General features: G+C 39.1%; 3 protein-coding genes across 7 annotated transcripts; 2 read left to right on the top strand and 1 right to left on the bottom strand.

Moving 5' to 3' along the window:
- The first annotated feature begins 52,705 nt into the window (after positions 1-52,705).
- Positions 52,706-98,000, top strand: LOC108053091 (neuroligin-3). Of its 5 annotated transcripts, XM_017135669.2 has the most exons (13): positions 52,706-53,091; positions 56,978-57,049; positions 57,106-57,891; positions 62,293-62,490; positions 64,533-64,685; positions 64,752-64,940; positions 65,019-65,190; positions 71,569-71,700; positions 74,512-74,679; positions 88,914-89,103; positions 93,990-94,141; positions 94,801-94,916; positions 95,028-98,000. In XM_017135669.2, the coding sequence occupies exons 3-13, from the start codon at positions 57,306-57,308 to the stop codon at positions 97,016-97,018; spliced, it is 4,047 nt and encodes a 1,348-aa protein (XP_016991158.2). In that variant the 5' UTR covers positions 52,706-53,091; positions 56,978-57,049; positions 57,106-57,305; the 3' UTR covers positions 97,019-98,000. The 5 variants fall into 5 exon arrangements, with proteins under 5 accessions (XP_016991158.2, XP_016991157.2, XP_016991160.1 ...); XM_017135668.2 differs by having other exon boundaries at positions 56,978-57,891; XM_017135670.2 differs by lacking the exon at positions 52,706-53,091 and adding an exon at positions 53,519-53,534 and having other exon boundaries at positions 56,978-57,891.
- A 12,569-nt stretch (positions 98,001-110,569) lies between these two features.
- LOC108053087 (solute carrier family 25 member 40) lies at positions 110,570-113,164 on the top strand. Its single transcript, XM_017135663.1, has 2 exons — positions 110,570-111,375; positions 112,377-113,164. The coding sequence occupies exons 1-2, from the start codon at positions 110,699-110,701 to the stop codon at positions 113,047-113,049; spliced, it is 1,350 nt and encodes a 449-aa protein (XP_016991152.1). The 5' UTR covers positions 110,570-110,698; the 3' UTR covers positions 113,050-113,164.
- An 18,081-nt stretch (positions 113,165-131,245) lies between these two features.
- Positions 131,246-133,620, bottom strand: LOC108053086 (beta-ureidopropionase). Its single transcript, XM_017135662.1, has 4 exons — positions 133,439-133,620; positions 132,341-132,603; positions 131,630-132,249; positions 131,246-131,499 (listed from the first exon to the last, which is right to left on the bottom strand). Exons 1-4 carry the CDS (start codon positions 133,540-133,542, stop codon positions 131,326-131,328), a joined length of 1,161 nt encoding a protein of 386 aa, XP_016991151.1. The 5' UTR covers positions 133,543-133,620; the 3' UTR covers positions 131,246-131,325.
- Positions 133,621-135,623: the final 2,003 nt, after the last annotated feature.

The following is a 135,623-nucleotide window of genomic DNA, read 5'->3' on the forward strand; positions in this document are numbered from 1 at the left end:
AAAATCCAAACTTCCTAACTTAACAAACACCAAAGCTATGGCATTTCCGATTAATCAGTTATATGGCGGCTATAGAATATAGTCGTCCGGTCCTTATGAAATTTGGTAGGTCGGATTGATTGGCCAAATATAAAACCCATTAAAAAATCCCAACTTTCGAACTCTACAAACACCAAAGTTATGGCATTTCCGATCAATCAGTTATATGGCAGTTAAAGGATATAGTCAGCCGATCCTTATGAAATTTGGTAGGTCGGATTGATTGGCCAAATATAAAACCCATAGAAAATCCCAGCTTCCTAACTTTACAAATACCAAAGTTATGGCATTTCCGATTAATCAGTTATATGGCAGCTATAGGATATAGTCGGCCAATCCCGGCCGTTTCGTCTTATATACTACGTACAAAGGAAAGAAGGGTGTGTGCAAAGTTTCAGTTCGATATCTTTAAAACTGAGAGACTAGTTTGCGTAGAAACAGACAGACGGACAGACAGACGGACAGACAGACGGATAGACAGACGGACAGACGGACGGACGGACAGACGGACAGACGGACAGACGGACATGCTTATATCAACTCAGGAGGTGATCCTGATCAAGAATATATATACTTTATGGGGTCGGAGATGTCTCCTTCACTGCGTTGCACACTTTTGACCAAAATTATAATACCCTCTGCAAGGGTATAAAAACTGTGGTCCGATGTCAAGAAGGCAGTTGCTGGATCCAAGCCAACCACCGTAAGATCACTTTGGAAAGGAGTGGAGGTGTCTTGGACCCATATTCCCACTAAACGGTGCCAGGACTTGGTTGAATCCATGCCAAGACGTTGTGAGGCTGTTTTTGCCAATAATAGATGCACAACCAAATATTAAATGAAGAATCTACACTTTATTTGGATGTATAAATATAGAAAACTCAAGAATTTTTTACTTACTAGTCGTTGTTATAGTTATACCCGTTACTCGTAGAGTAAAAGGGTATATTGTATTCGTGCAAAAGTATGTAACAGCTAGAAGGAAGCGTTTCCGACCCTATAAAGTATATATATTCTTGATCAGGGTCACTAGCCGAGTCGATATAGCCATGTCCGTCTGTCCGTCTGTCCGTCTGTCTGTCCGTCTGTCTGTCTGTCTGTATTTGAAAGTATTTGCTTGCTAATCTTTATTTTCCTAAATAAAATATTCCTCGTTTCTAGCCCCTAATATTTACTTACTGGATTACAGACGGATTAAAGAAAAGATGCACATATATACATAAGAAATCAATAATTTAGGGAAATATTGAGTTTTATAAATAAATGATTGAATTCCCTTGCCTGATCGAATACGTGTGTGCATTTCTGTGTGGGCATTTGCATATGTATATTTCATTCTTTTGGGTCTATTTGTTTTTGAACATGTTCAATACGCATATACAAGAAATTACTATTTGGTATTGGGTTTGCGAAAATATAGTTATACCAACTTTAATAATTTTTTGAAATGGTATTTCAAAGAAAAAAAAGACAATCATAAAGCAGAGTCAGGGGGTGGAAAAGAGATGGAGATATATATATATATATGCAAGCGTATGCTGGATAAGACGGCTACTTTTTAATCGGGTATTCAAAATAGTAAAAAGTTAAAAATTGAAGACGTCTTTTTAAACATTTATTATGCTTTTAACTATTTTTAAGCGAAAACACGGTATCGATTGGTTTAACGGTTTAGCGTACAGGACCCACAGGGGTGGGTCATCAATAACTATAAACTAAAGTCTACAGATACATATTAAAACCGTATTAAAGCTCATTTTATATTTTTAAGGAAGCGCAGAGAAATGCATGGCAGCGGGAGAGGGAGGGAGACGGAATAATTTGTTGACAATTTGTATGAAAATGCAGAGAGAGATAGCAATATGCTATGGAGACACTTAAATTCGATAATAGATCGACTATTTGCTTAGTTTCTTTGTTTAGAAGATAGCTAGATCAAATGAATCGTTAAATCTTATGGAACAACTTTACCGAAGGAATTTTTGATACTCAGTTTAGAAGTGCCATTTTTCGACGTTTGAAGATGTTTTTGGCTAGATTGTAATTTTAGAACGGGTGTTAAAAATAGTAAAAAGCCTTAAATCTAAGCGGTCAAATTTTTTAAACATTTATAATGTCTTAAACTACTTTTGGGCGAAAACACGGATTTGATTGGTTAAACGGTTTAGCGTCCAGAATTTTTGAAAGGAAAATTGAGCTTTTTTCCAATTGGATGCGATTGGGGCCACTTGGGGAGCCCCAATAAATCTTAGCAAATCAGTTTAAAGATATTAGAATGTAATAAAAATGCATATTAATATTGTTAACCAGTGGTTTTGGCTCTGCGTGCGTTCCCAGTTTTCTTACTGATAGCTTTATATATAGAGATGATGTTACTCGTATTTACTTTAAATAGTCATTAAATCAAAGTTTAATATATTTCAATTAAAATTCAATTTAATATTTCCATAAATCATTAAATAAAAGTTTAATATATTTGAATACAAATTAAATTTAATATTTTCATTTTAAAGTTAATAAAACACAGCCATGGATAAAAAAAAGCGAAACATATTTAATTAAATATCCTTTAAATATATTCAATTTAAATAAACTTCGCTTTGTTTTTGTTTAACAATCATAGTATAGTAAAATATTAATATATTTTACTATTGAAATATTTTTAAATTAAATCAAGCAGTTTTATATGGTCTGTACTAAAAGTTATGTTTTTAGCTTTAATTTAAATATGTAGAAAGAAATTATGAATTATATATGCAGATATTCGTTTTTAAGGTATATAAAAAAGTTTTACATCGAGCTTCATTGCCATATATACATAAATGCAATTTAAATAAACATCCTGTTCAATCATAGAAGTTCTTTTGACACACAATTAGTTTCTTAAGCCAAGTACTCAGATCGACAAACGAGTATGCTAGTGTTAAAACTTTAATCTTTCCCGTGTGACCAACATTTCGAGAGTTCATCAGATTTAAGCGTGCTACGGTCGTACTGTCAATCAGCTGGGTTTGTTGACTAGCAGTTAAAATTCAAATATTGTATTTGCGGGAAAAAGCCTTTAGAGATATTATCAAATACCTTGGCAAGAAAAGTCTGCCGCTGTACAAAGAAATTAAAAAAATATACAATTTGAATTTAACAGTTTTTTTTTAAATTTACTGATAATTATTTGCTAATTATACCCGTTACTCGTAGAGTAAAAGGGTATACTGTATTCGTGCAAAAGTATGTAACAGGTAGAAGGAAGCGTTTCCGACCCTATAAAGTATATATATTCTTGTTTAGGATCACTAGCCGAGTCGATATTTATTTTAAGTTGTTTAGCTGAGTAACGGGTATCTAATAGTCGAGGCACTCGACTATAGCGTTCTCTCTTGTTTAAAGTTTATAGCTGCACTTTTATTGTGTATTTTCGTACATTCTTGACCTAAAAAACATTTTGCTCGGACAAGAGGCACTCCAGATAGTATTAATGTTATTTTGTCCTCACATGTAAACTCCTGCAATCGACTTTTGGGAGTTTTTTGAGTTTTTCCCTCCATTTCTTATAATGTTCAGTGGGAAGCGCACGCCAAAAGATTCAATTTTTTAATCTTTTCGCTAGGGTTCACCCAAAGTTCATTTCCGCAGACTGGCAACGCTATGCAATTTTATTTTATATTATTTTCGTCGATCTGAGGACCGAGGTGAAAAAAAACGTTGACGAAAAGTGAACGCCAGCTGTTTGCCTCTCGCTCTCTCTCATGACTGGCGGACAGTTTTTGTCGATTTGAGTACTAGGCTTTAGTCCAGAAATGATTTCTGGCCGAAAATCGTCTTTTCGAACATATACGCACACATACGCACTTGCTTATTCGTGCAATTCTATTTTTAGATTCGCCACCAAAAAACGAGCTGCATATTGCAAAACCAATGTATGGCCGTTATGCATCTTAGAGATTATATTGGTCCTTGCCCAGACAGTTCCCCAAAAGACTTAACCTTTTCCCAAAACGTTTTTTTAAAAGACTTTACTCGTACAGCTCCTTGAAAGACTTGAACTTTCCCGCGACTGTTTCCCTAAAAGACTTTTCCATACAGCTCCTTGAAAGATTATTTCCCCAGACTGTTTCCCTGTTCCCCAGACAATTCCCCGTTCCCCAGGTAGTTCCCAGTTCCCGGACAGTTCCCCGTTCCCCAGACAGATCCCTGCGTGGAAATACGAATTTTTCCGCCCAGACATTTCCCCAAACTAAAAGCACCAACCATACAACATATAGACTGGTCATTTCATACAACTAAAATGGACACAAAATTTTCTTAGCGACTGGCCCCAGCGCTCTAAGCGGCAGGCCCCGGACACTTCGTGTGCCTTCGGGTTTTTTCCGCTCTCATTCTTATTCTCATTTTGACGCTCGCGCGCTTATTGCACGAGTTCGGTCGTTTAGTCGCAGAGACCATAGAGTAAGAAACTATATATAGGTTTCATTTGCTCTACCCGGGCCTCTGCCAAAGCTCTGCTTAGAGCTATGTTCGAAGCTAACTTCTGTTTCTCACCATCCCTAACATGTGCGAAGCACAAGCAATAGTATGGGGAGTTTTCGCACCAATCCTTAGGAAGAAGAGCGACCAGTGCAGCAATAAGAATTCACCATGGGACTCGATTCCAGTTCGATCGAACAAATGAAAAACTCTCTTTTTTTCCGTTTTTCCCCTACGTGGCATTACTGGCAAAGTCACTCGAGAGCGCGGGCAGAGCAAATTAAACCTTTATATAGATTCTTACTCTATGCCCTGCGCTTGAATTGGGCTTTGTATGTATGCGTGTTCATGCATTCTCATACAGGGGTGCATGTGTGCGATCATTTCATTTCGATGCAGCAAGAATATTGCCCACGCTGAGAAAATCCGTTGGAGTTCCTCCGGCCTGCAGATGGCGCCGCGTCGTCCAACCTATGACCCCTCCTTCCTATCTTTGGATGAGATACTGTGTGCCCTCGCTAAGTCATAGAGTAAGAAACTATATAGAGGTTTCATTTGCTCTGCCCGCGCTCTCGAGTGACTTTGCCAGTCATGCCACGTAGGGGAAAAACGGAAAAAAGAGAGTTTTTCATTTGTTCGATCGAACTGGAATCGAGTCCCATGGTGAATTCTTATTGCTGCACTGGTCGCTCTTCTTCCTAAGGATTGGTGCGAAAACTCCCCATACTATTGCTTGTGCTTCGCACATGTTAGGGATGGTGAGAAACAGAAGTTAGAAGAAGTTAGCTTCGAACATAGCTCTCAGCAGAGCTTTGGCAGAGGCCCGGGTAGAGCAAATGAAACCTCTATATAGTTTCTTACCCTATGGCTAAGTTCAGCTTCGCTTCCCGGGTTTGGCCACCAATGCTTTTCGGCTTTAACTGGGTAATGTGGGCGGTTTTTTCCTTGCCAGTATTTACATGCCGCAAATAGCATATCACCGGCGAATTAAAATGTATTATTTTAAACGGTCCATCGTATTTTGGTGCCATTTTCGCCGCGAATCCGTCTGCTGCCTTTGTCTCAGACTGTGTCCCCGATGTTTGGCGTCTACGGAGATTGTAGTGTCGTGCCTGATCCTGCGCTGCCTTTTCCATGTTCCGCCTCACCAGCTCGAAGATTTCCTTCAGCTTCTGTGCGTTTTCGACCGGAGTTTGAGTTAGCCTTACGGTGCCGATTGTCTCTTTGTGTGACAAAAGCTGGAGAATATCCCGTGGATTCAGCCACGCTTGTATTCACGGCCAACTGCAATTCCGGCCACTTTTCGTCCCAAGTCCTCTCGTCTGCCCCGGTGAACTGGGCGATCATCGTTTTCACCGTCCTGTTGGCTCTCTCCGTCGGGTTTTCTTGGGGCGTGTATGGGGCCGTTAACTGGTGTCGGACGCCTAACTCATCCAGGAATTTTTTAAATGTCCTGCTGGTGAATTGAACGCCATTGTCCGTGATCAGCAAATTGGGTACGCCGTATCTTGCGAGGATCCGCTCACGGATCGCCTTTTTCAGCGTTTCCTGCCCATGTGACCAGCTGTTGGTAAGTCGTGGTTCTCCGACATTACCCGTCGCCTGGACCCCGTTGGCACGTACAGCTTCCATGATGTGAGTCATGTTGTCTGGATTTTTTTGGGATTTTGGGCAAGATATGCTCCGCATATCCCTTATCCAGTTACACTCGCCTGTTTCCTTATGCTGTTCTTGTGCTTTTACACGTCTACATGTTTCTGGCAGTGGCTGTCGCGACAGTGCGTCTGCTACTATATTCAGCTGGCCCTTTCTGTACGCGATCTCAAAGTCATATTGTTGCAGTTCAAGCGCCCATCCTGCGATTCTTTCGGTTGGGCTCTCGATGCTATTCAACCACTTCAGTGCCATGTGATCCGTTATCACTCTGAAGTGATAGCCCTCCAAGTACGGCCTTAACTTCCGTATGGCCCACACAATTGCCAGGCATTCCTTCTCAGTCGCTGAGAAATTTCTCTCTGATCCATTCAGGGACCGGCTGGAATACGAGATCACCCTCTCGCCTTGGTCGGAATTCTGTGTGAGAATAGCACCGAGCCCGTAACATCGGGGCACGCTAAGATTACCAGACACTCTTAGAGGCATAAAAGACACATCGACAGAATCAACCAATGGCTGCAGCTAGATCAGAAGCATGTGGGAAAAAATAAATGCCCACCCACAAAAATATCCAAACTACGTAATGGAAGGCGAGTCACTCTATAGGCACATTCCTCACAGAGCGGGCAACGAAGATGTCGTGGCTTAGAAACTGTGCGTTCCAGAAGGTCTAAGACAAGACGTACTACAAGAAAACCATGAATCCACATCCGCTGGGCATTTTGGGAGTAGAAGAACAGTAGCACGTCTAGCAGATCAGTACTACTGGCCAGGAAAGCACAGAGACGCCAGGACCCATGTACGCAAGTGTGAAGTGTGCCTGAAATACAAGCCCAATCAGCTTCATGCTGCCGGAAAAATGCTCACTCAGGGACCACAGGAACCAAGGGCTACAATATGTGTGGATTTCGTCGGGCCATTGCCGAGATCGAAGCACGGAAATCAGATGATACTTGTGTTAATCGATCGGTTTTCCAAATGGACGGAAATTTTGCCACTCCGAACAGCAACAGCGGAGACCCTACAAAAGGTGTTTAGAGAACGCATAATATAAAGGTTCGGGACTCAGAAGACAGTGATAACAGACAACGGAGTACAGTTCACCAGTTGATCTTTTAAAAGATTTCCTAGCGAAACGGGAATAAAGCAGCAATTCACGGCAACCTACACACCACAGGAAAACCCAACAGAACGGGCTAATCGTACGGTAAAGACGATGATAGCTCAATTCGCAGGAAAGGACCAGAGAACTTGGGACGAGAACTGGCCAGAGATTATGCTAGCAGTGAACCCAAGCATATCCGAGTCAACTCGGAACCCTCCGCGTTTCTCACACAAGGCCGGGAACCCGCATGATACGACAGGGAAACGTTAGGCTCGGGGAGAAACACAGAGACTCCAGACGAGATGGCAACGAAGTACGGAGGAACATGGAAAAGGCATCCCAGACACTAAAATCTGAGGATTAGGCAGTGAACACCAGTGGTGGGCGGCATAGTGTGGGCCAAAGAACACCACCTACCCAAAGCAGCCGAGGGGTTCGCTGCGAAACTAGCCCCGATGGTCCTTACCAGGTTGTGGATTTCGTCTCTCCGGTGATTTGCAAAATTCGCCACACACACACGAAGAAAGAGCGGACGGTTCACATTGGCGACCTTAAGCAGCAACAAGCAGAAACGGCAGACGAGCAGACGGCGGACACATCGGAGGACTAGGGCAACGATTTCACATTGATCCGGACTACGAGGCAACAGGATTAGGCGTCAGGCTGAACCGAGAGTCATCCATACGCCATGCAGAAAGGACAATAACAAAGATAAGGCACAAGGACATGAATGAAAAAGGATGCCTCTATATAGTTTCTTACTCTATGGCTAAGTTCAGCTTCGCTTCCCGGGTTAGGCCACCAATGCTTTTCCGTTTTAACTGGCTAATGTGGGCGGTTTTTTCCTTGTCAGTATTTGCAATGCATGCCGCAAATAGCATATCACCGGCGAATTAAAATATATTATTTTAAACGGTCCATCGTATTTTGGTGCCAATTTCGCCGCGAATCCGTCTGCTGCCTTTGTCCCAGACTGTGTCCCCGATGTTTGGTTTCCATGGGCGTCTACGGAGATTGTAGTGTCGTGCCTGATCCTGCGCTGCCTTTTCCGCCTCACCAGCTCGAAGATTTCCTTCAGCTTCTGTGCGTTTTCGACCGGAGTTTGAGTTAGCCTTACGGTGCCGATTGTCTCTTTGTGTGACAAAAGCTGGAGAATATCCCGTGGATTCAGCCACGCTTGTATTCACGGCCAACTGCAATTCCGGCCACTTTTCGTCCCAAGTCCTCTCGTCTGCCCCGGTGAACTGGGCGATCATCGTTTTTACCGTCCTGTTGGCTCTCTCCGTCGGGTTTTCTTGGGGCGTGTATGGGGCCGTTAACTGGTGTCGGACGCCTAACTCATCCAGGAATTTTTTAAATGTCCTGCTGGTGAATTGAACGCCATTGTCCGTGATCAGCAAATTGGGTACGCCGTATCTTGCGAGGATCCGCTCACGGATCGCCTTTTTCAGCGTTTCCTGCCCATGTGACCAGCTGTTGGTAAGTCGTGGTTCTCCGACATTACCCGTCGCCTGGACCCCGTTGGCACGTACAGCTTCCATGATGTGAGTCATGTTGTCTGGATTTTTTTGGGATTTTGGGCAAGATATGCTCCGCATATCCCTTATCCAGTTACACTCGCCTGTTTCCTTATGCTGTTCTTGTGCTTTTACACGTCTACATGTTTCTGGCAGTGGCTGTCGCGACAGTGCGTCTGCTACTATATTCAGCTGGCCCTTTCTGTACGCGATCTCAAAGTCATATTGTTGCAGTTCAAGCGCCCATCCTGCGATTCTTTCGGTTGGGCTCTCGATGCTATTCAACCACTTCAGTGCCATGTGATCCGTTATCACTCTGAAGTGATAGCCCTCCAAGTACGGCCTTAACTTCCGTATGGCCCACACAATTGCCAGGCATTCCTTCTCAGTCGCTGAGAAATTTCTCTCTGATCCATTCAGGGACCGGCTGGAATACGAGATCACCCTCTCGCCTTGGTCGGAATTCTGTGTGAGAATAGCACCGAGCCCGTAAAATCGGGGCACGCTAAGATTACCAGACACTCTTAGAGGCATAAAAGACACATCGACAGAATCAACCAATGGCTGCAGCTAGATCAGAAGCATGTGGGAAAAAATAAATGCCCACCCACAAAAATATCCAAACTACGTAATGGAAGGCGAGTCACTCTATAGGCACATTCCTCACAGAGCGGGCAACGAAGATGTCGTGGCTTAGAAACTGTGCGTTCCAGAAGGTCTAAGACAAGACGTACTACAAGAAAACCATGAATCCACATCCGCTGGGCATTTTGGGAGTAGAAGAACAGTAGCACGTCTAGCAGATCAGTACTACTGGCCAGGAAAGCACAGAGACGCCAGGACCCATGTACGCAAGTGTGAAGTGTGCCTGAAATACAAGCCCAATCAGCTTCATGCTGCCGGAAAAATGCTCACTCAGGGACCACAGGAACCAAGGGCTACAATATGTGTGGATTTCGTCGGGCCATTGCCGAGATCGAAGCACGGAAATCAGATGATACTTGTGTTAATCGATCGGTTTTCCAAATGGACGGAAATTTTGCCACTCCGAACAGCAACAGCGGAGACCCTACAAAAGGTGTTTAGAGAACGCATAATATAAAGGTTCGGGACTCAGAAGACAGTGATAACAGACAACGGAGTACAGTTCACCAGTTGATCTTTTAAAAGATTTCCTAGCGAAACGGGAATAAAGCAGCAATTCACGGCAACCTACACACCACAGGAAAACCCAACAGAACGGGCTAATCGTACGGTAAAGACGATGATAGCTCAATTCGCAGGAAAGGACCAGAGAACTTGGGACGAGAACTGGCCAGAGATTATGCTAGCAGTGAACCCAAGCATATCCGAGTCAACTCGGAACCCTCCGCGTTTCTCACACAAGGCCGGGAACCCGCATGATACGACAGGGAAACGTTAGGCTCGGGGAGAAACACAGAGACTCCAGACGAGATGGCAACGAAGTACGGAGGAACATGGAAAAGGCATCCCAGACACTAAAATCTGAGGATTAGGCAGTGAACACCAGTGGTGGGCGGCATAGTGTGGGCCAAAGAACACCACCTACCCAAAGCAGCCGAGGGGTTCGCTGCGAAACTAGCCCCGATGGTCCTTACCAGGTTGTGGATTTCGTCTCTCCGGTGATTTGCAAAATTCGCCACACACACACGAAGAAAGAGCGGACGGTTCACATTGGCGACCTTAAGCAGCAACAAGCAGAAACGGCAGACGAGCAGACGGCGGACACATCGGAGGACTAGGGCAACGATTTCACATTGATCCGGACTACGAGGCAACAGGATTAGGCGTCAGGCTGAACCGAGAGTCATCCATACGCCATGCAGAAAGGACAATAACAAAGATAAGGCACAAGGACATGAATGAAAAAGGATGCCTCTATATAGTTTCTTACTCTATGGCTAAGTTCAGCTTCGCTTCCCGGGTTAGGCCACCAATGCTTTTCCGTTTTAACTGGCTAATGTGGGCGGTTTTTTCCTTGTCAGTATTTGCAATGCATGCCGCAAATAGCATATCACCGGCGAATTAAAATATATTATTTTAAACGGTCCATCGTATTTTGGTGCCAATTTCGCCGCGAATCCGTCTGCTGCCTTTGTCCCAGACTGTGTCCCCGATGTTTGGTTTCCATGGGCGTCTACGGAGATTGTAGTGTCGTGCCTGATCCTGCGCTGCCTTTTCCGCCTCACCAGCTCGAAGATTTCCTTCAGCTTCTGTGCGTTTTCGACCGGAGTTTGAGTTAGCCTTACGGTGCCGATTGTCTCTTTGTGTGACAAAAGCTGGAGAATATCCCGTGGATTCAGCCACGCTTGTATTCACGGCCAACTGCAATTCCGGCCACTTTTCGTCCCAAGTCCTCTCGTCTGCCCCGGTGAACTGGGCGATCATCGTTTTCACCGTCCTGTTGGCTCTCTCCGTCGGGTTTTCTTGGGGCGTGTATGGGGCCGTTAACTGGTGTCGGACGCCTAACTCATCCAGGAATTTTTTAAATGTCCTGCTGGTGAATTGAACGCCATTGTCCGTGATCAGCAAATTGGGTACGCCGTATCTTGCGAGGATCCGCTCACGGATCGCCTTTTTCAGCGTTTCCTGCCCATGTGACCAGCTGTTGGTAAGTCGTGGTTCTCCGACATTACCCGTCGCCTGGACCCCGTTGGCACGTACAGCTTCCATGATGTGAGTCATGTTGTCTGGATTTTTTTTGGGATTTTGGGCAAGATATGCTCCGCATATCCCTTATCCAGTTACACTCGCCTGTTTCCTTATGCTGTTCTTGTGCTTTTACACGTCTACATGTTTCTGGCAGTGGCTGTCGCGACAGTGCGTCTGCTACTATATTCAGCTGGCCCTTTCTGTACGCGATCTCAAAGTCATATTGTTGCAGTTCAAGCGCCCATCCTGCGATTCTTTCGGTTGGGCTCTCGATGCTATTCAACCACTTCAGTGCCATGTGATCCGTTATCACTCTGAAGTGATAGCCCTCCAAGTACGGCCTTAACTTCCGTATGGCCCACACAATTGCCAGGCATTCCTTCTCAGTCGCTGAGAAATTTCTCTCTGATCCATTCAGGGACCGGCTGGAATACGAGATCACCCTCTCGCCTTGGTCGGAATTCTGTGTGAGAATAGCACCGAGCCCGTAACATCGGGGCACGCTAAGATTACCAGACACTCTTAGAGGCATAAAAGACACATCGACAGAATCAACCAATGGCTGCAGCTAGATCAGAAGCATGTGGGAAAAAATAAATGCCCACCCACAAAAATATCCAAACTACGTAATGGAAGGCGAGTCACTCTATAGGGACATTCCTCACAGAGCGGGCAACGAAGATGTCGTGGCTTAGAAACTGTGCGTTCCAGAAGGTCTAAGACAAGACGTACTACAAGAAAACCATGAATCCACATCCGCTGGGCATTTTGGGAGTAGAAGAACAGTAGCACGTCTAGCAGATCAGTACTACTGGCCAGGAAAGCACAGAGACGCCAGGACCCATGTACGCAAGTGTGAAGTGTGCCTGAAATACAAGCCCAATCAGCTTCATGCTGCCGGAAAAATGCTCACTCAGGGACCACAGGAACCAAGGGCTACAATATGTGTGGATTTCGTCGGGCCATTGCCGAGATCGAAGCACGGAAATCAGATGATACTTGTGTTAATCGATCGGTTTTCCAAATGGACGGAAATTTTGCCACTCCGAACAGCAACAGCGGAGACCCTACAAAAGGTGTTTAGAGAACGCATAATATAAAGGTTCGGGACTCAGAAGACAGTGATAACAGACAACGGAGTACAGTTCACCAGTTGATCTTTTAAAAGATTTCCTAGCGAAACGGGAATAAAGCAGCAATTCACGGCAACCTACACACCACAGGAAAACCCAACAGAACGGGCTAATCGTACGGTAAAGACGATGATAGCTCAATTCGCAGGAAAGGACCAGAGAACTTGGGACGAGAACTGGCCAGAGATTATGCTAGCAGTGAACCCAAGCATATCCGAGTCAACTCGGAACCCTCCGCGTTTCTCACACAAGGCCGGGAACCCGCATGATACGACAGGGAAACGTTAGGCTCGGGGAGAAACACAGAGACTCCAGACGAGATGGCAACGAAGTACGGAGGAACATGGAAAAGGCATCCCAGACACTAAAATCTGAGGATTAGGCAGTGAACACCAGTGGTGGGCGGCATAGTGTGGGCCAAAGAACACCACCTACCCAAAGCAGCCGAGGGGTTCGCTGCGAAACTAGCCCCGATGGTCCTTACCAGGTTGTGGATTTCGTCTCTCCGGTGATTTGCAAAATTCGCCACACACACACGAAGAAAGAGCGGACGGTTCACATTGGCGACCTTAAGCAGCAACAAGCAGAAACGGCAGACGAGCAGGCGGCGGACACATCGGAGGACTAGGGCAACGATTTCACATTGATCCGGACTACGAGGCAACAGGATTAGGCGTCAGGCTGAACCGAGAGTCATCCATACGCCATGCAGAAAGGACAATAACAAAGATAAGGCACAAGGACATGAATGAAAAAGGATGCCTCTATATAGTTTCTTACTCTATGGCTAAGTTCAGCTTCGCTTCCCGGGTTAGGCCACCAATGCTTTTCCGTTTTAACTGGCTAATGTGGGCGGTTTTTTCCTTGTCAGTATTTGCAATGCATGCCGCAAATAGCATATCACCGGCGAATTAAAATATATTATTTTAAACGGTCCATCGTATTTTGGTGCCAATTTCGCCGCGAATCCGTCTGCTGCCTTTGTCCCAGACTGTGTCCCCGATGTTTGGTTTCCATGGGCGTCTACGGAGATTGTAGTGTCGTGCCTGATCCTGCGCTGCCTTTTCCGCCTCACCAGCTCGAAGATTTCCTTCAGCTTCTGTGCGTTTTCGACCGGAGTTTGAGTTAGCCTTACGGTGCCGATTGTCTCTTTGTGTGACAAAAGCTGGAGAATATCCCGTGGATTCAGCCACGCTTGTATTCACGGCCAACTGCAATTCCGGCCACTTTTCGTCCCAAGTCCTCTCGTCTGCCCCGGTGAACTGGGCGATCATCGTTTTCACCGTCCTGTTGGCTCTCTCCGTCGGGTTTTCTTGGGGCGTGTATGGGGCCGTTAACTGGTGTCGGACGCCTAACTCATCCAGGAATTTTTTAAATGTCCTGCTGGTGAATTGAACGCCATTGTCCGTGATCAGCAAATTGGGTACGCCGTATCTTGCGAGGATCCGCTCACGGATCGCCTTTTTCAGCGTTTCCTGCCCATGTGACCAGCTGTTGGTAAGTCGTGGTTCTCCGACATTACCCGTCGCCTGGACCCCGTTGGCACGTACAGCTTCCATGATGTGAGTCATGTTGTCTGGATTTTTTTTGGGATTTTGGGCAAGATATGCTCCGCATATCCCTTACACTCGCCTGTTTCCTTATGCTGTTCTTGTGCTTTTACACGTCTACATGTTTCTGGCAGTGGCTGTCGCGACAGTGCGTCTGCTACTATATTCAGCTGGCCCTTTCTGTACGCGATCTCAAAGTCATATTGTTGCAGTTCAAGCGCCCATCCTGCGATTCTTTCGGTTGGGCTCTCGATGCTATTCAACCACTTCAGTGCCATGTGATCCGTTATCACTCTGAAGTGATAGCCCTCCAAGTACGGCCTTAACTTCCGTATGGCCCACACAATTGCCAGGCATTCCTTCTCAGTCGCTGAGAAATTTCTCTCTGATCCATTCAGGGACCGGCTGGAATACGAGATCACCCTCTCGCCTTGCTCGGAATTCTGTGTGAGAATAGCACCGAGCCCGTAAAATCGGGGCACGCTAAGATTGGGTCTGCGATTAACCTGGCCTTGACAGCTTCAAAAGCCTGTTGATGGTCATCTGTCCACTCCCATTTTGTGCTCTTTCGGAGCAGGCTGTTCAACGGATGCACCAACGTTGCAAAATCTGGCACAAAACGCCTGTACCACGACGCCACTCCCAAGTATTGCCGCAACTCCTTAACGTTGGCCGGGCCTCAAGGACGGTATTTCCGGACGGAGATACCCATGGCCCTCGCGAGCCATGCCCTGCACTCCTTCACGGTGCAAGGGGTCTTTTGGAGGCAGCATGCCATGACGTGGTCCTGGCCAGAGGGACCGTCCGGAGCACCGACCGAGGCCAAAGAAGAGGTGGCTACCCAACGGCCACACCCACGGGACACCTCCGACCCCCCGACCACGGGAAACATCACGAACGCGCGCAAAAACACACAAAATAATATTGTATATTTGCAAGCAAGATCTGGAAAGAAGAAAAAAATGCATCAATTTCGGCCCACAACAACGAAACGGCGGGGTACTCACTCTGAGAACTTCATAAATGAAATGCGGTGGCAGTTCCGGCCGTCTTTCTACATCTCCGATTGCCACGGCCAAGGGCAAAGATAGGTCGGAAGGGGGAAGAGAGAGAGTATAAGTGAGAACGGTGAAAGCGGAGAAAGAAATATCTTGGGGGAAATATCTTGGGCGGGAACTGTTTTGAACGAGAAGAAGCGACGTCGAGAGAACTCAGGGACAACAGCCGGAGAAGGGGTGCAAATCGTCACCTACAAAATCAGTTTAACAGATCATTTGTTATTATATAATTTAGTCCATGAATCATTAAAAAAGTTTTATTCACACAAGTTCTTACCCATGAAACAAGCAACAGTGCTTAAATAATTGTATTTCCTTTATAGCGAATGTGTTAACAACCTGTTGTTATGGCATTGTTATTATCTATCCGACATTGGAGCAGCTCAAAGCCTAAGTGATAAGCCAACGGCTTCCACCTATCAACCTTGTAGTTTATCCCAGTGGGTAAGCAACATATCCGAAATTACTAATAAATTTATACTTGCGGCAAGGGATACGCATCTTTCTTAGTCACTGCACTTAATTTTGTGTTGGGTAGGCACAACCTCACCGCTGACACAAGCGTTACAATTTGTACACCCAATAGAGGAAATATCAGGTTGTCAAAGATCTCCCTTCCGCTTTTTTTGGTTTTTGAATTTGGCGGCTTTGTGCAAAGCGCTACATATCGGTATCGGGCAATGCTATATATCGATTGAAAGGTCTTGACAAAACCTACAAATCCGCTAGAGAAACATTCCGTGAGATTAATGGTGTTACGGTGATGGTACTCTATCACTTCGAACCGCGGAGGAAAAGTTTCGACGATTCAGAGCCGGTGAAAACAAAACGGCACCATAGATAAGCCAGCCGGCGGAAGACCTGTGACGACGAATACTGATAAAATCATAAAAAACATCGAGCTTGACCGGTATATGACACCTCTTGACATCGCCGAGGAGAAAGGAGTTAGTCACCAAACCGTTTTAAACCATCTGCAGAAGGCTGGATACAAAAACAAGAGAGAACTCTATAGTCGAGTGCCTCGACTATTAGATACCCGTTACTCAGCTAAAAAAGTTCAAATTATCAATTTGAATTTGGCGATCTCTTAGAGCTGGCACCTTTACAGCACGAGCATCAGCACCAGCGCTGCTTTAGCGCAGGCAGCTTTTGTCCTGCACCAGCATACACACATACGCCATTGTTTGACTCAGCCCTCCAATTTGGCTAACTTGATTTGATTTGCATAGATCTTGGGATATAGTTCGGTATTGATAAATGAAAACTATCGCAATTTTCTTTAATAGAAATCTTTATCGAGAATTAACGTTGACTCTGTTGAGCACCTTGGCCAGCTGTTCCAAAGTCATCCGCTAGACAAATACATATCAATTAAAATTTTCATAATAGCATCAAAACTGTGGCCACAGCTTGTGGCTTGTGGGCGTCAGATGGGGCGTGGCACCTGCGCTGCGTAGGAACTCCTAAAATCTACATGAAAAATGCCAATCTTCTAGCTTTTATAGTTTCCGAGATCTCAGCGTTCATACGGACAGACAGACGGACATGGCTAGATCGACTCTGCTAGTGATCCTGAACAAGAATATATATACTTTATAGGGTCGGAAACACTTCCTTCTACCTGTTACATACTTTTGCACGAATACAATATACTCTTTTACTGTACGAGTAACGGGTATAAAAAGCTGGATGTTTGGGTGCCACATGATTTGACGCAAAAAAACATTTTGGACAGAATCAACGCCTGCGATATGCTGCTAAAACGGAATGAACTCGACCCATTTTTGAAGCGGATGGTGACTGGCGTCGAAAAATGGATCACATACGACAATATCAAGCGAAAGTTTTGCTCTGTGTTTGGTGGGATTGGAAGGGTATCATACACTATAAGCTGCTCCCATATGGCCCGACGCTTAATTCTACCATCTACTGCGAACAACTGGAACGCTTGAAGCTGGCGATCGACCAGAATTGGCCAACAGGAAGGATGTAGTGTTTCACCAGGACAACGCCAGGCCACACAGTTCTTTGATGACTCGTCAGAAGCTACGGGATTTCGGATGGGAGATTTTATCACATCCACCATATAGCCCGGACATAGCGCCAAGTGACTACCGCCTGTTCCTGTCCATGGCGAATGCCCTTACTGGTGTAAAGTTGGGCTCAAAACTGTATCAATTTTTATAAATCATTGAATAAAGAGAAAAAAAACGGAAGGCAGTTATTTGACGCCTAATATATCAAGTAGTGATTTGAATGGCGCAGCGTTTCGGAACGATTGCTGGCAACAGACTTGAACTAAATTATCTTTCCTTTAAAAATTTATTTAAAATACGAATATAAGATAGATATTATATATATATTATATATATTTTATGATTATCTCCTGCATCGGTGTCAAGTATTAAGGTGTACTTAACAATGGTAATTAAAGCCCGGCACTCGGTGTCGGTGAGTAGAGGTGGGAATGTAATGCATAAGTAATAAGTAATGTAATGAGCATTGCTCTCAAGTAAAATATGTTATTTATACTTCTAAGAATGGACACAAGTAAACGGGGATAGGGTGATGAGGCGAGAGATTCGGAGCTCAACAAAATCTTCCTAAAACAAGAAAGGAAAGCTAACTTCGGGTGGAGCCGAAGTTGATATACCCTCAACAAAATCTTCCTAAAACAAGAAAGGAAAGCTAACTTCGGGTGGAGCCGAAGTTGATATACCCTTGCAGAATATTATGTACATTATATTCTCCAAAATTATTCATATGATGCATTCTTAATACTCATAGAAAATCCCAACTTCCTAACTTAACAAACACCAAAGTTATGGCATTACCGATAAATCAGTTATATGGCAGCTGTAGGATATAGTCGGCCGATCCTTATGAAATCTGGTACGTCGGATTGATTAACGAAATATAAAACCCATAGAAAATCCCAGCTTCCTAACTTTACAAACATCAAAGTTATGGCATTTCCGATCAATCAGTTATATGGCAGCTATAGGATATAGTCGGCCGATCCCGGCCGTTCCGACATATATACTGCGTGCAAAGGAAATAAGGGTGTGTGCAAGGTTTCAGTTCGATATCTTTAAAACTGAGAGACTAGTTTGCGTAGAAACAGACAGACGGAAAGACAGACGGACATGGCTATATCAACTCAGGAGGTGATCCTGATCAAGAATATATATACTTTATAGGGTCGGCGATGTCTCCTTCACTGGTATGTCGGATTGATTGGCCAAAAATAAAATCCATAGAAAATCCAAACTTCCTAACTTAACAAACACCAAAGCTATGGCATTTCCGATTAATCAGTTATATGGCGGCTATAGAATATAGTCGTCCGGTCTTTATGAAATTTGGTAGGTCGGATTGATTGGCCAAATATAAAACCCATAAAAATCCCAACTTTCGAACTCTACAAACACCAAAGTTATGGCATTTCCGATCAATCAGTTATATGGCAGCTAAAGGATATAGTCAGCCGATCCTTATGAAATTTGGTAGGTCGGATTGATTGGCCAAATATAAAATCCCAGCTTCCTAACTTTACAAATACCAAAGTTATGGCATTTCCGATTAATCAGTTATATGGCAGCTATAGGATATAGTCGGCCAATCCCGGCCGTTTCGACTTATATACAGAAGGAAAGAAGGGTGTGTGCAAAGTTTCAGTTCGATATCTTTAAAACTGAGAGACTAGTTTGCGTAGAAACAGACAGACGGACGGACAGACGGACATGCTTATATCAACTCAGGAGGTGATCCTGATCAAGAATATATATACTTTATGGGGTCGGAGATGTCTCCTTCACTGCGTTGCACACTTTTGATTAAAATTATAATACCCTCTCTATGCATACCTTGATTATACATAAATCTTTCCAAATCTTATTTTTTTATGCATACCTTGATCAGGGTAAAAGCGCTTGGCGATCGGACGTCTATATCCTATAGCTCCCAAAGGAACAATAGGGAGAAATCGGTTAAAATGTAATGATTTTTAGGATATTTCGCACAGTATATAAGCAATTGACATGAATCTTTCCAAATCGTATTTTTCTATGCATACCTTGATTAGGGTAAAAGCACGTGACGATCGGACGTCTATATCCTACAGCTCCCATAGGAACAACAGGGTAAAATCGGTCCAAATTTGATGATTTTCTGAATTTTTCGCGTAGTGTGTAAGCTACTGACATACATTTTTCCAAGTCTTATTTATTTACGCTTGATTAGGGTAAAAGCGCTTGCCGATCGGACGTCTATTTCTTATAGCTTCCGTAGGAAAAATAGTAAAAGGCTGCAAAAGTATCCCTTTTTATACCCTTGCAGAGGGTATTATAATTTTGGTTAAAAGTGTGCAACGCAGTGAAGGAGACATCTCCGACCCCATAAAGTATAAATATTCTTGATCAGGATCACCTCCTGAGTTGATATAGCCATGTTCGTCTGTCCGTCTGTCTGTCCGTCTGTCTGTTTCTACGCAAACTAGTCTCTCAGTTTTAAAGATATCGAATTGATACTTTGCACACACACTTCTTTCCTTTGCACGCAGTATATAAGTCGGAACGGCCGGGATCGGCCGACTATATCCTATAGCTGTCATACAACTGATTGATCGGAAATGCCATAACTTTGGTGTTTGTAAAGTTAGGAAGTTGAGATTTTCTATAGATTTTATTTTTGGCCAATCAATCCGACTTACCAAATTTCATAAGGATCGGCCGGCTATATCCTATACCTGTCATATAACTGAACGATTAAAAATGCCATAACTTTGGTGTTTTTAAAGTTAGGAAGTTGGGATTTTTAATGAGTATTAAGAATGCATCATATGAAGAATTTTGAAGAATATAATTTACAGAGTATTCTGCAAGGGTATACCAACTTCTGCTCCGCCCGAAGTTAGCTTTCCTTTCTTGTTTTCTATTTTTTTTATGACATTTTTGCAGTATAAAAGCAATTGACATTAAACGATGCAAATCTAGTTTATTTATGTATACCTTATTCCTTTCGCTACTTTTTCAGTTTTAGCAATTTCGGCAAAGTCTGCAAGGGTATTAAAACTTCGGCTTGCCGAAGTTAGCTTCCGTCCTCGTTTTTAAGTTATCATGGATGGCCAAGATGTACCTACAGATTTTAAAGGAAAACCTGCTCCAAACTGCTGAAAAACTGGGCATACGCGATCGATAGTCATAACGCCAGCATAGTCTCCAGATTTAAATGTGATGGAAAATTTTTGGGAAATATTGGACATCGCTATATAGAAGAGGAAGATTTCGAACAAAAACGACCTGAAAAGTGTTCTTATGGAAGAATGTCCAAAAATTCCAGTGAACGCCACTAAAAAGTTAATTTCTTCCTTGGAGAATTGTCTCAAAGCTGTCCTGAACCAGAAAGAAGGACATACAAAATTTTAGCTATTAAATTACAAATAATAGGTTAAGTAGAATTAACTGCACGAAATAAGCTGCGGCATTAATGTTTGTTTTTATGATTAAGAAATTCGCTTTTGTTTAATAAACATGTAAGTATTCCCTATTAAAATACTGCATTTAAATTTGTATGTTATCTTTCTTAGTTTAGCAGGAATAACGACTTGAACTTTTTTTATGTAAATGCACGAAATAAGCTGCGAGCCACTGCGACTTAAATTCCATAGAGCACCTTTGGGGGATAATAAAGAAGAGGATTGGTGGGTTTAAGTGCAAAAATAGGGATGCTTTGTGGAACTCCATTAAACCATCAATTTGTGCCAATGTGGTGGATTCAATGGAACGCCGGTGAACCGAAGGCATTAAAAATTTCGGTGGCACAACTTTATATTAAAGTTACCATCTAAACTAATAGGCTTTGAAGCTACAAAACTGTTTTCCATAGAATTAACTCAGTCGTTTCTATTATTTTTTCCAGGCCTAATAATTTAAAAAATTATTTTTTAGTTCATTACCTTTCTTGAAAATAATTGTTCGGGCGGAGCCGAAGTTGATATACCCTTGCAGAATACTCCGTAAATTATATTCTTCAAAATTATTCATATGATGCATTCTTAATACTCATAAAAAATCCCAACTTCCTAATTTTAAAAATACCAAAGTCATGGCATTTCCGATCGTTCAGTTATATGACAGGTATAGGATATAGTCGGCCGATCCTTATGAAATTTGGTAATTCGGATTGATTGACCAAAAATAAAACCCATAGAAAATCTTAACTTCCTAACTTTACAAACACCAAAGTTATGGCATTTCCGATCGTTCAGTTATATGACAGCTATATAATATAGCCGTCCGATCCTTATGAAATTTGGTAAGTCGGATTGATTGACCAAAAATAAAACCTATAGAAAATCCCAACTTTCTAACTTTACAAACACCAAAGTTATGGCATTTCCGATCAATCAGTTATAGGATATAGTCGGCCGATCCCGGCCGTTCCGACATATATACTGCGTGCAAAGGAAAGAAGGCTGTGTGCAAAGTTTCAACTCGAGAGATTTAAAACTGAGAGACTAGTTTGCGTAGAAACAGACAGACGGACAGACGGAGATGTCTCCTTCACTGCGTTGCACACTTTTGACCAAAATTATAATACCCTCTGCAAGGGTATAAAAATGGAGTTTCTATGATTTTTTCCATGACTGTATATGATGTAGATGTCCGAATTTATTTTAATTTAAACCGTAATTCCATAATATTTAAATATTACCTAATCCCAAAGACCAAAAAAAAAAGTTAAAAACAACAAAGTTATATATTTTTTTAAATTTTTTTTTCCGATAGGAATATGGGGTTTATGATATAGTCACCCGATCCGGTTCGGTTTAAGCATATAGCTTTAAAACTGTGGGACTAGTTTGCGTAGAAACGGACGGATAGACGGACAAGAATATATGTATATACTTTTTAGGGTCGGAAATGTCTCCTTCACTGCGTTGCAAACTTTCGACTGAAATTATAATACCCTATGCAAGGGTATAAAAATCAGCAATGTTAAATATATAATATTATGTAAAAGGTATTGGGAACGGGGGATCTGTGTCGAAAAGGATTTACTGAGAACGCATGAATTTATTTTATGGCATTTAAGTAAAGTAAATCCATTGTTGTTACTTAACCAAAAAAAGAGTGTGCATACTTTTAAAAGTGAGTGGACGCCGCAAATTGCAGCGCAGAGGTACGAGAAAAAATTACTTTGGGAATTACGTAGTTTTTCGCTTTTTGATTCAGACACAAACACACAATTTTAAATAGGGAACAAAAAATATTTCACTGTGCAGGTCCACGAAATAGGACCATGTGTTCCTATTTGTTATAATGGACACCAACACATACACAACACACTAAAATAAGGATTTTTAGGAAGGAAAATCAAGCACCAGAAAAACTATGTATACTGCACTCCCAAGTTGAAGCGCTTTGAGGTGTTGTACACTCATAGCAAAATTAACCCTAAATTTTAGAAATTCGCCCTAAAACTTTATTTTTTCTAAATCCAAGAAAAGATTTCTATTTTCAATGATTTTTTTCTCAAAACAAGAAAACTTTTCTTAAATCAAGAAAGTGTTTCTCAAATGTAGAAATTGTCGCCATAAACTAAACTCACCCTAAATCCAAGAAAGAATTTCTATATTTTAGTAAAAATGGTACTTATTTTTATAAATTTTTTTCTTCAAATTAGAAATTCTGCCCTAAAAAATTATTTACCCTAAAAAATAGAAAAATTTTCTCAAATTAACCTTAAAAATTCGATAACCCTAAAAAATAGAAACGCTTTCTTAAATATAGAAATATTTTCTTAAATATAGAAATATTTTCTTAAATATAGAAATATTTTCTAAAAAAATAGAAATTAATCCCAAAATATAAAAATATTTTCTATAACATAGGAAACATTTTCTAAAATGACCATAAAATTGTTCTAACCCTGTCTGAGTAGCCTAGGGGTTAGAACGTCTGACCAGAAATCTAAGCACCGCAAGTTCAATTTCAGCTGCCGACATCTTTCTTTTTTCTTTTTATACCCTTGCAGAGGGTATTATAATTTCAGTCAAAAGTTTTCAACGCAGTGAAGGAGACATTTCCGACCCTATAAAGTCGATCAAGCCATGTCCGTCTGTCCGTCCGTCTGTCCGTCCGTCTGTCCGTCCGTCTGTCCGTCCGTCTGTCCGTCTGTCCGTCCGTCTGTCCGTCCGTCTGTCCGTCCGTCTGTCCGTCCGTCCATTTCTACGCAAACTAGTCTCTCAGTTTTAAAGCTATCTGCTTGAAACTTTCCCAAAAGTTGTCTTTCTATTGCAGGTAGTATATAAGTCGGAACGAGCCGGATCGGGCTACTATATCATATAGCTGCCATATAACTGAACGATCGGAAATGCCATAATTTTGGTGTTTTTCAAGATAGAAAGTTGGGATTATCTATGGGTTTAATTTTTGGCCAATCAATCCGACCTGCCAAATTTCATAAGGATCGGCCGACTATATCTTATAGCTGCCATATAACTGAACGATTGGAAATGACATAACTTTGGTGTTTTTAAAGTTAGGAAGTTGGGATTTTTTATGAGTATTAAGAATGCATCATATAAATAATTTTGGAGAATATAATTTACAGAATATTCTGCAAGGGTATATCAACTTCGGCTCCGCCCGAAGTTAGCTTTCCTTTCTTGTTTTACTTGTGTTATAATCACAGATGAAAAGTAATGCTTAGAACGACTAAAGGTTTTACCCTTTATGGAAAAGTAATTAAAATATTTTTTGTCAATAATAATAAATATCATCTTAGAAAATTTATTTTAAATATTTCGACTTTCACAGTTGCGACTTAACGAGTTCTAAATACTTTTTATACCCTTGCAGAGGGTATTATAATTTTGGTCAAAAGTGTGCAACGCAGTGAAGGAGACATCTCCGACCCTATAAAGTATATATATTCTTGATCAGGATCACCTCCTGAGTTGATATAGCCATGTCCGTCTGTCCGTCTGTCCGTCTGTCCGTCTGTCCGTCTGTCCGTCTGTCTGTCCGTCTGTCTGTTTCTACGCGAACTAGTCTCTCAGTTTTAAAGATATCGAATTCAAACTTTGCACACATCCTTCTTTCCTTTGCACGCAGTATATAAGTCGGAACGGCCGGGATCGGCCGACTATATCCTATAGCTGCCATATAACTGATTAATCGGAAATGCCATTACTTTGGTGTTTGTAAAGTTAGGAAGCTGGGATTTACTATGGGTTTTATATTTGGCCAATTAATCCGACCTACCAAATTTTATAAGGATCGGCCGACTATATCCTATAGCTCCCATATAACTGATTGATCGGAAAAGCCATAACTCTGCTGTTTGTTAAGTTAGGAAGTTGGGACTTTCTATGGGTTTTATATTTGGCCAATCAATCCGACGTACCAAATTTCATAAGGATCGGCCGACTATATCCTATAGCTGCTATATAACTGATTGATCGGAAATGCCATAACTTTGGTGTTTGTAAAGTTAGGAAGTTGGGATTTTCTATGGGTTTTATATTTGGCCAATTAATCCGACCTACCAAATTTTATAAGGATCGGCCGACTATATCTTATAGCTGCCATATAACTGATTGATCGGAAATGCCATAACTTTGGTGTTTGTAAAGTAGGAAGTTGGGATTTTCTATGGGTTTTATATTTGGCCAATTAATCCGACCTACCAAATTTTATAAGGATCGGCCGACTATATCTTATAGCTGCCATATAACTGAACGATTGGAAATGCCATAACTTTGGTGTTTTTAAAGTTAGGAAGGTGGGATTTTTTATGAGTATTAAGAATGCATCATATGAATAATTTTGGAGAATATAATTTGCAGAATATTCTGCAAGGGTATTTCAACTTCGGCTCCGCCCGAAGTTAGCTTTCCTTTCTTGTTTAACCTAATATTCTTCGCAAACGCCCCATCATATTGTCTTTGGTTTGCGATGCGCTCTTTGCGCGCGACCGCGGCTCCATTCCATGTCTTTGAACTCACGCGCGGGAGACCTGGGTTCGAATCCCACCGACGGACGAATAAAATTAAATGTTTTTTCGGATAAGATACTTATCGGATTTTACTTGTAAGAACTGAAATAAATCATAATTGTACTAATTTCTCTCTCTCTTCCCCACAGAATTACAGTTGAAATCGATATTGGCAATTCATTAGTGCAATACTTATACAAAATTGGTGACTTTTCTGAATGAATAGCGAAGTGCTTAAATCATATATGTATGTACATATAATCCTGAATGAAAAATTACATCATGATGAATGTAGGCACATTTTTTCTAATTTTTAGAAAAAATACCCTACAATTAGGAAATATTTTTCTATTTTTTAGAAAAGTTTTTCTTGTTTTTAGGGCTCTTTGCCTTAGATTTTGGAAAGGAACCCCCTTATTTTAGAAAAATTTACCCTAAAATCGCATCGCAGCTTTTGAAGTCAAAAATAAGGCGAATTTCTTGTTATACCCTTGCAGAGGGTATTATAATTTTGGTCAAATGTGTGCAACGCAGTGAAGGAGACATCTCCGACCATATAAAGTATATATATTCTTGATCAGGATCACCTCCTGAGTTGATATAAGCATGTCCGTCTGTCCGTCTGTCTGTCCGTCTGTCTGTTTCTACGCGAACTAGTCTCTCAGTTTTAAAGATATCGAATTGAAATCGAAACCAATCAATCCGACCTTCCAAACTTCATAAGGATCGGCCGACTATATCTTATAGCTGCCATATAACTGAACGATTGGAAATGCCAAAACTTTGGTGTTTTTAAAGTTAGGAAGTTGGGATTTTTTATGAGTATTAAGAATGCATCATATGAATAATTTTGGAGATATAATTTACAGAGTATTCTGCAAGGGTATATCAACTTCGGCTCCGCCCGAAGTTAGCTTTCCTTTCTTGTTTTTAGGGTTAATTTTGATATGAGTGTAGTTGTTGGGCTATGACTTAACAACTATTAATATTGATTAACATTAATCTGTAATGATTAAATAAATTAATACCCATTTTTGATTTCCCTTACAATGTATTAAAATGTATCAAAATTTATTGCCACAAAAAAAAAAAATTATAAAATTAACATCCTTACACACTTTTTTAAAAAAACATTTTTTAAAATTACATCTTTACAAAAAAAAACCAAAGGGAGTTTTTGCTTTTTTTAATACTTAAAGTTATAATTGCTTTTGGGAGATGTAAAGATGTAAAGATTCCAGCTGGCCATTTATATTGCGAATGAGACTTTTGCGGCATACGTAAAGATAGCACTCGTACGACCAAACAATTATTTTGTGAGGGAAATACACGTAGCCTGAATCTTAATCTTAATAGCTAAGATTTTGGAATGCGTCCTTTATTCTCCAGAGTCCGCAAAGATTTCTATATAGAGTCCGACCTGAATATGACAGTAAAAGTTTAATTGAAAGGGTATTTCATTTATTGAGGACATGATCCATTTTCCCCATGGTCTTAAGCTTAAGCTGAAAAAGCGTTTTTATTCCAAAACCAAAGTATCTTATTAGTTTTCACAACCATTTGCTTTGCAGTTTAAAATTAAAAGCCCTTACAAAGCTTTCGGAAAGCCTTTTCGCTTTATAGAAAGTTTTCCGTAAAAGTTGGGTAAACTGAATCCTCGACCTTTCAGTAGTTCTTTTTATTTCCGATAGTAGCGTTTATATTATTTATATTATATATTATATAATATTTTTATTATACCCTTGCAGAGGGTATTATAATTTTGGTCAGAAGTTTGTAACGCAGTGAAGGAGACGTTTCCGACCCCATAAAGTATATATATTCTTGATCAGGATCAATAGAGGATTCGATATAGCCATGTCCGTCTGTCCGTCCGTCCGTCTGTTTCAATACCGTTTGCGAGCTCAGTTTAAAAGCTAGCGATCTTTCACAGTCGTCCTAAAATATGTGTACGCAGATCGAGTTTGAAAACCGCCCCGATCGGTTGTCTATATCATATAGCTCCCATAGGAACAATCGGATATAACTTGCAAGAATGGAAGATATTTCGCGCAGTGTAAAAGCTATTAACATAAATCTTTCCAAATCTTATTATACCCGTTACTCGTAGAGTAAAAGGGTATATTGTATTCGTGCAAAAGTATGTAACAGGTAGAAGGAAGCGTTTCCGACCCTATAAAGTATATATATTCTTGATCAGGATCACTAGCCGAGTCGATCTAGCCATGTCCGTCTGTCCGTCTGTCTGCCCGTCTGTCTGTCCGTCTGTCTGTCCGTATGAACGCTGAGATCTCGGAAACTATAAAAGCTAGAAGATTGGCATTTGGCATGTAGATTTTAGGAGTTCCTACACAGCGCAAGTTTGTTTCAAAATGGTGCCACGCCCCCTCTGACGCCCACAAGCCACAAGCTGTGGCCACAGTTTTGATGCTATGATGATAATTTTAATTGATATGTATTTGTTTCGTCAATACCTATCGATTGGCCGAATAAAAGTTTGCCACGCCCACTCTAACGCCCAAAAACCCATTAAACGCTTAAGCCTGGCTAGCGCCTACATTTCCGCCTTTCATGGCGCCATCTAACAGATGACTTTGAAACAGCTGGCCAAGGTGCTCAACAGAGTAAACGTTAATTTTCGATAAGGATTTCTATTAAAAGAAATTGCGATGGTTTTCATTTGTTAATACCGAACTAGATCCCAAGAACTATGCAAATCAAATCAAGTTAGCCAAATTGGAGGTCTGAGTCAAACAATGGCGTATGTGTGTATGTATGTAAGCATATACATATGTATGTATTTACATTGTACACACACTCATAGCAAAATTAACCCTAAATTTTAGAAATTCGCCCTAAAACTTTATTTTTTCTAAATCCAAGAAAAGATTTCTATTTTCAAGAAATTTTTTTCTCAAAACAAGAAAACTTTTCTTAAATCAAGAAAGTGTTTCTCAAATGTAGAAATTGTCGCCATAAACTAAACTCACCCTAAATCCAAGAAAGAATTTCTATATTTTAGTAAAAATGGTACTTATTTTTATAAATTTTTTTCTTCAAATTAGAAATTTTGCCCTAAAAAATTATTTACCCTAAAAAATAGAAAATTTTTCTCAAATTAACCTTAAAAATACGATAACCCTAAAAAATAGAAACGCTTTCTTAAATATAGAAATATTTTCTTAAATATAGAAATATTTTCTTGAATATAGAAATATTTTCTTAAATATAGAAATATTTTCTAAAAAATAGAAATTAATCCCAAAATATAGAAATATTTTCTATAACATAGGAAACATTTTCTAAAATGACCATAAAATTGTTCTAACCCTGTCTGAGTAGCCTAGGGGCTAGAACGTCTGACCAGAAATCTAAGCACCGCAAGTTCAATTTCAGCTGCCGACATCTTCCTTTTTTTTTTTTTACTTGTGTTATAAACACAGATGAGAAGTAATGCTTAGAACGACTAAAGGTTTTACCCTTTATGGAAAAGTAATTAAAATATTTTTTGTCATATGAAATATCATCTTAGAAAATTTATTTTAAATATTTCGACTTTCACAGTTGCGACTTAACGAGTTCTAAAAACTTTTTTAACCTAATATTCTTCGCAATCGCCCCATCATATAGTCTTTGGTTTGCCATGCGCTTTTCGCGCGCGACCGTGGCTCCATTCAATGTCTTTGAACTCACGCGCGGGAGACCTGGGTTCGAATCCCACCGACGGACCAATAAAATTAAAAGTTTTTTCGGATAAGATACATATCGGATTTTACTTGTAAGAACTGAAATAAGTCATAATTGTACTAATTTCTCTCTCTCTTTCCCACAGAATTACAGTTGAAATCGATATTGGCAATTCATTAGAGCAATACTAATACAAACTTTTCTGAATGAAAAGCAAAGTGCTTAAATCATATATGTACATATATATATACATATACATAGGTCCATAAATCCTGAATGAAAAATTACATCATGAGGCACATTTTTTCTAGTTTTTAGAAAAAATATCCTACTTTTAAGAAATATTTTTCTATTTTTTAGAAAAGTTTTTCTTGTTTTTAGGGCTCTTTGCCTTAAATTTTAGAAAGGAACGCCCTTAATTTTAGAAAAATTCACCCTACAATTTATGGTGCGATGCCTTTGAAGTCAAAAATAAGGCGAATTTCTTGTTTTTAGGGTTAATTTTGGTATGAGTGCAGTTGCAATTGTTTAGCTGAGTAACGGGTATCTAATAGTCGAGGCACTCGACTATAGCGTTCTTTCTTGTTTTTTTATGGATACCTTGATCAGGGTAAAAGCGCTTGGCGATCGGACGTCTATATCCTATAGCTCCTATAGGAACAATAGGGTGAAATCGGTTAAAATTTAATGATTTTTAGGATATTTCGCACAGTATATAAGCAATTGACATGAATCTTTCCAAATCGTATTTTTTTATGCATACCTTGATTAGGGTAAAAGCGCGTGACGATCGGACGTCTCCCATACGAACAATATACCTTATTATTCCTTTCGCTACTTTTTTATTTTTAGCAATTTCGGCAAAGTCTGCAAGGGTATTAAGACTTCGGCTTGCCGAAGTTAGCTTCCGTCCTCGTTATATATATTTTTGTTAATGTGTGCTTCACTGGGGAAATACTTTTGTTTATAATTACTTATTTCTAGCTTATGTTATGTGCATTTTGTCAACTGTAACTGTTTAAAATTATAAGTAGTTTAGCTAAAATTCATATTAATAAAGTAGCATATTTTTGTGCTTATTGCAGCGTCTGCAAAATATGTTACTGAACTGCAGTTAAAAGCACGACATAATTCAGTTTAATTTCATATTTCCTTATACCCAAAAGGTGCTGATTTGGCCTGTAAAAATCGGGGTCATTGGCTAGAAGTGGGAATAATGTGGTGCAGGCGAATGTGTCCCAGGGCTGGCCATAGTTAGGGTTTTCCGTGGGATTGCGGCTTCGAATGGAAGCTGTGAGTGCAACTGGCTGCTGACCTTATAAATCATAATTTCTAAGGAATAAATCCTTCACGGACAATTTAACCGCCGCAGCCGTTTCTGGGCCAAAACTGCAACAGTCGTGGAAACTTTGTGACTCGGATTCAGTTTCCGTTTATTTTTTCTTCTATGTGGCTGGGAATTTTGTGTCTGGCAGCCAAAGGCCACACAATAAAATGATCAACGGAAGTGCATTTGTACTGTAAAGTGTACTTTTTGTTTGAATAAGGCAAGCTCCGTGATGAATTTAATGGAGAAACTAAATTTAATATTGGGGGCCAGGTCAAGTCCATGTGTAGGTGATTGATGGCTCACCCTGTCAGCTGCACAATGCCCATCTCGCTGGCTAATAACTCATTCCTCATACCTTCATTTTGGAAATCCTCTACCAATTTGGAATCGGACTTGTGTACGAAAGTGCCACAAGTATGCTGATAATGCATTTGCTTTTTGGGTAAGTATTTTGCAGTATGGGAGCCACTTACCGAGCCACAAAAACCGAAGCGAAATGCATTTTGCAGCAGAAGGAAAGTGCACAGAGAAAATCAAAACCAAATAGCGTTATAATTTTATCACTTTGGAACCAAATGGTTGAGTAGGTTTGCTGAATTCAGAAAACACAAAAATAGTATGGCCATTGGGGTAGAATGACTTCGGAGTTTATATAATTTTTACTAAGATGTACTGTTGCCTCATAAATTTTCATATTGGTGGCGTAGACTTGATTTCATTCCTTGACCTTTAAGTCAAAACAGTCGTGAGCTTGGACATTTATGTTAACCAATTTCCAACTTTAATTTGGAAATTCGCCGAAAATAGCATGTAACTTGAAACTGTGGACTGGTTGCCCACATTAATTGTATGATATTTATAATGAACCAAAGCTCATATTTTAATAAATAAAATAAGGAACATAAAAAAATCAATTTGAAAAATAAAATGTTTTATTTTATAAGAAAAGATTAAAAAATATTGCAATTTTTTTAGTAAATGAAAATTTTTTTAAATGTACTATATTATTAACCCTATTGAAACGATATCAAAAAGAAATTAAATTATAGAATTTTTAACTGGTTTAAGGTTTGTATGAGAGTGCTTGGTTTTCAAATAAATTCTTTGAACACCATCCCCTTTTTTACATACTTTGGAGTTGATTATCTCATGTTATCTCACAGTCGGCCACCCTATTGGCCATATTTATAAATATATTTATATATAAAATTATGGATAATTTAATTATATAATTGTCAATACAAATTATGCGGATTCGGCCTCAATTTGTATTGCATAGCAAGGCAAACGTCATAAATTAATTTACCAAATATAATTTAGAAAATCGAAGTAGTTTTATTTTTCTGTGTAATCTTATTATTGCTCGTGGGAGTGTGTTTGTATCCAGCATATGCGTTGGGTGTCCTGTCCAGTTGCAATCCCATTATCATGGGGGTGTCCATGTGTCTGTTTGCGGTTCGAAACGAATCTGCATTGATAGCAGACGTTTAGCAACTTGCATTTCACTGCTCTCCCAAAAATGTAATTTATACACATTTCTCAGACACTGATCATTTTCGGCAGAAGAGGAGGTCCGGAATGATTTCAGTTGGAATATTTTGGTAATTTTGAACTTGACATTCCGACAATTGGACTCAGGTTTGGTTTGCAGTCGCTAACAATATGCATGCCTGCATAAGACAGATGCTCACTGAAATGAGAAGAATATAAAACTTATTTTAAATAATCAGCATTCATTAAAAAAGAAAATAATAATTTTTTTGATTTAATGTGTATTAAATTATATTAATAATAGCGTAATATTTATTTAAGAACTTTGACAGCTAAATTGTACCATACAGTCGAAGTTTCTACTTTAATTTTGTGTGTAGCATTTTGGCAATACGAATATGCAGTGTCTAAGCATAAACGCAGGTTCTCTAAGGCATTATTCGAAGGGGTCGCCCAAGATAAAAGGGGGTGCCCTAAACAAACACACCGAGCACGTTGACATGTGCAAGCAGTGCGAGCAATTCTTATACAGCCCCATGTTGGTCCCCTCCGAAGACCTATGTGTATCCCCCGGTAGTCCCCTTCCTTCGTGGAGCTAATTAAAGCGCGCACGCGTGTGTGATGTGCCACGCCAGATGTTAGCTAGTAGATGTCTCACCCAACCAGCGTCAAAACGCAAGGAACAAGCCCCAAGGGGAATGTAAAAGTAAAGCTGTAGCTGCACCATTCACACTGAAAAAAACGTGCTTTCTTCAAGCGAACTTACGTATGCATGTGTTTTGGGTTAATAATTTTAATTTTATCATTAAACAAGAAAGGAAAGCTAACTTCGGGCGGAGCCGAAGTTGATATACCCTTGCAGAATACTCTGTAAATTATATTCTCCAAAATTATTCATATAATGCATTCTTAATACTCATAAAAAATCCCAACTTCCTAACTTTACAAACACGAAAGTTATGGCATTTCCGATCAATCAGTTATATGGCAGCTATAGGATATAGTCGGCCGATCCTTATGAAATTTGGTAGGTCGGATTGATTGGCCAAATATAAAACCCATAGAAAATCCCAACTTCCTAACTTTACAAACACGAAAGTTATGGCATTTCCGATCAATCAGTTATATGGCAGCTATAGGATATAGTCGGCCGATCCTTATGAAATTTGGTAGGTCGGATTGATTGGCCAAATATAAAACCCATAGAAAATCTCAACTTTCTAACTTTACAAACACGAAAGTTATGGCATTTCCGATCAATCAGTTATATGGCAGCTATAGGATATAGTCGGCCGATCCTTATGAAATTTGGTGAGTCGAATTGATTGGCCAAATATAAAACCCATAGAAAATCTCAACTTCCTAACTTTACAAACACGAAAGTTATGGCATTTCCGATCAATCAGTTATATGGCAGCTATAGGATATAGTCGGCCGATCCCGGCCGTTCCGACTTATATACTGCGTGCAAAGGAAAGAAGGGTGTGTGCAAAGTTTCAATTCGATAGCTTTAAAACTGAGAGACTAGTTTGCGTAGAAACAGACAGACGGACAGACGGACAGACGGACAGACAGACGGACAGACGGACAGACGGACATGGCTATATCAACTCAGGAGGTGATCCTGATCAAGAATATATATACTTTATAGGGTCGGAGACGTCTCCTTCACTGCGTTGCACACTTTTGACCAAAATTATAATACCCTCTGCAAGGGTATAAAAAACGAGTCGTGGGTATGACTCCATTTGTTTATATCTATAAAAGTGAATTCTTGGAACCTTTACCATTTTATATGTTTACGGAAATACTTATCTAATTTTTCTTATACCCTCGCAGAGAATATATGAATTTCATTTAAAAGTTTGCATCGCAGTAAAGGAGACATTTACTTACCTAAAAAGTATATATTCTTGGTAAAAATCAACAGTCTTAGGAACAATCGGAAAATGTGTCAATAAATTGATATACCCTCATTATTGACAAAAAATGTATAGAACCATACGGAAGGTATGCCTAATATATGAGAGGTATTTTGATTTTGATAAAACTTAAGGTCGTTGTCCAAAAATCGGATAAGCATATTATATAAGACAAACACTGCAAAAAGTAAAAAAAATGTAACCCTGTCGCAGTTATACGTCTAATCAGCTCCGATAACAAACTTGACGATTTTTAACGTCTCTTGCATTTTAACTGGGCTCTCAAAAAAGACGGTGAGACTGACATCGCTATATCAACATGCCCAGTGATGATGATCAAGAATATATGTATTTTCTGGGTCTGAGATGTCTCCTTTACTGCTTACAAACTTCTGACAAAATCTATAATACCGTCAGCAAGAGTGTAATAAACGTAAAATATTTTATATGTTAGTTTGAAATATGCTTTAGCTGCTTAGAAGGTAAAAATATATTTTATAAATTTAAATAAAGTACCTTTTTAGTGCGATATCAAATTGTTTTATTTTTCTCTGTGCACGCAGCCCCTCTGCGCCTTATTCTAATCTCAACCGCAACATATTTTAAATTTAGCATAACATCGAGCTCTGAAGAGGAGGCTGGCTGGCAACTTTATGCTAAGGTCGACTCATCAACAACATCTTGGCTGCGGGGTGTTTGAACTGCGAGCTGGCGTTGTTTTGTTTTGATTTGATTTTTGTCGCCGCCACCACCGACACCATCAAAAAGGTAAACAAACATTTTTTCGTCCTTTCCTCGGGCGACGTCAAGTACCAAAAACTTGAAGGGAGGTGGACGAACTTAGTTGATAAAGAATTAAAATGTTCCGATGAAATCAGTAAATGTAAACTATTTCTGTCACAATGTTCTTTTTGAATTTTAACTCTATTGTTCTTTGCATAAGAAGTCCATTATAATTTTCGTTAAGCATTGGACTATTAGGACTATTACCATTTTGCTATTAATTTGAGTTTTATGTGCCCTAGAAAATAGAAAGGATGATGCTCGGGTGATAAAACGGGAAAACCATAGTCCGAAGCCAATGGAAAACAACAAGAGAGATAGTCGTCACAAAAGTATTTAAATTCCGTTGAAAATATGCTGAGTATATCTGATAAATCAGTTTAGTTCGACTCAGCTCGTAGACAAGATGCATAAAATTGATTTTACATTTAGCTGCGGGCACAGCGCAATAGTTTCGGAAGATTTTTAATAAATGAACGCAGGAATGGCAGTCGTTCGAAATGATGAAATGCATTTGCATGCCATGCCAAATAATATGCTCAGCCGCGCGGTTTTCGTTGTGCACTGTGGATATAAACCGGCGATTGAAAATCAAAAATGCATTGGCATGAAATGAACTAGCTTCCCCTTACTCATATTTTTGTGCGATTCAATATGGAATTTATATGAAATATGCAGTTTTAAGAAATATTACAAAGCATAAAATGCGCGAACAACTATCAGTACATAAATACCAAAAAAACAGATAAACATATTCGGAAATTTGCATATAAAATTTTAGGAAATGTATTGGAAATACACTAACCCAGGTGGAAAAGTAAGTACACCATTAAAGAAGACACTCTTTTTTTTTACAAGTCTTCACAATATTTTAAAAGCCTTTATCCCAAAAAATTGCACATTGATGGACTATTCAATGCGTATATATGACATTTATGTAAATTTATAAGCCATTTGGTGTCATCGTTGAATGGACAAAGGGCATCATCAAAACCGGCTAATCCATGTTGTAAACAATTTCGCTGTTGCCCTCTCTATTATTGCTAACCAAAAATATAAGCGAAACAAAGAGCTTTCCAGCATTTTAGTTCGACGCTGGGCCGAATAGAACGAAATACATTTTTCACCAATAACGTTGAACAAAAAATAGCAAATAAAATGGGGGCAATACATAGAAACAACATGCGGTGGAACCAGCTTTTGCGTATATTCTCGCAAAGTCATGGCAAGAAACAAATATCTATATATGAATTTTTTGTGTAAAAATGTTATATGATTTCGGGACTCCCTTTTTTAAGATTTTTTATTTGAATTGTACTCGGCCAATTGTTTTGTTTGTTCCGTTCGGTTTGCTCCTCGTTTTCTTTACTGCGAACGGGTAAATAAATTGCACTGAAAAGTGCAGAAAAATAGTTAAGTGATTGATTTAGTGCTGCCTGGAGGCACCCTTCCACTTTTTGAACATTTCCCCCTGTTTGACAGCTCTGGGGCTTGGAAAGTTGCAAACGGAATTGATTTCAATTCGGGTGTTTCAGCCAACAAATTGAGTGCGGGGGAGCTCTATACGAAACGGAGGATCCGAAATTTCCATGAATGAATTAAGCCCGAAATTTATTAACAATGAAATGCGATAGGTGGACGAGAGAATTGAGGAGAAATGATGGAGGTATACTGGTCACGGAAATTTGGCCTGCTGCTTTGACCCAAATACCGTAGAAATGTTCGGGGAAATAGATTCAAGGAAGGGGGATGATATGATTGCAAATTTGCATTTTTCGGTACAATCAGCAAATTTTGAAAAGTCGGATAAATAGATTGAGTGCATACAATGCAGTTGGTAGTTTGAATGAATATTTTATGCGAATGTGGCTTTATGCCACATTTTCGTTTTCCCTAACCAAAAAAAAAAATCTAAAAACTCTTTAAAACCAAAAACATAGGCGAAATCTTATTAAAATCAAATAATCCAAGATGAACATCCGGATGTATTTTTATACACTAGCAGATGAATTTATAATTTTAGTAAAAAGTTTTCAACGCAGCGTTTTGGATACAGTTTTGCAAAAAGTCTTCTTTCTGGGCAGGTAGTACAGTACAACCCCGTTTATCCGAGGTAATATGGAGAACGGGTGTCGCGGATAATCGAAAATTCGAATAGCACGGAAGACATAAAGGATTAAAAAAAATCAATTATTTTCTACGTATTTTAAAAAGGTGAAATCAAGTTTAGTCGAAGAGGTATATAAAATGGGAAATGTATTGACATAGTCTAATATTTGGTATACAAAATAAAGGGCAGGTCACTGATGAGTTACCATTCAGTAACCAGGATAACGCAGAGGGCCGGGTAATCGAAGGCCGGATAACCGGGGTTCTACTGTATATAAGTCGGAACGAGCCGATCAGCCCACTACACCATTAAGCTTTTCTTTTTTGATCTACCTAAAGTTAAACCTTCTCCTTAGTTGGTTTACTGTTTCAAAATATTATTGTTAAAAAAAATAATAATATTAAATACACTAATTGGTTAGTTTTATATAACAAACTATATGAAGAAGAACGCCAATCCATATACCATGTAGCCCTGTTAAACAGACAAATATATTAGGGAAAATCATATCTAGTTTTCTGGTTTTGTATGTTCATGGCTTAAGAATTCTCCAGGCCACTGAGCCGAACTGATTTCACATTCCAGAAGGGCGGAGTCTTTAAGGAAATGACAGAGGCACCTCCCGAGTTGGGGCCTCGATTTCGCACAAACTTGCAGCTTGGCTTAAATACTTCATGACTTCCCTGGGCGCACGATGCGCCTGCCACTTGAGCCGCAAAGCGGCCATTAGCCGACTGATGCGGACAGATGCGGCAGATGCGGCGGGACGACTGCCACTCCCACTCCCCCAAGTTCCCCACGCCCAGGACGGTTCAAAATGACGGCTACATCACGCTCTCAGGAACGTTAGCGTGGTACAGGGAAAAGGCTGTGCTGGGAACTGGCAAGTAAAGGCATGCAAACTATCTCGCCACTCAGCCGAGCCACTTGAGTTATTTTCCCGCTCGAGATGGTAATGGTAATGGTAATAGACTTGAGTAGCGAGCCAAGATGAAGATGGTAAACTGAATTCATAGACAAAAGCGCTGGCAATTCATCTGGAGACGCGCAAAAGTAGGCAACAGCTCCAGACTTATGCGTTTTAATTAGCAGCAGGCCTACCATTTTACAAGATTTTGCCGTAAACTTTTATTTGCCATTTCCGGCAGTCGAAATTGCACACGTTCAGCATCTTAAATTGTCAGATGACGCCGTTTTTAATCACACCGAAAATTGCGATAAATCGTTTTCTAATTGCCTCCTTTTGGCAGTTGCTCACTCCGCCCGGAGTTCTCTAATGAGTTCGCACATTTGCACGATGTGGGTGCCTAACTGCCAAGCTGTTTGCTATATCTTTTATGCATATCTACCAGACACCACGTACGCACATGTGTCAATATGGAGATAGAAAAAGCCACTGTGCGAGGATGGGATTTTTTTATGGGCCATAAGTTAACCTACTTTTGGAGTTACTAAGATAGGTGCGAACTTAATTTTTAGCAGTGACTGCCGTTTTTCAATGAGATATAGTAATTTCTCTTCTATTTATTTAATGTGTTTCCGCATTACATAAACATTTCAAAAATATTTATTTATATTGCCAATAAATTAAAGCAGTGAACAATCTTTTTTTAAAAGTTCGTTGCTAGAAAATTACATTCAAAAGGTATTTTTGGTATTGATAAATGTATTTGGTATAAATTTGTTTTTAATAATATAAGCCGCGAATTATTTAGCCCTAGGTGGAAAACAAAGTCACTTTTAGCACGAAAATAAAAGAATCCAATTGCCGAAAATTTTCCCTGTGTTTACATAACTTAACGCTAAGCATTGACAAAGATTTAAAAGTTATTCAGAAAAAATAAGGCACTAATTTGTAATCGCTTCATATGATAAGTTTTTTGCCTTAGTAGTTTTTTAGATTAAATATTTATCGTCTATTAGAACACTATTTCTCCACGCGTACAACAGATTTCTATACATAGGCACGGGTCTTGTACGAAATGTGAGCTAATGACTTTATTCTAATTATTAAGTTCGCTTTTATTGATCTAAGTTCGTGCAATTTCTTCAAGCTGCTTAATAGAGTGGGTTCTTCAAATAGTATGGTACTATATATGTTTTTTAAGGTGCTACCAAGCTATATGGTTTATCGGTCCCCCTATAGAGTATCAACACTTCAGTTTTGCAGGATGACCACCTTCCTTCGCATAGCACCCACCCATCTATTTTGAGCCTTGTCCGCACTGTGTGTGCCGTGTTTGCATATTTGTGCTGCAGGCTGTGTGCTAATTATGCCGAAATATGGGGATTTCAAAGATTGGGGATGCTTGGCTTTTGCAGCTTAGACAAGCCGTCTACACTCATAGCAAAATTAACCCTAAATTTTAGAAATTCGCCCTAAAACTTTATTTTTTCTAAATCCAAGAAAAGATTTCTATTTTCAAGAAATTTTTTTCTCAAAACAAGAAAATTTTTCTTAAATCAAGAAAGTGTTTCTCAAATGTAGAAATTGTCGCCATAAACTGAACACACCCTAAATCCAAGAAAGAATTTCTATATTTTAGTAAAAATGGTACTTATTTTTATAAATTTTTTTCTTCAAATTAGAAATTCTGCCCTAAAAAATTATTTACCCTAAAAAATAGAAAAATTTTCTCAAATTAACCTTAAAAATTCGATAACCCTAAAAAATAGAAACGCTTTCTTACATATAGAAATATTTTCTTAAATATAGAAATATTTTCTTAAATATAGAAATATTTTCTAAAAAATAGAAATTAATCCCAAAATATAGAAATATTTTCTATAACATAGGAAACATTTTCTAAAATGACCATAAAATTGTTCTAACCCTGTCTGAGTAGCCTAGGGGTTAGAACGTCTGACCAGAAATCTAAGCACCGCAAGTTCAATTTCAGCTGCCGACATCTTTCTTTTTTTCTTTTTTTACTTGTGTTATAATAACAGATGAAGAGTAATGCTTAGAACGACTAAAGGTTTTACCCTTTATGGAAAAGTAATTAAAATATTTTTTGTCATATGAAATATCATCTTAGAAAATGTATTTTAAATATTTCGACTTTCACAGTTGCGACTTAACGAGCTCTAAAAACTTTTTTAACCTAATATTCTTTGCAAACGCCCCATCATAAAGTCTTTGGTTTGCCATGCGCTCTTCGCGCGCGACCGTGGCTCCATTCAATGTCTTTGAACTCACGCGCGGGAGACCTGGGTTCGAATCCCACCGACGGACGAATAAAATTAAAAGTTTTTTCGGATAAGATACTTATCGGATTTTATGTGTAAGAACTGAAATAAATCATAATTGTACTAATTTCTCTCTCTCTTCCCCATAGAATTACAGTTGAAATCGATATTGGCAATTCATTCATTAGTGCAATACTAATACAAAATTGGTGACTTTTCTGAATGAAAAGCGAAGTGCTTAAAAATCATATATGTACATATGATCCTGAATGAAAAATTACATCATGATGAATGTAGGCACATTTTTTCTAATTTTTAGAAAAAATACCCTACATTTAAGAAATATTTTTCTATTTTTTAGAAAAGTTTTTCTTGTTTTTAGGGCTCTTTGCCTTAGATTTTAGAAAGGAACGCCCTTAATTTTAGAAAATTTTACCCTAAAATTTAAGGTGCGATGCCTTTGAAGTCAAAAATAAGGCGAATTTCTTGTTTTTAGGGTTAATTTTGGTATGAGTGTATTAGGTGCTTGGCAAAGTGTCCCTTGCACGACCGGTCGCCCATTGTTGCTGCTGCCAATATGGCTGGGATGTAAATGCTTGAATGGGCCATTATCTTCCAATTAGTTATTGTTAATTTGTCGTTGGCTCTTGCAGGCGGATCCTGCGGTGGTGTTGCACCTCAGCAGTTGTGCCTCAACTGCTGCTGTGCGTGATTATGATGCGAATTTGGGAGATGTTATATGTATTAATTGCGGATGCCATGTGTTGGTAGTTTGGTTTCTGGCTTGGTCATTGAATAGTATCATAATTGCTTTCCTTATGAATTTCGATGAGTTTCGGTTGGAAGAGGGTGGGATTAATTGATTTCCAGTTTCAATCCTATGGGCTATTTGAACGTAAATAATTGCCAAAAAAAAGTTGAGGCGTCCCTACGCCTAGAAAATTATCTTTCAATATTACAGAATTGTCAGTCAACTTTTGAGCTTAACAAAATTAAACAAAACAAGAGAGAACGCTATAGTCGAGTGCCCCGACTATCAGATACCCGTTACTCAGGTAAAGGGAGTGCGAGGGAGATGGAGATAGAAACTTTGATCACGCATAACTTTTTAACGAATGATCCGATTTGAAAAATTTCTTCTACATTTCGATAGGTATTGATAAACACAATAAAACTGCATTTTTACTTTTCCGAAATATTTAAATTTTTAAAATCGTATATAGGCGATTGTGGGCGTTAAAGGGGGCGTGGCACCTTTTTGAAACAAACTTGCGCTGCGTAGGAACTCCTAGAATCTGCATGCAAAATGCCAATCTTCTAGCTTTTATAGTTTCCGAGATCCCAGCGTTCATACGGACAGACAGACAGACAGACAGACGGACAGACAGACGGACAGACGGACATGGCTATATCGACTCGGCTAGTGACCCTGATCAAGAATATATATACTTTATAGGGTCGGAAACGCTTCCTTCTAGCTGTTACATACTTTTGCACGAATACAATATACCCTTTTACTCTACGAGTAACGGGTATAATTAAAGTCCCCATTATTTTAATTTTAAAAATAAACAAGAAAGGAAAGCTAACTTCGGGCGGAGCCGAAGTTGATATACCCTTGCAGAATACTCTGTAAATTATATTCTCCAAAATTATTCATATAATGCATTCTTAATACTCATAAAAAATCCCAACTTCCTAACTTTACAAACACGAAAGTTATGGCATTTCCGATCAATCAGTTATATGGCAGCTATAGGATATAGTCGGCCGATCCTTATGAAATTTGGTAGGTCGGATTGATTGGCCAAATATAAAACCCATAGAAAATCTCAACTTCCTAACTTTACAAACACGAAAGTTATGGCATTTCCGATCAATCAGTTATATGGCAGCTATAGGATATAGTCGGCCGATCCTTATGAAATTTGGTGAGTCGAATTGATTGGCCAAATATAAAACCCATAGAAAATCTCAACTTCCTAACTTTACAAACACGAAAGTTATGGCATTTCCGATCAATCAGTTATATGGCAGCTATAGGATATAGTCGGCCGATCCCGGCCGTTCCGACTTATATACTGCGTGCAAAGGAAAGAAGGGTGTGTGCAAAGTTTCAATTCGATAGCTTTAAAACTGAGAGACTAGTTTGCGTAGAAACAGACAGACGGACAGACGGACAGACAGACGGACAGACGGACAGACGGACATGGCTATATCAACTCAGGAGGTGATCCTGATCAAGAATATATATACTTTATAGGGTCGGAGACGTCTCAAGGGTATAAAAATAAATACCTATACCATAGTTATAATTACACTTTTCTAAGCTTTTCAAATGGTCATTACTTGCATGTCTAAATTTAAGATTAGATTAATCAGGATGCCAAGAAAAAGGCAACTATATACCAAACGGATTCCCTTTGAGTAATAGTAAAGGAATTTCAATGTTGGCCCTCCGGCAGGAGCATACCGTCATCTCCTCCACTCTTCACGGCTTTTCCGCCTAAATTGCTGCACTTGCGGACTTGTTTTGTCAACCCTCGCGGGCCACAGACTTCGGCCGCGGTGCTACATGAAACTCGTGTTTATTTTGGTACGCGCGTGGCAAGTGCAGCGCGTAAATGTGGCATGCCCCTCATCGGCAGGCACATATATGTACATGTGTCCCCCACGGGCACAGGGCAAAGCCGGAGCCATTAGACGCCAGGAAAGTGGAGTCAGCGCCGGGGGCCAAAGGGCTGTGCACTTGTTGTCATCATCATCATCTTCACAATCTCATCCTCATCCACATACACATCATGTGGCGAAACAGCAACATCAGGAGCATCGGTACACAGCGAACTAATCGGGAACAATACAATTCTGTTATTTTCCAACTCAATATAGGACTTTTCTGCAAAAATGAATAGTTCTTATTATCATGAGTCCCCGATCACTTATTCTTAATTTTTCTTAAATGTTAAGGCTCACAGTTTATAGACTTACCTTTGTGCTGAAAGTACAACACCAGAGATTACAAATTTTTTTAATAACCGTTTTTTTTAATTTTTGATATTTTTATTGAATAATCTAACCAAGTATGCCTGTCCGTCCGACTGTCCGTTTAATCGCAAACTAGTCTCTCAGTTTTAAAGCTATCTGCTTGAAATTTTCCCATAAGATGTCTTTCTATTGCAGGTAGTATAATATGTCGGAAAAAGCCGGATCGGGTGACTATATCATATAGCTCCCATAGGAACAATCTACGGAATTACGGTTTTAATTAAATTTAATAACAGTTTTTTTTAATTTTTGATATTTTTATTGACCACTGTCAAAAGTTGTTAAAGTAAAACTATAAGCGGTTTCGGGTTCGAAAAAGGTTCGTTCGATGAAAGACTGTGCCCAAATGTCATACATTTAGAAAAATGTCCAAGTTAATTATTTACTATATCAGATTTACCCTTTTAGTTTTGTCAAAATCGGACAACAATATCATATAGCTGCCATAGAAACGATGGCAAAATTCAGCGCAAAATCGACATATGTAGGACTAGAAATCGAGATGTAGTCGTTTTGTAATAGCTGCAAGGGTATATAAGCTTCGGCTTGCCGAAGCTTGCTTCTTTTCTTGTTTTGATTGTAACCAATGTTTTTTTTTTCTCCGTGCATCAGGGGAATCTGCATAAATAACAGTGAGTTCAACAAAGTTGCTCTGTTTGACTGATGATGATGACGTTGATTATGTCCTCGAGGCAACAAATGCTGTCTCCTCCACCACGAAAAACAAATCCCATCTAAAAGACCCTCTCTATAGCTGGGAGCACTTCTGATTGAAAAACAATTCAGTGCAAGTTTTAAATGTACTGCTTCCAGTATGATTGATGTGTGTAGCCTTAGTCTAAATGCAAAAAATAATGTGTAGATGTTTTGTGATTTATTTTACCTCTTCACCCTGGACAAAATCCCCAAAACTATTTGATATTGTTTTGCCCTGTTCCTCGCTGGACAAAAAAGCTTTATGTTTTTCCAAACAGATGAAGAGAAAAGTGTGCAAATATGTTAGAAAACATCCGAGTCTGGTACCTACTTGTCTGCCCAGTTGTTCGTCGGCTTCACTTCTGCCTGTTGAAAAATTGCGTTTTAATTAAAAACGCTCAAGTGCACTTAAGTGTGCGCTTTCTCAGCCACGTCAACAATCAGACGGGCAGCCGCTTCCAACTCACACCCACAGCTCCACCAGCACAATAACGAGCAACAGCAGAAACAATATGAGAAACAACAATGGCAGCGGGTCCAGGAAAAAGCACAACAACAATTAAGCCGACAATAGTCCCGGAGTGTAAAAAAGGCACAAAAGACACCAAACAGTGCAGAAATAAAAGCAATATACAAATATATATATATGCATATACAAAGTCGAATTTAAAACTCACTTTCGGAAGGTTGTATGTGAATATAGTAATACTTAAAAATATAATATTATAATATAATGGTAACTCTATTATAAATGCTTATTTATGTCAATAAAATATTAAGTTAAAGAAAAATTACAATTTTTCAAAGTATGCAGATCTATTTCTTCCATGCTTATTATTGTTTTACGCAAAAAACTTTTAACCACCGATTTAATATCAAAGGTAAAAAAATGTACTTTCTGATTAGTAAATTATTAAAAGAAAAGTTATCGGATAATTTTATTTCTCACAAAAAAAAACGGTTTTTAAGATATAAACTAAAGTTAATAAAATCCTGACTGAAAAATGTTTAAATTTTTAAATATAAATATTTAAGTGATATAAATTCCGAGGACCTAAAAGAGAATACTTCGTTATCGTTATACAATTCAATCATGTTATTAAAATCCTTTTTTTGATGTGGGGGATCTCTGAAGAATTCGAGCTTTTTATCAACTGCGATTTCTCGTTACAACCAGAAAAAAGATTTTCCGAAGATTTTAGGAATTGGCCTAACAGTTATACTGCCTACAAATACAGTTTAATCCAATTTATTGCCTTTAATTTGAATAATTAAGTAATTGTTTGATGTGAAAATATAGATATTGACTGAATGAATATATTCTGCCCGAAATCTTGTCGTTACCATGTCAGTTCACCATAAGTCGGACTACTTGTATTATATCACCGAAGCTCTTACATTATTAATCGGAACAATTAATTTAAAAAAGTTTAAGCGTTCGTTGTTTTTGATTTATACATCCCCATCCTTGCCTCCAGGAGCTCCAAGCTTACTTTGCTGGTTCACACGGACATAGAAAAAAGAGAGAAAAAATAAATATAAAATATGTGAATAATTACAAAGCTTACAAATATATATATGTACATTTGATAGGTTCACTTTTTGGGTACCATTTTTATACCCTTGCAGAGGGTATTATAATTTTGGTCAAAAGTGTGCAACGCAGTGAAGGAGACATCTCCGACCCTATAAAGTATATATATTCTTGATCAGGATCACCTCCTGAGTTGATATAGCCATGTCCGTCTGTCCGTCTGTCCGTCTGTCCGTCTGTCTGTTTCTACGCGAACTAGTCTCTCAGTTTTAAAGATATCGAATTCAAACTTTACACACACCCTTCTTTCCTTTGCACGCAGTATATAAGTCGGAACGGCCGGGATCGGCCGGCTATATCCTATAGCTGCCATATAACTGATTGATCGGAAATGCCATAACTTTGGTGTTTGTCAAGTTAGGAAGTTGGGATTTTCTATGGGTTTTATATTTGGCCAATCAATCCGACATACCAAATTTCATAAGGATCGGCCGACTATATCCTATAGCTGCCATATAACTGATTGATCGGAAATGCCATAACATTGGTGTTTGTAAAGTTAGGAAGTTGGGATTTTCTATGGGTGTTATATTTGGCCAGCCAATCCGACCTACCAAATTTCATAAGGATCGGCCGACTATATCCTATAGCTGCCATATAACTGAACGATTGGAAATGCCATAACTTTGGTGTTTTTAAAGTTAGGAAGTTGGGATTTTTTATGAGTATTAAGAATGCATCATATGAATAATTTTGGAGAATATAATTTATAGAGTATTCTGCAAGGGTATATCAACTTCGGCTCCGCCCGAAGTTAGCTTTCCTTTCTTGTTTTAAACATATACGGATAAAATCTATAATATTGAAATTTTTGCATTTTAAGATTTACGGAATTAATTTTATAAAAATAGGACATATATCTCTCATTTATATAAAATATATTAAATATTATAGTCGTTTTGTGGATTAGTTAATTTTTGTAATAGTTGTAAGGGTATATAAGCTTTGCTTTCCAAAGTTTGCTGCACTCAACATTTATTTTCCTTTACTATAGTTTTACCTAAGATTCAGTTTTTACTTTTTATTATCCACTTTATCTTAATCTTCCTTATTTTTTCCAACTTTTTATGTTTTTAGCTCATATTTTTGCGAAATTTAACTGCGCTTTTAATATTAATGCTCCTTTGTTATCTTATGCAATATTGTTTCGCAATCAATGTACCTATCCACCAATTACCATAGTTAATAGACCACAAATACACATAAGAGTACATCGAGTTGTATCGCAAATAAGCAGAGAAATTTATACCATTTTGCGCCGATTTACACAGGGAACATGAGATGGAGACACCATTCCGTGTTTACACTCTGCTCCTCATTCCCGTTCAGAAAGTGGGGAAACCTTCGGTTGAATTGTTACTTTGCCTGAGTTCCCGAGCTCCCCCTTTTAAGAAGATGAAACCTGGAAGGGAGATGCGCTTCCTTTGAGGCTGCTTCATGGGAGTAACTGCAATTGCAAGTGGGTCTGATAAGCTGCTTGGTGTGCCTGCAGGAAACAGGATATGACATATTTATAATGCGAAACAGATGCGCAACATTTCGGCCCGAGCAGCGTTATTTCCCTTTTCGATATCACGAATTAATTTCATGTCATTTTTATAATGTGTCTTGCTGCAACTGCTTTTGTCGTAATTATGAAATAATCGCAGTCCTTACGGAATAAAAAATCATCTCCGAAGCTTTTAAATTTTCCACCGTAAAGGTGCCAGCGAAAGCGATGGTTAACTAATTAGAATTGCAAAATGTTTAATAATAACAAGCACGCGATAGGAAAAGGCGGTAACAATAACAGAATTGATAATTGAATGCAAATGACAGCGACATCTAAATGAATTCATTTTTCAAAACGCAAAGTAGTTTTCTAGTGGCCATCGAAAAAGTAAATTAATCTCTCCTTTAAAAAAAACAAAAGAAGAGGTTTGAAAAAGAGCACTCAAAAATAGAGAGCTTAGTTTAGTGAGGAAAATCCTACGCTGTAATTAAAATTACTTGTATCTGAAAGAATTCGACATTTCTGAAAATAATGCAATATTGAAGGTAAACAAAACTAAAGACATCCCTAATAACTTTAAGACCGGCGTCTAACCCAGTTTAGTCCAAGCTTGTCGCTAAGCGAATTGCGAAACTATTAATATGTTTGATGAAAAGAATAGTTTAATCCGCTTTCAGTTGGAAGCTATGTTAAATCTCGGATGCCATTTACATGGACAGAACGACCACTGACCACCACTTTACTGGAAACTGACCTAAAATGAGATGGGTAACGGAGGGACCTGGGACTTGAGCTAAATGACACACACGTAAGCGGCCACGCGTTAACTAAAAGTGGCACAACTTTTCCACTCTCTCCTGGTTTGTTTTTCAGTTTGAAGTCCCATGGTTTTTATAAATGCATAAAATGGGCGGGCGAGGAACGTGAGCTGCTGCTGCCGAAAAAAGGAAAACTGAAGGAAAACTTGTTTCATTTGCGCAGTGGAAAAACTTTCGTGCCGCCGCCGCATCGGCATTAACAACACTTAAAATGCCTGCGGCGTTTTTCCTTTAATACAAGTGGACAGTCCAGAGTGCGGTCCTCGAGCGCTTCTTTTTTCCCCAACTTTCCGGGCTGACCACTGGAAGAGGAGACTCTATTCGGGACCCCATTTTTTCGAGGGCCTCTCTTTTTGATTTAGTCAACGTTTAGTTTCCTTTTTGTGCGGATTTTGTTTACTTAATGCTTATTTACACCTCTTTTTGGTCCTGCTGGAGGGCGACAATTGTAAATGAGTGTCATTTAGTTGCACTCGAGTGAAAGACAGATTCGAAACGAAAGAGTCTCCAGGGAGATTTAAATGCCAGCAAATGAAATTCTCTGTCTGATTCATTTGCATAGGCACGGGGGATTTTCAATGCACAGGCCACAACAAAGAGCCAAATCTGTTAACGCTTTAGATAGGTTTAGTTAAATTTCAGTAAGCCGAGCTGAGCTCAAAAATCAATAGCCTATTTTACGCCAAATTTACTGCCCAAAGCCCATGAGTGCGCTCTGGTTGCCGTCGGCTGTGTTTTCTGCTCAATTGGGTTTGGACCACTTCAGTTTTAGTTGTGGGACTCTTTTTGCAGCAGAGCCATTTCCCCTGATTAGCGAGAAGTTCAGGCCAAGTTTACGGAGCGCATTTCCAGCCGAAATGAAGCGACTTAGAAGAAATTCTGAATAATTCAAATTGCTTTTTTTGCTGGAGGGCGCACCAAAAAAAAAAAATTGTGAAGATTATAAATTAATATGTTTGTTTAAATTACCGTTAATATTTTACAGACAAAACCAACTTCAACGATTTTTGTTATGTGCAACGATTCTTTATAAAAAATGGTTTATATATTAGTCCATTACTAATGGAATTGGAAAAAGTTTTCTGTGTAGCATTACGGACTTTTGTATTCCATTTTCTACAATTTTTTTTTTGGCAAGTCAACAAGCCACGGAAAAGAGCACTTCTAGTGGGCATTTCTTGAGAAATTTTTTGTCTAATTTATTTGCACTTCACTTTGAGCTGCAGCAGCCTCAAGTTAAATATTTAAGCACTTAAGGTCCATAGAAGGGTTCTCTGACTCAGTTCCTTCTTTTATTTCTCGTAAAGACTTCTAAGACCACATAACTGTATTCATAATTCTCCGACTTAGGGCATATAATTAGCACCAAATAAGTTGGCCTGGCCCGTTGCACTTTGAATTAAATCATCCGCTTTGGCTTTCACTTTATGGCCCACTGAAGATGGTGGCTTTTCAGCTATCTACAGGAACTTTTCTTGGCTCTGACCAGAAACGAAAAAAGCTGCTTTCGCTTTTCTTTTGTGTTTCTGCAACTTGACCATTGCCGACTTAATTAGAGTTGGCTCTCATTTGGCGCCTCTTCCTCTTCCCCGACAGTTTTCCCCCTTTCTTGCCACACGGCCTTCGGTTAACTCGGTGTAATGTGGCCGCCATATGGCCAGAACCCAATTGCAGTGGCAGCGGCAAAACACAATTACGCTCGCACTTGCTTTTTTGTGTCATTTTGCTTTTCTAATTTCAGTTCCATTCTTTCAGTTATCCTCTTGCCTGCGCCATGAGCAACTTTCGTTTTTAACTTGATTGCGATGGTTTAATTTTTTCTTATCTAGGGCTAAAATGGGCGTGCCCGTGGCAGAATTATGCACCACGAAATGCAATTATGTAAATGTCCTTGCTGAAGGAATCGAAGTTAATTAGATCGCAAATTGCAAGTCATTCGGCCCCCAGATCCCTGACCCTGTCTTAATGTTGAAAACGGGAGTGGGCAGGGAATTGAGCAGTTATTTACAAAAATGTCATCCATTTATGGACTAAAATGATCTAATCATGGCAATTATGAAAAACTTGATAAGCTTCAGTTAAAGAGGTTTCAAAGCCAGTGAGGAAATATATGTTTTGTTTTGTGGAGGAGTGTTCAGGCTACCATTATATACTTTGATCTCAGAAATAATTCAGACATAATAAAGTTATCCTTTCATATTCTGAAATAAATAATATAAATTATTTGTTTAAACATTCATGTTCGAATGGTAAACATAAAAATGTAAACAAAATATAAATGTCAACCAAAGCTAAGATTAAAATATTTTCAGCAGATTAAAAAATTTTCTTTCGTGTTTCAGTAAGGCAACTGACAGGTGTTTAATAAAAGTTTATCTGTTAAATTTAGCATTCATTTTCATTTCTTTAGTTCTAGTCAATTTTAAAGCAAGCTAATGGAATTCGTTTAGCACCTCGAGTGCCATAAATAACACAAATAAGATATTCGATATATAAAAGAAGATAAACGGAATTATTTAAATGAATTCATTCCGAAATATGAAAAATAAGGAAAAGGAAAACATGTCAAAAGTCTTTCAGATGAATAATGTTTTTTAATGATCAATTGTCAGCCGGCAAACTGAACTCGTTCATATATAAACTAAACCAAATTGAATACAAATTTGCATTCCCATTTGGAGATGAACAATCCGATAGTTGCATCGTAAACTTTTTTCTAACTACTAGATTTTTATTTGATGATCTTTCGTTTTTACGTTTTTTTCTTATATGTAATCGTGTAAATGCTCTTTGACGTCGAATTTTGGTTTATTTTTAAAACACCCTGTTGGCGTCCCCAATGGCGCATTCTTCGGGTGTGTGTGTTTCAAGTACTGGGTCTCAAGCATAGGGCTTCGATTTTAATTAACTTGCAATTAAACAAAATTTATTGGCGCACTTTGATGGTCGTAAATTAGCTACTCGAGTTACTTCGAAAATGTCAGCCGGGTAAATCAATTTCGCCGAACAGTCGATTTTTGTGTGTGCCAAAAAAAGGGAAGCCAAACGTGGAACTCCGGGGCGTTGACTGCCATTTATCCCCTTTTTTGCTGCACACATTGAAATGGGTGTGAAAGGTGCGAAAATGGGTCCTAAAACTCTTACTTTGCACGACACCTGACATTCTGGAAATTGGCGATGGAGGTGTATATGTTTTTTTACCCACAGGAAATATTTTTATGTTGATATGTGTTTCCACACTGAACTGATACTATCAAATGGATAATAAAAAGGAATTGCAAATATTGAATCCAATTAATATAAAAATGTTAATTTCAGAAAAATGAGACGCAATAATCAGAAGAAACTAATAGATAAACTTGGCGATAGTTGGTCGTCATTTTCCAATATTAATATTATTATAATTATTATATGAACGATATATAATAGTTATCTGTAAATATCCAGATGGTTTAAAGGGTATAAAAAATGTGGTAGATTTTGTTTCTGTATTGGTCGTTTTTTGCTTGTAAACTGCACTAGAGGAAGATTAAACAAGAAAGGAAAGCTAACTTCGGGCGGAGCCGAAGTTGATATACCCTTGCAGAATACTCTGTAAATTATATTCTCCAAAATTATTCATATGATGCATTCTTAATACTCATAAAAAATCCCAACTTCCTAACATTAAAAACACCAAAGTTATGGCATTTCCAATCGTTCAGTTATATAGCAGCTATAGGATATAGTCGGCCGATTATTATGAATTTTGGTAGGTCGGATTGATTGGCCAAAAATAAAACCCATAGAAAATCCCAACTTCCTAACTTAACAATCACCAAAGTTATGGCATTTCCGATCAATCAGTTATATGGCGGCTATAGGATATAGTCGGCTGATCCTTATGAAATTTGGTAGGTCGGATTGATTGGGCAAATATAAAACCCATAGAAAATCCCAACTTCCTAACTTAACAAACACCAAAGTTATGGCATTTCCGATCAATCAGTTATATGGCAGCTATAGGATATAGTCGGCCGATCCTTATGAAATTTGGTAGGTCAGATTTATTGGCCAAATATAAAACCCATAGAAAATTCCAACTTCCTAACTTTACAAACACCAAAGTTATGGCATTTCCGATCAATCAGGTATATGGCAGCTATAGGATATAGTCGTCCGATCCCGGCCGTTCCGACTTATATACTGCGTGCAAAGGAAAGAAGGGTGTGTGCAAAGTTTCAATTCGATATCTTTAAAACTGAGAGACTAGTTCGCGTAGAAACAGACAGACGGACAGACAGACGGACAGACAGACGGACAGACGGACATGGCTATATCAACTCAGGAGGTGATCCTGATCAAGAATATATATACTTTATAGGGTCGGAGATGTCTCCTTCACTGCGTTGCACACTTTTGACCAAAATTATAATACCCTCTGCAAGGGTATAAAAAAACCTTTTCAGTCTGGCACTGGCAATCACCCTGAAACTTCTCCTTTCTCCCAGTGGCCTCTCCAAATTGGAGATGAAGTAAAGACACGTTGAAGAAGTCAAACAAGTCACTTAGCTACTGCGTGCAGCGATGCAAACACCCTCGGCAATAGAGGGTAGACCTAGTCGAATTTTAGCTTTGTTTCTTTTTTGGGAAGTTCACTTGTTCTTATTTCTCTTTGCTTGCTTCTTGGCTCTGAGCCAAGCTGATTTAACCCTTTAACGTGGCTCCGCTCGGTGCACTTAGACTTAGGTGTAGATTTGCGGCAGGAAGTCTTCGATAAGATAAATCTCCACCTTGGCATCAAAAGATGTTTATTTACGTATTAATGAAGCGGAAGTTGCGGAAATTTCACCCAAATGACATATCGCAAAACCACAGGATGCTTAAGGGATATACAAACGCAATTATATAAATTCTCAATTTTCGCACAAAACTTTTTATGTGCTTATTTATAAACTTGATTATCAACATCATTTCCAGTCAAAAAACCTATAAATAAAACTAAACACCCACAAAATAGCAATCAATTTCTATAACCTTTAAAATTTATTTTTGTAATATACAATTATAAACTTAGTTTTTGTTATAGGAAATAAATTGAATCTGCCAACCGCCCCTAGCCCATTTAATTTCGAATGTAATAAGCTCTTAAATTATTGCATATAACAGAACTCTTCTAATTAGCTTAAGCAAATGTCTTGCAATTTCGTAAACAACACAGAAAATACACTGTTTTGTGTGGGAATTTCTGGTACAAAAATAAAATTCTCTCAACTAAGAGAAGATCTTACAAAAGAGAAAAAATCCCGGGACTCCCCAGCAATTCTTCCGCCGGATGAGACCCCGAGCAGTTCCAGATTGAACGTAGATCGCGTCGGTTGTAGATCGCTCCCGTGCTCGTGTCGGTTGTTAAGGGGAAAAACTCATGCCAAGCCAAACGCAGTGAAATAAATCTTGTGCGTGATCCAAAAATAACGCCCAGAAAATATCTGCAAAGGGGGACAAAAACAGAGCGCGTGCCAAGTGCTCAAGTAGAAATGTTTACGCGCAGAAGGCACCAAAGTTAATCAGTTCAAAAAAGAAAAGTCGCTGTAGAATGATTTATTTTAAGTGTGGTGCAATCGTTACCAAATGAAAATAATCGAAAAGTCTTCGATTTATTTGTGCAAATCCACACAAAGTGACAAACGAAAATAGAGCCTCTGCCAAAATTGTTTTAGGCATCTATCGGCCAGATCAAAGATACAACAAATTGGTAAATGCATAAATTATCGTCAATGCAATAGTCAAATATCCCGAAAAATTGATTATTAGTAAATGGTCTTCACTGTTCAACCTTTAATAAAAATACCACTGCGAATTATGTTAATTAATAAACTAAAGAAGAAATCTCGAAGAAAAATATGCAAAATAATTAATACGCAAAAATTTCGCTCATTTATTCTTTCGTAGTTTGTGTAAATCAAGTGCAGGAATTAACTTCTCACTACATTTTTTCCAACACTTGTGAAAAAAAAAGGAAATATTCACAAATTCAGTGATGTGTGACGCTCGTAAACATTTCAACATATGTATAAGCAACAAATAATAAAGGCAAACAAATATAATACGAAAATTGTGCGCAGATTATCCGAAGCGAACTTATTTCGGGTGCTCCAATTCCAAATTAGTTCTTTAAATAAAAAGCTTATATGAAAAGTATACTAGATCCAATTTTAAAGCCAAATCCTTTTTCATTGCGCAAAACAATTGTGTAAACAAATTTAAATAATTTGCTTGTGTTTCGAGTAACCGAATTATTTAAAAATAAACATTTCACTTAATTTGCGCGATAGTGCACCACGCCCACCGCCCATTTGCTTGTTTTTTTGCGAGGGAGACCAAAAATAAACCTCATAATTCGAAATAATTCGGCACGATCCTTTGCATTTAGCTTGGGGTTTGTTGAACTTTTTGTCGCGGTTTTGCATTTGGCTATTTCCAAATTGTGTTTTCTGCAAGTCAGCTAAAATTAGTTGCAACTAATTTGTTGTTGTGTGCTCGTACTTTATAGTTCCCATTTCGTTTGGCATGTCAGAAGTGACAGCTTTCGATGCGTCGACGTTTCTGTGCTAATTATGCAAATTTTGCGTTGTGTCCGTGCGATGTACAATGTTGTTTTTCCGGGGGCCACGGGGTTTTAACCCATGGCACCCCTACCCCTGCTACGTGGCCTTCTGTCATCATTTGCATCACAAAAGCGTTGGGTGGAAATCTCGCCGGAATTGTTACATCGCTGGTGAAATATAATTTATGGCACTGTCACATCTGTTCGGAAACTATGTCGAAAGTGCTTCTATATTGATTATGCGGTCTGCGGATAAGGATCCTTTTTCGCTCCCATTTAAACGGTGTTCGAGCAGGCAGCACGCTTCAATTGACCCACAAATTGTGCGTTTTAGAAGTGGAAATGCCAAATGCTCGACTGAGTGACTTCATCAGAGCAAGAAAAGCATTCCCCGAATTGTTTTGACCAGCCCAAGTGGACCGGCAGAAAATAAGTGAGTTCGCGACAGAGTAATCCAAATCAAATCGAATCACTTTACGTAAATTCCAATTGCACTTTTCCCTCTTCTCCAACTCTCCTTGATTTTCTTATTTTGCCATCTTATTTCCGTTCGGTGCGTTTTGCTTTTCGCCAGCTGGCAGCTGCCAACTGGCAAGTTTGTCTTGTGATTTCTCTCTTATTTTCGCGAATTCTTCTATTTATTTGTTTTTGCCTTTGGTGACGACATTTCGTGGAGTGCGCGGACAATGCAGCAAAATTCCGTGAATATTTTTGCCCATTCGTTTTTATTTTTAAGCACTTGGTGTTTATTTTTAGCGCTGTGCATTTTGTTTAAATTTGCATTGCCACTGTGTTTCTATCTCTCTTTTAGTATTTATTTTTTATTAGTTCCATTGTTAGTGGCAAGTAGTTGTAGCTCCTGCAGTTTCAGCTTTCGTTTTTTTCGAAATTTGCATTTAATGGCCACCGACAGCTGTCTTAATTTACTTTCACTTAGTGGATACGTTAAACCGACAGATTGCCAAGAAAACATCACAGAAATAGCATTGATTTTCTATTTCGTTTCCCTCTAAAAATAACAGAAATGCTATAACAAGATAGCTAAAAAGCAACATCCGTTTATGTTGACTCAATTAGCTTTAGAGCGAGTTGTTAGAGGAATTTATGAGATTTACTACTGCGAGGGTGCTTTTCACGGCTGTCTAAGTGCTCGGATAAACTCCATTCCCACTTTAGCACCATTTTTCTCATCCATTCCTTGCTTTTAGCAAAAGTCAATTTTATGTTCCCAGCAAATGTACCTTGACATTTATGTGTGTTTGTAATGCAAACATCCGGAGAAACACACACAGGGGCAGTAAAAAGACTGACCATAAATGCAATAAATAATAAAAACGGGTGTAGAAATTGTTTTGTTATTTTCTGTGCTGTTTACTATTTGTTGATGCCCTAATAATTGATGAATGGCACTTTGTTGAAATGACGAAACAATAAAATCATGCAACTCAATTTTTTAAATGCCAAATTATAAGGACATACGTAGGTATAAATAAAATCCGAACGATTTAAAATTCTTGTTTATTAAACTAAATATTTAAATTCAAGCGAAAATCGTAAAGTATATTTTTTTCAGGGTGCGAAAATTTGTTTGTGGTTTTAATAATTATTTTAACTTAAAAATTTAACATATTTCTTAATGATTTCTTCGCAAACATGTAAAATAAATAAGCCGTTCTTAAATTAAGAATAAATTTAAGTAGTTGGAAGGGAGTTCACTTTTCGGCTTGCGTTTTTTACCTTTAAAATTTGTGTTATTTTTTTCTTGTTAGATTTGTTGTTATTGTGCAAAATGCTTTTAGTGTGTCAGTGCGTTGTAATTATTTTGATATATACTTACTTACACGCAGAATCCCACAATATAGTGTACATATGTACATATATGTATGTCACACATTTTAGTTTCTCACACACATGTGCCTCCCATGTGCCACCCCCTCCCCACGTCACTGTGCTTTTCTTAGCTTGCTCGTAAAAAAACATTTAAATTCCTTTTCATTTTTAGATTTTGCGTTTTTTCACTTTTATAGCGAAATTAGCTCACTTCGTTGGCGTGTCGACATAAATCTAGATGGAAAAGAAACAGAGGAACCTAATTCAATTTTCATTGGCACTTTTGCTTTTATGATTAATCGTCATGGGAAATCTTTTGGCTTTTCCATTCCATTTATTTCTGAATGCTCCTTGTTTACGTTACGCAAATGTGAAACTACACGGCACCAAGTTCTGAAAAGCCTTCGGAACTCATATTGCATATGTCAGGACTTGAATGACGAACGTTTGTTCAACGCCCCTTATTTGTATACAAATCTTCCATTTAATGGCGACTTCTTATCATTTTGAGCACAAACAGCATAGGAATAAGGTGTCGGAAATTCCTTTCATTTCATTTCCATTCACTTCACTTAGATCGAATCGATTTGACAAAGTCCAAAGTCCAAAAGCATTCATAACTAATGGGCCACTATAAATAAATGACTTCCACCATTCCATCGAAAAGTCCTAAAATAATATTTGAAATTCTGAAAATGAACAGCACATTGATTGTCTGCCACACATGAGAGGGCATGTCAATTGGAAAATGCAGTGGCACTGAAAACTGAACGATGACTCAATCAGAACGGGCCATTAATTTTAGATATGAATTGTCTTAAAGGGGGTCGGCATTTGTTTTCCTAAATTTGTTCATATTCCATGCAGTTTTACCGATTTGAGTTGCAAAGACACCAATTTGTTGTTTTAATTCATAATTTTTCTCGATATAACATAAATACACATTTTTGTTACCCTTTCGGTTCTTTAATATTTGTGTAAAACAATTTTTTTGGTTTTTGGAAGCCTTAGATAAATCACCTTAAAGTGACCCTAATTGAACTCCAAAATGTTCAGGGAATATGTATATCGTATAATTAGTAAACTTGTGAAACAAATATTAAAGAATAATAAGCTTGTTAGGCGCTTTCAATTTACTAAGTGTTTTTCACGGACATTTTCTTTGTGTTTTTCTTTTCGCATACAATGTTTCGGCATACAAAAGCGAGTGAAACTTTTGTAGGAAATCAAATTAAATACAGAAAAACTGGACGAAGGAGAATGCTAAACACTGCAAGTAAAGAATCTGTTGGAACTATTTAAGGCGCTCAAAGTTAATCCATGTAAATACAGAGTCCAGAAAATGTGAGCGGTTCGGCTGGTCAAAACAAGAAAGGAAAACAGCGGGATCCGAAAAAGAAACAATTAACCAAACTGAAAAGACAAACACGGGCGGAATGTGAAAAGTTTGGCAAAAGCGGAGTGTAAGACTATAATTAGAATTGAAAACAGCCGAGAACAACAGGAAAGTCCCGGAGGCGTAAACCAAAGCCATGAAGTTCCGTTTGGCAGCATTTTGGCTATTTCTGCTGACAGTTGGCGGCAATCACAAGCAATTAAGCCACGTTCGCACGTGGGGCGTGGCGGCCGAAAGGCAGCTGCACAAAGGAAATGAACTGGAAAACGCAATGAAATTGCGTGAAACCTCAAAGCAAACGCGGCTTATCGGGGACATCACGACGACCATTCAGCCGGATCCGGGCAGATCAATTGGCCATCAGGCTCTGCGACGTACCAAGGCCCCGCCGCCCGATTTGGAGCTGCACTTCAGGCAGAGCGTGGCCCAGCTGTTCGCCAGTGATGGAACCAGTGGCCATGGAGCTGGCACTGACATCCCCTCGGCCGCAATTTCGGCCACCGACGCGGGCCGCGGTGAGGCGACAACCACTCATCACCCGGGGCGGCGACATGTGGTGCCCGATAAGCTCCAGTACACCAAGGAGATCCTGGTGAAGCAGGGGCGCCTCATGGGCATCACGCGTCGCTTCCAGGTGACCAGCAAACTGCGCCAGGTGGACCAGTTCCTGGGGCTGCCCTACGCGGAGGCTCCCACGGGCAATCGACGCTTCATGCCGCCGGGTGAGTGTCCAAAATTATTACAATTAGGTTGGGTTCTTAAATTTCATGCCGAACTTGGGTAGATCGGAGGAACCCCAAGAAGCCCGGTTAACTATTTCAGGTAAATTCATGGCTTGGGGAATGGTCGGTTTTTTATTTGTCTATAAGAACAGCGCTGAATTTTGCTTTGGACTAGTTTTTAAATATTTTAAAATTATCTAAGCCAGTTATGCTTTCTCAAAGACCATAACCTAAACTAAGTCCTTATAATTTATTTTATAGGTAAGTTCATGGCCATCGTAGATAAAATATAAAATTTGGACATGAAGTTTGTCGAATAGAATTTTAAATTCCTGGCTTTTATATTGTAAAAAGTATTTCATTATGTATAAAAACAAAATTAAGGGCAATTTGAAATCAAAATCATCAAATCAGACAAAATCATTCTCAGAATCAACAAAAAATAATGTAGACATTATTATTATGGCATTTTAGCCAGTTTGCTTGTATTTAATTTCAATGAACACGCAAAGATGTAAAACATATTACTTAAACTGATACACATGTTTAGTTAAGAAGTACATCAAATGAATGTCAATACAATTTATATAATTTAACAAGACATAGCAAAAAGTTGGTAGGTCCTAGCTATTTAGCTTTTCGTGTACCTTTCCCGCCATAGGCGGCCAGCACTATTTGTGACCGCAAATATGATGGCAAATTGCCACTTTGCAGCACAAACAGGGCAACCCGAAAACCTCGAAGCCCCAAAAACCCCAAAATTCGAATGGAGGAATGGAGGAGGGGGCCTGTGGAAGGAGCGAACACTCCTTGAATAGCCGACACATGCCGCCGCCCTTCTCCTGCTGGCCATGTTAGTACATCCTGCTGGTCCTGGGACGCTGTTGGGCACTTAGAATTTAGCCTGCAATTTAAGCAATTATCGTTGAAGCTGCCCCGGCATTAGGCTCTCAGAACTTGACATCTGCCCCTCCAACGCCGATCTAGTAGGATGTTGGGGCCTAGGCACGTCCCTGCGAGTGTGTGTTTCCTGTCTCGAATGGCTATTATTATTGCAGCTTGTTTTTACAGGGATTGCAATGTAAGTCCTCCTAGTTTGCCCATTCATTTGGCCATATGCTGGCCGATTATGTTTCGGATTTGTACACGATTAGTAGCTTGTTTAATTAAGAGTGAGAAATGGTGGTGTTATATGTATTTAAAGTTTGTTTATCAAAACATGATTTACGTCGGTGCTGCCAACTGGTCTGCGAGACTTGTGGCCGCCAAGCTGCCAACACTCCCGCAAAGTTTGGGCCTTTGTTTTGTTTTTGGAGGCATAAACAGGCCATAGCTTCAACTGTTGGCACCACAACTTCCTAGTTGCCACTTTGTTGTCCACTTTTATTGGGCCTGCACTGAAATAAATTTACCGGAAGCAAGTTTTGGGCTTAAATTGTAATTTAATTTTAGATCAGCACTTAAATAATTTGAAAGATAGTCTTCAAGTCGGCTAATCGTAAGTCGGATATATCCCACTACAACTTACATGTAATCGTACCTTCCCTCGGTCTATTATGTTTTTTAATTGATTAAGGTTTTTTATAGCTATGAAAATTGATAGTTTAAGAATTTAATAAGTATTAATATTGTTTTTTATTAATATTATAAAATCTCCGTCCAAATTTAAAAGTAATCAATAGTCAAATAATGAAAATATAAAACAGTATGTACCTGGAATCGTTGTAATACGTGTAGGAGTAGCACCGTTTTAAGTGTAGGTCCAGCGAGGCGGCGGTGCAATGCCGCGTGGTTTTGAATCACATTACGTAAAGACAATAAATTAACACGCCCCAGAGGCTGTCGAGAGTGTTGGCCGCGATTTGCCTGTCAGATGGGCTTGGTTGTAGTTTTCAGTTGCAGTTTCCAGTTTGCACTTGGCCGTTTGTCGCGCTGAGTTTATTGAGCACTTGAGTGCCGTGCACTCAATTCAAACGGACGGCGGCGACACAGCAGCAACATATCGCTGCACCGCAGCAACATCAACATCAACAGCAGCAACAACTGGAGACGGGCGGCGACGCCATATTTGTCAGGGGAAGTTGTTGTGAGTTTGCCATTGCAAACATGCTGTCGCTGATACGACTTGCCTTCAAATTCGCCGCGCAAATATAAGCCAATGCAAATATGCTCACGTTGCGAATGCGTAATTTGGAGAGCCTGTCAAAGCGGAGGACATTCAAACCCGTATGCAAACAGAGTCGTGTACGTTTGTGTGATAGATTTTGTTTGTGCGCAGCGACCCAACAAATACACATCGTTTTCGATTCTGCTCTGCGTTTCCTATTTCCGCTGCAGATTCGTGAACCTCTTCCTTTCGCCTGTTGCGAAATTTATTAATAACAAAATGCAAATAACGCTCTCATCGGCATATTGGATACGAGTCCCCATGTTTGGAGTTTGCTCTTTTCTTCGCATTTTTATGGTTTCAATAACAAGACGAAATGAAATTTGTCCGCCGCGAATGTGTCAAAGTGTAAATGTTGAATATTTTTTTGGGCGCCGAGCCAGTGCGAAATTGAAATTGACATTAATTTTAATGAATAAACTTGTGGAAAATTTAAATTTCGTGCACTGATAATAACAGTGACATTTTCAGTCGCTTTGAAACAGTATATATTTTTAACCGATACAAAATATTAACGATTTTATATTAATTATTGATAAATTAATTGTCTATTTATTGTGGAAGGTCCTTTTTCATTCGGATATTTAAAATATTAGAATTACTCTTTTTATTGATTTCTTGCCGTGTAATATATTGCACCTAAATCAATTATAGCCATGTGTTAGTATCGTTTTTGAATTGGTTGAGCGCTCTCAAAGCGTGTTCAAGTTGCAATAATATTTTCAATCAAGTCTGTGTGATTGAAGCCACTTAATTTGCCTAAGCCCCGGGCATTTGCATATCGATCGCTTCTAAATAACCGCAAAACAATCTGAAGCCGAAACAATGTGGTGTCAAAATTTGTAAGCGATTTGCAAGCGAGATGGATTGGCGTGTGTGCTCTTAACCGCATGAATTTGGATCTGGAGCAGTGACCAGAATCCGAACTAACTTGACCAAATCGTGGTTGGCCATTCACCGATGTTTCTCCGCAGCTGCGAGCACGGTTTGACGTTAACTGCAACAGCAAAGCGTAACCGCAGTCAACTTGGCCACGAATCGGATCCGGACAGGACCAAATACCGAGCTCCGAGTGTCCTCTGGTCTCCAATGGCACTTGTGTGCAGGAAGCCCGAGCTCGGGGTGTGTGCTTGCTTGTTTATGGCGTTTTCAAGTGCGGAATTGACTTTTTGGCCACAGCGCTTCGAAAGCAATCGAATGGCTACGAAACAGTGAGAGGAGAGAGCGAAATGTGTTTGGCCACCATGGGCTAGGATTTAATTTGGTATGCCCTATTGTCTGCAAGGGTGTATTGTACTTTTTAAGATTTTCGTAAAATGCGGAAGGAATTTAATTGAAAAAAAGAGAAATTCGTAGAAAAAGTTTCTTTACTTGACTTATATCAATAGCTATGTAGAGTCATTAATTTGATGTTTTCATACCCTTGCAGAGGGTATTATAATTTCAGTCAAAAGTTTGCAACGCATTAAAGGGGACGTTTCCAACCCTATAAAGTATATATATTCTTGATCAGGCCATGTCCGTCTGTTCTTTTCTACGTAAAACTTGGATAAAACTTGGCAAAAAGGTTTCTTTATGTTGCAGGTAGTATATAACTCGGAACGGGCAGGATCGGCCTATTATATCATATAGCTCTAATTGGAACCATCTGGAAGAAGGGAAATAAAATATAGCTTTTTAGTTTCTTAACATACTGTTATGTTATATAACAGTCGGACTAGAAACTATCAAAAAATGCATCGTAATTTTCACCTGGCTTCAGTGATTTTAAGCAACGAAATCGAAATTCAATATGTTTTTTTAATGTTTCCTCATATCCTATTTGGGTTGCAAAAGGTTTCGTTATTTTAATTTTTTTTTTATTTTCCATTTCTTTTTCATTTTTTTTTTAAATAACGAAAGAAGATATAGCTGTTTTTTCACAAGAACACTACTAGTCATTAAATTATAAAATGATATTTGTAACTCACCATGTTAGCACTAGTTTGTCGATTAAATACTTAAGTGAGGACCTAGACAAATAAAATCAGATTTTATTTCGCACTCAGCAAATGAATAACCGTTTTAACAACCATATTAACCGTATTAAGGAAAGTGTCTGATATGTCTGCAGATGTTTACTTGAAAATCATTAAATGAAGTATGCAAAACCTACTACAATCATAGGCTGCCCAAGAAGGTATTTCCTATGATGTTTCTACCCATTTTTAAGTGATTTTTCAATTGTGTTTTAGGTGCCCCTTTGCCGTGGCAGGGCCTGAAGATTGCGCGCCATCTTCCGCCGGTATGTCCACAAAAGTTGCCCGATCTCTCTCCCCACGGTAGCGAGAATATGTCTCGCGGTCGCCATAAGCACCTGAGTCGCCTGATGCCCTACCTGCGGACCGAGAGCGAGGACTGTCTGTATCTCAATCTGTATGTGCCACACGATGGTGAGTCTGCGGGGAAGTTTAAGGTAGTAGACCGGTGTGACGGCCGAAATTTTGAAGTTTTCCGTGACCTTTTTATATAAGTAAATAATATACGATCGTTTTGTAACTTTTCCATATTTATTTTAATACTTACAAAAACATTTTAAATTTAATTTTAAAGTGGAGTCCTCTAAAAAATGATACCTGTTACTTTTGAAATTAAAAAATCAAAAAGATTATTATTGTGTACCCCTTATTTCAATAAACTAACACTGAAACAAGAAAGGAAGCAAACTTCTTTGGGAGTTGGTAATATTTAAATACTATGGAATTACGTTTTTAATTAAATTATAATTTGACATCTATATCATATAGCTCCCATAGGAAAATAAAAAAATTTTAAAAATGAAATTGAAAAAAAATGTATTTGGCTGTTTTTCTATTTATCAAAATATTCCTTTGAGATAAAGTAATTGTTTAATGTAAATTGAAATGTAGTCGTTTTGTAATAACTAGTACTAACTTCGGCATGCCGAAGTGTGCTTCCTTTATTGTAATTTTGATTTTTATTTGATATAATGTAACTTTTAATACAGTTTAAGGGCCCCTTTAGAGAATAATTTTACTGTGTTCCCGTTGACATTATAAGAAGAATCAGGCTATGCCTCAAAATTCTTAGCTTTTGTGTTGTTGTGATAGACGACCTTAAAATAAGAATAAAAACATACAATAGTTTTCTACATATAATACATAGTTTTCTATTTTCTACTACAAAACTACTTTTATTTAAAACTTACCAATACAAGTTACTTAAGATTACGTTAAGGTTAAGATAAATCTTTCAATGATTTGACCATTTGACCTTAAGTTTGAGCATAAACTCTTTCAATAACAGGCTTTTTTTTGGGAAGGTTTTAATCCAAATTTCCCTTTGTTTCTAAATAAAAAAATATCAGCAGAGCCATTATTATTAAATAGAAAATTAAAAATAAAATGCGATAAAAATGCATGTGCTATATATGAACATAAATAATAATATTAAGTCGATCTAGTTCTAAGAAACATCATTTTTATACCTTTGCAGAGGGTATTATAATTTTGGTCAAAAGTGTGCAACGCAGTGAAGGAGACATCTCCGACCCTATAAAGTATATATATTCTTGATCAGGATCACCTCCTGAGTTGATATAGCCATGTCCGTCTGTCCGTCTGTCCGTCTGTCTGTCCGTCTGTCCGTCTGTCCGTCTGTCTGTTTCTACGCAAACTAGTCTCTCAGTTTTAAAGCTATCGGATTGAAACTTTGCACACACCCTTCTTTCCTTTGCACGCAGTATATAAGTCGGAACGGCCGGGATCGGCCGACTATATCCTATAGCTGCCATATAACTGATTGATCGGAAATGCCATAACTTTCGTGTTTGTAAAGTTAGGAAGTTGGGATTTTCTATGGGTTTTATATTTAGCCAATCAATCCGACCTACCAAATTTCATAAGGATCGGCCGACTATATCCTATAGCTGCCATATAACTGATTGATCGGAAATGCCATAACTTTGGTGTTTGTAAAGTTAGAAAGTTGGGATTTTCTATGGGTTTTATATTTGGCCAATCAATCCGACCTACCAAATTTCATAAGGATCGGCCGACTATATCCTATAGCTGCCATATAACTGATTGATCGGAAATGCCATAACTTTGGTGTTTGTAAAGTTAGAAAGTTGGGATTTTCTATGGGTTTTATATATGGCCAATCAATCCGACCTACCAAATTTCATAAGGATCGGCCGACTATATCCTATAGCTGCCATATAACTGATTGATCGGAAATGCCATAACTTTGGTGTTTGTAAAGTTAGAAAGTTCGGATTTTTTATGAGTATTAAGAATGCATCATATGAATAATTTTGGAGAATATAATTTATAGAGTATTCTGCAAGGGTATATCAACTTCGGCTCCGCCCGAAGTTAGCTTTCCTTTCTTGTTTAAATCTTTTTTGTTTTAATATAGCAACATACAATTATAAGTATGCAGTAATGAATCCTCTTTATCATTACAACTTTAGAGCCCCAGAGTACCCCTATGCAATACGCAGTCCTGGTTTATCTGCATGGCGAGTCCTTCGAGTGGAACAGTGGCAACCCCTACGATGGCTCCGTGTTGTCCAGTTATGGGGATGTGATTGTGGTCACCGTCAACTACCGATTGGGAGCGTTGGGTGAGTCCGGGACCCTAAGAGAATTGCCTGCAAGAGTAACCTGGTATTTTTGTGTTCCGTTCGAAGGTTTCCTGAGGCCCAGCATCGATGCGCATAATATAGCGAACTACGCCCTGCTCGATCAGATTGCGGCGTTGCACTGGATCAAGGAGAACATTGGCGCATTCGGCGGCGACAACTCACGTGTCACTCTAATGGGACACAGTACAGGGGCGGCGTGCGTCAATTACCTAATGGTTTCCCCGGTGGCCTCAGGTGAGTCTGGCGGATTACGACTGGCATAATTCGATGAGACCGTATTGTGGACTTTCGTTGTGTGCTCTCCCACCGCAGGCCTCTTCCACCGGGCCATCCTTATGTCCGGATCGGCGATGTCCGACTGGGCCGCCAGCAATCAGTCGCTGCAATTGACCATGCAAATCGCCCATGCCCTCGACTGTCCGCTCAATGAGCACGTGGAGGCGGAGGACGATGATGTCCTGCTCGACTGTTTGCGCCATCGTCGGTGAGTAGTGCTCGACCAATTGAATTATTTAGGAGTACCAACAACCGCATGAGCGATATGCGGAGCATTATAAGCACCCGTGATGCCGGCTAATCCCTTCCAGTGCGTTCACACTGAGAAACACAGCTTACATTTAACTAGAGCGGGTACTTTATTGGTTTATAATTTCGCACAGAAACAACAAACTATATTATGTACGGTCACACACGATTTTAGACAGTAGTGTTCTCAGCACTATTAATCTTTCTAAATTAAAATATAGGTAGTATTTGCTTATATTCAACATTAAGTAGGCTTTAAAGCCTTTTCCGAAAAGTATATTTAGTATACAACGTTATTTGTCGACCGTTCCTTTACCCTTTTAGCGAAGGAAGTTTTGATACAGTTCGTATTATTTTTTATTTGATTTAGCCTTCTGCCTTATTGCCCAAGCACTATTTTTCGCTCAGTACCCTTTGTGGCGAATGTGAATGCGTCATTTCATTTGCGCCGGCATCTTCATTTGGATAGTGTTTTGTGTCCCCTCATTCAATTCGTCAGCCCAATAGAATTTGGCGGCTTTGTGACCTGCCTAATGATTCGGTAAATTTACGAGCTTGCAGCGCCATGATGTCAATGAGGCGTAAAGGCCTTTAGGCTCAATATCTCGCTATAAGTCCGCCCCCAGTACCTTGACTAATCACGCATAATGTCCATGACGATGGCTTGGAATTTGCATGGCCGTTACTCGAAACCTCTTGTGTCCAGTTTGGTCAAATCGCTCACTAAGTAGGTGATGGATGGCAGGCCCTTTATTTAATTGCTTTTTAATTAAAATGTTAAGAACGTTTAGCTTCAGAATACATTTATAAAACACGCGGCAACCCGTCTGAAATTTAATTAAGACTTAATGTTAAGTTTTTTTTTTGGATTGTGTCAATCTGGTTTGAGTAGATTTATGTTTGATTGATGAGAGCATGTGTACATTCATATCATATCTTTTAGCCAGACAAGGCTAAATTGATTCAGCTACTTACCCTGATCAAATATGTATTTAAATATTTTATATGGTCGAACAAGCTTTCTTGATCTGATTCATATTGTTTAGTTTATAAAATTTAGCCCTTATATTCTACTTGTAGAAGGTCAGATTTTAGCCCATATTCCAGGTCTCAGAAACATAAAATAATTTTAAAATTGAAGCATTTTCAAGCCCAGAGTTCACTCTGAGTAAATTTTGCTGAACATTTAAAGGATAAAATTACCCTAAAACCTGTTCAACCATACAAATGTTAACCTTTTTTATTATTAATTTGTACCAAATTTATTGTATGATTTTAATATACATTTTTATATGGGTTTAAAATCGGATCTGGACAGAAAGTAAGTGTGCGCAAACTAATGAAATTTACATTTCATATTCATTGCACGCATTTCAGCGGCTTATCCCATCAGAACGCGAGTATCCCATTCCATTAAAGCATCGGCACAAAAAACTCCTGAAAGCTGGACTTAAATGCATTTTTTTTATTTAGCAGCATTAAATGCATGTGTGGGCATCCTTTGCTTGTGTGAAGGACCATTTGCATGCAAAGAGAAGTAGACAGCAGAAGGAGATGAGAAAAACAATTTGCATACAAAACGAAAAAAAGGCATGTAACTAAATATGTAAAACTAAATCAACAACGGCACAATAATAGTAATTATGTTAATTATGCCAGCACACACTACCCACAAGCTGTCAGCCCTTCCACTAACAAACACTATGATGCAACAGTCGTCTTTATCTGCATGTGTGTGAGTCTTTGAAAACTTTCTACTTGCTTTCTTGTCCTTAATACAAATTGGCACAGTAACTTGAAAACCCAAGCCAAAACTTTGGATGACGTAAATGGTTGATTTCAGTAGTTGGGGTATAGAATATGTTATAGGCTCTACTAAGAAATAAAAACGTATGAGGGAGAGAAATGTAAGCCCTCCAATTTAATAGATAGATATATTCAGACTTTATTTATATAAAGCCACGAACAAATGTTAATTAAAAAGTAGTATTATTTTTATCGGAACATTAAAAGAAATTGGTCTATGAACCATCAAACAAATGACTTAAATAAAAAATTATTTGCGATTTGACGATTTCTTTATTTTGAATTATCCCTTTATTAAAAAAAATGTTCGTACATAAAAATTATTATTTCGAACCTAAGTTAGTAGAAGTACCCTAACTGAAAAGTTAATTTCAGAATGTTTTAATGAATGAGCTAAGCTTCAGTTTGAGCCTGAGAATTGCAGCCTCGTGTGGCAGCTTACTTAAATAACTGGGGGAACGAACGAGGGAATGAGTGAGTGAGTGGTGGTTGAGTAGCATGTGTGCCAGCCAGTGCGAGTGTTAAATGAATGCAATGAATTATGCATGAATTACTGAGCAAATGTGCTCATCGCTTTTACTGCAAAGGCACACAACTCACACACACCCACTGAAACACAAACAGGTAACAACTACTTGTGCAAACTAAGAGAGAGTCACAGTCGCATTTGTTTAACCCACTCTCACACATTGGCATAAGCCTTTGTCTCTGGGTCTTAGGCTTCCTACATATTTAATTGAACTTTTCCCCCCAAATCCTGCCCATTGATTTGAACGTGTGCTTTTCCAACTTGTTAATTTATTCAAATTATTTACCTATTCCCCAGCCTAATGTGTTTGCCTGACAAACAGTGCTTGTGATCTCTATTTACTTCTGGGCAAGCTTACCTAAACTATTGTCTCAAATGTATATTTAAAGACCTTAGTTTCTGACTGCCCACTTGGCCTTAAAATGAGCATTACGTTCCTTTAAATTTCTGTCTGTGCAAATATTTCGTTAAGCTGATTATTGCTTGTAATTTTTGAATCAATTATTGGGACATCCAAAACGAAAACTATGTGAATTAAAGCACGGTGTTTAATGCGCTTATTGCTGGAAAAATCGTAGCCTTTTAGCGGCTTGTTTTAAAATACAAGAATTAGGTAAAATATTTGAGCTACATATTTATAGCGCAATTTATTGTATTCAGTTATATTTTTAACAAATTTATGTTTTATTTGTCGTACATTTAATCGTCTTAAAAATGCAACAAGAAGATTTAAACAAATAACAATATCAAGTATACGCCATGCTGCCCCACAAATAATCCCCAGCTTTGACGCCGTGTGTTTGCTTTGTGCCACTCGAGCGCTTCTAATTGACAAAATAAAAGGCAAAACATATTACAAATTCATTAAATAGAAAGCAGCAGATGCAGACAGCTTAAGCAGGGCCAGAAACACAAATACGAACCAGAACTAAAACTGAAACTATAGCCGTGTTAGGGACAAGGCTAAACTGGGGCATAATAAATGTTCGGTTTGCCTGCACAGCAATCGCTGCGAGCGTGTGTGTGCCGTTCAAGCAGCTTCATGCAACCTTAAGGACATTATCAATCTTCGTTCCTGCCACCAGCACACTGACAAATCGTGCATCCAGCTACCCAGTATCTGTATCTGTGCCACCACAAACAATATATAGAGAAAATCGCACATATTGTGTGTCTAACGAGTTAATCGCAGTTGCAGCTCAACTTGCGACAGTTTTGCAGCAGGCGAGCTAATAAGAAGCAACAACGGGCAGAAATAAAGTCTTCTCCATATGAAAATCATAAATCACACTGCCTCATGGCGAAAAACTTTCAGAAGGGGTCATTCCCGATACCCAGAATCGGTGGCGCACAACTTACTTTCTTGGGGTTGCCCGAATTGTTTTAGCTTCCACAAATTGTCAAAGTCAGAGGAAAACTGAAGCTCACGTAGCTTTGGCCGTGCGGTGCAGACTTGAGCAATAAACTTGGCCATGTGCCGATAGCCAATGGTCGGGATGACCGCAAAAGCCAGGAACATGGTCTGCAAACTTTCCTTGCACTACAAAAAATAATATCAAAATTCTAATTTGGGCTTAAAACATTTACAAATAAATTTTTTTAGTTCCTCAAAAGTTTTACAAAAGCTTTTCGATTTCTCAAAGATATATTTTAAGTAAAGATTTACACATCATATATAAATTCTTAAAATTTAAATATTAAAATCAACGAAATTTTTAGTTAAAAATGTACTTAACACCATTAAAATCCTTTTTAATATCTGGATTGGTGTTAATCCTTTATTTTTTATTTTATTTCTTTATGGCGCAGACAAAATATTTAAAAAACTTTTATTTTTTTTTGTAGTTTAAACATCATTCAAAATGAATTCAATTTTTAAATATTTCTGTCAAAAAAAATCATTAGCTTCACAAAGTGAATTTAATTTTGATTAAAATTCAGTTGGACGAGATTTCTGACTCTCCCCGGAATATACCTTTCAACCTTGTATTTATTTTTAAGACTTGTGAAATATAAAACCTTCATAAAACAATTTTTTTCAAGTGTCACAAAGCTGAATTTCTTTAAAGAGCAACGAAGCTTCATTTCTCGAAAGTGTTTGATGGCATTGCATCGATTGCTGCAGTCAGCTCTTAGCTTAAATGGATTACAATAATGTCCCTCTTCAATGGGATCTTAAGGTGTTGAGTGAATTAACACACACATCCACTGACAGATGGCAATTTTCGGTATTTTTTCGGCTTAGCATGTGAATGGATGCCAGGAATCCTTGACATCGCTTCGAATTGAATTTTTTCCCCAGAGCTGCCTTTACTCGAGTGCAAACTAAGCAAAGGAGACTGCATGATTAAGAGAGTTTCGGTTTTAATTCAGCCACATTCCCAGAATCATTGGTGAAAGGTGAACCAAATATTATGACTATGCAAACTAGGGACATTTGCTTGAAGGTTACGCCGAGCTGAGCATGCAGACTGTTCATGTGAATTTCTACTAGGAGCACTTCCACCTCAGCTGCTTCGTTCCTGGTCTGCATTTTCGAGATAACAATTGTCCAACTCTGGCAGCCAAAATATTCCAGATTTTCGTTTCTCCCCTCGATTCTTGTTGTTATATTTTTTGTCGGTCCTTTTCTTAATTTGTGGAAATTTCTGTGCCATCGACATCGACACTTCAGTTGGAGCTCTGGCATGTGGATTTTTATGCAAACTATGCCAGAAATTGCACCCAACTGAACCATTTCGCCACTGCAATTTTGTATCAATACGGGGTGCGGTGGGTCTGCCCAAACGAAGGCCAAAAGAGCCAGTCAAGCGGGTAAAAAGAGCAAAAAGCGTAAATATTGCAACGAACGGAAATGCTTTGCAGTAGGAGCAACTTCAGACCAGAGATCGCAGGAGCATTCTATGTGTGTGCTGATTGTATTTCATATCCACGTGGCATTTTTATGTCGGAAAAAGGGCTGGGTTCCTCGTTGGTATTGGCAACACACAAATAAATACGAGTGTAAATCCGAAAGAGTATGTGCGTGGGAATTGGTTTGCATTGCGGCTCTATTATGGCTTTGAATGGATAAAAATACTTTTTGAAAAAATGTCATAACTACAGGAAGTAACACAAGTGCCAATGATAAGCGCACAGTCGTTGATGGAAGGCATTCGGTTACTCGTGAGTTAAATTTGAATATGTGAGTATGGAATATAAAATAACAGAGAGAAAATAAGCCTCAGCGGATTTTTCGTAACTTTCTTATTGCACACATCGCTTAAGAAGACATCTGCTTTTGGGACACGAAGTTTAATAAAAGTGGAAGCATCTTTTAAGTTGCCCTCCTTTTATACCTCGAAATAAGACTAAATTAGTTAAGTGCACATAATTGTGACAGTTTGTGCTTTTTTTAACTGCAGATTTTCAAAATAAGGTCAATACAAATATTTAATAATAAAGAAAGAACCTTTTGCCTGGGAGTTGATCTTCAGAAATGGTGTGTGCTTACTTAACTAAATACCAACTAAAAATGTACATCTTGTACAAATAAAGTTAACGGAAGGAATGAAAACCATTGAAAGTTGGATTTACACAAATAATAGTATGTTTAACAAATAAGGTAATTTATTTTTAAGGATATTCAGAACCAGGATAGGTTAGGCCTGTGCATATTTATTTCATCCTTAGTATCGCTACTAAAAAGTGACCTGCCACTCGAAGTACTCTTATATTCTGCGTAGTAATTTCGCAATGCCCTAAAGACCATATGCGTATCTTGTAGGCCATCTTGTTGGCTTTATGTGAGCCACGTGTGTGTGGTACGTGACAGCGAATGTCCAACAGCAAATCACACATAAAATTTATTAGAAATTTCAAATCAAAGTGAAAAGTGACCGCTGTCAGACAGCTGAGTCGCTCGACCACTCCTCAAGCATATATACATCTACTCCTACACTTAAACACAACTCGTTTGTAAAACCTTTTAACGCGTTTTGTGCCGTTCTTGTTTCTTTACAGCTACCAGGATATCTTGCACATACCAACAGCGCTCACACAATTTTCAACATCATTGGGTCCAATTGTCGATGGACATGTAATACCAAATCAACCGTACAAGGTCATGGGGCATTATACGGAGCACTTCAGCCGGTTTGTTAAGCAATTCCCTCCCGATTCCCTACATTGCGATTGCTTTTTCCCAAACCTAACCTTAGCCAATGCCAATTCCTCTGCGTTTGATATTTACTGGTGTACCGTGCTTTGGGGAGCTGTCAAATATTCCTTTTTTTCGTATTTGCCCCGCACAGACAGCTCACCGACTATTTATTGTGCGTTACTTGATTAGACGTCTGGTATTTCTTTCTCCGATGCGTTCGTTTGCCCTCAGGTGAAGTCAAATCGCCTGTGAAAATCGAGATCTGAGGTAAACCATTTAACACGGCGATTTTGCTTTGGGGTTGGCACAGTTATCATCGAACAAAATACGGCTCGAATGTCACTTGTTGGAGTTAATGGCAGCCCAGAAAAACAAGGATGAAATCATCACCCTTTGGAGCCCTCCTTTGGTCCCTTCCGGATAGTTGGGTTCTCCTGCGGTCAAGCTGAAGGTGAATCATTAGAAGCCACTAGTATTATTGAGCCTTGGTAAAGAAAAGTGTTATTACCTGGAATTTTAATCATAAAGTATATATCTAATACTAATTTTGTTATCGCTTGAAACACCTTCGACTACATAATGTTTTTGCTCACAGTACATATTATACTGCCTTTAGGGTGGAGTCTTATAAAAATGATTGAGTACGCTATATATCTATACATATATATTTGATAAAAAACATTTTCGATGTGAGGCTTGAATTTTTTCCCCAGTGCCAGAAGCAAATTAAGTAAGCCTAATACAAATAATGGCCAGGTCGGATCAAAGAGCTTTGCTGAGGGACTAGGCACCGATGCCCCCTTATAAATTACACCCATCCATCAATCAATTGGGCAACAAGTAATAACTCAACTCCTCACAGGACTCCGCACTCATTCCAAAATCCTCGCGCAGGACTCCTTCGCACTCCCATTTCCCCGAAGGATATTGGGGCACGTGCTGTTTAGCCATTCAGTCAACCTAACACGGTATAATCTAATAAAATGCGTGATTAATTTGATTTTAATTGTTATCCTTTTGCAAGTCAAACGTGTTTGACACGCAGTGCCGGGAAAAATAGAATAATAGCTGCCAGGAAGAGCCATTAATTACGGAGGCAGACAGAGTTCCGGCGAAGAGGGGCAGGTCACGGTCGAGCTGGGAAACTGAGGTGCAAGCACGTTTCACACGGCAGGCGCTGTCGATGTTGTTCGGGGCGGTTTCCCTCGACTTGGGCTTTTAATCACCTTAATCAGCGATGACCAAGGATTAGGGCCTTCCCAAATGAGTGAGGTTCTCGCAGAGTGCAGGAAAAGTGGTGCTCGAGCACGGTCAAGAGTCCAGTTTCCATTCCATTGGCATCCCCATTCAATTTAGCAAGTTTTGCAGCAGCTTTGCATTTACTTTTATCGGACAAACTTTCCGGCCAACTTGAGTGGAACTTTTAATGCCATGTCCACGGCGCAACAGGAAGACAATGCCCAGGGCGACCCAAGGGACACCAGGGGGCGTGGTCGGTATCCCGGGCAGGAGTAGTACCCTTTTCATAGACGTGCACCAGGCACACCATTTATCAGGCGGCGTAACAAGTGACGCCTCAGGAACGAGAGCTCGTTTTATTTTAGTGCTTTTAACTGCGTTTTATGGGAATTCATTGCGCTGTTGTTCCCTCAATGCAAAAGGTTCACTCAGAAAATAACGGTTGACTAGCGATTTAAATGCGAATTATATGAGGGAAAGTTTTAGGTCAATAATAACCATTCAAATTTAAGTGTCAACTGGCTGTTATCCACCGATTTTAAAAGATTAAGGACCATGTTAAGTAAATACATGCTCGAATTTTTGTTTTTCAAATATTAAGTAAAAAATGTAAAAGTATTGGATTTTATCGTATCTTTTTTTAATGCAGTCCACTTAAGTAATAGCACTTGTTTATGGCTCTTATTTGTCTCAAAGTTGTATACAAAAATTACTCATTCGACAAGTGAGAGAAGTCTAATAAAATCATATCTTGTCAAACAATGCTTTTAAATGACAGTAAACTTTCTTTCAATTTGAAATCCATTAAAATTAATAGAAAAGTTTAAAAACTATATCAATTTTCCGATAGTTTTTTGGTATAAAATGACTTCTTCACCGCGTTGCAAACTTCTCTTCAGGAGGATACAAATAAGGGACTATTAATTTTAATGCATTTCAAATTGAAGTAAACCTTATATTTTTTTATTTTTAGACCCATATCCGTTTTATGTAACATGTGCTTTCTTTCTTGCTAAGATAGTTCTTTGTGGAGTTTAACAGTATATTAGATTTGCTGAAATCAACTGCCTGCTGAGCTTAGATCGTTTGATCACTCTTAGAAAAAAGAGCAACAAAATTTTCAATTTAGTGTAAAGCCCATAAAAAGAAGTTTTTTAAAATTTTTTCCACCGATCTCAAGAAAAGGAGAAGGAGAAAACATTTCAAATAACGTTATAAATGACTAATCACCTACCAAGTAGGAAACAAGACAGATTATGAAGATTATATGGATCACAAAAGATATATTTATTGTTCAGTATAAATTATGTCCTACCAAGAGGGAATGATCCGGGAATGAAAAAGCGAAGCTTTTTGGAGTATCCCAAAGTGGCAAACCACACCACATCTCTCTCTTTTGCTTAATATGCTTGCTAGCTTTACCTGAACGGCACCTGTTTTTTTGCAGTGCACGGAACTAGCCCGCGTCCACCGGAGGTAAACACAAACTATGCATGTCGACTGCTCTAACCCGCTGCCACCGCATCCGGTCCTCTCACTCACTCCGCCCACTCTGTCTCTTTCAGTTATGATTTATTATTCGGCATCACGGAGTCAGAATCCTATCACACACTGGCCGCATTAGCACTCGAGGAAGGATTACGTGAAAATGAACGCGATAATTTACTGCGCTTCTATATGCAGAGCCGCTTTGATGTACGCCCCGATTTGGCATTGGCTGCCACGCTAAAGAAGTAAGTGAAATTTATGCTCCATTTTATGACGGCGGGCAATGCAAATCCGCGCCAGCCCAAAGCCCGATATCCGCCCAGTTGGGCGTATAACTTACTTCGCGTTTCGCATTTAGCATAGTTGCCGCAGTCATGGCGATCCGATTGACTGGTTTGCATGGATGTAAGTACACGGCCATATCGTTCATCTCAATTAGAATTGTTTATGTGGGGCAATTTGTTTGCTAAGTGCCGCGGATTAGCGACGCCCGCCCAAAATGTCGAAATGTCGGTTAGGCAATTTACTCCGGCATTGACGTCACGACGAATCCAGTGGATCCGGCTTTAAGGTTTAATTTGAATTGAAATTTATTCGGGTGCGGAAATTTGTTTGGGCCTCTGGCTGATTTTATTGCGGGAAGGCTCCTTGGAACTGCCGCCATAAATTATTATAAACGACTAGCCCAACTGATCCGGAGAGCTGCCGCAGGAGAGCACTATTATGTCATGAAAGGGCTACTTTTTACTTGGAGCCGTTGACGTTCCCGCGGGTCGACATTACTCCGTTCATTTGGGGAAAACAATGCCACCGACTATCTCATTTTCGCAGAAGGCGTCCCGTCCTGGTCCTTTCAGTTCTCCGGGAAAGTTTGAGTGCAATAAATAAATTGCACAGTGCACAGCAGTGACCTCCTGGCACCCGGAAAAGTTCCCACCCACCCACGCCCATTCAATGTCAACGTTTCTCGGTCCCAAACGGGTCCTGAGCAGCGTTTTTCGGAACCATCCCATAAAGTTATTTGCACAAAAGATGCAATTGTTTCTAAAGATGCTCGGCAAGGATTATAAGCGGAATGTCCAGACGATGCAGCGTGTGGAAATAAAAACCCACATGGATTAAAAACGAATGTTGAATGTGCTTTTGAGAGGGATTTAGTAAAGCGCTTAAAATAAATGTAAAAAACATTCAGGGAACGAGCTTGAATTGTAATACTAAATTCGAGTAACAGCATCGATAATAAACTATTTTTGTTTTTATTATTTATGTTTGAAGAGTTTGAGAGTGAACTTAGTGTGGTAATTTATGTGAGTAATTTATGAGAAGAATTTTCTTATGGTTTCATATAAATACTAGTATATCTTTTTTTAAAGATTAATTCGAGTCGTTTTAAAAACCCATTTTTTTCTTTTATCCCATTTACAGTCTTTTCTTGATTAAGTTTTTTTTTTCAAATTAAATAATCCTCAATAATTCTTAGAATTTGGTATATTGGAATATTTGTCTAATTATATTTTTAATAATAAGTCTAGTAAAATATACTTAAGAAAGTACAAGGTAAAACGGGCTTCTGAATACTTAATCAATTTATTAATCACTTAACTTGACTTAAGTTAATTATTATGCATATATTGAGCCCCATTTGTTTTTTCCAGTGATGTATTGTGTATATTTATAAGAGAAACTTATTCATTTAAAACCGATTGATATATCTATCATTTGTGTCTATAACCTTCGTATATCCTGTACCAACCAAAAGGGAATAAAGTATACTGGAACGGTGCAAGGGAATATTGCTCAGCATTAAAATATACAGATCACCTGTGTAAATGCTGGACCGCGGTACACGCCGTTATGTAGGCAACATATTTTGTAACAGAGACACTAAAATAGGAAAATCGAATATATCGTTTGTTCTTTAAATTGACTAGGATGCTAATACTGATCATAGTTAGCCAATGGAATAAAACTCCGAAGTAAGCTCCCTGCCTATTTATTACATTTTTACGATACAAGAATGCATAATTCTCATTTATAGATCGAAAAAGAGGCTTGTAACAGCAATAGACGTTTAAAAGACTGAATTTTTAATAAAAATAGATTTTAAAAATACAAATTTTGTTTTACGATTTGTTTAATAAAAATTGATTGGTCAGTTTTGTTTACAATTTGATTTTTACAATTCGATAACAATTGCATAAAAAGTGAATTATTGTTCTACAAAATATTAAATTATTTATTTATTCAAATTCAAAAAATTGAATTTTTCATAAAAATTTAGAAATAATTCTTAATATTCTAATCAATACGGTCCGTGTTTAGTTTAGTTTTTTGTATTTTTTTTTAGCACTTTGAGGGTCATATCTAGCAGCCTTGGTACAAACTCTGTTAGCAACTTGAAATACCCCTTGAGTGGCGGAAAGTGGTCTAAAAACTATCTAAGCTGCTGGCATTCGCCTGTAGCGGATAACAGCAATAACACCGCAACAACAAAAACAGTAACGGCTTGAAAAGCAACAACAGCAGCCATAGGAATAAACAACAAACAAAAAACAAAACACAACGACAATTGAGAGAAAAAAGAAGGACAAACAAACGATTGAAAGGAAGTTCACACAATCAACAACAGATGCGCTTTTTCACATACGAATAACTGAACATGGAAACTCTCCAGGGGAAATGGTTTTGTATGGCGTCGGAGGGGCGGCGAGGGGTGGGCGGTGAGTATGGGGTGTGGGTGGGGCTGTGGAAGTGGAAGTGGCGGCCTTTCAGGCTTTGCTTGCACATATTTGGCGCTTTTCTCACTGCTGTGTTAACTGCATCCCAGTGGCAATGCTTTGTTGTCCGTCATTGAATTAAATGGCAGCCCAAACAGCAGTTGGACCCACGGACAGCGGACGAAGGCAGTCATTGACGGACAGTCGTGCTTTTGTTTCGTTACATTTCATTTCCACTCCTGCCACTTTTCCCTAGTTTCCCTTGGGCTGAAGGATGGGCGGAGTGCCACATTCTAGGGCTTTTGGCCCGCGGATCCTTGCACTCGTCTGCTGTTCAGATGTTCGACACCACACCTTTGACAATCAATGCATCTTCGCAGTGAACCCGCAGGTTCTTTATGTCCTGCGCATCAATACAATTATTTCAAAAGAGGGCGGTGAATGCATAGCCTACACTTTCGTGAAAAGAGGCCAAATTCGAAATAGTTTTGGTATTCCGGATAGAGTTGTTTTTTTTGAACGGATTGTGACAAAATTTTTCCTATTCGTAAAATAGGAATTATCATAATAAATCTTACCGGAAATTCAGTAATAAAGCCAGTCCAGTGCTCATGAAAATTATTTTTTTCAGGAACTCAAGATCATCTTAAAATTGAAGTACATTTGGAACCAATATCAATTGAACAAGACGAAGTTTATATACTCTTGCAACTAAATCAAAAACAAGAAAGGGAACAAACTTCGGCAAGCCAAAGTTTATATACCCTTGCAGTTATTAAAAATCGACTACATTTCGATTTCTATGCATATATTACTAAAAACAATGAAGCTATGTCGATTTTGCGCTGCATGTTGCCATTCTTTCTATTGCAGCTATATGATATTGTTGTCCGATTTTAATTTTTTAATTTTTTTTCCGATTTTTCCTATGGGAGCTATATAATATAGTCGCCCGATCTGGCTCGTTCCGACTTATATACTGCCTGCAATAGAAAGACAGTTTTTGAGAAAGATTAAAGCAGATAGCTTTTAAACTGAGGGATTAGTTAGTGAAGAAAGGGACGGACGGACAGACGGACATGGCTAGATCGACTCTCCTGGTAATGCTGATCAAGAATATATATACAGATTTTGTTTGCAGATTTTATTTTTCTTTTAATTTTTCGACTCTTTCTAAGGCAGAAATAAGATATAGTCATTTGATCCTGGGGGTTTTTACTTATAAGATTTATCCAGATAACTTTTACTGACTGATTAGTAATGATTTTGAAGTTGGTCGCTGGTATTTTCAAAAATTCGTTCGTACTCTTTTAATTGCTTCTTAAAAATAATATTACTTTATTTGTACCATCTTGATAGATGTTACTTAAAAATAAAATCAAGTTTATGTTTTCATGACTTTTTCGCTAATACAATTATACACATATATGTAAGTTCACATATGTAATTCCACAGTGTAAGAAAATGTAATCTTCAAGATGAACGTGGGGCTTCTTTTAATTTATTTCTTTGAGCAGATCTGAAATTGCCTTGACAGAGAGTATAAGTAATAATCTTCCTTTCCATACATATTTATGACTTACCCGGCAATGTCTCGAGCTGATTGCATTTCATTTTGCAGCATACCGAGTACGAATTCTCATAATCCTCCTCGAAGGCGCCTTAAAGTGCACACAATTGCTTTCGCCGCCATGCCTCGATTTAATTTTGGCCCGCTCAAAGCAACTCAAAGTGGCATTGCAAAGGACCCTCGAATGCACTTTTTTCTATGTGCATATCCTCTTTTGCTGGGCCATTTTATCTGCTGCAGTGCCGCAAGTTTTAGCCAGGGCTCTAAACTTTTGGGATAGCGCCTCCTCCAACAGTTTTTGGTTTATGGCTGGCGTTTTCATGCCGCCAAGGTTTTCAGAGGGGATCGGAGCGACCTGTTACATGACCCCTTTTAGCATGCCCAACGCGTGTTTCCATGGCTGCGTTTAATGGCTGGTCAGATACAGTTAAAGATTCTGCAACACTGGAGGGAAATAGACCTGGTCCCCCGGTCCACCTGTGGGCCCTAAAAATTAGCTACTACAACGTCGAACAACAACAAGACAGACAAGGAGGAGCAGAAGTACAGAGCCACAAAAGCGTTGCTTTATTATTTTTATAAATTAAATATAATTTCTTTAACAATTATTTTGCTTAAAAATTACTATTCTTCGGATTAATAAAAAAACTGTAAATAGAATATACCTAAAACTGTCACAAAAATGTTTAGCAAGACAAGACTATACATGTTCATAATTTGTCCCAAAAAATGTTTTTGCCATAGCGAAATCCGTCGTTATACTTTAATACTTAAACACATTACTCTTATTTTTGGTCATACTTAGACGTTTTTTCCCTTTAAGATAACTTAAGAAACAATTCGGAAAATTTATATCTACACATGTTTATTTTATTGTTCTCTTAAAACTCTTTAAGTTCTTAGAGTATTCAAAAATGTATTTGTAAAACACAGTCTTTAATGATCGAGAGCATGTAGACTATAATGTCGAACTAGTTTTGGCTGAGTACAGAGCATAAATAATTTTCGGTGTAGGTTGAGGGCTGCATGTTAATGAGTTGCCAGAATTGCCAAAAATGGTTTCCTGGGGCCATTGTCTAAATAGCTTTGTCCGCTCCTCAGGTGAACTTTCAGGTGTGTTTCTCCGATGTGTGGGCCTAATTGCAGGTGTATTTGATTTACACTAGCCATGAAATTGGCTATTTCGGCATTACCGGAGCATTCTACTTGTCCTTTTTAGCAAGCTGACACACATTCGCTCAGCCGGTTGGGATTTATGGCCCCATCGAAAATGTCTACCAGTTTCTAGTTGTTTTTTGGGGCTAGGAGGGGAAAACCGTCGGAGTGAGAAGGCATTTATTTAGTGCTGTATCCGTATCTTGTACTTTAGGCCACAGACGACTTTCCGCAAGGATTTAAGTCTGTGGCACTTGTACTATTTACACAGAAACTAGAGCACAAATGCTTAAACTTGGGTCATTTTTATTTTTACCCCAAGATATTTCCCAACTTGCTAGGGAAATTGCAGGTGTAATCTAATTCCTAAGGACTTTAACTCTGCTATTGTGCAATCAAATTGAATTTACTGGCACTTTAATTTGTTTGCCGATTGTGAGATGAGAAAAGCAAATCAAATGCATCTGCTGTGTAATTAAATTGAATATTCATTTGTACAGAATAAATCCCTGTCGCCTCACTTTTGTTGAGTTTTATTGTCTCGCCCCTTCGCCATTTTGTTCCTAGTCGTCTTCCCGGTTTGTAAACTGTTGCTTAGTCGCTTAATCCCTGGCTTATCTGTCCGAGACACAATTGACCCAACTCAAAGTGTCGCTGACAGCTTTATATTGTCGTTTTAATTTCAGCCATTTATAAACCGCAACGTTGAGCGGGCTCCTTAATTACCCGGCTGGCCACAAAAGTTGTTTACTCCGCAATGAAACCGCGCCAGACACGCGTCCATAGATAACAATGCCCGTGGGGCAGTCAACAATGCCGGGGGTTCGCCAGCAGACGCTTAATATCATAAACTTATTTATTATAATATTATTTACAAAAATATGCAAGGCAACCCTCGGGCCAGCTCGGCGTTCCTTGCTGTCACACAGCGCTTGTTCGTGAGTTCGAACCACTGAATTTATATTCCTCGGGCAGTGCCGCAGGAACTCGAATAAATTATGGGCAGTGCTGTGAGCTATTCATACAGTTATTTCACAATAGTCACAAAATTATAGATTACTGCTTTAGCTTAGAAAGCTAGAACAAAATATGAAAATAACATGCAAATCTACAGAACTTCTTTGTTTTAAACATGTTTAGAAATATTCCGAGGAGATCTTTATTACGATTATAGACTTACAGTTTTATTTTTAAACAAGAAAGGAAAGCTAACTTCGGGCGGAGCCGAAGTTGATATACCCTTGCAGAATACTCTGTAAATTATAGTCTCCAAAATTATTCATATGATGCATCTTAATACTCATAAAAAATCCCAACTTTCTAACTTTAAAAACACCAAAGTTATGGCATTTCCAATCGTTCAGTTATATGGCAGCTATAGGATATAGTCGGCCGATCCTTATGAAGTTTGGTAGGTCGGATTGTTTGGCTAAAAATAAAACCCATAGAAAATCCCAACTTCCTAACTTTACAAACACCAAAGTTAAGGCATTTCCGATCAATCAGTTATATGGCAGCTATAGGATATAGTCGGCCGATCCTTATGAAATTTGGTAGGTCGGATTGATTGGCCAAATATAAAACCCATAGAAAATACCAACTTCCTAACTTTACAAACACCAAAGTTATGGCATTTCCGATCAATCAGTTATATGGCAGCTATAGGATATAGTCGGCCGATCCTTATGAAATTTGGTAGGTCGGATTGATTGGCCAAATATAAAACCCATAGAAAATCCCAACTTCCTAACTTTACAAACACGAAAGTTATGGCATTTCCGATCAATCAGTTATATGGCAGCTATAGGATATAGTCGGCCGATCCCGGCCGTTCCGACATATATACTGCGTGCAAAGGAAAGAAGGGTGTGTGCAAAGTTTCAATTCGATAGCTTTAAAACTGAGAGACTAGTTCGCGTAGAAACAGACAGACAGACGGACAGACAGACGGACAGACGGACAGACGGACAGACGGACATGGCTATATCAACTCAGGAGGTGATCCTGATCAAGAATATATATACTTTATAGGGTCGGAGATGTCTCCTTCACTGCGTTGCACACTTTTGACCAAAATTATAATACCCTCTGCAAGGGTATAAAAAATCTGACGATCATCCATAGAAAATATCTGAATATAATAGAAAATACGATATAGCTTCGATCTTATCCAACATATTTATATGTAGTCGTCACTTAATTATACGGCTTGAGTTATGGATTCTAAATTTTATAATAAACAGTCATAATAAATATAATCGGAATAGGCAGCCAAGCCCAAGCGAGAGAGAGCATATTTAGAAAACTTATCAATAGAGATTGAAGGAATAAATAAATAGTGGCCAAAAATTCAAACTCTAAGGGTATATGAACTTCCGCTAGCCGAAGTTTTCTTATTTCTTTGTTTATACAGAATAAGTTAAAAGAAAATTTGCATTTGTTATCCTTTTATTTGAGTTTAACATTTTTACAATTTTCTTTAATTTAAATAGGTTTCCTTTAAACGACGATCAAAATAAATTTACTTTTATTCGTCTCCCGATGAGCTTAAAATTGTATAAAATGCGTAATAGAATAAATCGCGTCTTTTGCCCTTCTGCAAAAAAAAAAAAAAAAAGGTTATTCTCTTGATGCTCCTTTATGGCTATAAATATTTTCGTATTTAACTATGGCTTTAGTAGCTGACTTTCCAACACCGATTACGGAACGCTTATTGCGAGGACAATGATGTGGGCGTGGCCTTTGTGGGCGTGTGGGAGGGCGATGCAAAAGCCATAAACTTTTAAATGGCATTGTCTGCTGTTACCCCGTACGCTTTTCGCTAAATTTGCATTTCGTTTCCAGCTGCTCCCACTCGTATCCATATCCATATCCATGTATCCCCAGCGGCAGCATCTTGAACCAGTTGCTCCCGTTTTATTTGCCAAACTTCTCTCGTAAATTACTTGCTGCTGCAACTAGTGCAGATGTACGTTCCCCCCTGTTTTCAGCTTTCTTTTTTTTCGACGGCTCGGAACGTGTTGTTTACACGCTGAAACATCATAAATTACATGCGTGCTTTTTGCCACTCCTCTTGTGTGTACGCGAGCTCAAACTCAATCCTGCCAGCGATTGTTTTGGGCCATCCTCTGATGGCCACCATGTTCACGTACCTCCCCCCGCTGACCACGCCCCTTTCGGGCCGATCTGCCGCTGGCATGCATTTTGGAGAACTTTCGATTATGCAACCGACCGGAGCGCCGTTCTCAAACCCATGCCATTATGTACTTTGCATATTTCAGTGATTTTCTTTGCTGGGGAAATATGAAAATTGCTAACATTTTGAGAGGAAATTTCATTCATCGCCACTTGAGTAAATTTATAACATTTTCAGGCAGTTTAATTGTGGAGATTGCCGTACATAGTTTATATAAGCTTTAAGGTTACGTTTCCAAGTTAAAAAGTTCAAAGTTTTAGTCTCTTTGATATCATTGACGAATAGTAACAATTTTACTTAAGTATCGTTCATTTTACTGTAGTATTTCGTTTAAAAGTTTGTATTTTAACTGTATTTCGGTTGCAGCATCTAAACTGAATTTAGTGTAAAATGATTATAGTTGCAGTCGTCAGAACTGAATGATTTTACTAGAAAATGTTGTTCTTATCAATAATATGTATTTTCTTACTCCTGCCCTTTCAGAAAATATAGTTAACCCAGCCATTTTATATATTTTCCCTTTCAATGAGCACTAAGAGCTCAGCAGAATATTTAAATCACTTGTTTTACTTTTCCGTGCCTTCGACACGCAGACCACTTTTCGCACCCGCTGCTCACCAAACTCAGCCCAACTTTGGTGCTCAGTGTAGATGCTGAAGTGTAATAAAATGGTGCTTATTGCATTGTGAGCGGCATAAATATTCGCACACACGCGCCCTGAAAATCCTGCTGAGATATTTTCCCCGTTCGCCTCGCCATCATGAGTGGTCGCATTTGCCCGGCGTGTTGCAGTTATTCATAATCGTTTGTCAGCGTTGAGGCCTGTGTGTCGGTGGGTGTGGGCCTGTGGCGTTCATGTGCTCATCCACAACAAACACTCCGACACCCATACTAGCACACAAAGCGGCCGCAGTATGTGGCAAAGCAATTTCGGTAAACAGTTTTTGGGCGGAGCGGGTGGCGTATACGCAATATATTATATTATATTCCGCACTGACCAGAAATTGTTGTAAGTCCACGTGGGCGCAATAAATAATTGAAATCTGGCATATTACCAAATACTGTGAATTGTTAAATTCAACAATTACCAGGTCGACTAGTGTATTAGTGGTAAATTTTCGTACCTGAAAATTAAATACATTTGAAGGCAGTAAACTGCCTGAAATAAATAATGGAAAAATTCCGGTATTTGGTGGACAAGAGGCCAATAAAAATGTTTTCTTAATTTATAAATTTTTAAAAACCCATGCCACCACAGTCATATAGAATCGAAACATCTTGTTTGTTTTAAGAAATTCTAAAAAGAAGTGCTTACTTATAATATTTGTGGTGGGCAAGTATCATTTCAAATTTCTATGCATGATTCACATTTGAGTAGTGAGTGTTGGCTACGCTTATAATTTATATTCTTCTTTTTGTAATAAATACAATATGCATATTTCTTTTTATGTTGCCTTTGAATATTTATTAGCTTTTACCATGGCCTGGGCCTAGATAACAATATCCAGTATCCATTCCCGTCACTGCCGGGGGCATACTCCCTCAATCATTGAGGCCCTGATTGAAGGAACCGGCAGCAGTTTCCAGGGCACACACGTCCTCCAGTGCCTTGACTGCTTAGCCTGGCAGCGGGTGAACACTTAATGGGACACCCTCGTTGTATCCACGTTAAGTGGGGTTCATGAACCACACTATTCCCCGCGTCGCACTCCGATCCACCGCAGAAGTCGGGCATTAACGCCAGTTAGTGGTCCGCATCCGTGTCTATATGTGCACGGGTATTTGAGGCACGAGTTGTTTCGCTTTACTTGGTGTGTCTACAGGCATATCGCCTAGGACACACTGTGATTTGAGCCGGTGCTTTAAATATTTGAGGGTGGGCCCACTTAAAGTTAACTCAACTATATGTGCCAGGGGTATATTCAAATGTTTTACCGTCATTAAAGACCAAGCTTTACCAAGTGAATGAAAATACTGGGATAATTGTCCACTCGTTTGAATGCCATTAGGGGCACATTCTGATTCCATGTAATTCCCGCTTAATGCAATTTAAAGTCAAATTGCATTTTATTCGAAAGACCCGTCGCACTTCATTAGCAAACTCCTCAACAAATTCATTACAGCTCTGCAGCTGCCAAAAATCTAGGGCACTAGAAAACTGTGCACCCTCGGGAGGCAGACGGAGATCAGAATCAGACACAGCGGACAGAAGTACGGCGAACACCTCCGCCTGTCTCAGTCTCCTCCTCTGTCTCTGTCTGAATCTGTATCTCCGCATCCGCATCCGCATCCGACTCTGAGTCTGTTTGCGAGTGTGTGTTTCTGGCGGAGAAGTGTTTGTTTGAGTGCGGAAATATTTAAAGTGTCACATACGCTCCTCGGAAATTAAATGTGAGTGTTGCTTCACGCTCCAAAAACGAGCAGCGGAAGTCAGCAACCTACACTGTGCGACCAGGTTAGGGGAGAACGTTCTTCGTGTGGTTAGCCACAAAGAGTTAGGGCGCTAATTTCCCTTGTTCTTTATTTTAATTCATGACGTTTATTTCTTTTTCAGAACCATAAGCCTCTTTCTGATTAAGATAACTTCGGACAAGTAAGGTACAAGTTATTGTTTTCTATTCGCTGCTGAAAGTTTTAGTATCTTTGCAAGGAGATTATTATTCATTATTCAAATGATCGTAATTTTGTAAGAACAAAACAAAGCTTTTGTCTTAAAGTTATTTAAATCAATTAACTTTATAAACAACAGTTTTACCCAAGAATACTTTCTATTCTGCATTTTATTTCAGGTTATAAATATTTGATAAGAGAATTTCTCCATTTCAAATAAACGTGTGAAGCTAGAAATGAAATACCAAATTTGAACTGTACTGCCAAATTGGATCACACTTTTGTGTGTTCCCTGAATGGTCATTTCTTCGTCTCCACTCGATGTTCGCAAAGGAGGAGGGCCGTCCAAGTGGGCGTGGCACTGCAGCAAGCAAATGACGCTCATCGCTTTTGTTCACCTCTTCCACCTGCTATTTGTTTCTGGTTTTGTTGTGTGTGCTTTCCACTGCATACTTTCGAGTGTTTGTTGTGCATATTTCCGGTGGCCATTTTTTGGGGGCGTTTGTGTGTGTGCGTGGGAGTGCCAATGCCAGAGCGACTGCATGTGTATTGGTGTTTCGAGAGTTGTGCGGTTACTTTTGAGTGTGTTTGGTCGCTTTTGTGGGTCGTCTTGCGGTGCGTATAACATTGTCGTCTAAATACACACGTATATATTTAATTATATTGTTGGCGGCACTGGTCTCGTTCACGAAACTTTCGGCTGGCGTTAGTCTCGGAATTGTTCCACTTATTGTTTGTTTGTGGGGCACTTTAATCTTGTTTCCTTGCCAACAGCACCACACGTTCGGGTTATTCCATGTTTTTTATGGGATTTCCCCAATGCACATTCGTCCAACTTTTAATTAAGCATTTGTGCTGGTCTGGTGGCATTCGAAATTTGTTTGCTCGCCTTTTTGTTTGTTTTTGCATTTCGCGTGATTTCCAAATTATAAATGCAATGACACATTTTTACGGTTTTCTCAATGGACAGCTAAAAAGTTTATCCGCCCCATCTCAAACGGAATTATCATGGCTTGTATGCACTTTTAATTAAGTCGGTTGTTGGTGCGGGCTTTTCGATGAGATTATAATAATGCCACCGTGCGGAGAATAATAAGATCAAAGCTTTGAGCAGCTGCGGGAACCTTAACACATGTTCATTCCATTCCACAATCAGTTTTAAACTTTACTTTCGGAAGGAGATTTTCTCTCAATTTTTGAATACACTTTAAGCTCACATTTTATTTATTGCTTATTCGGATCGGAGACCGCCGGCATAACGCTCTAAGCGTCTGTTCAACTATATGGGATTACATAATAGAAACCCCAAATAAATATAAAGCGAAGCTGAGCTGCTTCGACTCTGATTCCGACTAGGGTTCCAATGCAAACATGTGTCTCCGACGACGGCAACAGAAACGCATGCAGCCCGAATTGTAGGTCAAAATATCTCGAAATGTTTTTCCTTAAAAATGTTTTCAACAGAAAGAGGCTCAGTGTTCAGATATACGATATGGATGAAATATTCCTCCGATTTCCACAAAAAAATCATCCATTCAAGTTGACATCAATAATTTTCAATTTAAACTACTAACATTACTGGTTAAAAGAACCCGTGTATGCGAGATTTTTGACCGCTGCTGTAAATAGGTCCTGTAAATCCAGCATGACAGCAGCAAGTACAGCAAACGAAAGGCGACTTGCGAGCCACCTTGGGCCATACACTCATGAGTGGCACCGTACTCCCCGCCGTGCGCTGACTTTCCTTGGCTCGAGGCTTCTTCGCGGGGGGTCGACTGTGCTGGTGCTGCCCGAATAGAGGTCAAAGTGCATAACTTAAGTAGCCGACAATAAAATGCATAACATGGCACACAAAATACAAGCAGACAAGCCAGGCAGCAAAGGAAAACTAAGTACACCCGTACGAAAATGTGGAAAATATGGCTCTATTTATTTGCACATTAGGCCATGCCAAGACGTTGAAAAACTCGGTGTACAGATGCCCTGGAGTGAGTGTGTGTCCTGTGGCATGTTGTACCTGCTTCAACAGCTGCTCGCAAAAGGCCAAGTGTTGTGCTTGACATGAACACAAGGCAGCCACAGAGGGATTTCTGTATATTTTCCAGACTCCGTGTCTTTCCCGCTGCGCCATAATAATTTCATGCTGGGATGGACTTAACCAGAAGCATGCCGATTTATCTAATGTGGAACAGGAGAGCAACAAATTTATTTAAGAAAAGAAGTACAGGGAACAATTTTGATAAAGGTACCTGGGCGTTGAATTATTTGTACGCGGTTTTTTAAATTTGTATATTAGCAATGACAAATCAAATTAATCACATAAAAGTATGCAGGAAAACTTTTTCTTTTAATAAGGTGAGAAAAAAAATCAAACTGCTTTTAGTTAAGTTTTTTTGGGTGGTTTGACATATAAAAAACTTTTTAAAAAGCTATTAAAGACAAGTTAAAGCATTCCCAAAAGCGCTAAGTTTTCACAGACGTTGAAAGTTTAACAGCAGTCTTACCAACCAAAATGGTTTGCTTTTGTTGTTTCTTTTTTTAATCTTGATATTATTATTATGTATCTCATTGTGTATTTCTTTAAAACCATATAATAAAAAACGGACAAATAAAGGCACTCAATCACAATACTTTTTCATAATCGTAAGGCATGCAAAATCATGCGAAAGCATTTCTTGAATATGTATATTTAAAAGTAATTAATACATTGAATGTTTGGGAAAGCTTTTTGATTACTTTTATTACAGCAACTTAAAAGATTTCCTTTTTATTTTTTAATAAAGCTGTGTAGATGAGTTATTTTAATGCGGTATACTTTTGTTACGGAATAACTTTACCCTTAAGTAACAGGTAAAAGTGACCAAAGAATTGCTCAATAGAAACGATTTCGGCGATTACATTTAATGGTTGTGGGCTAGCAGTGCAAATCTCGCACAAAAATCAATTACAATCAGAGAAACTTTTTTTTTTGTTTATTCACGATTTTTGGCATTAGTCTCTCATTGTTGACTGGGAGTGTCCCACTGGGAGTGCTCCACACAAAAGGCAACCGCGTAATTAAGCTTAACGTACCGAGAGTAAATACACAAAACGGGTAACACACGCACACCCATGGCCACAGCCACAGTGAGCACCAAATGTTAACAATGCACATTACGCATACGCCACGCTGCGATGATGTTCCGCTTGTTTCGTGCCGCACACTTACGGTCTCCCTCCCACTCTTTGCAGATACCAGGACATGTACAACAATCCGATTAAGGCCACTAATTTGGAGCATCGTGACGTGGTCCTGGACATACTGTCCGATGCCCGAGTTGTGGGTCCGCTGCTGCAGACGGGGATGTTCCACGCGGATGTCAATCGGCGCAATTATATGTACGTATTCGGCCATAACAGCGCGACGGGACCGTATGCCCACGTAAGTATTAGCCCTCCTCAATGCCCGAATGGCGATTCCAATTACATACTCTACAGCGCATTTAAATTAAACGCTCGCGGTGCGGACCGAATGAACCCAGCATGAGTTGGCATCTAATGAGTTTCCATAATGTACTCGATCCCTCCCTTTCCGCTCCCGGATTGTCCATCCAATAATGGAACAATAACGCTGAAAAGTTTGTGGCACTGGGCTGTTAAGTTCACTTCATCCATGGCTGACGGTGCTTGTTTTTGGCTTTTTGGCCAAAACAATTCGCGAGTTTGCAGCTGCCATTGGGAAATGATCGCTCTGAAGACATTGAACCCCGTAGCAACAGAAATTGCTAAATATCTACACAGAGAAAAGAATAGAGCAATGTACCACGGAATATGTCTATTTTACAAAATTAGGATGAAAAGTAAAAGCATGTCTTCACTGATAAATAAGAAATTTCGGTTTAATTTTTTCTGGTGCAGCTGAAAATGGAGAGAAGTCAAAACAAAAACATCGCCAGACAAGTTTAGCTAGTGCCCTTTCGCTAAGCAGACGGCATCCGTTTGACTTAGGGTTCATTTGTGTCCGAGGAGGGGTCACTTTCAAGGGGCGGAGAAGGATTTTGGCTTTGGTTATGGCTATCTTTGTCCTCGTTCCTCCGACTTGGTTAGGTTGCCGGTTTTTATGGCTTTGTCATGCTTATGGATTTGTTACTGATTGCCTCGCAGAGATAGCTTTGTGTTGTCTGAAGCTGTCTTGGCCTCGGACCTCCGCTACTCTACTGTCAAATGGGCATATTGATTTGTAATTAAGATGATTGGATTGATAAGCAAATATAAAGTTCTGGACGCTTGGAATGGGTAAGTTTCCGAGGGAATCCTTTCATCTTCTCGCTGTTTTCCCCTCGGTTAGGGTCCTTAGAGCTTCGCCTATGCCTTTGCGGGAAATTTAAGAAAACCATTGGCAAAACAGACATTGCTTAGCAGACGGAGACAAAACTTCCACAAACAACCCATTCAGAAATAATGAATTTGAAAACAACTCAAACAGGGATCCAAAACAAAAGAGACACTTCCTCCGCCACGCGGAAAGTTGTTATTTCATATTATGTTTTTGGCAACTTCTAGCCTTGCGCTAAGCGAATTTTTATGGCCACAGTTGCGGGGCAGTTGGCCATAAAACAAACTGCAACTGCAAATAGATGAACCGCTCGGGATCATGGCCTTTTGGATGCGACAACAGCTTGTGGCAAGCGGGGTACAGCAACTTGTTAAAAGCCCGCAATTAAAGTATGAAAATGAGTCTGATAAATTGCCAGCGGTTGCCATCGACTGAAAGTAGCCAAATCACACAAAAGAACATGTTTATGCCGCCTGATATATGGCCGGGTTCAGCACCCAGCCATCGCATTAGTTGCGAATAAATTGCGAAAATAAAATTCAGTTAAATATTTCATGCTGCTCGTGAGGCCTTAAACATGAAAAGCGGATCCCAAGGATATTCCGGCGTGCCTACAAATTATCGCTGGCTGTCGCCAACGCAACCTACTCGTTTTCTGTGTATTTTGGGGTGTATCGTTGGCGGCCCTGGCAGGCAAACAGTCAGACAACTTAAGGCCCACACAATCGCAGACCATTCCGGCTCTTATTTTATTTATACCAACCAACATCTTGCTGTTGCCGCACTCTCCGTTTCTCAGGGCCGAAGCCAAGAAAACTCGACTGAATGCGAATGAATTTGTGCATAAACTGCGCTTCTGCACTCCATCTCAAGCGTCAGCCACTCACTGACTTGGACCACGCCCACTCAGCAGACTGCCCCGCCTCCGCCCCCACCCCCCAGCTGCTTTGACTATCTGCCTTGGGCCGCGGGCTTATTGTGAAACTTTTTGGCACATGTCTTGCCTGTTTGCCTCAGCCTCAAAACGGGCCAAAAGAGACTACTTACGTACTTGGCTTTAAGAGTCCGGCCATTCCACTGAGATGGAAATGCGCCTCAGGACGATTGTTCAAAATAGCGAAAATTATTCCAAGCATAGATAATTCAAGCAAAATGGGGACCGAGCTTAAAGTATGGCTTAATTGATTTAATCCCAGAAATATGGCAGAACTACTTTACAATGCCAATGAGAACCAAGTAAAAAAAGCGTCAAATTAATTTGAAACGAAAAATATATCTGTAAATTTCAGAATTTCAAACTAATCCCTTCAAAGGTTTACCTTTAAATAACAGAAAACCAAAGTTTATTGCTGGAAATATCATCCCTAAAATGGGCCCACGACTTGATTTCTACGGAGCTTTGGCTCCAAGCGTTGTTAAATTCTTAAACATCAAGTACTTTTCTAAGAACAGATAATTCAGGCCAAATGAGAACTGTGCGTAAAGAACGGCCTAATTGAATTCAATTCCGAAGACAAAACAAAAATAAACAACATGGGAATTGGAAAAAAATGGGGCTTTGGAGATTTTTCTATTCTCCTTTTCTAATTTCCCAAGCTGAGCAATAAACTCAGCGAGGCGAAAACTTTGGCAAAACAAGTTCCAATTTATTTAGGCATAATCGAGGGAAAAGAGATGAAAACGACTTCGGCTTGAGGACAGTTTAATAAGTTTTCCATATTAAATTTAGCATTTTCCCCAGTGCTCACGCGCACACAGACCCACATAGACAAACGTCATTATCATCGCATTCAAACGCGGTCAGCATCCCAAGAATCTCCGCAAAAGCCGCACAAATAAAAAACATTTGAAGTATGTCCCGTCTGGTCGCTTTCTTTTTCATGGCCAAAGTTTTTTCGTCGACTATTTGGGCATTTGGCCCACCTCCCACTTTCTCCTTCTGATAAGAATGCGAAATGGTTGAGGAAGGAAAAGAAATTTATGAAAATAAAATAAATATGACTGTAACTAAAGTTTTTATTTTGGTGCGTGGTTGAAAGTTTCCGACCGAAGTCCGCAAAAAGGTTTTTGCATCTCGAGTGTTTGGCAAGTACTGAAAAACGTGGCCAATGTATAGCGTATTTTTTGGGCAAAATGTTGTGTGGGGAAATATTTAATTACCGACACACAAAAATACCAAATTAAATAGACCTGGCCCGCCCCAACTCTTGTATAATCCAATAAAATTATAAAAAGATGAGAGCAAATTGTGCGGCAAGGAATTTTCATCCCCTCGGCAATTCACGCCAACAATATTGCCTCAGGTTTCGAATCCTTAGTCCCACCGTAAAGCGTTTTGCCTAAGCCAATTCGGGGAAAATATTTTTGGAAATTTTACACGCTGCGAGTGCCATTAACTCCATTAGGTTTATTACGACAAATGGCGCTAAGTCAAATTGTTGCTTCCGTTGCCGTGGGCACAAAGAGCCAGTTTAAGAGTGGGCAAACGCAGAAGCATAAATTACGAAAGTTACGCATTTATTCCAAATTGAATTTCCGCCTCCGCTCCGGTAATTTTTTATTTCGCAACTTTAAAGCAAGAATCGTTGGCCAATAAAGATAATTTGTTACAGGAAGTGCCCACGTTTCGGCCAATGGAATAAATACATAAATTATTTCGGCCAATTTATGAACAAGCTTTAATTATGCATTCGTATCGCGGACTAATTCTGATTGAACAGAATTTAAGCGAAAGTGTTTAATTAAAATGGTTAGGTTTTATGTCAACATTTGCAGTAAAATGTGTGTTATTGGACAATTTACATTTTTCACTTGAACAAATATTAGAAAAATATTTGCCGCCAGCAAGCACTCCATTTGATTGATATGACAATATTCCGCTGTCCTTATTCCTGGAATGTCAACAAAATTTCAACCGTTAAAATAAACATACGCCAGTCTGCCGCATCAATTTCAATCGTAAAAAACCTTTAAGATTCGCTTTGATTTTGTTATAGGGCCATTGAACCGTATTCATCACAGAACGCTCAACAAAAAGCTTAGGCTAAGCCTTGCCATCGAGAAGCGAAATTGAATTTCTTTTACCCGTTTCATCAAATTCTCACCCAGTTGCAACAAGAAAATCAAAAGCGAAATTCATCATTCATAAATGCCATAAAAGATTTCAGCGGCGCAGAGGACATCGTACAAAGACCAAAAGAACAGTCAGCAGCTCCGGGACAGTGCCATTTTGATGTGCTCAGACAGAAATGCTTTGTGACTTTGTTACATTTTTCATGGCAACAATAAAAACTTGGCTTTATTACCTACTTACATTCAGCGACTCCCTCTGGCGGTCCCATTTTCGTCCTCGATTTCCATCGCACGCTTTTGGCATGTCTTCGGCTAGCTAAATATTTATGCAGGCCGTCTAAGAAGATTGATGCCGGTTGGTCACAATGGCCAAAAAGAGCCGTTAAAATACTGCTGAAAACATTTCACACCCGATCTCCGCCTCACCGAGCTCCAACCGCATTAAATTTTGCCCGGAGGTACATAAACTTTGTGACGAAGGTTGAAAACATTAGGAAGTTTAAACCACAAATCAGAGATTCCAATAAAATATGGAAGGCCGATTCCAATAAAATATGTGATTTTACATTGTATTCGAAATGTTTGCTTATTAGAAAATTAAAATTCATTGTTATTAAAAAAGTAGACTGAAATATTTACTTTACTTAGTTTTAGATGCTTTAGATACTGAAAATGTTTATTCCTTAAATATAATTGATATATTGGTTCATTCTGAATGTGTCCTAGCTTGTCTTATCATCTAATACCCAACCGATATGCCCCAAACTATTTAATATAACTCGAATTTAATGGAATCCCGATCCTGAAGCTCGCATTTATCTGCATTTTTTTTATTAAATAGTCCGCGTTTAAGAGTATTCCCTTACCGGCTTGATTTACTGACACTGCTGCACTGTGATATATGTATACTTCACTTACAGTTACCGCATAGCATTATGGGCGAGGAATTGGCGTTCGTCTTCGGGGCTCCTTTGGCTCCCGCAGGTCCTTTTCCCAGCGGCAACTACACGGTGCAGGAAAAGCTGCTATCCGAGGCGGTAATGGCATATTGGACGAATTTCGTAAAGACCGGGTGAGTACTGGCTGCCGGACTTGCAGGCCAAAAAGCGGATGTGGAAAGTGCATTTGGAGAAAGTTAGCAGAGAGTTGTTGGATTTCGAAAGTGGGGGACGAGACAGCGGGGGGTCATCAACATCAACACGAAGAGTCACAGTTCTGCATGCAAATGCGGATGCGGATGCGGATGCGGATGCAGTGTGGGATATTCATGAGTTCTGGAATGGTTACGACTGGTGGCTTTGGTTTGGCATTGGCTTTGCCTTCGACTGCGGCACGTTTTGCAATCTGCAACGCTTGGACAGCGAAATGAATAGAATTTTTACTGCCGCTTTTATTATTATTCCACAGCAGCCGGATCGGGTGGCGGCACATGCAAATATTATTAGTTGAAGTGGCCACCGCTCTGGGATAAAAGTACAGGCCGAACAAAAAATGGAAATGGGTTCGGCAATCAAAACTGAAATCAGAGATCGTTAGCAGGACGTTTTGGCATTCGGCTGCCAGAGAGTGTGGTTATTGGCCATAACCATGTCATTTAAATGAGCAAATGAATGGCCGGATTATGTCGATAAAATGAGATTTTTTTCTGGGCCAGCGGGGGCATGAATGTGAAATAGACGATAGCACATCCGTTGCCACAAATTCTTATCGGTTGCCTTGATGTTTTTGCAGCAACCCGAAAGCACCATGGAAGGGTACCTTCCTCAACTCACATGCCCTCGAGTGGGATCGCTACGATCTGGACTGGCCGGAGTTTAATAGGAGGGCTCAGGCATACCTTAACATTGGTGAGTATTTGACATTTAGTACCCATAATCTTCAATACCCTGAAGAGCAATTACTTATTAATTTTTCTTTACTGCGAGCCCTTGATTATTTGTTCCCCTTTTTTTATGCAGGTATTCCGCCGACGGTGGGCTACAAGTACCGTCAGATTTACATGAATTTCTGGAACAAAGAGCTGCCCGACGAGCTGAACCAGATTGCGGCCATCCAGGAGCAGCTGCACGGCCCCGGTCAGGAGGTGATTACGGGCCACATGAGCAAGTACGGGCCCAGGGACCACGGAGCGGAGGACCCGGTGCGGACGCTGAAGCTGCTTCTCCAGGAGCCCAGTCTCGCAGGCCCGACTCAGAGTGGCGAGTCCACGGAGGCGGCGGCGGAGAACATGTACAATGCCCCGCCCACTTTCGGACATGTCCACAAGGTGCAGGGAGGGAGTGACTTCGAGGACTCGGTGACCTCCACAAATCCACTGGAGAGCGGAGAGGCTCGGCAGCAGTCGCCGCCCGAGACGGTGGCCAAATCGGAGGCCACGACGCAGCTCCTGATCGCCCTAATAACCATAATTATAGTTCTCAATCTGTTGATTTACGGAACCTTCCTCTTGCGTCAGCGCCGCCGAAGGGCTAAGGCCCTGCCCTTCCCCGCTCCCAAGTTGGGCGGAACCATCCTCAGCTACGATGGGGCCAACGATGAGGAGCTGAAGAGGTGCAGCAAGTCCCGCGACGGAGACGACAGCTTTGTCCTGGAAATGAGCAGGAAGTCAAACACCTACGAGGCCATCAAGACGGGTCAGAGGTCACTCAGCTGCTCCACGGTGGACACCCACACCAAGGTCTGCGAGTGGATGTCCGGCCAGGAGGCCCCGAAGTCGGGTAGCTTCAACACGGCCACGCCCCCTCCCCAGCCCCTGTTTTCCGATGGCCGGCTGATCATTTGCCAGGATATAGAGGTGGCCGATGCGGCGTTGCTCATCCCGCAGCACATGCACGAGCCGCAGCACTACGAGATGTTGTTGCAGAGGCAGCACTCGGCACTCACCGAACCCAGTGACGACATCCTCCAGCAGCAGCATCCGCTGAGGGAGCACCCGCACCCCCACTCCGATCCGGTGGACATGATCCTGGCGGCCGACGAGCAGGTCACCAGCTTCGTCCATGCCGACGACGTGGACATCAACGTGACGAGCAGGGACGATTCGGACGGCCTGGCGGTCATTCCGCTAACAGCCGCCCAGCAGCTAGCGCTTCTGCGGCAGCGCAACTGTCCCAAGGTCCTGCCCACGGAACAGGACTTGGCTGGCAGCAGCTACAAGCGCAACTCCCTGCCGCCGCAGAACTTCAACGCCCCTCTGCCGCCGCCGAGAACCATTAGCAACACTTTGGGCAGGAGGCGGAGGGACAGCAGCAATGTGACCACCTCCCCCCTGCAGGTGGCCAGGGACTGTGGGGCCGAGGACGAGGACCTGAAGGAGCCCCAAATCTCTCAGAACACTCTCATCGTGGGACCCATTGTGCCCAAGTCGCCGGCCTCCAGTCTGAAACGAGCCAAGAGAATGCAGGAGGCGGCAGCGATGACGGCGCTCAGCGGATCCTTTCAGTCCTTCGAGTCGGTGCCCCCGGCCCACGAGACCACGCCCCCTCAGGGCGAGCGGACCGAGTGCATTTACGCAATCAAGGCCAGTCCTGCAAGTTGCAGCTGGGCCGCGCCCAACGGCGATTTGTACGCGCAGCCCATGAAGTCGCCCTCGAGGACCTCCCTCATCCCCAGACCCACCAAGCAGGCCGATTCCCTTCCGGGAGGAGCAGCTGGGGAGCCTCCTGGAGCAACAGCACCGGCCGCAGCAAGCCGCATACCTCAATTGCAACGGCAGGCTTCCGGCAAGGATTTGCAGACAGCAATGGCAACGGGTACGGCCACGGCAACGGAAAGCACCGCAAATCCCCTGGGATGCCAGCAGCGAACCGACTCCACAATATCATCGGGTTCGTCGGCATCCCAGGCCTCGACCACCGACTCGTCCTCCTCCTCGTCGACTGGAACCGTACGCACCGAGCTGCTGCAGTTCCAGCCGCCGCCCGGCAGAAGTATTACGACCAATATATAGAAACACCAGGGAGCGGCTGCCAAGAAGTCCTTCAGGACCTCCCGCCGAGCCCGCAATGCGGCGACAGACAGCTGCCTGCCAAGTCGCCAACAATCGTTGTCGGCATCCCATCTCGCTGGTTTCCTCTGGCCCGGAATTTTATGGGGCCTGCGTAAATTTAATAATACATTTTGGTGTAAAGTTTATCTTTGACTTGGCGGCATTGCTCGTGGTTAGAACTCCGACTGTGGCCTTCTAGCTTTTCTGCAGAGTTTCCAGGAAACTTTCTGCCGGCGTAAATTAGTTAGGAAAATTGCAGTGGAGGTTTCCCTAGAGATTACAGCGAAGGTTCGCCATATCAATATAAGCAGCGATTCCCGTAAAGAAAACTAATTTTCTTGAGAATATTACCGCTTTAACGAGTTGCTTGTAACTATTTACAAAACACATTAAGTAGTTTGATGTCCATTTTCCTAAACTTTTATCAACTTAGATACCAATATAATCGATTGGTCATTTTGAAAAATATATTTTGTTAATTTAAGCTCAGTTAAGCATATTAGTTTGTACATAAAACGAAAGGAGAATGTATACATAAATTAATGTTTTGTCTTGGCAAAATAAATAATTCTTAAGGTGAAGGCAAAATTTTGAAAATATCTAAATTTAGAAGTAAATATAAAATGGGTTTCACCAATAGTTTCAGCTGCTTTTTATGTTATGCAAAGTATGCCAATATTAGCAACAGTATTTACAAATATCGCTAGATGAATATTAATAGTTTTAAACAAAAGCTAAATATTTTGAGGATGTCAGTTTATCGTTACTGATAATTAAATCCAAAGAAAACAGGGACAAACAAAACGGTTTTTGAATTGTACTGAAATCCGAATGTCAAGTATTATAAGATAAATAATTAAGTCCTTTATATTTAATGTTAGTTTAACCATATGCTTACATAAACACATAAACACTTACTCAAAAATATAGTGGAATAAAAAAATCACACGATAAAAGCATTTTGTATGTGGCTGATTTAACATTTATTCCCATGACAACCGACAGATGAAATTGCTTCAGCAGAAATTGCCAATAAGAATGCCTTGAATTTTGCCACTCGCTTGCCAGAAGTTGTGTCAACTATTGTTGCCGCCAATTTACCAAACAAATGCTACTTACGAACATTTCTTCTCCGCTTTTATGGTTCGGCTTCTGTTTTCTTTATCATTTTGGTTGCCAATACTCTCCGGGCAAAGCAATTTCGCACTGTCGCTAACTTAATTTGCCCCAACGTTTTTATATCACTCAGAAAAAAAGTACAACTTGTGTAAAGCAAATTGCTCCTTTTTTTAATACGGAAAATTATTCAAATAATTATGGCTGAAAATGTAACTTTCTAGTTAAATTAATATTTCACTTAAATTAGATCATAAATACAATTTATATCGTAGGATATATTGTATTTGATGGACAGTATACAACAGGTAGAAGAAAGTTTATATTATTGATAGAGCCGATCAAGCCATGTCTATGATTTGGGGATTGGATTCCAGGTCTTCTTATGTAGCGCTAGTTATACCCGTTACTCGTAGAGTAAAAGGGTATATTGTATTCGTGCAAAAGTATGTAACAGGTAGAAGGAAGCGTTTCCGACCCTATAAAGTATATATATTCTTGTTCAGGATCATTAGCCGAGTCGATCTACCCATGTCCGTCTGTCTGTCCGTATGAACGCTGAGATCTCGGAAACTATAAAAGCTAAAAGATTGGCATTTTGCATGTAGATTTTAGGAGTTCCTACGCAGCGCAAGTTGGTTTCAAAATGGTGCCACGCCCCCTCTGACGCCCACAAGCCACAAGCTGTGGCCAAAGTTTTGATGCTATTATGAAAATTTTAATTGATATGTATTTGTTTCGTCAATACCTAATATACGTTTGCCACGCCCACTCTAACGCTCAAAAACCCATTAAACGCTTAAGCCTGGCTAGCGCCTACATTTCCGCCTTTCATGGCCCGTGGTACTAATGTCTTGGGGTAGATGGCGCAATACAATAGCGCATATTTATATTAAGTTGTTTAGCTGAGTAAAGGGGATCTAATAGTCGAGGCACTCGACAATAGCGTTCTCTCTTGTATATTTCTAAACATTGTCACACTAACACCCCCAAGGCGAAAAACTCTTTAGGGACCTGGTAGAGGTCGCTTATTGGGCGGTATATGGCAAAACCGCAAAAAAAACTTATATGGGCAATTGACACACCAACAATTTTCCAATTTTTTCTTTAGAAGTTATAGGATATATTTAGTGTTGAATATGACGTCACTGCATATTTGAGAAAAGTAGTTCATATATATCAGAGAGCGGAAGAGCTTGTGGTGACCTAAAATTCTCGAAATGGGGGCATATTTATTTTGAAATTGGTTAGCTAAGTAAACGGTATCTAATAGTCGGGGCACTCGACTTTACCGTTTCTCCTTTTCTCCGTTTCTCCAATTTAAGAAATAACTTTTCTATAAGTATATTAAATATTTTGATTAATACGGAAATGTATTTGCTCGCTTAGTATTTGACCTTAAACAATCCACGAAATACGTTGAAATAAAATATTTTAGTATTTAAAAAATACATTTATAGCTGTAACTCGTTATTTTTTATTGAGCAATACTTCCAATTTCTAGATACAATTTTCTGAGTGTATCGTAGAGAAACACTCGGCAGGGAGATGGAGTCTGCCTGGAAATCAGTTCAAATGTCAACATTTCTGTTGCTACACATATTTCAAATATTTGGCGTTTCGTGAATAGTTGTTAACTCTTCTCCACTTGCCTGAACTCGGATCCCCTCCCGGCCAGGACATCAAAGTTGTCGTTCCCCTCGACACCAGAGAATAGTTGTGCGTTGTGTTGCTAAGCTTAGGGCCATATCCTGCAGGATTTACTGCCTTGGCAGAAAAGTTTTTGCGACGGCTTTTATGCCTTATTCCCTTTGTGGCCCATTTGGTTTTTTTCTTCAGTGGTGTTTTTTGGTTTTGTGCTGCGAATTGAGTTATTGTGTCGTTTCTGCCTGGCCCCTTATGCAAATGGTTTTGCTTCGAGTTGTTGTTACTTTTTACGCAGGTTACGCAGAAAGTTTATCACTGCGACGGTGAAAATGAAAATATTCGTCATAAACAGGACTAACAGAAATTTTTTCCCCCAGAGCCCCTTGAAAATTTGTAATTAAATTGCTTGACCCAATTGATTGTTCTTACGTATTCATTTCGGATTTATGTTGGCCTTTCTTTCAGGAAGATTTGTTGTCACTCATTTTGTTGGCAAAAGGTTCGTTAATTATGAGAAAATACCCTGTCGGACCAAACTAATTGGGCAGCACAAAGCCTTGGGAAAACAGTTTAATAAGAGTCTTTTGATCTAACTGAAGCCCAAGAATTGATATAATGAACATCTGGGCAACTTGATATGCTGTATGTGTTGACATTTGTTTTCTGCTCGACAGAATCAGAAATATGATGATGGTTTTCACCAGTTTTCCTTCGGTTTTCCGTTCCCATCTATCAAATTGCTGTGGCCAGTTTTTCGTAATTTTCCTCAGGCGTTACTTTGCTCAAGTTTATTCTTTCGCCTATGTATCGTTGGTGCTTTCTTTCGCCGAGAGAAATTCCTCCTGACCAGTCTTTAAGTTTTGCCAGTGAAGTACAAAGTGTATAAAATGGTATTTGAATTGAATAAACTCAACCCAACTTTTGTGGCGAGTTGCAAAGTGCTAAATGGAAGTTTTTAGTTTGATGTGCATGTAATGAAATTCTTAAAAAACACATTGGCAATGGAAAGGCAACAAATCTTCTGTCTGTTCTTAATTACTTTACCAAATGTTAAAAACACTTCAACTCTATTAAATATTAACCCTTCGAATCAATTTAGTACATTTTATCTCCTGTCTCGGTTTTCTTCTTTTGAATAATTCATAAACAACCATGGAAAACCGCAGAAGCCGAATAGCTAAGACCTACAAATCAAAGTTCCCAGGCAACACAGCCACAAGCAAACAGCAAAAAAGAAATAAGAGAAATTAAATTCCCAAAGCAGATTTTCCCCACCAGTACGGTAGTCCAAAATTTGCTGACAACCACAAATTAGAGTAACTCAAGAGTATATTAAAGTTAAATATTTTGAGGGCGGGAGAGTCGTAAATAACGAGAGTGTAGGCACAAGTACTGAGACGGGGAAGGATTCATGCATTAATACCACTATAGCGTTCTGGTCTCTGATTTGATTTACTGTTCGGGGACTTTCCCTACTTTCTGGTTAAATGGAGGAGGCCAAAAAGGATGAAGAAAAGTCTGGAATGGAAAGATATGTCAGGAAGGCCATGGAAAAAACAAAATACGGCAATGCTCTTTATTTCACGGGGCTTAATTCAAATTGGATACGAAACGGATTACTGTGTACATATTAAATCTTTTTTAATTAACGCTAATTAAGAGCGACATGTCTAACATAACCTGCATACGGTTTTAAATTACTAAAGATTTTTTATTGTAATTAAGCAGCTTAAGTGCTTCATGACTAATTAATGACCTTTGTAATTATTATTATTATTATACCTACGATCAATTATATATTCCACAGTTGTATTTGTCACATAGCTACTGCACACAAGTCTTCGACTCACTAGCCCTGAACAATAAACTGGTTAAACATTCCACAACAATGCAAATTCGAACAAACGAGTCGCAACCGGCAAAGTGAACGCAAACAGAAACAAAAACAGCGACAGCAAATAAACCAATATGCAAATTATGTTTCGTTATTTCCTTCCTTTTTCATATATGTCGCTTGTTTGACTTTATAATGAAAATTTTAATAATTTAAAAGGTGCCAAATTACACAAACGCATGCGGACATGAACAATGGTGAATCATTCAAAGCCCAACAATTATTGTAGTTTATTGCGCATAAAACGTTTAAATGTTACGAAATATAACTATTGCTCTGACCAAAAAAAGTGGATAAAAATCATTTCAGTTGTTTAACTGTGTTACATATTCAAACCGTGAGTATAAAAATATTGTGTTTTTGGTCACGCCAATGTACACGGGTATTCTTCGAATACATAGACAAATGTTATTTTATTTTTATGTAAATATTATTTGCCGGTAAATAGTACTATCATACCTTTGAGCAAAAATAACGACGAACCAGATCTTAAATTTAATTTTCTAAACAAACAAAAAATGTTTAGTTAATTGTATTTGGTGAATACACAACTGAAAACAGCAACAGGAATAGGAACAACAAAAGTCATTAAGGACATCAAGTGCATAAACGGATTTGCTGGTTGATAATTTCGTGCTACGAGAATTAAATGTAATTTTGCGGTCGAATTTGTATCCGTGTGTGCATGTGTTAAATGCAAATTACTCGCATCGAAAACCTCAATGAATATAAATTCGCAAATGAACAGACATCGCCTAGCACGGGGCAAAATAATAATAATATAAAGATTTAATTAAATACATTTTTTGTGGCATTTTCTCTTAGTAAACATATTTTTTTAATTAGTCCTATCCGTTTTTTATTTGTTTGTTCTGTGGTCGAGTTCAATGGGACATAAAACTACATCGGCATAATATTAAATTCAGCTGTTTATGTAAATTAGTTAGTGCAATGCAAAATAATACTTCGCTCTAAAGATGGAGAAACATGTAAATGACTCTTATTACTTTTATTTGCAAGTATGGTGTAGTCGAATTAGCTGATGAGCACTTTACAATATCCGCTTTTTTATAATAAATTTAAATAAATAAAATTGTGCGCATAAAATAAATGCCTTTTTGTCGGCAGAAACACATTGCAAAGCTCTTGTATGTAAACAAGTGTCCCATTTGCATTTACTTCTTTCATAGTTTTCCTTTTATTAAATTCATAAATTTCATTCTGAAGAACTGTTGTTGTTGTTCAGCCAGGATCTTTGGCAAGTCAGCACGCACGAACCGAAACCCCCCTCGCACAAACACTAACGCCCACATGGACACTCACACGTATGAGATTTATGGGGGAGCGCATTTTATTTATATATATTTTATGACTTTTGTTGTTTTCATATTTTGTTCCCTCGCTTCTCCTCTATCATAAATATTTTTCTTGGGAAAACGAAAGCAAAACTGCAATTACGAGAAAAAAACATAGTGAGGACTGAAGGAAAACTGCGCTTAAGATCCTTTTAAAGTAAACAAAAGTGTAGAAAAGCGCAGTAAACTTTGCAGGACGTGACTTGCACCAGCACTGTGGTAAATGTGGCTAATTTATTAAATACAAAACCTTCATGGAAAATTGTTTAAGACTAGTCTGGTAAAGATATTATAATGGCGTTGATCGATGGGAATTTAAAATTTCGTACATATTAACTATTTTAGAAAGGTTGATTTTTTTTTTTAATTACCTTATACCTATAATTTATTTCTATGGAGCACAAATATACTTTGAATTGACGCCATATATTTTCAATGACTTAAAATAATTATAAATAGTTTAGAAGGTTTCTCGAATAATATTTATTTATATTTCTTTTATCATAATTTAAAGATCTACTGGCAGATCTCACATTATGACATATGTAATTATGTAATTAATTGATAAAGTGATCCTTACCCAAATGCTTTTCTAAATGGATAAACATCATTGATACAGATGCTTCTAAATACATTAAGCCTTTTGACAAAAATGTTCAAAAAGAGTTATGTGCTATTAAACACTGATAATGCAAAAAATAGGTTAATCTCGGCTATTTTGTATGTTTTGGCTACTGTACATTGGGGCATGTGGCTGCTGGCGGCATGTGGCGGCATCAGGGTGTTAATGCGCCAAGTCACTCCGTTCGCATTGGCAGTCGCTGGATTTTTATTGTTGCCTACTTCGCCGGCCCGCGTTCCCTTGGCATTTAATTTGCTTATTACCAACTTACGCAGACAAAGCGGCCATCGTCGCGCTCGTTGTCGCCATCGTTGCCCCACTTTCGTTCAAGTTTGGTGCAATTTGCAATTTGGGTCGTTGTCTGCCCCACCCCCTGCCACGCCCCCAACCGGCTGCCACACATTTGTCGCTAATTTGGCGAGGAAGTCTTTGGCTTCCTTCCACGCACTCCACCCCTTTTTCCCTCTGAAAGGCCGCCCTCCGCGTAATTGTTTGGCACCAATTGTTTTAAATGCTCGACGAGCGTTCACAAATTGCTTCGCAGACGCCGCAGCCAGTTAACTGCGCTGAGTGCACTTACACTAGTCTGTCAAAAGTTTGACCGGATTGGAATGACCTCCATAACAGTCTTTAAAAACAAAACAATTGTAAAACACACAAGAGTAACTAAAATATTTATTTTCAGTGATTGGTGAATACTAGTAAATATGTTGTTTACGTTAACTCTTTTTAGAATATCCTAACACGCTATTTTGAGCAGAAATCAAATTAAAATTTAATTTTCAAATATAAAATTTGTATATATTAAATCTATTGGTGTCCTTAATTATACCAATTTATCAAAAGCAACAGGAACACGCCTATGCAGTCGGTGCACATTAGATTCTATGACATTAAGATTTAATCTGATTTTTGATTTTGGGATTTTAACTAATTTGGCTTTTCGATAGACACCTGACAGCACATCTGGTGGCCTCACTACCCTCATTTCATGAATTCGTCTGTTTATACGAATATGGGCTATTTTAATTTCACGTATTCGAGAAATCATGTTCATAACAAAAACAGTTACAGTAGGGACTTAAGTAAGCTTAAGATACAAAGGGCGAATTACTAATATGTATAAGATTTTTCTTACATTTTTCTTTTTAAACACACATTCTTTTCTGATAAGACCAAGTAAACCAACAAAATTGTTTTTCATATATGCATGTGATTTGATTAATTGTATTATGTTTATTTGTTTAATCAGGATCAGCAACTGAGTCGATATAGACAAGTCCATCAGTCCATCCGTCCGTTTCTACGCAAACTTATCTCTCAGTTTTAATTTTACACATCCGGATAGCATTAACTTTCTATTTTATAAATAAATATTGTTGCCATCGGAACCAAATTAATTTAATTACTTATAACTTCCTTGTCTTTAGACATACACTTAAAAAATACAAGGCAGTTTTAGTCAAATTCAATTTGGATCGAGTGTCTTACTGGATTTAATTTTTTCTTCTGAGCTAGTAATTCAAGCTCTAAAGTCCTTTACTATTCAATTTTGTAAAAAAAAATACTTTTGCAAATGGTTCGAAAAATTGGATTGACTTTATTTTAACGAAGCTTTTTAGTTTTACATTTTACAGAAATACTTAACTCAATATGCGATTAGAAGCAAAACATAGCCGAATGCAAAGTTATTTCTCCAAGTAAATTCACCCCAAATCTTAATCTACATTTGACATTATTCAAGAAGCCATAAAAACCAGAACAAATAAAAAAAATATTTAAGACCGATAGTATTTTTAACGATTAAAAAAAATTGATTAACATTTTATAAACATTGCATGACGGCATCAAAGAGCTTCTTAAAGAACAAAATATCTTGCTCAAAGCGAACTTGAACTTTTGAAACTAAAAACCGAAAACGGTCCGATATAGTTGTTTTATATGTAGCATAGAATAGAAAAAATAATTTGTGTTACTGCTGCAAGAGTATTTACACTTCGGCTTGTGGAATAAAGCTTCTTCACTTGTTAATAACTTGTTTTGCCAGCCAAAACAATTACATATACTTTATTATTAAGGAAATCATGTTTTCAAACCGAGGTTTTTATAAACGCAAATTTTGGTTATTCCATAATGAATGAACTTGCTGCATAGTGTTAAACCCTATCGAATGCGTAGCTGCAAGAAATTGCAAATGTTTTTATTATAAACAAAGAGCATGGCTGCGTGTGTGTGGGTGGTTGGCTTGAACTTTTCCCGCTTTCAAGTCGAAATCGATGCGCATCAATATTCAATATGTAGCTTTTACTGGCCACATGAGAGGGCGGTGGGGAGCCGCAAGAAGTAGCAAACCCAATCATGCCGCGCAGCCATCGCCATCTGATGTTTGCTTTACGTAATGGAATTGTGCGGTGAATGCCGCGTGCCACATTTTATCCTTGTCTTGCCCTCGCTTTCCCTCTTTCTTTCCCTTTTTTTGGCCTTTGTGACTTTTGGTGTCTGTGAATTTTCCTTGGCCCGCCATATGTCGAATCCACCAGTCGAAGCCCTTTCAATTGCTTTTACCGGCGCCCGTCAGCATTCCTTTGCTGTTTACCCTCGACTTTAATTAAATAAAAATATGCATATGAACTGGCAGCAGTTAATGGAAAACTCCCAGCCTTGAGCTGATAATAATTATTATCTGCTTGGCAGATGCTGCCTATAGACGATATGATAAGCAAATGTTTCTCTAATTCCAATCGAAAAGTCATTTGCCTGGGAAGTTAATAAGCAACAGAATTTCTTAATTAATATAGCATGCTAATGGCAATCGAAAGCCTAACGACTTCAGTTCGATTGTGTTTGGGTTCTGTGTGCAGTTTTAATATTGATTCGGAGCTAAAGATGAATATTGCGCATACGCCATGTTGTGCAACAAAGCAGACACGTGCTCGTATTAGCAGCCAGCTAAGTGCTGTTATTCTACAGTTTTACACCACAATTACCAGCTCCCACACGCGGGCAACGTGTCAAAATCGACACCAACACATGCTTTTCTCTCTACCCCCAACCACCTACCCCTCGACCAGCACTTGGCCAACACCTTACGTCCCTAAAACATCCTTTCCCCGGATTACACCATCCTACGTGTCCTGGGATACCCGCGTACGTGTCGAATTCCAAAAAGCTACGCCAGTCATAACTGTAAGACAATGTCTGTGTGTGATGTGATGACGGGTACGTTGTCACGCAGCTGAATGGGATTCCGGGAAGGGAAATTGGGCGGGGATGGACGTGAAGGTGATGCAAAGCAGCGCTAGTTAGTATGTCATGTGCATGTTGGCATATTTCGCTGGAGACCTACCTTCAGTTCCGCCAACTCACCCACCAATTGTCTCCTTTTTGAACAACTTTATACCCTTTCCGAGGACATTGTAGGTTACTTAAGGTACTTCCGGCTGCTATAATTTATAGGATGTTTCCCGTTCGTTGTCCCCAAAAATGACCTATATTCATCATTTTTTGAATGCCAAAAATTATATAAAGCCTTTAACCTTAGTTTCTGTTTATGATCATTTAAAATAATTTCTTGCGTAATTTTAAAATTGAATAAAACGTAATTTTAAAAGAGCATATTTTGTTACAAATCCTAAACAGTAGGATTTAAAAATTTTAGTTTTTGGAACGGTGCAACCCTTTTTATTTTCTGAGAAGATACAGAAATATTTCAAAATGTTTTTTTAGAAAATTAAACTTTATGACAATTTTAAAATGACTAAGTCTCATAAAATGGAATAAATTGTTTAAACTTCGAGTGGAAGCAATGATAATTATTTGTATTGTGCATTTTTTTTTTTAAATTTTGATCGGGTTTAAGCACCTTTTTTAACAAAAAAATCCTTATGAAGTGAATGGGAAAATTTATGAAAGTTCTATAATAATTTCTAGTAAAATAAAATAATAAATATAATTAAAATAAAAACAGGCGAAAGGCTTAAGACTAACCTTAAAAAAATGGTATTAGAAACAAAATTTGAAGTCATTTTGCTAATTAAGAAGTCCATCTGCTCCGACAAAAAACATTGATCTCTGGATTAAATTAGAGTAATTAATTTCATATTTCTTAATGATTGTTTCTTTTTTTTTCTAAAAAATAAAACCCATCAAAGAAGAAGAAGTCGTGACTTCTGCGTCTAATTTTTTACCACTGTTGTTTTATATAATTTTTAAAGGGATCACAGAACTACCACTACTCTATTTTTTTTAGTTCCAACCTTAAAAAATAAATTAATTTCCTGAGTTTAATTTTATTCTACAAAATAAAGTTCAATATAGAACTCAAATTATAAATACAAGTGTAATGTAAAGTTTATCGTTAAGAGTATTCCTTCTTGTAGTTAGCCATTTATTTTCGGTTTTTGTCGTGGCCCTGCAACAAACTTGTATCGCAACGAAATCATATTAGGGTAACATTCTGGCAGCCACCAACTCTGCCACCACCCACATTTTTCAACAGCGAGTGTTTTCTCGTGTTTTTCAGAAGCGCTACTACGTGTCCTTCCGAGCTCCTCTGGTTGATGATGATGTTGTTTTTGTCTTACGCTGGGCCATGCTCCCAGTAAGAAAGGAGTGTAGAACACTATACAAACTTAAGAAAACAACCAAAATTAATTTCAAATAGTCTGCAAACCGCTTAAGAGATAATCACATTATTTATAAGTACCACCAGGAGCCACCACCATTTTAATTATTGTTTTGGAAAAGTGCAAGCTAATAAGGATACAATTTCCCAAATATTTAGTGGTTTTTAAGGTGAAAGAAACCGATTGTATTAACAAGCCCAAGTGAGAATTTTACCATATTTGCAATTGTATATAAAACTTAAATTTTAACATTTAAAAAAAATATTCTTTTTTTTTTTGTAAAATAAAGGGGTTTCAACAGCAGATTCGCAGATAAGTCATGGTTTAGATAATTTCGCACTGTGCATTAATGTAAGTGGAAATACACCGGCGACAGGTTGTGGCACATGTGTCAGATGCACGCAGACTACAATATAGTGACATCATTTTGATGTCAATTATTTTTCGCCCAACAGTCGATTTGGTTTGCTGGTAACTACACATAAAAAATTAATAATTTCAGTCAAAAGTTTGCAACCCAGTAAAGGCGACATTGACGACACTATCAAGTATATATAAAAAAGTATAACTTTGTTGTCTTTAATTTTTTTTTTGTTCTTCTAGATTTAATAATATTTAAATACTATGGAATTACGGTTTTTATTAAACTAAAACGGACATCTATATCATATAACTCCCATAAAAAATTAAAAAATTAAAAAAAAAATATATTGAAAAAAAAAAAATTATTTTGCTGTATTTATCAAAATATTCCTTTCAGACATAGTAATTACTTACTATATCAGAATTACGCTTTTAGTTTTGTCAAAATCGGCCAACCATAGAAACGATGGCAAAATGCAGCGCAAAATCGAAATAGCTTAATTATTTTTAGTAATATAGGCCTAGAAATCGAAATGTAGTCGTATTGTAATAACTGCAAGGGTATCTAAACTTCGGCCTGCCGATGTCTGCTTCCTTTCCTCTTTATTATATTTTCTTTCTTTATGCATCAATATTAAACGAGATACGATTAGAAAGAAATCGTTAACCAAGTTATGAAATGAATGAAAATCAACTTGTTACTTTAACTACCTACAATAGAAATAAGACTTTAAGATGCAACAGTTTTCGTAGACGGTCAAGATCAGTCTCTGCTGTTGATCCTTATCATGAATGTCTCTTTTACAGCGTTCCAAAATTCTGACTAAAATTATAATACCGTCAATACTCTATATTTTGTTGAGTGCAAAACCCAAATCGAGCCAGCAGCAAACCGGAACCCACGAACCCGTTACGAGTACGTCAAACCTTTGACACATTTTCAGTTGCGGAGCGGGATGACTTGAAGGTGCGGTCGATGTGGGATGAAAAACTCCCTCTGAAGAGTGGATCCCCTTTGGCGTAATGAAAACTCGCCCCCTTCCAACTGGCGCCAAATGCCAAGGGGAAGGGAAACCGTGGGCGGAAATACAGATACAGTCGGTCCAAATGACATCAGCAATGGGAATGCTGCTCGTTAATTGCCAAAAATAAAGTAAAGCAGGAGCGACAACAATTCCGGAGTTGCTGCGTTTTTTTCGCTTTGGCACAAAAGTATTTTAATTGCTTTGGCAGGATGGAGGCGAAAACAGCAAGCGATGGAATGGCAAATCATATGAATATAGGAAATTTTAAAATAGAATTTTAACCATTCGAAGCGAAGGATAGTAAAGTAAAGTGAGTAAAATTAAAATAAATAATTGAACAAAAACATAAGCCATTGCTAACATGTAGTTTGCATTAATAGGACACCGTAATCAAATCAGTGCAGAAAAGGCGTTTTTTCCATGCCCAAGGTTTTAACAAATTGTTATTTTTTGTCCCCCTCATTAACAACAGTCTAACAACTTTGGAATTTTATTGGCTCAACACGCTATCTGGGTATCTTTGCTGAAAAAATATCCTCTTAACTCAAGTAATAGTACTTTTAAATTTTGTCTGGCCCTTTTTTAAATAATTTTTAATTTTAATTTAAAGACTGTCATCAAAATGGTAATTAATAAAGTTCAGTAGTTTCTTCTAAAAATAATTTTAGGTTATGGCAATGTTGCTTGAAAAAACTTACAACAATAAGTTTTCGAAAAGCTAATACTCAAGAAACTTGGCCAAGCCGTCGAGGCTAGACATATAAAACAAGAACGCAGGAAATTGGTTCATCCTTTATCCTTGGCCTGTCTGTCCCAATTCCTTCTCTCCCCCTCATACTTTGCCCGCCTGTAGAGTTGCCACCAAAAACGTCACATTTCTCGGATCTCCCTTCAGGCCCCAAACAATGTGAAATTTAGAAATGTAAATTTAAATGCTACTTCAAACCCAGATCGACTCTTTCCCAACCGTTCAAGCACAACAGAGACGGCAGCCATGTCGAAAGAAGACAGTGGCGCATCCAGCGCGGAGGCGAGTCGGGCCGAATCGGAGATTACGATGGGACCCGGACCGCGTACTGGCCCGCAGCGGAGAAGGTCCTTGGGCGGCAGCGGAGGAGGTGACGGTGGCACAGGAGGCGGTGGCGGGGGCGGTACCAGCGGCGGCAGCGACCCGAGATCCGAAAGGAGCCCCCGAGAGGCCGACGCACTCGACCGCGCGACGGAGCCGAGGTCGACTCACCGGAAACTCCTGAGCGATCCGCGCTTCCGGATCCGGCCGCTGCAGCAGGTGATCTCGGCCTGTGCCGGGGCCATGATCACGGCATGCTTCATGACGCCGCTGGACGTGATCAAGACCCGCATGCAGTCGCAGCAGTCGCCGGCGCACAAGTGCTTCTTCTATTCGAACGGCCTGATGGACCACCTTTTCTCGAGCGGTCCGAGTGGCCACCGGCCGAGGCCACAGTTCTCCAGCACCTGGGATGCCCTGATGAAGATCAGCCGGTACGAGGGACTGGCCGCCCTGTGGTCCGGCCTGGGGCCCACCCTCGTCTCCGCCCTGCCCTCCACGATCATATACTTCGTGGCCTACGAACAGTTCAAGGCCAAGTACCTCCAGATGTACGAGCGCCACATGAACTGGAGCCCGGAAGCCCGGCAGCTGGGTCTCAGGTAGGATCAATCGCCGTAGCCATTTCGTATTAAATATCCCTTGAGCTTTAATTGCAAGGCCCTTAGAGCTACAAGCTTTTTCTTTAACTTTAGATACTTAAATTAAGTATGAAAGGCAGCTAAGAGAGAAATAAATGCTGCATAAATAAAGGTTGATCAAATAAATTCCTGCAAAATGTTACTTAAAACAAAAATAGAAAAAAACTTCGGCAAGCCAAAGCTAAAATACCCTTGCAGCTGTTAAAAAAATAAAATATTCTAGTTTAAATTTGAATGCGTATATGCTTAAAATCAATGAAGCTATGTCGATATTCAGTTAAGTTTTCGATCGTTCCTAAGCTGCACGAGTCGTAGGACTTTCATAAAAAGTAATATTGTAGCTCTGGAAATGTCAAAAATTTGTTCATTTATTTTGTGATTGTTCCTTTAGAAGCCATATGATCCAGTCGTCCGATTCGGCCCGCTCCGTCTTATATACAACCTGCCATTGAAATAACCATTTTGGGACTGTTTCATAATGTAAAAGTTTCTCATCTTAAATTGAGAGCTTAATACGGGCAAACGGGCAAGGCTAGATTCACTCTCTTGGTGATGCTGATCAAAAATAAATATACATAGGTGTTGCAAACTTTTGACTCAAATTATAATACGGTCTGCAAGGGTATAAAGACAACATTTTCAAAGCAAATATAATGGTTGGTTTAATATTTGTGGTATACTTCTCATACTCCTTAGCCAAATCCCACTACCCGTAAAGATTAAGACCCGCGAGTGATACTCAGATAAAAAATTAATCCGATTGAATTAACAACAGCTGGGAAATCTCCTTTCAGTTTGGAGTAAAATCCCGATAGTCTTAGTCAAGGTCATTTATTTAAGGAACGTACACTGTTAAACATGTGATTTCTTTGAATAACTATTAAAAATTATTAGGAGTATCAGCATTATTGTTAAAAGATGAAAGCAAATAAGCATTATAGATGTATTCATACCTTCCTTAGGGACACCAAGACGAGCCTGCCGCTGGTAATTCCCATGATGTCAGGGGTCACGGCTCGCGTGTGTGCAGTTACGGTGGTGAGTCCCATCGAACTGGTGAGGACCAAGATGCAGGCCCAGCGCCAGACCTACGCCCAGATGCTGCAGTTCGTCCGGAACGTAGTGGCGCTGCAGGGCGTTTGGGGACTGTGGCGGGGTCTGCGGCCCACGATCCTCAGGGACGTGCCCTTCTCGGGGATTTACTGGCCCATCTACGAGTACCTCAAGCAGAACCTTGGCCAGAGCTCGCAGCCCTCATTCAGTCTCAGTTTCTTGGCCGGCGTGCTGGCGGGATCAGTGGCCGCCATCGTGACCACTCCGTTCGACGTGGTCAAGACCCACGAGCAGATCGAGTTCGGAGAAAGGGTCATCTTCACGGACTCGCCGGCGAGGGATTTCGGAAAGAAGTCGACCTACAGCAGGCTGACGGCCATTTACCGGATGCACGGAGTCAGGGGACTTTTCGCTGGATGCGGACCTCGGCTCTTGAAAGTGGCACCTGCGTGCGCCATCATGATCTCCACCTTCGAGTACAGCAAGTCCTTCTTCTTCTACTACAACGTGAGGCACCACAACGAGGCTCTACTGTTGGGCAACCCGAACGCCAAGCTGGTCAAGGAGGATGACATTGAGTAAGCCGGCGAGGGGGGACTTTGTGGGTAGGTGGGCGGGTTATGTAGTCAAGACGGCTCCCTTTTGTAAATAAATATACGGACCACGAGCGGCGAGGCGAATTCAATATCCCAATTAAGATGCGCGTCGCTTTTCGAGTTACGTCAATGAGGCGACGGCCGGGAAATCAATTTGCATTTTCGCAGCTTAAAGACTACGGTTGCCTGTTGCTCCGAGTTTGCCGCGCGCCGAGTTGACTTTTAATGACATATTCATTCATTTACATTAACTGCAAGTTGAGCGGGCGCAAAGAGAAATTAAACGGAATTGCCCAAGGTAAACTGGCCCAAGAGCTGCAACTATCCAGAGAAAAACTGTGCTCGCTTTTCCTGCACATGCCGCCTTCAGACTGCATTTTCCAGTTCAAGATTTCCGCCAGCCATAAACGAATTTACTTTGTTGGCTGGTCACGTTTCACCATAGTTTCCACCACTGCTAATGCCATCGGAGCCCAGGGCCCATGTCCAAAATACTTCGGTGATTGCAGAAAATCTATAAATCAGTTGGAAATATCGAAACTAAAGAGAGTAATTAAGAAGTGTTTGTTAGCCCAGGGGGTTTCAGTCTGAACTTAATTGCATTTTTGTGACCGATTTTGATTCGTTCTCTTTTTACCTACAGCAATTTTGCTTGAATAACTCTCCTATTACAAAAAACTGTCCAAGCGAAAGTTTCATTTTTTTGAATGTCCTTTGTTTTTTAATAAGGCGCAAAGTATACAAAGCATTCCCAAACACAAACTCCGGAAGCAGGCTGTCAGTAAAAAGCAGGAAAAACATATTTTGTTTTTTTCTCTGGTCGGACATAAAAAAATGGATGGAATTATTTCTGGGGATGTTTGGGGAGGGTCATAGCAGATAAAACATAATATTTTTCGTGTTCCTTTATTTTACCTTACTTAAGCGATACACACGCCGAAGGTGTCAAAGTGTGGCTGCCACAATTACGGGTATTTTTCGCAACCATCGCGGAATTTGTGGCAGTTCAATTAACTGTGCAGTCTTTCCGATCGAAACCGCTGATGAAATAATTCGAGCAGCGCGCAGATAAATCCTACTTTTTCTGCAAAAATCTGAACATTAAACTTATTTTACCGGGCCTTTTATTGATGTGTTAGCCAGTAAGGCTACTATTCACTACCATTTAAATAAAAGAAAACTTGCTGCGACCGGTCGCTTTTTCCTGATTTCTTATTTTCTTTTTTCGGAAAACGCATTATTAACAAGAAAGGAAAGCTAACTTCGGGCGGAGCCGAAGTTGATATACCCTTGCAGAATACTCTGTAAATTATATTCTCCAAAATTATTCATATGATGCATTCTTAATACTCATAAAAAATCCCAACTTCCTAACTTTAAAAACACCAAAGTTATGACATTTCCAATCGTTCAGTTATATGGCAGCTATAGGATATAGTCGGCCGATCCTTATGAAATTTGGTAGGTCGGATTGGGTGGCCAAATATAACACCCATAGAAAATGCCAACTTCCTAACTTTACAAACACCAAAGTTATGGCATTTCCGATCAATCAGTTATATGGCAGCTATAGGATATAGTCGGCCGATCCTTATGAAATTCGGCATGTCGGATTGATTAGCCAAATATAAAACCCATAGAAAATCCCAACATTCTAACTTTACAAACACCAAAGTTATGGCATTTCCTATCGTTCAGTTATATGGCAGCTATAGGATATAGTCGGCCGATCCCGGCCGTTCCGACTTATATACTGCGTGCAAAGGAAAGAAGGGTGTGTGCAAAGTTTCAATTCGATATCTTTAAAACTGAGAGACTAGTTCGCGTAGAAACAGACAGACGGACAGACAGACGGACAGACAGACGGACAGACAGACGGACAGACGGACAGACGGACAGATGGACAGACGGACATGGCTATATCAACTCAGGAGGTGATCCTGATCAAGAATATATATACTTTATATGGTCGGAGATGTCTCCTTCACTGCGTTGCACACTTTTGACCAAAATTATAATACCCTCTGCAAGGGTATAAAAATACTTGTCGAAAAAGCCGCCCGAGGGGAGTATTCAATGCTTAACTTTATATATTTCCCCTTTTTTCATATTGGTATTCTCGATGCTCGACGCAAATTGCCAATAAAGCAAATTAAAATATGCTTTTATAAAAATAATGGAAATTAAATTTAAGTGAATATCTCATTTGTGCCGAGCGTGTATGTGTGGATGGCGCATTTTTTGCTGAACCGCAACCAGAGACCTCTGGCTATTCGGCACTCCGTTCCTTTTCTTTCCCTTTGTCTTCCAGCTACTTTGGCACTTTGTTGTTGCCGAGGGCAGGCGGTGGTGTTGGTTGTGGGGGCGTGGCGCTTGTCTATATATTTTCCGCAGGCTGTTGCTCGCCAGTGTTTTTTGTTGTCAGCATCAAAAATATTTTCCCTGCCGCAAAAAAAGGAGAAAATGGGAGGCAGGGAGGAAAAAGCTGTTGATAGGGAACAGATCCGCCCGTCCGGGTGTCCTTCAGCTGTCCCAGGGCCATCCTTCACCATTTGCCTGCTGTGTGTTGTCAGCCTGCGAGTTCCATATTTTTTCCTCGCCGTATTGTATTTGCATTTAATTGTGGCATTAAAAATACACCGGAACACGTCGTACTACGGCCCGGCCTGGTCGGATCCTTATTTATGGCCCTGTCCGTCTTCGTCGGCAGTCTATCTCATTTCTGGTCCTGTTTTTGCCCGCTCACCATTGACATTGTGTGGGCGTGGCCGTGGGAATGGGAATTCGATTTATTTGCCCCGTTCCCACAAACAAACGGGAGGCCAGCCCATGAAAATGATTTAAGATTGGATTATTGGGTGACAAACTGTGAAGAAATTAAAGCGCTGACAGTGTCGTCGATTGACAACTGAACTGTTAATTGACTAATCAAATCAAACACGCTTAAGCGCCCAGATTGCTTTGAGCACTTCTTTTTTCATCGAGTTCTTTAGGTATTTTTCTTAAAGGAGCTGTGAATAGCATAATCTAGGGCTTAAATTATCCCAAATTTTAAACATTGTGAAATAGTCTTTCGTAATTACATGTCTTATGCACTGTTGAAAGATTTTAGTTTTTATTAATTTAGTTTTTGATAACTAATAAAAACAAACCTTTTACCGTATAAAAAAAAACCTTATCCAATTTTTTGTTCAACGACTAAACTTAAATAAGTACTTTTCTAAAGTGCCCAAGGCGGCTGCATCTATATTTCAAGAACTATTTGTTTAATTGTTTAATTTTATGCGCGGAGCTAGTTGAAACTTTATTAAAATGCGAAATTGTACAGCGCGCAATGGGCGGGGAAGCGGAAGGACTTTCAGCCCCTAGTTAGTTAAAATTTCCGTTTCCCCTGAACCAACAAAATTTCTATTTCAATTTCAGTTTCCCTTTTTTCTTGGCCAAACATCCGCCCCGATTGTGGCCTTCTTGAAGGCTAATTGTTGGCACTAGCCGTGTATGAGGGGAACCCATTGCCATTCTTGACCTTTCGCCCGGCGAGTGTTTAATTAATTTTGATAACTAAGGCAAATAAATTGCAGGCGGTGCCATTGCCCCCGAGTTGAAAATGAAAAAGGAAACGGACCGACTTAAGTCTATTTAAAAATGAGGCCGAATTTTTCACACTTCATGGTCATGCATCACCAAGTGATGGATGGAGATCCCGAGACGTCTTTAAGGGCACTGCTTTCTATTTTTTAATTAGCGAACCTTTTGCCCTGCTTATCCCTTTGGCGTCGGCGTGTTTACACTGTACCTGGGCACGCAGGATTTTAATTAAAAAGCACGAAATTGACAGGCTGAAAAAATAATGTTTACCTTTTGCCACCGTGTCGGGCGATTGTTTGACGGGCATTTGGCAGCCCTATTTTTTGGGCAACCCGAGTGGATTTCTTACTTAATTCCAGCCACTTGATTATTCAGACTCCACACACTGGAGCGCGAAATTGTAATCAGTGCGGTCATTTTTCGTATTTTTTCATTAAATGTTTGTGTGCTCTTTGTAAGAATCTAATTGCGGTTAATTTGGCTTTTTATAAATGCAGGCCCGTCCACTTCACACCACCGCTCATTTTGTTGGCCATAAGTTATGCAAGGTTTTTCTTGTTTCTCTAGCAATTTTGGCTTTCGGTTTTCCTTTTCGTGGCCGGATAAATTATTAAAGCGATAATGGGGCGTAAAAGTCATAACTTTGGGCTGTAAATTGGGGGCTTTCTTGAAGGTTTTTGGGTCTGGTCCTGTCAAGTGCATTAAACATGAGGCAAGGGTTTTGCTTTGTTTTGTTTTGGGGCTCTAGTTCACTCAACTGAGATAATTTGCTAAGTCATTTCGGAAACGGATCTACCACTTGCTGTATAGCCGCCAAATGGCTTACTTATTTCAAATGTAATTTATGGTAATCGCTGTCTTAATAACAAACCAATTAGAAAGTTTCCCATTATTTAATCAGATTTTGCTATTTGCCAACGAAGTCCGCCTGCCAGCCGGCAGAATTTGTCCTGCCAACAACTGCTCTTTCCCTAGGTAGAAAACTTAAAGATTTTCCCTTTTTCGCTGTTTTTCTTACGTTACGGTACGTCTGCTCCGTTTATGAATAATTCATGAGGTAACTTTATAAAAATAACGCACAAATGGCACTAAAACAAGGCAAGTGGAATGTCAGCCTTTGAGCAGAATTTTAAATGCTCTGAAAGTGTTGGAGGTGGAATTGAAGTGAATTGAATTTTGATTGCAAGTCATCTTTGGAGACCAATTAAGACAAAGAAGTTTACCTATTGCCTAGAAACCACTTTGTACTATATTTGCAAACCCCAACTCATTTGTAAAATAAATGTATTACAAATACTATATTTGTTTATATTTTCCCTTTCAGTAATATTGGTTAGTATACCGATTCTTAAATACATGTATATTTTATTATTAAAAAAATATACTTATGCACTTTTTGTCAATAAGCTCATGTCCTGAACGTTGCTTTACAAATACTAAGAGCAAGTATAGGGAAATGGCGAAGAAAAAAGTTTCCCCTAGACCGTATCTGGGTAGCATATTATGCTAAAAGATTTTAAAATGGTGAAATTATAGATGCCTGTGAATATGTGTGTTGGAGAGCAATATATCGTATGTTTTGAACAGAAAAATGCAAAGGGACCCGAAAGAGGGGTAACCTGAAAGCTGAATAAAGCTTTAAAAAAGGTGATAAATTATTAAATTTATTTAAGAGAGAAAAAGCTCACTGGAAAATGTACAAAAATGGTCGCCACAATCGCTTAAGTTCAATTTGCATATTCAACAGATTTTTAAACAGTACGAGGTTCCAACATATCATATCAACCGGAGTGTAAACTTTGAACTTCACCTTTTTGTTTTTTGGCCCATCGCAAACTTTGCTGCGGTTTGTGTTTGTTCAATTTGCATACCAAGTTGGCCTCTCACCCTCATTTGGAATTGTTATATTTTTATTTTGATAGCACCTCGTATGCAAATGAGTTTGGGAGAAACGAAGTGGGTGGATCCTGTTGACCCGGAACAGAGAAACTTCGTTCGACCAAGTTGCTTCATTATGTCAGTCGTAGCTTTGATAGATAAACACCAAGCGAAAGAGGAAATTAATTAAATTAGGGGCCGAGTGTTGGTGAATATTTAATATTCCATTAGAATAATGCATAAAGTTTGGCCGTTTGCATGACAAATTTAATTGCGGTAATTGAGTAATAGATCTTTAAAATTGTACCCAATTCCGAACTTCCATTTCTGCTGTATCCGCATAAATATGCGGGAGCAGAAGGAAAATTAAATAACCTGCTAAATGTGCGGTAAGCTCCTTATAAATCCCGATAATAACCATTAGCATTTATCAAAGTCAGTGCATAATTATGTAAGCAGCTTTGAAAAATGTCATTGTAAAGAAGGCAGGGAAGATACGTCAGTAAGCGGATATTAATTTCGCTTTCGTGTTTTAATTGTGCCCCGACTCAGGCCCACACACGCCCGTTCTTTTTGTGGCTTAAACTCACATCGTCTACCTTGGCGACGGAGCCCCTGCCCCAAAATCCCGCTCCAAAAATGCCCGGCGACGGCAACAACTGGAGCCTGATGGGCCACGATGGCGATGGCGACACCATGGACACATCCTGCAGATGTCAGCCGTCTGCTGACAGTCAGCTTTCGCCGGCACGGACCTGATCCACTCACGGCCATGGGAAGAATCCTGTCCGGTAGCATTTCTGACTTGTGAAATATGCTGAGCAGCGTGGAGCGTGCGGAACAAGCTGTCAGGACTAGGGCTTCGTTATCCTGTGTGTTCCCAGACCTGTTGGTTTCACTCTCAGTGAAAAAAGTTCAAATGCATTTTCTTCAAATATACGAAAGAAAATCGTTTATCAAAAACCTGTGATTAAAATTAATCATGTTCTAGAACTACTAATTATATGAAGTACCATAAATATGACGAAAAATATTCTTAAATTTTTTTAATTTTCGTTTTTTCTTCATTACAGCAATATAGCTACTTAATCTTATATCCATATAAAATTCTCACGTAAGTACATTTAAATAATAGTACACTTGAACAATTTTTAAATTCTATGGTTTTCTATTACTAAAGTTTGTGCATTGCCTAAAAAGTTAAAAACTTTATTTGTAAGTTTTTGTATGATACTCATAACTAATTGTGACCATTTTTATGACAATTTATAATTAAGCATAGCCTTAATTATGAAAATTCATAATTATTTGTCATCTCCATTATTATAAATTTTGAATTGGTAGCAGTTTTTATATGGGAAAGCCTTGCACGTATAGGCTTACCACTAATGTTATAGTAAGGGTGCTTGGGGCAAATGAAGCAAAAGGACAACATTGTTGCTCATTGTTCAAATATAATTTAGCAATATAGAGGGAAATCGTATGTGGGAATGGCTCCTCAGGGAAAAGTTGTCACCATTTTTGCGCCCGTTTCTCTAATCTCGTGTAATGCCTTTTGTAGCCCTTGTAATTTAGTTTGCAGTATGTTTTTTTTCAGTTAGAGGAGACGAGACAACGACTAATGACTTAGAATTCGTTGCCCGCTAGCCAAATGAGCATGTGTGCATGGCCCCTTTCCTCCTGCTCTCTATCACTTTCTGTAAGCCAGCTGTTGTCGCTTCTGTTTGCCATTAACGCCTCTTTCAAGCCAAAAAATAGAGAAAACTGCAACTTAAGTGCAGCAGAGGCGTGAAAATCATTAAGCTTCAGCTGCTGCCCCATCCACACTCGCACCCATGCCGACGAACAGAGCGACTCAGGAAGGAAAAACTAACTGACACAGACGCAGGCAAGGGGGCAACTGTATTCTCCAGTGAGCCGTCCCACATGACGTATGAGTTATGCAGATAAATTTCATGCCTCATCAGTCATAACAGCTTTAACCAAATGAAACGATGGAGCACGATTTAATGAGAAAATATTAAATTGGCAAATTCCTCCACTTAGGTAAAATGTACTTTTATAAAGGATGTACCCACAATATTCTTGAGTTTAATTATCCTGTCTATATTAAATACTTAATAAGAACGATTGATTAAAATTTTCAAAACATTGTTGTTTTAAGGATATTTGCTTAGTTTTAATACATTTTGGGCTTTTCGTAAACCTATTTTTATTTAGTTAAGATACCATTATTATTGTTTTTATTTTCGTATATGTAAATGAGTAAAAATCAGAATATTATTGCAACGTCCAGAAAATAATAATATATACATGTACTTTTAACCTTACTTGGGCCATTGTGTACATTTACCTTACCTAGGTATTTATTCACGCAAATACCTTGCACCTTACATGATCCAAGAAACAAGTACCTTTCCTAACACTGTTAATAATGTTATTACTAACTTAGTCTTAAGACATTTAAAAAAGTAGGTGCTCTAGTCTTCCAGCTTGTATCAGCACGGCAATACAGACTTCCGAATGGTTATGCAACGCCTTAATCGACAACACTATACACGTAAAATTAGCCAGCAAACAAATTTGTGTGTTTAATTCGACCGTCATTACAGTAAATAATAAAAAAAATAATTATTCTGTAATACTGTTGATTTATCAACAAACATTTTTTCTTCGTAGGGCCAGGGATCCCTTTCAATTTCACCTTAGAACTCTATCCAGACTAACAAATATAATCAATTAATTACCACATGTATCAGGATGTTATACATTAAACACAAAGGACATAATCTCAGTCATAAAAGGGCAACCGCAAAGCCCATTCAGGCAAATATCTCGTTTGTCTATGCACAATGCTCTTAATGAACAACGGAAATTCGCGACCATTAAAGTACATTTCCAATAAAAATAAATCAAGTAGACAATGGCAAAAAATATACCCAATTTAATATGCAAAAGCTCTCAGTGCTTCAATTAAATGGATTATATATACTGCTTTTGGCCAAACCAACTATTTAAAACCAACCTTTTCATATACAAATTCTTTGAGATAAAAAAAACAATTGGAGTTAAAGAGCATTACGTTTTAAATATTAATTTAATTTACATGAGAAACATAAATGCCTCAACATGCATAAACTATTTTACTTACATTAAAGTTAGTAGTGCAACACGCAATCGTTCATCAGATTTCACCCAAATTAAGGCAGTGTTCAAGTTAAATTCGATACAAAGACAGGACTATACATTTGTGGCAGCTGATAAATAACGACGCAATTGACTTGAAATCGCGACCGCTTTTACCGCACTCACTGCAAAAGGGATGCGCGATATAAAAGACTGACGAGTATAACACGGTACATTTTTACATACATATGTATGTTTGGTGGTGGTGTGCGCAGTTAAAGTATTGACTCGAATAAAACCGCGTTGACATCTCAAACCCCACAGTATTATCTACCTGCTACTTTAAATTTCTTGGCAAGCATTTCACCTTTACGTCGTGACATCCCTTTACGATTTATTCACGACACGCGACCATCTCTTGTATTGGGAAACCTGCCGGACGTGTTTTATTGTTGCCTTTTCACACACGCTTTATTTATTTATTTATATGCTCTGTTCCACTTGGTTTTTCTGTTTTTACCGCTCCCATACAAATGTAAGCCGTATTCATTTTTTGTTTATCAATATTTGCTTTTTGTGTCAATATGCAAAAACTTTTATTAATGACCAATATGTGCAGATTTCCTTTTCACAGCCTTTTATTTAGTTGAGTTTCCCGGGCCATTGGCAATGTTCAGACGAGTTGGCCGAAATGATGCAATGTAAATTTCATTTTAAAACCTTTTTTCAGGGCTTTAAGTGGGGCCAACGGCTTCTTTTTGAACGCCGATAAAAATACCGTCGAGCAGTGACATTGAAAGGTTGTCAAATAAGTATACTGTGTATAATTTCTTATTTTTATATTGTTTGCCTTTATACATTGTCAAATTTGGCATTAATTTAAATGATTTATTTTGTTTCATTTTATTATTTCGTTGTTGTTGCTAGCCGCACAAAAGACTGCGAATCATGATTGATGGTCAAACGGGTCCACAACATTTTTCCAGCGGCAGCGGACTCAGCAGGCGCAAGGATTTAATTTGATTGAAAAGCAAATCGAAAAATCAATTCCAGCTAATGGATTTTTCGCACCGCACTAGGCCAGATCCCTCGTATTCGGATTTCATTTAATTTTATCTTTTTTTCAAGCTATCCCCCGCCTTTGGTCTCCAGCCATTTGCATCCACATCCTCTGCGGCATCGATTTGGGCGAAGCTATTTTTCAATAAAGGCATACAAAGAAGAAATGTTTGGTATTCCACTTTAGAGCCGAGGCATCCTTTATTGTTTAGTAGATTACTGCAGCTGTTGGCGTGACTCGTTTTTTCCTGCAACATATAAGGTATAATCATCATCAAGAGGTTAGACCTTTTTTTGTAGAAGTTCGAGAAAACCAGTCCGTTGTGGTTTTCTCGAGAATTGGCTCCCATTTTTCATATAACTGGGATAAAGATTGGCCAGGGGTGTCACAAAAGTCTCTTGACAGTTAAAAACTTGTATGGCAATCACTTAACTTAGGCAGTGCCATATTAAGTCATTTGTTTGGAACTCATTTGACAAACACTCATAAAACAGAAACATTAAATATGCATCACGTGTAATTTAACAAAAAGTGTGTTCGAATCACTTTTCCATTTTCACTTCCATTTTCACTTAGTTTTCCGGCAACCCCGAGAAGGCGTGAATATCAGAGTTAGTTGTTGATAGCTAATTTATATTAACTTCAAAGCTCTTCCATCACAGCCTTGATGTTCCTGTCTGTCTGCACTCGAAAGCTGCGTCCTTGGACTCGAGTTAATTAGAAGACTGCGCATTTAAAACTTAATTAACAGCCGTGGCCGTAATTAACACTATTGGCAGCCGGCAATAACAACCTCATCAGCATGTGGCGGCGCATCCGTAGCATCGGAGTGTGAATTGCTGGCAGCCAACTGCTGGGCTTTATTAACTCCCAGTCGGGTCAGGGGAGGCGCCCAGAAGATTGACATATTCAAAGCAGATCAATGGGGACGACCACTGACGGAGAAATATGCCGGGCAATTGTTTTGCTCCAAGGGGAAAAGGAGCCGAGGAAGTGGAATGTGTTAGACGTCTCCACGTCGCCAGCAATTAGGCATAAATCCGTTGTCACTGCCCGTCGCACACTGTTGTGTAAGCCATTGCTGCCATTCTGTTTTCTATTTTTTCGCCCTTGCAACACTGTTGCTTTAGCTGGTGAAAAATGCAAGAGTTTGCCGGAAGCGGCCACCACCAGTCTGGGTTTGCCTGAACCCAGCAGAGGGCCAAGCTGATGAGTGAGTTTCCCGGCAGAGAAAAAAAATAGGTTTCATCCTTTTTTTTGTGAAAATGTAGTTATTTATGGAACAGTACCCTAAGCTGCTTATTCTGCAAAAAATCAATAATACATAATAAAGATTTAGTAAAACGAAGTGTATGCTAATTTGAAAGGATTTTTGCATAATGTATTAAATTAAGATTTTATCTGATTTTTTTTCCGTTTTTTTGTCATGCCGATGATACAATAATTACTATCATTATAAATAATAATTAAAACGTTTATAAAAAGGAAGTGTAAAAAAGGTTTTAAAGCAAGTCGTTTAAACGATAAATTTAAATATAAAGCAATTTCGAAGAAAAAATCTTATATTACAAGAGATGTTACACCAAAGACCAATATAATATATATTGGCTTTGGTTACACACAATCTTTTTTTTTCAGTGCATATGTGTTTGGAGGAGTGGTTGTGTGCGGGAGAGAATGTGGAAAATTCAAACAATAAACGCTTGGCGAGCTCAGCACAATTTCCTCATTCATCAGTCGTTGCCACTGCACTTCACTCCTTGGATGTTCTTTCCTCACTTGGCTAGCTTTCTTCCTTTCTCGACACATTTCTCTTTTCTTTGGCAGTACACAAATAAATAATTAATTTTTATGGTTTTGTCTTTGGGTTGGCACTTTCTGATGCGTCCGTCTGACGGAAGAACTTCGGCACTTGTGGGTTAAAACAGGGGGAGTGGGACGGGGAACGACAATGAAGGCGAATGGTGAATGTAACCACTGCAGGTGAAAGCTGAACTAATTTAGAAATTGTTGTGTTTCTTGAGTGCGCTTCTGCTCTTTTGTCAGCTTAGAAACTAGGAAAGCCTTTGTTATTAGAAACTAAAAAATAGTATTACCTTTAGGATTTTTTTTAATATTATCCCATGATTTAAAAAAACAAAACAAAAATAAACGCTATAGTCAACTGCCACGACTATCCGATTGCTCTGTTAAGCAATTTCAAACCAATATGTCCAAAACAGATGACACCTTTTGCAGTTCTATTGGCGCGCCAAAACGAAAAATATTCGGCGCTGTCGTGATTGACCACGTTAATCTTAGATGGCACTTATTTTTGGTTTTATTTTATAAATATAGCCATATGAAGGGAAAAATGTATGCAATTTTAGCTTTAAGTTTTAAGCAACAAAAATGTTGGACTAAAATATCATTTACTTGCCAAAAAAAAGGTTTTGTAGATTAAAGGGAAATCAACATAACTTCGTTGTTTGGACTTAATATAGAATTTTTTGAAATTTGAAATTTTGAAATCAACTGAGAAGTTTGGGTCTACTGGCTTATGACTTTATTTACATATTTCTTACATATTAATAATCTAACAAATACATTATGCTTTCTAGACAGTTCCAGGTATTTGGGGGTAAAAAAAAACTACAGAGCCGAATTACGGTTAATATTCATGAAATCGAATATGATTTGACTTTCGCACACCTTTAACCACAGTTAACGATTATTATAAAGGTCTTATAAACATTAACGGCTCCATGCAATAACTGTTTACATGCGCATAAAAATTAAGCTCGACTCCTGGTACCACACAGAAAGAGAATGTCCAAGCAGGTCGGAGCAATGACCACACTTTCTCCCCGCCAAACCCCACTTTTCTCGATTTTTCCTGCTGCTGTTGTTATTGCCATTGGTGCGGTAAGCAGGTGAGAAGTCGAGCATGGCACACGCTTCACAGGCAGCCGCAGGATCTGCAGTCGGGCAGAACCGCAGCAGAACCAGAACCCCCCGCCACCCACTTACCCACGCACTTACTAGCCACTCCAGTTACACCTACCATTTCACTTACAGTTCGGTTTCGGCTTCAGCTCCTTTGTCTTTCCGCTCATAACAGTAAAAGCATTGAGAATAATAAAATAAAAGAGGAATCAGCCAAAGGAGGATAAAATTCTTCATGTTGGCCAACAATTTAAAATATTTTTATGTTTGATTCGAGTGCGCCTTGTGCAAAAGTTTAATGGCCTGCAACGCTCCGCTTCACATTATCATTACAATTGTGAGTATTTTCACCTGGCGGCCGTTAATTCGAGCAGGTATTAATTATAAAGCCCCAATGAGCTCTGCCCATAAACTCAGAACATCTTGCGTATTGCACTTAATTTTCTGCTTGGATTGCGGTCCATTAAACGAAGGTTCTCAGCAACCGTGGTCGTAATGAGAAAACCCAGATAATCACAGACACAAAATGCAATTATAGTCAGCTGCGGGTGCCAAAAACCCCTTTTAATTAATATTCTCCGTCGACATGTTTATTTTTATCTGATTATTTTGTATGGTAAATTGGCGATGGTACTGTAATATTCTGGTTATACACATTTTTTCTTATATTATATTAGAGGGTTTTCCAAAAATGGTGATAAACGCAAAGGCCGATAAAACTAGAAATACCTTAAAAAAGGGTTTTTTAAAAAACCTAAGGTTTATTTATTTAACGGTCTCCTCGATTTGTCTTAATAAAACATATTTTAAATAGTCTTGGTATATAAAATTAAATCAAATTTATGATCAATATGGAGTTCTTGCCGATCAACCACATTAGATTTAAAGCTTATATGATATTTGTCTTCCGGACGCTGTCGGTGCTATTCATCACTTGCCGTCGACTGTACTGAGTTTATCAAAAAAAAATCTACTTCTAAATTTTAAATTAAATTTTTTTCTTTGAAAGAAAATGTGTCTCATAAATTTGCTAAAATCTTTCCAAACCTCATTTGAGGCTGGCCAACACAATACTTTAAGTTTTGCCATCCCCCAAATGGTGTTTTCCAATAATCAAGTTACAATTATCAGGTCAGACTTTGACCTCCCTTGGGGGAATTGACTTTTATGCCTCAGCATGCCTCTCAGGTTCCATAAAAGAGGCCCCATTCATACGTAACCATTTCCCACTTTGCGTTCAAGTTTTCCATTTCCGCCTTGGCGCCTTTTTCCTGCCCCTCCCCGTCCCGTCTACAGTCCCAGTTGCATAATATTGTATTATCCCCAACGCCTATCTGCATTGTCCCGGCACAACAGGACACCGCCCCTCGGAATCCGCACTTTCATTGCCAGTTATCTGCGAGTACCCTTGTGTCAGAATTATAATCTTACAGGGCCTAACAAGTGCAAGTGCGGCTGGAATTTAATATCACGAACGCCGTTGTTGTCTTCCTCGCCGGTTTGTTGGTTTTAAGTTTTCGTGTATTTCATTACAAGGGAGTTGGGATTGGAATTGGGATTGGGACTGGGATTGGGATTGGGATTGGGAATAAGGAAAGGCGTCGTGTGCCGCTTGCCACATTCAGCAGAAGCTTAAATCCTTTACACAAGCTGTTTGCCGCGCATAACGAAATAAAATAAATAATCCCGTTTAATGGAAAGGCGCCGGGAATGAGCGGCACTGTCGGAGGCACCTCCGCGTCCACATCGCCAGCCCCATCCCGCTTCCATCCGAGCACCAACAATGCCGCCCGGCATCGCATTTCCCTTCCAATTTTCCTTGCCTGTGCCTGCTTCTTCTTCCCCTGCAGCTCCTGGTGATTCTGCTCCTTTTCAGCTCCTTTTCATTTCTCGCCGCTGTTGTGCACACGTACGCGGCTTAAGATTTCCCATTCATATCGTGTGCGGTGACTGCTCCAGATTTAAACAGGGATGGAAGCCGATTCTGAGCCGAACCAACTCATCTGAACTGCTTTTTTCTGCTCTTAAAAACGGACCTATAGGATGAATTGAAAAATTAATTATTATAGTTATTAAATAAGCTTTCCAACACTATTAAAACCTCAGTTTATGACCCAGAACTGCGGAATACATTTGGATAACCAATTCCCAAGCTGCTGATCTCTTGATTAATTCAAACAGGGAGGATACTTCAGACAAAAAGAAACCAAGTGCAATAAAAACATTTATCCTTGGTGTGTTTTGACAGACGCCAAAAGCTCAAGGGTAGACCAAACCGGTTCATCGAACAGAACATTTTCGATCCGCCTGTACCCCTGAACTTTAAGGAAAATACATTTGCTCTATGCGTAGTCGACATCCTGTTCAATATGCATTCGGCTGGTGGTTAATGCCGCCTTGGGAGTAACTGATTGCCACAGTGGCACCATTATTATGCATTCAGAATGATGCACGTCCATGGCATTTTTTCAGCCAGCCTGCCGCAAAATGCACACACAAATCCTGCCGGGGTCCTGATTGCGGTGCCGGTCTGCCTCCTGACAGCCTTCAGGACACATACATATATCGCTCAAGCTTAACGAGCACTTAAGGGTCTTCGCTCGGAGCTGCTTAGCTCTAAATATTATGTTTAATTAAATATGAGCTCATAATCGAGTTCGGCCATTTAGCCTGCTGGCCAGCTGGCCTCTCTCCCGTTTTATAGCCACTTTATCGGTTTAATTAAAAGGTTGGCTTTTAATTGAAATCGCTCTGATATCGGAGCTGTCACAATTGCCATCTACCCTTTAAGCGGAGGAGTGAGATATGATTAGTGTAATTGCTGAAGGCTGGCTTGAAAATTATTATCCGATATGTAGAGGATTATCTTGAAGGACCTTGAGCATGCCGACGGTTGGGAATTTATCTTGGGCTTAATCAATCAACTCAGGCACTGAATAAAATATGTACGTCTGGTCGAAGATAACCTAAGGCTATAAACGAGCAGCTCCCACATTTTATTGGCTATTCCCCGATGTCCCAGTACGGCTTGTTTGCAAAGGCTTCTGTCACTTTGGGTTTTATTTGGCTTTTCCACGGAAAACATATTTATTAGCAACATGTCGAATGGGTAATGCAATCGAGGCCTTGAATCAGTTACTGCCAAGGGTGTGTGTGCGAAAGTGACTTTTCAATTTGAATAAACGAATGTTGCAGGGTAAATATTTGATTTATTTTCGGGTGACCTTTGTCAAATAGACACATTCGAAATCCGACTTTCCTGCCCACACTTCTCGCACAGCTTGGGTCAAAATGGTGAAACGAAAGAGACTTTCTACAATCGGAAAAATTCCAAAAGGACCAAAACTAAAATTTTTAAATTTCCTACATGTTATGTTATGTGTAATTAATTTTTAGGACCTTGATTTTTTTTTAATTAATTAAATTTATTATTTAATATTAATAATAATATTTAATGCCGTTTTGTACGTACACTTTTGGTCTTAAGTAGACTTAAGGGGGTATATACCTTTTTCATTTTCAAAAAATCGAAAAATTTTTTTTTGCTTTACCTTAAAGAACAACTTGTTGAGAATATTTCCCCAAATTTTCATAGAGATTTGAGCAGTAGAAAGAAAGTCACAGCGCTCTTAGCCGCGCCCCTCGCCCCTCGTCCCCGCCCAAAACCAAACTTGAAACTTTAAACGCGAATATCTCGAAATGGTGTTTTTTGAAAAATGACTTTGCGGTGATATGGATTGGCGAAAAACTACTGAACCGATTTTCTTCAAATTTTTTTTTAAATGTTCGTAATGAATTTTCGAGTACTTGAACGATCATTTTTTCATGTAAAAATTTTTATTTCCCCGAAATAGATACTTTTGTAAGAATTCTAGCGTCCAAAAACTTAATTTTTTGCATAAAATGTTCCCGTATGCACAAAAAAATAAAAAATTTTAAAAACGTTCGTTCAAGTACAGGATATTACTTTAAACTAATGAAATATTTTTATTTTTACGGCTTTAGTTGACCCGTTCGTCCTGGGGAATTATCACCGCAAGTCTCTTCAAAAAAAGCGTTTAAGGGAAACAGACACCCCTTAAAAACTATTAAATATTTTTTTACACATTTTTGCATAAACATTGTAAACTATCTAAGCTTTCAGAAAATATAATCATTCATTTAATAAAAAAAATTGTTACTTACATAAAAAAAATTCAAAATTTCCTATTTTTTTCGACAAAAAAATGTATGTACCCCCTTAAGTGCCAAAGTCATGGATTTTTAAAAAATAAGTTAGTTAAGGTAAACTTCAGTTTAATCTTTCTGCAATAAAATGTTTAGTTTGTAAGATATTTTCCTAAATGTATTTTTGTAGAAAAAAGGGGTGGTGAGATGTAACACCTTTATGTAGTTGTTTTAATTATTAGTAAAGCATAAATAATTTTAAAAATACATTTCTTAGTTAAGTTATGTTGAGATATATTTTAAATATATAAGGGTCCAATATTAGGTTGGTACCCCTAAAGTGCAGTTAAGAAAAAATAAGTACAATGTAAAAAGGGACTAAGCTATTTGAAATTATAATTTCCCGACTATATTTGTGTGACCACTGGTATAAATAAATATTCGAAGCTCACACATTTGTCTCTTGTATCTTTTTGACTTGGATGTTTCCCGAAATTCAATTTGCATATTTCCATCTCCCTCTTTAGCACATTGCATAAAAGTTTATAATTTCCATTTGTGTTGCGTTACTCGACAAGCAATTTTCGCTTTATAACTCCATTGCCTCAAAAGGTTAGGACGAGAGCAGAAAAACCAATTCAGAATAATCTTGCCAATTACTGGCAAGGTCAGCCGAGTCATTTTGGCAACGCACAAACGATTATTACTGCATTAGGAGTCGGCAAAGAAACGCACATGTGAGTCGCATGCAGATAAGCAAACGTAATAGAAACAGATTATATCCCATCCCCACTGGGACCCACACTCGAACCCGTTTCCCGTTCCCATCCCCGATTCCCCTCCCACGGTCTCCATTCATCCGAAACATAATCGTAAAAGTCAAAGCTAAGCTCAATGCTAGATTGCAGCATTTTGTTTGGGGGGAACATTTTAAAGCAGTCGTCGGGGAATGAGATATAATAGAGATGCTCTTCTTGTTCAAGGATGTGACTCTTACCAGGGGATTCGGCATGGCTTGAAGTTGGGTTAGCCTTAAATTTAATTCTGAGATCTTAATACATCATAAGAAAACAAAATTAGCTAGTATTTATATACTTATTTTAATTCCAAGAAGTTGTCCGTCATTTAATATATTAATTGTTGAAAAAGATAATCAGGTCTAAAACCATTTCTTCCTTATAGTTAAATATATTCTTAAGTTATTTATTAATTAGTTTCTCGTTCTCCTAGTAGAAAACATTTTTATGCTTTGACCAGAAATTAAGTTTTTGTAGTGTAAATTACAAAAAAGGTAAATGGATACCAAAATTATTTAAGCTTTGATTAGGTTGTTCAGAAATTAGTAACACATTTGTTGCTCCGGTCGTTGGTTTTGATAAGTGTTTTCCAAAAGTTATATATGTTTTTGGGGAGCTTTAAATTATAAATAACTGATCAATTCTAAAAAGTTTTATGCTTTATTAAATGAATTAAAAATGCAATCTTTCTTAAAGTAGAACCATTGTTCCAGTGTTATAATCATGTTTCCTTGATGATCTGCGGCTTGAAGTCCTGTTTCGAAGCCTTTTCAAGAGACTCCGCATAGAGTGGGAGCCTTTGAGTCATGCGGAAGCCCCAAAAGTCTTTCACCTGGCGACATAGGTTCAGATCAAGTTCAACAACTAGTAAGCCATCTCTGTCTCGCGACAAGCTCTGAAAATATAAGTTGCATCAACATTTTAGTAGTATTCAGGAGACTTTAAAGTCGAATTTCTTTATAAGGCCAGAGAAATATTTTCTTTTTTTTAACCAAAGTTGGAGGGTGGGTTTTTATCTGACTTACCGGAGTCCTCGAACCGTCAGGAGCAGCGACGTACGAAGAACCGTAGAAGGGTCCGAACTCCTTATGGGCCTTATTACCATCCCCAGAGGTGTACTCGTTAGGGAATTGCTCCGTTCCCACGCGATTAATCGGCACAGTGAAATAGCTATTGGCGATGGCGGCGTTTCGTGCTTCAATGCTCCAAAGAGGCTCCGATAGCCGTCCGATCGTGGCCGAGGGATTGAAGACGATCTCCGCCCCATTCAGCCCGAACATCATCCAGTTCTGCGGGTGATGGCGCCCATAGCAGATGTTAATGGCCAGCTTGCCAAACTCCGTCTCGAAGACCGGGTGTCCGGTGTCGCCCTCCAAATAGTACGTGGACTCATTGAAGTCGCCCACCCGGGGAATGTGGTTCTTGCGGTGCTTGCCCAGGTAACGACCGCTGTTCGAGATGACCACAGCCGTGTTCCAAATGGTCTCGCCGTGCTCTATATCGCGCTCCAGGATCGAGTGGATGATCACCATGTTGTAGGACTTGGCCAGCTCAGCAAGCATCTTGGTCGTGGGTCCGTTTTCGGCCTCCTCGGCGAACTCGCACCAGGGGAACTTCTCTCGAGTGCAGAATGCAAATGGCATGGCTGAAGAAAATGAAGAAATGTATTAAATTAATTAAAATTCATTGACGAGAAGACAAAAATAAAATTTAGAGCCTTGTCATGGTAGACTTACTCCACGCTTCTTGGGTACAAATAATATTGCACCCAGCCTCCGCCGCCGCCTTGATCATGGTCTTCACCTTGCTCCAAATGGCCTCCCGCTGCTTTTCAATGGGTTCTGTGGTGGGGATCGCGATTGAGTTCTGTATGGCGCCAACCCTAACAATACGGCGCTTTCGAGTTTGCTCTTCTCGGGCCGTGAAGCGATATCCTTTGAGGTCAAAGCCATTCTCTTGGGCGATGTCTGTGGCACTGGTGGGCAGCTCCAGCGTTTGGCTGCATACAAAAGGTTCGAATATAATAATGATTAAATAAACTATTGAACATTTTTAAAAAATATATTTCATATATATTATAAAAATATATATGTATATATATATATATACAAATAGGTAACAAAACTATTTTTTCCTCTCCATGATTATATTAAAGAATGGTTAAAATATATACATAGGAATATACCCTAAGAGATTAATATAGCTTGGCCAGATGTTTTTTGCTGTGATAGAGACCTCGTTAAAAAATTCGAGGTCATCACCATGTGTTCATGTCTTTGAAACCGGCTGAAGTCGGTTGCTTATCACTCTTACGAATAATCGCAAAAAATAAGAAAAATTTTTGAACTTAAAACGAAATTGAAGATAGTTTTTAAAAGCGCGTACAATGATTGAAGATAGGATTTCTTAGTTCCGATAATATCTGATAAATAAAATTTAGATGTCTTTATATTAATTCAATAATATAGAATACCTTAAAAAATATTAACGTATCAGCATACCTTGTTTGCTTAATTTGTTTTGTTTTGCTTCAAAGAACGATCATTATTCGCTTTGCCAGCTGTTCTCCCAAATATATACATATATTACTGTGTGGATACAACGACTACGAAATAGATTGTTTTAGTTCTATATATAAATGTATTTTGAAATAAACAACTTTGAATGAATAATCAAAAAATATATAGACAATGTTAAGTTGAGCAGTGAATGTTTGTTTAAAGATTAAGATTAAAATATTTTTAGATCTATCTGGAGATATTTTTTATGGCCCCCACACATGATTTTTACTTTGTCAGGCGTTCTAGTCATAATCGCTTTTCAGCTGTACTCACTCTTCTTCCACACCGTACAAAATTCGCTTCACCTCCTTTAGTTCATCAGCAGGTAAGTGCTTTTCCAAGCAATCATTTAAATTTTTTAGTTCAAACGCCGACATTGCTCGTAATTCACAGCAGCACAAAATCTCATCAATTGGATGGCTCCGATTTAATTTATAGACAACCTTTTGCGTTGAGCGCACTCAACAGAATGCTTCTGCCGACGATCGTTTTCCACATCTTATCTCTATCTCTATGCCTCTCTCTATTTTTGTACAAGTTTGTGGATTTTCTCTCAGATCTTCTCTCTACTGTACAGAAAATTAGTATAAAACTACACTCATTGGCATTTGAATAGCATACCCACTCATTTCTTAAAATGATTTGAAAAGATTTCGCATTGTAACGATCACGGATAAATTATATATTTAGACAATGTATTTTATTTAAAATGAAATAAAACAACTTTAAATTAGCTTTTTTTACCTTATTTAAAAATGATAAAGCATAATATGACGAAATATGTTGTAATACATCGGAGTATGTAGGAATGTCTTCTAATATGTTAAATAGTTTAAATATGTGTAAAACATAAAATATTATAATTATAATCACCTGTAGGGTTTCCAACGATTCCTTCTGTCTGTTTCACCGCAAACCACTCTCACAGTTTTAAAACTGAATCAAACTTTGTATACCCTTGCAGCAACGCATTAAAGGGCACATTTCCGCTATTTGCATGAAACTTAGAAAGAGGTCTTTTTTTCATAACTTTCATGGGTACAATAGGGAAAAAGTGAAATATTTTATTGTTTTTGTTATTTTTAAGATTTTAGAATTACGGTCTTACTTTTATACAAATCGAACGGCTGTATCATATAGCTGTCAAAGGAGCGATCGAAAAATATATCGGAAAATATATCATTGTTTTTAACATCGAAATCGAAATAAACAATATGTAGTTTTTGTAACAGCTGCAAGCTGTTCTGTATTTATACCCTTCCATACGGTATTTTTATTTCAGTCTAAAGCTTGCAACGCAGTAAAGGAGACATTTCCGACCCTATATTCTTGATCAGCATCACCAGGAGAGTCGATCTAGACATGTCGGTCCGTCTCTACGCAAACTAAATTATAACTTTGTTGTTTTTAATTACTTTTTTTGTTCTTTAGGATTTGGTAATATTTAAATATTATGGAACTATAATTTTATTTAATTAAAAATCGGACAACAATATCAAATAGCTGCCATAGAAACGATGGCAAAATGCAGCACAAAATCGACATAGCCTCATTGTTTTTCTTAATATAGGCATAGATTTGTAACAACTGCAAAGGTATATAAACTTAACTTACTCCGAGATATAACTATGTTTAACAAATTTAGGATTATGGTTTTAATTATAAACAAGAAAGGAAAGCTAACTTCGGGCGGAGCCGAAGTTGATATACCCTTGCAGAATATTTTGTAAATTATATTCTCCAAAATTATTCATATGATGCATTCTTAATACTCATAAAAAATCCCAACTTTCTAACTTTAAAAACACCAAAGTTATGGCATTTCCAATCGTTCAGTTATATGGCAGCTATAGGATATAGTCGGCCGATCCTTATGAAATTTGGTAGGTCGGATTGATTGGCCAAATATAAAACCCATAGAAAATCCCAACTTTCTAACTTTACAAACACCAAAGTTATGGCATTTCCGATCAATCAGTTATATAGCGGCTATAGGATATAGTCGGCCGATCTTTATGAAATTTGGTATGTCAGATTGATTGGCCAAATATAAAACCCATAGAAAATACCAACTTCCTTACTTTACAAACACCAAAGTTATTGCATTTCCGATCAATCAGTTATATGGCAGCTATAGGATATAGTCGGCCGATCCCGGCCGTTCCAACTTATATACTGCGTGCAAAGGAAAGAAGGGTGTGTGCAAAGTTTCAATTCGATATCTTTAAAACTGAGAGACTAGTTCGCGTAGAAACAGACAGACGGACAGACAGACGGACATGGCTATATCAACTCAGGAGGTGATCCTGATCAAGAATATATATACTTTATAGGGTCTGAGATGCCTCCTTCACTGCGTTGCACACTTTTAACCAAAATTATAATACCCTCTGCAAGGGTATAAAAATGTCAAATATGTCATACTGCTGCCATATATTTCGGAAATTACAAATACGAA

Source organism: Drosophila rhopaloa, unplaced genomic scaffold (assembly GCF_018152115.1).
Source record: "Drosophila rhopaloa isolate 14029-0021.01 unplaced genomic scaffold, ASM1815211v1 contig_155, whole genome shotgun sequence".
Taxonomy (NCBI): Eukaryota; Metazoa; Arthropoda; class Insecta; order Diptera; family Drosophilidae; genus Drosophila; species Drosophila rhopaloa.

What these genes read in the sequence shown, in the direction of transcription:
- LOC108053091 (XM_017135668.2), top strand. Translation starts at nt 57,306, where the DNA reads ATGAAGTTCCGTTTGGCAGCATTTTGGCTATTTCTGCTGACAGTTGGC. An exon ending in TCGACGCTTCATGCCGCCGG is followed by an intron (nt 57,892 to 62,292) that starts GTGAGTGTCCAA and finishes ATTGTGTTTTAG; the next exon opens with GTGCCCCTTTGCCGTGGCAG. An exon ending in TCAGGCATACCTTAACATTG is followed by an intron (nt 94,917 to 95,027) that starts GTGAGTATTTGA and finishes TTTTTTATGCAG; the next exon opens with GTATTCCGCCGACGGTGGGC.
- LOC108053087 (XM_017135663.1), top strand. Translation starts at nt 110,699, where the DNA reads ATGTCGAAAGAAGACAGTGGCGCATCCAGCGCGGAGGCGAGTCGGGCC. An exon ending in GCCCGGCAGCTGGGTCTCAG is followed by an intron (nt 111,376 to 112,376) that starts GTAGGATCAATC and finishes TACCTTCCTTAG; the next exon opens with GGACACCAAGACGAGCCTGC.
- LOC108053086 (XM_017135662.1), bottom strand. Translation starts at nt 133,542, where the DNA reads ATGTCGGCGTTTGAACTAAAAAATTTAAATGATTGCTTGGAAAAGCAC. An exon ending in TTGTACCCAAGAAGCGTGGA is followed by an intron (nt 132,250 to 132,340) that starts GTAAGTCTACCA and finishes CATTTTCTTCAG; the next exon opens with CCATGCCATTTGCATTCTGC. An exon ending in CTGACGGTTCGAGGACTCCG is followed by an intron (nt 131,500 to 131,629) that starts GTAAGTCAGATA and finishes TTATATTTTCAG; the next exon opens with AGCTTGTCGCGAGACAGAGA.